This window comes from Amblyomma mixtum, chromosome 5 (genome assembly GCF_055824585.1).
Source record: "Amblyomma mixtum isolate Tamu chromosome 5, ASM5582458v1, whole genome shotgun sequence".
Lineage (NCBI taxonomy): Eukaryota > Metazoa > Arthropoda > Arachnida > Ixodida > Ixodidae > Amblyomma > Amblyomma mixtum.
The window spans coordinates 133,814,424-133,957,318 of NC_143016.1; the positions used below are offsets into that span (position 1 = coordinate 133,814,424).

The window sequence follows — 142,895 nt, forward strand, 5'->3', positions numbered from 1 at the left end:
TTAGTAAAGTATCGTCTATTAATTCTCATCTCCGACTGTTCCAGTCCAGACCTATGAATAGCTGCTGTAAAGAAGCGGTGAATAGCACTGGCGAGATCGTCTCTCTCTACATGACACCCTGCCTTATTGGAATTTTATTGCTGACTATAAGGAGGACTATGATATCTATGCAGTCCTTACAGATGTCTTTCAGTATTTTTAGATATCTCTTCTATAGACTCATATCGCAATGTCTGCATGGCTGCTGAGGTTTGCACTGAGTAAAATGCTTTCTTGTAATAAATGAATTCTATATGTGAGGGTTGATTAAATTATGCCATTTTGCTGTCACCTCATTGATTGCGTGAACAACGGTTGCTGTCGTGTATCGTTTACAAAAGGCCCCCTGATCATTTTGTTGATTTATGTCTAAGACTGCACTGACTCTATAAGCGATTACCTTAGTAAATGCCTCGTCGGTAGCGGACATTGTGCTGATAACTCTGCCATTTTTCACGTCCCTGACGTCTCCTCTCTTATGGAGAAGTAAGTCACCTTCGGTCAGGACTAAATGAGGAGAAAACTTTCTTCGAGGGCAGTATAAATAGAAGAAGGGAGAAAAGATAAGATGCACTGACCGTGCGGTCTAAGGCATCGGAAAACGAAGCTGATTTCTTAGCGTCTGCGCTGATTTGTCCCGCTCGATTCTCAAGTTTGTTTGTTTTTTCTACAAGCCAGCATTCAAAGTCAGCAAGCCAAAGAAGTCTTCAGGTACGTTCGCCAATATGTTTGGCCTCAGTTTTTGTGTGCGGTTTCTTAAATGATGTCTGCCTTAAATTTTTCAGCAATGACAGCCAGAAGATTGTACAACTTAAAATCCTTTTTAAAGAAAGTGGTGTCTCCAAAGGAAACAACGGTGGCCACATTCAGAAACATTCTTAGGCGCCCCTATGATGGTTCCTGAGACACTGTAGGCACGCCGGGATCCATGTTCCTCCTAAGCATACTCAGCCCGCGTTTGCTTCGCTGTTCGGTGAATGAGTTCGTTTGTTTTGTTTTACATTTTGGATAGTTAAAAATATCTGTGCTTTAGCCGGTAGTCTTCACGCTGAGTAAAAAAGGTGTTGCAGAAAAAAATAAGCCTTCGCGTGACGCCGGCTTCGTCAATACTGCCATGAGGTGTCTCCAATCGGCCAATTTAAACTAATTCCTTGCATATGGGAAAGAAGCGCATCGTGTTGGTCTCCGAACATTAATGTATGATGTCGAAGACCCTGAGCTCCCGGCAGCAGTGTGGAAAGTTAAATCTGCTGCGGCGACTCCCTGTGTACACCGGCAGAAACCCAGGGCGTGCAAGTGTCTCAGATGTTCCATACCCTGCCTTCTCTTCCGGCCAATGACAATGTGCGTGCCGATTGGACGGGAGTGGTTGTCTACGCCACTAAGGGTGTGTTTGCGTGCACCCTGGCATGGCGATGAGCTAAAAAGAGTCGACGCACTGCATCTTTAGGTGAATACTAGGCGCCGCTTGACAGTCAGGGCTCTAGAGCTACTGTTTGCGCTGATTGAAGGGTGACGTGGCTTTCGAAATTGATGAAATTTAAATTTTTCGTATGAAATTTTCATCCTCTAGATGTCGCAACGAACACTGCTTCGCATAATTGCGCTGGGTTATAGAAATATTCTCGCAGCACGCCAGTTGGAAATAGAAATACTAAGCCGGCTTTGTGCCACATTTTTTTTTTAATTATGCAGCCTTTTCTACTAATGCAGACAAAATATATACAGTAGGATACAATTTTTTGAACCTATAACTGTAAAGTTATGTGAACAGTCTTGGTCGACTAACGCCGGGCACCAAACTCCCCCTCTTCCTTTCTTAGCGTGTGTTTCGATGGCAAGTTGTCAGGTTAATTCGAGGACTCTCTCCGTACGTGGCAGGCGCATAACGCAGTCAAAGGCAACGAACAGTTATCTGAGAATCTCCCGTCCGAAGCCTCAAACCGCCTGTCACATATCATACACCTGGCATTACCACTCTGAACTTGCTTTCAAAGCAGTAGACTGCAGGCAAGATGTCAAAAACTGAGCGCGCAGTGAATGCTGTTTATTGGCTAGAAGTGCGTTTCTTTTACGCTCTAATAACAAGTTACAGGTTTTTTGTAATTTTTTACATGATATGAAGTACGAACACAATGAAGCGTTTCTTCAATCTAGATTTACAGGGATATATTCTCGGGGCTAAGGAGAAGCAGGCGCGGTATATTTGGGTTATTGCAGAAACAAGATATACTTTGCAGCGTATTGCCACGTATCATTGTAGAGTCCGTTTGTTCGCGCAAGGCCGCATAAAAGGTGTGTTATCATTTTAGTTTGTGACGCGAGAAGCGAGCGGACTAATCTCGATTAATCACAGCCATGAAGAGCTGCATCTACGTTTTTCTAGATTACTGTAGAAAATCTTCAACTGTTATCTCGTAGCTTCCTTGCCGGCTTTAAATTGATCGATGCCGTGAGCGGTGGGCATTCGTAGTTCGACGACCAACGAGCAATTTTTCAATTCAATTCAATTCATTTTATTTTCCAGAAAGATTCTGGCGGATTCACAGGCAAAAAGCTGTTCCTGACAGCTTGACAAAGGCCTACAAAACCACCAACGAGGCAGTAGGTGATGACCTGATGATGCAGAATATTGAAGAAGAATAAAATATGTTTTACACACAATACATGACTACAAACATGGATAATAGCTAAGTTGAAAAATATACATCAACAAGAACATACATTAACAAGAATTACGTTTTAGAGCTTGACACCAGTTCTACAGAAAACTGTATTGACGAAGTATCAATTATAACTTCGAAGAAAATTTACACATATTGTTTTAGAAATACAATTATGTGGCATACAAAAATAAAAAAAAACATTAAGGCTAAGCAAACAATAGCATGAACAAACTATCCATCAAATAGTTAACCGGTAATATATCTAGGAAAAGGCAGCACATAATACACACAATCTCGAAACCTACATTATACAATTATAGCTAAAATGAGTACACTTGTACACATCTGGTATAATTTGTAAAGAAAGGTACAGCTATGTGGACAACAATTGGTCAAGTAACTGTTTTAGTGTAGGCTTAGTTATGTGTTTGTATTTATTTAGAATGACTGGAAGATTATGCTGAAGTGTTTGCACTTTATAATTTGTGCGAAAACAAGGTATGAACCATAGATCAGTGTTCCGTGTATGAGTGTTTTTATTGAGTTCTAAAGAGGCTAATGACTTAAGGAAATGCCTGAAAGAATCCATTGCTAAATAAAATGATCGCAGGACTCTAAACTCGTAAGCACGTTTGATGCTAATTATGTTGTAGGACTGAAAATATTCTGCTGTTGACGACAGCAAGTTTATATTGACGATGTTATGAATGTCTTTTTTCTGGAGTACGTATATCCTCTGGACATTACTTTGTGATGTAGTCAACCAAATTAAATTGCAATAGTTAGTGTAGGAGGCAAACAAGGCATTGTAGACCTGTAGTTTTATTTTTGTTGGCAGAAACGAACGGCAACTTGATAATGCCCTTGTAACTGTTGAAAGCTTTTTGCAGAGGTTATCTATGTGAGAGTCTCACATAAGATGAAAACTAAATGTTATGCCAAGTATCTTGATTTCTTCAACAATCTCAATAATTTGGCCTTCGCAGCGGATATCTTGTTAAATTTTAACTACCTTATTTCTTTGCAAACTTTGCACGTTTGTTGCTTACGCCGCCGCCGAGTGAGTCAGTTCTTTTGCGGGCGAAAGTCAGCCCAAATAAAGAACTTCGTTTGCAAGTCTTGCTGTTGTCTTCCTGACTGCTGGACTGCCGTCACTACAACGTGACAATATAATGTAAACGAATAAATCAAAATTTTAGCAGCAATTAGAGTATCAAGCCTGCAAATGACAGAAAAGACCTGCGGCTCACGTGTTACCTATGTGCCAAACAGAAAATTGGTCTTTTGAGGCAAGAAAACAGGAATGAAAAAATAAAGTGCCTTGGCCAGTGCCACACGTCTTCACAGGCTTAAATCAATGAAAGGATAAATAATGATGGACTCCTGAAAAGCAAGATATGGCTCAGAATGTTCGGGAGAACATTTAAAATATAGTACTGCTAAAACAAATAGACAAAAAGGAAACTGAAAAAAAAAATATTTACCAATAACATGAAGCATTTTCGAGTAATAAGAGAAATATAGAAAAATGGCAACAAAAATTTGAAGATATAAAGGTTGCGGCAAAATGAAAAAGGCAAAGCAAAAATAGAGCGGAGAGTTCTGGGATTATGAAGATGAGGAGAGTGTCGTCGTAACCAGTGAATGTGGAACTGAAAAAGACGGCATTCATTCGCAGGATGCGGCCGCTTGGAGGAGTCCGAGAACAGTTTTGGAACCATCCTCACCGGTGATCACATGTCATGGCACACCCGTAAAAGTAACTCATATACCGGGGTAATACTTGCGTTAGAGTTCAAGCTTAGAGAGGTTTATCCTTTATTCCTTCTAAAAGTCGGTACGTTTAACAAGGCCAAGATTCAAACACGCGCTGGTTGTGATATCGTGCACGGTGATCACAATAATACCAGGAAATAAAACAAGTGGATGATTAGAACCGTTTTAAAGGCACCTGCAGTTTCGTCTCTCAGTTCAGATACACGTGTGCCATTGTTAATTTGAGAGTGAAACGCAATTATTGGAGGAGTTAACTTGAAGCACTATGACCTATAACCACTTTCTTATCTAATGATAAAACAAGCGCTACTTCGCCAAGAACAGAATGATTTGATCATGACCAGGTGAGTCACGTTGACTTTCCCCTTAAAAGCCACAGGAGGGTTCCCTCACGGAGGCACTGTAATCACTTCCCTCTGGGCTCATCTCTACATGCCGTAATTATATTGCCACGCGCCTAACGCGCCGCGCGGCCTCCGCGCTGAGTCGAAGACGACGACGAAGCGGCGGTGGGCTCTCGTGGCGCGCTGTTCTGTTCTGTGTCGTGGAAGCTGGCTCGAGAATTAAAAAGAAGGCTCCCGGTCTTGGGTTCTCCCCGACGTCTACCTTCACGGCTCCTCTGGTCGTGACACTGGTGGAGGTGCAGCCGATGCTCCCTACTCTTGAGGACGACTCGACGCGTCCGCCTCTTGTGACCACCCCTGTCCATCGTGCCAGCCGGAGGATCCGCGGCCTGTCCCCCGAGGCCCTTCCTATTGTCAGCGCGCCTTCAACTACCACTCCACTCATGGCGACGCCACTGCCCGCCCTGCCTACGACTGTCCCTGCAGCCAGCCCCACCTATCTCACCCTTCAGACTCCACGCACGCCTAAGCCCTTTCACGGCGACCTGTTTGAAGATGCCGAAGACTGGTTGGCTCACTACGAACGGGTTGCGACCTTTAACTGCTGGGACGACGCTACAAAGCTGCGTAACGTTTACTTCAGCCTTGAAGACTCTGCACGAACGTGGTTCGAAAACCATGAGACTACTTTCTCTACGTGGCCGGACTTTCGACGTCAGCTCCTGAGTACGTACGCCAACAGCGACCGCCGGGAGAGCGCAGAGCGTGCACTGTCCTCCCGAATTCAGCTCCACAATGAAGGTGTTGCCATGTACGTCGAGGATGTGAAGCGTCTTTGCCATCGCGCCGATCCGGCCATGCCTGAAGAAAAAAATCTGCGGCACCTGATGCGCGGCGTAAAAGACCAGCTCTTTTCCGGCCTCGCGCGGAACCCGCCCAACACCGTCGCGGAGTTCCTGGCCGACGCCGTGCACATGGAGAAATTGCTGCAGCAAAGATCCCATCAATACGACCGGCAACTGTTCAAGACGTCGACTCTATCAACGTTGGACCGGTTGGACCATGATCCCAGGACGAATCCGGACTCTCTTCGCGAACTCATCCGTTCCGTGGTCCGCGAGGAGCTGCAGCACCTTCAAGCCACCTTTGCCCCTCGCGTCGATTCCGTCACCAGCGTCATCCGCGAGGAAGTCCGACAGGCACTCAGGGCACAAGACGCTGCAGCTGTGCCGGCGCCGCAACCGACCCCATACGATCCCGCGTCGTACCCGACTCCTGTCCAGCCAGTCACGTACGCGGACGTCGTGCGCCGTGCGGCCCCATCTCCTGGGCCTTCGCCTTACACCGCACCATTGGTCGCGGTGCACTCTGCCCAGCCGACTCCTTACTGGGCGGGTCGGCGCCAGGCACCGCGGAAGACTGACCTCTGGCGCACTCCGGATCAACGCCCGCTCTGCTACCACTGTGGTGAGGCCGGCCATCTCTACCGGCGGTGCCCCTATCGCGAAATGGGACTACGCGGTTTTTCTGTCGACAGCCCCCGTCCACGCCCTGGAGAGCGCCCTCAAGACATCGCCGAGTATGTCACCCGCCAGCGTAGTTCACCATCTCCTCCGCGCCGCGAGTCGCGATCGCCCTCTCCACGCCGGTCTTCGCCCTCTGGGTCCCGTTTCGCCTCAGGAAAACGTGGTTCCTCGAGCCCTCGTCGGGAAAACTAGCTCCGGCGGCCTTTGGAGGCGAGGCCGCCGAACGCCGTTCCGACGCAAAGCTTCCACCGCACCACCGCGATGCCGCAACCCCAGTCGCCGACCCGCTTCCGCCGCCGCACCGACCCAATCGCCCCGACGCCGAACGCCGCATCACCGAAGAGTTTCCCCCAACGCGCCGCTTGAATCGCTCCGACAGCGCAACCCCAGTCGCCGACCAGGTTCCGCCGCCGCACCGACTGAATCCTCCACAACAGCCATCGACGGGCCGTACTGAAGGCAGGGTCTCCTTGGATATCCCTGTTCTCGTCGACACAAAGGAGGTCAGCGCGTTGGTTGATACGGGCGCAGATTACTCTATCCTTAGCGGACGGCTTGCGACGGCCCTGGAAAAAGTGACGACACCCTGGGACGGTCCCGACATACGCACGGCAGGCGGACATCTTGTCGCACCACTCGGCATGTGTGCGGCCCGGGTTACGGTTCGAGGCTGCACATTCGTTGCCACTTTTCTCGTTCTCCGCGAATGTTCTCGCGATGTCATCCTTGGCATCGACTTTCTTCGCGAGCACGGTGCGATCATAGACCTCCCGAACCGCTTGGTGACGTTTTCTACCGCAATGGCCACAGAAGAACCTGCGCACCAGGGTTCTCGGTCCGCCCTGCGAGTCGCTGACGATAACGTTACGGTGCCACCACGTGCCAGCATTCTCGCGAGAGTTACCTGCGACGAGCCACATAGGGGACTCCGGGTTGTCGAGCCTAATGTCTCCCTCGTACTCACTAAGGGGGTTGCGGTGGCACGGGGCCTTGGATCCTTTCATGACGGTTGTACAGAGGTCCTTGTCACCAACTTCTGCAATGAACATCGACATCTGTTCCGTGGCACAGCCATCGCTTACGTCGACCATGTTCAGGAAGTGGCCGAATGCTTTGCTTGTGCGGAGGACACACCTGGAGCTGACGCCGAAGCGGTCACCAGCGTAGACATAAATCCTGGCCTTCCACCCACTGAAAACAGGCAACTCCAGGACCTCTTGCGGGAGTTTGGTGCGTGTTTCACGTCGTCGTCCAAAGTGCGCCAAACGTCGATAGTTAAACACCGCATTATCACGCATGAAGGAGCCCGACCCATCCATCAGCAGCCCTATCGTGTGTCCCCTCGTGAGCGAGATGCTATTCAAACACAGGTCGAAGAGATGCTCACAGACGGCGTCATCCAACCGTCAAGCAGTCCGTGGTCGTCTCCTGTCGTCCTCGTGAAAAAGAAAGACGGGACACTACGGTTCTGCGTCGACTACAGGAAGCTGAACAGTGTGACCAAGAAAGACGTGTACCCGCTCCCGCGTATCGACGACTCCCTCGACCGACTTCGTCAAGCCAAGTACTTCTCTTTGGTCGACCTCAGAAGTGGTTATTGGCAGATAGAAGTTGATGAGAGGGACCGTGAGAAAACCGCCTTCATTACACCGGACGGGCTGTATGAATTTCGCGTCCTCCCATTCGGGCTCTGCTGTGCTCCTGCCACGTTCCAAAGAATGATGGACAGCGTTCTCACCGGTTTGAAGTGGCAGACCTGTCTTGTTTATCTTGACGATGTCATCATTTTTTCCGCAACGTTCACGGAACATCTGCACCGCCTCAGGACTGTCCTCAAAGCCGTTCGATCCGCCAACCTCTCCCTCAAACCAGAAAAATGCCACTTTGGGTTCACCGAATTGAAGTTCCTCGGGCACGTCATTAGTGCTGACGGAATCCGCGCTGACCCAGAGAAGCTTGCTGCCGTTGCTGCCTTTCCGGTCCCCTCCCACAAAAAAGCTGTCCGACGTTTTCTGGGCCTGTGCTCCTATTATCGCCGCTTCATTAGAAACTTCGCCCAGCTCGCCAGCCCTCTGACGCTCCTAACCCGTGATGACACGTCATTTTCCTGGAGCAACGAACAACAGACTGCCTTCGACGAGTTACGACGCCTACTCCAATCACCGCCCATCCTGGCACATTTCGACGAAGATGCCGACACGGAGGTGCACACGGATGCGAGCAACGTCGGTCTTGGCGCCGTTCTAGTTCAGCGGCAAAACGGTGTCGACAAAGTAATTGCCTACGCCAGCCGCGCACTGTCGCGTGCTGAGTTGAACTACTCTACCACGGAAAAAGAATGTTTAGCGGTAGTCTGGGCCGCCGCCAAGTTCCGCCCATGCCTCTATGGCAGACCGTTTCGTATCGTCACCGACCACCACTCGCTGTGCTGGCTGAAAAATTTAAAGGACCCTTGCGGCCGCCTAGCACGTTGGGCATTACGCCTGCAGGAATTCGATTTCACCGTCACCTACAAGTCAGACCGGAAACACACCGACGCTGATACCTTGTCACGTGCTCCCGTCGAACCTCCTCCGCAAGACAACACCGACGATGATAGCTTCCTTGGAGCGGTCAGCACATCTGAGCTCGTTTCCAGACAGCGTGCCGACGCCGAGCTCCGTCTGCTCATCGAACATCTCGAAGGTGGGTGCCCTGAAATACCACGAAACCTAGCTCGTGGACTATCGTCGTTCTGCCTGCGGAGAGGGGTGCTTTATAAAAAGAACTCTACTTCAAGTCCGACAACTTACCTGCTCGTCATACCGTCTGATCTGCGGGATGAAGTCCTCCTTGCCTGCCATGATGAACCGACTTCCGGCCACCTTGGAGTTACCCGCACCTTATCCCGAATCCGGCAGAACTATTACTGGCCCAACCTAACTTCAAGTGTCAAGCATTATGTCCGGACATGCCGGCAATGCCAGCGGCGAAAAAAACCCGCGCTCAAGCCTCCTGGGCTGCTTCAGTGCATCGAGCCGCCACAAATACCATTCGACAAAGTCGGCATGGACCTTCTGGGGCCATTTCCTCTCTCGTCTTCCGGCCACAAGTGGATCGTAGTCGCCACAGACTACTTGACCCGCTACGCTGAAACGAAGGCCCTTGCGCGAGGTACTGCCGCCGAAGTTGCCCACTTCTTTATGCACGACATCGTGCTTAGACACGGCGCCCCATCGGCCATCATTACTGACCGAGGCAAGGCGTTTACAGCCCGAGTCCTACGTGACATCTTAGCGCTTAGCCATACTGCTCATCGACCAACAACAGCGTATCATCCCCAAACAAATGGTCTAACGGAACGGCTCAACAAAACATTGGCGGACATGATCTCGATGTACGTCGACGTTGAACACAAAACCTGGGATGAGGTCTTGCCGTACGTCACCTTCGCATATAATACCGCGACGCAGGAAACCACCCAGTTCACCCCGTTCCGTCTCGTGTATGGCAGAGAGGTCCGCATGATGCTAGACGCCATGCTGCCGTACGGCGACGCAGAGCTTCCCCCTGAAGCTGGCCACTTCGTGGAGCAAGCAGAGCAGGCCCGTCAGCTGGCCCGCTTGCACATCAAGGACCAGCAATGCGCCGATGCCCGACACTATAACCTTCGGCACAGGGACGTGCACTACGAGCCGGGCGACCACGTGTGGGTGTGGACACCAGTGCGCCGCAAGGGATTGTGCGAAAAGCTTTTAAACAGGTATTTTGGCCCGTACAAAGTCCTGCGCCGCCTGAACAGCGTCAACTACGAAGTTGTCCCCCATGGAACTGTGGTCGTTGGCCCTCAGCGTCAACGGCCTGAAATCGTGCATGTAGTGCGCTTAAAGCCGTACTTTTCGCGTGACTGAGCGCTGTGTTCACGCTGTTTCGTACCTTTTCCCCTTACCCCACGTGTGAACTTGACTCCCCTGCATGTCATCTAGCGCGCACTGTATAGTTCACCTCACCCCCAGTCCTCCCCTCACTGTACATATCCCATTCCACATCGAGACGATGTTTGCTTTCGCGGGGGGGAATAATGCCACGCGCCTAACGCGCCGCGCGGCCTCCGCGCTGAGTCGCAGACGACGACGAAGCGGCGGTGGGCTCTCGTGGCGCGCTGTTCTGTTCTGTGTCGTGGAAGCTGGCTCGAGAATTAAAAAGAAGGCTCCCGGTCTTGGGTTCTCCCCGACGTCTACCTTCACGGCTCCTCTGGTCGTGACAATATAAGCTGACATGCTCACCGACCGTCGCACTAAATGAGCGAGCCCTTTATATCAACTTGTGGTGTCCGGCTATCGCCGCCGTTGCTAATGCGCATGCGCGCCAGAAACTAATAAAAGGCGTGCGCCGCAACCTATGGGCGGGTTATTCTCGGCCAGCCACGCACCGACGAACATGCGGGAATAAACGCCGCGCTCGGCCCTGGAAACTTGTCTGCTCGTTCCCTTGAACGCGCGCTCATGAACGCGCACGCAACTTGCCTGTTCCTTCGCAGGAACGCGCGCTCATGAACGCGCGCCTCTGATGAACCACGCACTACAACAACTGGCGATAAGGATGGGATAGGAAACGGCGTTCTTCAGTTTGGAAGGCAAGTGTTTCCGAATTTCACTCGGTGATGGTGGTAGTGGTGTGACATTTTTATTCGAGCATTCTATTCTTTCTATTAGGCGTTCAGTACATCCTGGGCCAAGGCGACGAGGGCACGTTGCAGTCTCAGATCCAGGGAGGCGAGCCAGATGAGCCACGGTGGGGGGGGGGGGGGGGGGGAAGGATAGGCGGGGGACTGGAAAGCTGCGTGACACTTTGTAAGGCAGTGTTCTATGTCTGCACATGTGTGTGGACAGTTTGGGCACTGAGGTGTGGAAGTGTACCGGTATAGGTAAAGTTTGGCTGGTGTATGTAGGAGATTAAACTGTATTCGGCGAAGAATGCGAGCTTCACGGATCGATAAGGATGGGTGCGGTGGTGGTAAATCAGCTAAATCCAATTTTTGCTGCGCGTAATATTCGTCGACTAAGCGTTTGTAAGCCCTGACCGCCTGCTCCGTCGGTGGGCTCGTCCATAGGATCCCCGGCGCTCGGTGTATAGTTTCGCAGGCAAGCTGGTGACCCAGCTTGTTGCCGGGGATGCCCATGTGACCAGGGATCCAACGAAGGGTCACCGGTCGTGGGCTCAATGCTAAGAGGGCGGCGTCTAAGGCCGATCAAGTAGGGAAAGGGAGGGCTCTTTCATGGAAGGCACGCAGAGCTGCCTGCCAGCCTGTATAGACAACGTATTGGGGGGGGGGGGGGGGCGGGAGGTAGTGTGGCAGTGTTTCACTCGGTGAAGAATACTATTGTTTTTGCAGTGTGCGGAGCCGGTGACTGTCGTCATGACTGGGGCCGAGGCAGCAGTGACGCACTCCGCTGGGCGACTGGGCCAACTGGAACCCTTCGACGAGTCCGCCAGCGATTGGGCTTCGTACGAAGAGCGGCTTACGTCGTTCCTGATTGTCACCCGAGTACCCGAGGGCGACAAGGTACGCACCTTTTTGAGCATTATCGGTCCGAAGACCTACGGGTTGTTGAAGTCATTAACTGCTCCAGACCTGCCTTCTACGAAAAGTTTCGATGTCCTCAAGAAATTTTTGATCGACGACCTGTCTCCGAAACCGTTCGTCATTGGAGAACGGGCCAAGTTTCACCGGAGGTGTCAACGAGAAGGAGAGTTCATATCTAGTTATGTTACCGAGCTTCGTAAACTGTCGCAGACGTGCGAGTTTGGAAGCGCCCTTGACGAGTTCCTTCGGGACCGCTTCGTGTGTGGCCTGCAACGAGAAGACATTCAGCGAGTGCTTTTCACGGAAGATAGCAAGCTTACGTTCCAGAAAGCGGTGGAGAGGGCTCTTACAATGGAAGCGGCTAAGAAGAGTGCTGCTGAAGCACGCGGCACCGACGCCGCAGTCAGCGATGTGCACAAGGTGCAGGCTGAAGCGCAGAAAACACGCGAAACCTGTTTTCGCTGTGGTTCGCCAGAACAGACGAGTGAAGCATGCCTTCACTTGGACGCCACCTGTTTCAGTTGCAACAAAAAAGGGTATATCCAGAGAGCCTGCAGAAGGAGTGGTAAGACTTTTTCCAAGAAAAAGCAAATGAAAAAGAATATGAAGATGCTGACAGTTGTGTCTCGGAAAGCTTGGACCCTCAGTCTTAACGGCGTGTCGGCAGCTCAGTGCGACCCTGTCACCGTACTGATGACCATCAATGGCGTCTTGGTGAACATGGAGTTGGACACGGCAGCGGCTCTTTCCGTTATGTCAAAGACGCAGTTCCGTCAGTTCTTTCCTTCGGCTGTACTGGTGCCTACTACAGTTAAACTTCGTACCTACACAGGAGCACTGGTATGACCCCAGGGGGTCTCCTCGGTCAACGTGCAGCACGGCGACCATTCTGCAATTCTTCCATCGTCGTAGACCACAAGGGACCACCTTTACTGGGCCGGGAGTGGCTCCGCGCCTACCGGCTGGAGTGGCCGAACATCTGGAACCTGAACAACATTACACGGTCAGACGCTCCTACTCATATCAGCGTTAAAAAGAGGCTTGACGCATTGCTGGCGAAGGACCAGCCCCTTTTCAAAGGCGAGTCAGGCACGATAACGGAAGAGCGAGCCGAAATTTTTCTTAAACCTGGTATGAAGTCGAAAGCACATTTATGTTCGCGCCTGCCGCTATTAGTTGTGAAAGACGAAACACAAGAAAGAGAGGAAAATTTTTATTCATTGCGGTTGCAATCAATGTCAGTTTTAAGCCAGGACATTGCTCGAACAACAGCTCGGGGCCCCTTGCTTTGTAGAGTGATAGATTTCATAAACGTGAGGTGGCCCGCGTCTGTGGCTGAAAAAGAATTGAAGCCTTTTTTTGACAGACCTAACGAGCTGACAGTTCACCAAGGCTGCATCATGTTCGGGATTCGAGTGATCGTTCCGGCAAAGCTGCGCAACTTGCTGCAGGACGAAATCCACGAAGGGCACCCAGGCATCGTGCGCAGCAAGCAACTGGCGCGCAGCTACGTGTGGTGGCCGTCCATCGAGGCGGACCTCGAGCATCGTGTCAAGGCCTGCGTAAGTTGTCAAGAACAGCGTTCCGAGCCGTGCAAAGCGCCCCTGCATCCTTGGTCTTGGCCAACAGCACCATGGCAGCGCGTACATATAGATTTTGCAGGCCCCTTTTTGAACGCAATGTTTCTTGTGGTCGTGGACGCGCATTCCATGTGGCCGGAAGTGTTTGTTATGCGCTCGACTACGTCGGACGCTACAGTTGACAAACTGAGAGCTGTTTGCGCGGTTTGGTTTCCCAGAAACCATGGTCACTGATAACAGCCCGCAGTTTACTTCCGAAGAGTTCAAGCTTTTTCTGAAAGAATTTGGCTGTCGTCACGTGCTTACTGCACCGTATCATCCCAGCTCAAACAGGCTTGCAGAGCGTTTTATTCAGACACTTAAAAACGCTCTTCGTAAGTCTAGCGGAGCGGACACATTACATCTGAGGCTTCACAAGTTTTTGCTTACCTATCGCAACTCGCCCCAAGCGACAACAACTGAGTCACCAGCAAATTTGCTACCAGGACGACGGCTGCGAAATCAACTCGATGTTGTCAAGCCAGCGGTGGGAGGAAGGGTTGCATATAATCAGTTCAAGCAATCCGTGGCTCGCCCACGTCGTCATCGCGACATAGCAGTCGGTGACCAAGTGATGGCTCGCAATTATCGAGGCAGACCAAACTGGGTCCCTGGTGCTGTTGTGGGGCAGTCCGGCCCTTTGTCTTTTATCGTTCGTGCTACCACACCCAGAGGCAGTTTCAGCTGGCGTCGTCACAAGAACCAGCTGCTCGCGCGGACCACGGATCCGGACCACGAGGTATCCAACCAGGAGGGAGACTAGTTCCTGGTGTTTCCACCAGGCGTCGACCCAGTGACATCCTCCGCCCCTGCCACCAGCGGTCATGCCGCTTCGCAAGCGTTCCAGACAACGGGTGCAAGGCGCTTCCCGACCAGAGACCGTCGACCACCGGACAAATATCAAGCTGGAGTTTACCTTGCTAAATTAGCCGATATAAAAGGGGAGGGATGTGGTGTCCGGCTGTCGCCGCCGTCGCTTATGCGCAGGCTCGCCAAAAACTAATAAAAGGCGTGCGCCGCAACCTACGGGCGGGTTATTCTCGGCCAGCCACGCACCGACGGACATGCGGGAATACACGCCGCGTTCAGCCCTGGAAACTTGCCTGCTCCTTCGCATGAACGCGCGCTCGTGAACGCGCGCGCAACTTGCCTGCTCCTTCGCAGGAACGCGCGCCTGATGAACCACTACCTACAACACAACTAATTTCAAATTCTACTTAAGCATTCCACAGTGGACATCCTCGTAACAGAACTGCAGCGATGACACACTAATAAAGAATACGGCTCGCTTGAAACAGGCGCGTGACTGGCTCCAATCTAATTCTCCTCTGGTAAAAATTTTCCGGTAAAAACCTTTCACCCTCAATTTTCAATCGGTAAAAAAAAAGCACCGGCCATGATACGGATTGATGCGGCGAGACTGGGATAGCGGGAGCTGATCTCTTTCGCTTTCCTTCGACGCGTTCACTTCTTCCCTATGCTGCTGATGATGATAGGCGATGGGCTTCTGGGCGGTGGAGTTGCGGGGCTGAAGCCCTTGCTCAGTTATCCTCCCAGTTTCAGCCCTATAGTGACGTACTGCCAGGGTACACTTATTACATGGTGTTAGCGTGAGTGGTAGCGGTATGCTACTATTTAACAAAAAAAAACCTAGATGTCGCGCAAACTAACTCAATGCTGCTCATGCAAGAACCATTGAAGACGTAAGCGATGCCTCTTTATTGTCTCCACACATCAGCATGCTACGAAGAAAGAAGCTGCCGGTGTGTACATTAGCTTCAAAGCACACAAAGAGAATTTCTTATCTCTGGCTTCATATCCATTTCTGAGAAATAAATGTGGCGCTTCATAATGAGCCATGCTGCTTTTTTTTTCATCAGGCAAAGAAGGCATCTTGCCTCGGCCATTGGTCAGCAGAGAGAATGTGAGGAAACTGCGTCACTACTGTGGGAACAAAAGTTAGCGAACTTTCCTCACTCGACGCCGCGATGGCTCAGTTGTTATCGTGTTCGGCTGCTGACCTGAAAGACGCGGGTTTCATCCCGGCTGCGGCGGTCGAATTTCGATGGCGACAAAATTCTAGAGGTCCGTCTACTGTTTGATGTCAGTGCATGTTAAAGAACCCCAGGTAGTCGAAATTTCTGGCGCCCTTCACAACGCCCTTCGCGAACAGCTTAAGTCGCTTTGGGATGTTATATTCCTCCCCTCCCCCACCCCTCTCACTTTCAACCAAGCTTTCCTCACTCTGCTCAGGCAAAGAGATCTTCGTCGCCGGGAATTTCATAAATTTATTGGCCGTATTCAGCAATGAATACTTAAAAATGGGCCAAAAATCCAGTAGTAACGGATAAGCACGTGAACTTAGTGAGCATGTTGTATAGCAACTAAATGGTGAATGAATGATTCAAAACGCCTCAGCCGCAAGCGTGACTTGTGCTACAAACAAGAGCAAGAAAGATTTTTTCTCTGTCACCTCTACTCGATGACACAACGCATATTTCAGCTTTATTCTAGAATTTTACGTCGTACAGCCCAAGGAGCTCTTCACCTTGCTCGATGAGTCGTTGTGCGACTGCATCGATACGCAAGCATACTTGTTTCACGAAGTCTTCCGCCTTCTGGGAGTCCTGGGAAGAGTAGCTCGCGACCGACTTTTCAAGAATCGTATTCAGAATCTTGGTGGCTTTATCCGTGACGTTGTCTTGCGCGGAAAAAGAAACGTGTTCCTTGATGGCCTCCACAGCAGCCTTGATGGGCGACACGGCCACCTTTGCGACTCCCTTCACGACATCGCCCGCTAATTCCGCAACTTTCTTCACGGCGCCCTTGATCTTTCCGAACAATTCACCAAAAAATACTCCTCAAGCTGCAAGATAAAGAAAAAATGAAACGCACTTACTTTTTACGACTGCATTTTATGAGAATGGAGAATTGCTATCATCGTTTTATTTTTTTGTGCACCAAAAAAAATTATTTCACGCATGTTTTGGACCGCACTAACCTAGCAGAAGAGCACTCCTAGCATGCCTTTTTTATTTAACTCCGCTATATGCGGAATGTTTCAGGGAAAGGTTCCCGGAAATCTAGAACATATTGAGGGGTTAAAAGCAGACGTTATTTTCACGAACAAACGGTCTGCCACAGAAGATGTGAGTATTGATGAAAACCGTGTTACCTGGTTAGGTAAAAAAATTAATTTACAGACTACCATCCAATTATCAAATTTTAATGGTTAAGTAGAGTTTAGACTTCGCAGGCGTGGTGAAGACGCCGTTAAATCGGCTTCTGAAAATTAGAAAATGTCCCTTTCTGAAACCTTATTTCGCGAGCAACTTTGTCGTTCTTTTTTTACAGAACTGAGCCCCCGCGGTGGCTTAGTAGTTATGGTGCTCGGCTGCTGACCCGAAAGCCGCGTGTTCGATCCCGGACGCGACGGTCGAATTTCAAGGGAGGCGAAATTCTAGTGGCCCGTGTACTCTGGGATTCCAGCGAACGTTAAAGAACCCTAGGTGGTAAAGAACCCGCAGGCCAATGTCCAGAGTGAGGGATCGGAGACCATACATTGCGATGGAGGTTGAGTTGGCCGCACGGAGAATAGGTCCATGTGACTTGGAAGCACTGTCTGCCTTGGAGGACGGCAGTAAGCTGACTTCGGCACCAGTGTCGACGAGTAAGCGCAGGCCAGAAATGCGCCCCAAGCAGCACAAATTGATTGGTCCAACAGTGGCGGAAATTGGCATGAATATTGGTCCTACATCGGCATTCGAGCAATCCGACTTTTTCCAACAATGGTCCTTCATTCATGCCAAGATTAGGCCTATACTCAGGCAGTCTAGCTACCAGCATTGACCCATCATTCACGCCTGGGTTGGGCCTACGTTCAGCCAGTTTATCCACAAAGGCCCAACGTTCGTGCCAAGACTATGCCCATGTTCAGCCAATCTATTAATTATGGCCCGACATTCGTGCCAATACTATGCCCATATTCAGCCAATCTATGAATTATGGCCCGAAATTCGCGCCAATAGTATGCCCACATTCAGCCGATCTGTCAATAATGGCCGTACGTTCGCACCAATAGTATGCCCACATTCAGCCAGTATCAATAATAGCTCCAGGCTCGCTCCGACTTGTGCCCGCTTTTCCACCCTTGATCTAACTTTTATAGGTGGCATACCAATTCTTTTTTTTTAGATAAGATAAGGTAAGAATTTATTGAGTACAAATCGGTTACATAAATTCAGTATACAGGCGAGGGTCCCAAAGTCAAGCGACAGTCACGGGACCCCCGGTAGATTAATACTAACTTCATTAAAAACAAGCAGCATCACAGACAGGTGCAATTAGCAGTAATATCAATGGTATTTTAAATAAGTAACATTTATATAATGAGAATGAAACAGATTAGCAGGGCAAAAACAAACAGACAAGCAAAACCAGAATAACAACCCACTATAAATTATATTGTACAAAATACAGCGTTGTGAAAAGACATATAAAGAAACATTTGAGAATACAAGGATACAGTTGTCAAGAAACAAACAAAAAAAAACAAAGTAGAAATTTCTAGCAAATAATTGCAAGGCCAGTGGGAAATTGTATGCGACCAGGGGGCCCACCTAGTTTTGTACCACACCTCTTGCTGGCCAACAACAATGCAGACATATTCCGCTTCTTTTCTACCAGCCGGAGCTTGTATATGTAACATTTTACATATAAGCAGTCAGCAGACATACAAAAAAGAAAGAACGAATTCAAGGAAAGAAATTTATTGCATCTACGGTGCCAGTACATCATGAAATGCACTGTGCTCGGAGCCGCTGAATCAATGAGTCATATCGGCACTAATCGTTGCACTCCTCTTCTAAGAGAACTTTTGCAGTGCCTTGAAACAAATTCGTCGCCAAGCTGTTGCACGATGACCTGGCGGTACATCGCAGCTGCAAAGAGATGCATGATGTGATCATGAGTGTAAGTAGAACCATCGCAGAAAAAAAGACAAGAAATAAAATAACACATTGATCTTAGCGGCGCGCAGTGTGCGAGAAGGTACTCGCAACACATGTTGAAAGTATAATTTCTAAATGTTGCTTAATATAAATCCCCACACTAATAGGAAAATGTTGAATTGAATTTACCGATTTTTTTCTACCGTATTGCTAATTTCTAATCCCAATTTGCCGTGTCACACCCTCAAATACATATTAAAAGTCACAAAAAGATATAAATGTAGTGTTTAATACAAATCAGTCTATTTTTATATTTCCTATCAAAATTACGTGTCTATTGCGAGCTGGTTGTTTGCCTTTTTGTTCCAGCAAAGTATGGCAAAGGTGGTAGCATCTCCTCCTCTTTGAACAGCTGTGAGCAATTTTTGGTCTCTATGAAATATAATATTGCATGCAAAGACGGCTTGTACAGTTTTGCGAACTGCGCTCAACGCAGGAGACCGAATACACTTTTTTTTGAAGTAAGCAGATTATCGATGTCGCTTCGCATTCATGTAACAGGGGAGACGGAAATCTTACTTGAAAACCACACGAAATCACTCTTCTGATAGTCCATGGGTGATTAATTCAGAGACAATATGGATAAAGTTCGCTGGGATCAGGAATTCCGTATTTTCTTGTACGCCTGCAACTGGCCAAGACAAAGGCACCCGGCACGGAAACATTACACGCGGCCAGAGAACTGCTGCAGTGGAAGAATAAGCGCTTCTGATACTCATCTTGCACAAACGTTAGACGACCAATGTCGTAATGAACGCAGTATGAGTCGGGCCATACAACACTCCGCCACGGTGATTGAAGAGATAGTCAACGTTCGGTAAATCCATTTCATCAAAGCTGAAAAATAGAGTTCTCACCATTCTGTGCATGTCTTAGCGCTAGACATTTCGCTGTGAAAGTTGGCATTCAGAAGTCGCGCCAGTGCTTTGTCGCTTTCTCTTTTCCTGCCGAAGAAAAAAAAGGTCGGCGCTTAGTCAAAGCAGCAATTACGCCAAGAACCATATTCATTTCTGAACACATTTCAAGATAAAAGTATGGTGGTACTCACAAATAGAATCTTGCAGGCCAGGCTACTGAATTACGTCATAATTGTCAAAACGTATCAGATGTGGATTCTCGACAACGAACGGCGTCAGCTTGAGCGCGCATGCTTCGCGCATGCTTCGTCGGCACGCTGGTTGTGTGGCTTTTCGCCGCCTTGCTAGCTACAGGCGATACTCGTTGGGCAAGTGTTGGGGCAAGGAGGAGACGACGATGGGACAGGTTTCTTATATTTTTCGGAGAATTTGCTGCAGCAAGAGAAACGGCAGCTGAAAAAGGGGTAGAAGAAAATCTAGGGAGGGTGGATGAGCGACATTGTGCTTAGTTGGGCGCGAGGAGAAAACAGGCTAGAGAAGGTCAGTGTACCTAAAATCACAAAGAAAAAAATAACTGAGAGTATGTTGAGGGCCAGCGCTCTTCCAAGAAAGAGGCTCGGCCCGGCAAAAGGCGGCTGTATGGGACTTGAAAGGGGCAGGGGGGGGGGGGGGGGGGGGGTGAAATGAGGGAAAGAATTCCGGAATGTCCGGAGGATCCGCCATAGGCAGTTGAGCACGTAAAAAGCGGCAAGGAAACGACAATGCGGAGATGTTGGAAGTGGAGACGTGGAGCTTCGGCATAGATTTTGTCAAAACGGCTCCTAAGATTAGCGTAATCTCTGCGGTCGTGTGCCTCTTTGGTTGAAGCTGAGATAAATGTGTTACTATGAAAATACCGGAAATATAAAACAATAACTAAAATTAGCGGGACCAATGCGTGTTCTTTGAGTGTTTCATATATGATGCTTGTGGCGGACAAAGTTGGATGACATACGTCCAAGCAACACCATTCATCAATATAATCCAATGATTCGCTTCTAGAGCGACGAATACCCTACATTTTATACACACCAGTGTAGGCAGATCGGTCTGAGCCATAGTCATGCGGCCCAACCGTGCGTGTCTGCGCTAGCTCGAAATGACGCGACGCGCTACTCAGCAATGCACCGGTTCTGGCTCATTGGTATTAAGGATTCGCGCAAAGAAAAGGCAAACAAAAACGAGTGGAAATGCGATCGGGAAAAAAGTTCCGATCTTTAATTTGATAAACGTGATAATTTAAAGCAAAAACGTATGCAAGAGCCGTCGATATAGAATACCCAAAAAGCACAGCAGAATAACAAAGCAATTTGCGACATTAAAAAACCTAGCCACCTTACCTTCGCGGCTTCAGGAAGCAGAGCCGTTTGTTCGCTTATTTATTTTTAAATCTAACATACATCTACATCTTCTTTCCCGTCTGCTGCTTCCTCACGCAGTAAATGGGCAGCAAGTTGTTCACGTCAACAGTTTATTTGCGATAACACCAAAATCCCGTTTTACTCAGATCGTTTCTTCTCTCCAAATGCGCCACACAATAATTTCTGACCTAGTTAAATTGTAGTAGAGGAAAAAGCGATTTATTTGTTCTTTTCTAGGGTGAGCATCCTGTGGGTGAGGCATTGTGTTCCGGATTGTGTCATACCGGTCAGAGTTTCGTGCAGCATAAATATATTATTTAAGTTGAGCCTATATCTTGAGACACGAATTTGAACCGGCAACCTATAATCGGGGGCTGTGGGTGTCCGCAGAGATATGCGAGGCAGTAAGTTAATTAGTGCGTTATTATACGATTGCTCGAATCGAAATTTCATTTTCTTGATAGTAGCACCTCTTTCTCTCTTTCTTTTTTTCTTTGCGTACCATAATTACAAAAGACGCCGGTTTTCAAAATTCGTATACCTTCGTGAATGAATCTGACCTCTGCTCAATTTCGCGCGATCAATTACATCGCGCTTTTTATTGTAATTTCGCGTCAGTGTTCGACGCTAGCGCTATTGTTGGTCATAAAGAAGAAATAAATGAACAAGTCGGAATATTGAAAAAGAAACAGATTGAGTGAAATAACCACCGATAATCACAGGGACATCCTTAGGTGTGTCGTGGAGTGACACTGCCAATACAGGGAAAACAGCGGACAAATAGGGCCATCGTTGCGGGTGTAATGAGGCGGCACTGCCAATATGGGGACGACAGCGGACATATAGGGCCATCGCTGGAGGTGTAACTAAGCGGCATTGACAATATTGGGAAAACATCGGACAAGTAGGGCCATCCTTACAGGTGTAACTAAGCGGCATTGCCAATATGGGGAAAACATCGCACAAGTAGGGCCAATGTTGGAAATGGCGCATTGTGGCAATGCCAATATGGGGACAATGAAGGCAACATTGGCCCTGTATAGTGCCACACATAGCCAACAGACTCCCAATATTGGGCCAACGGCTTGTGCTGCCTGGAGCGATCCATGACGACGAAAAGGCGGCCAGGTTGAAGAGCGAGGTCAAACGCCGCCGTCAGTGATCTCGCGGCGCGTTTCCCGACCAGTTGCATGGTGGAGTGCAGCGGCGAGCGTTGTGCTGGAAAGTTCGGTGATACCAGCAGAGACGCGGACTGCGAGGACTGGACGAGTGCGGACCACTCGGCGAAGACGAACGGCAGCGAGGTGTTGAGGATAAACCGTGCGGGGCATGAGATGACGTCCGAAGGGCATCGATAGAAGCGGCCAGCTGATAGATCCGGGCCTCTAACCGTGAAATGACGGAGGTCTCCGGTGGAGAACAGAGGGCGGCGACGGAAGGAGCAGTGGCGTCGTGGACTCGATCAGCGAGCTGGGCGAGGCGGTCAAGGGTCAACTCGCTCGCAGCAGCCAAGACGAGGCGGGTGGAGTGCGGCAAGCGTTGCAGGAAGCGCTGCCTCAACACTGCGCCGTTCGAGTCTGCGTTGCTTTCGCCCAGGAGCTGCCGCATGCTATTGAGTAGCTGGGAGGGGCGGCGGTCTCCACGCTTTTCGTAGGTGAGCAGCTGCTGGAGGCGCGCACTCTCGGACGCCGTGGTGCGGTCCAGAAGGCCCTGCTTTAGGCGCTGGTACGAGGCATCGCCCAAGGGTCCAGCGATGACGTCCGCTATCTCTTGAGCCACCTCAGGAGGCAGGTTGGAAAGTAAATGACGAAACCGAGATGCCTCCGAGGTGACGTGGTGCAGATAGAAGATGGCTTCCACTTGGGCGAACCAGATCTGCGGACACTTGGGCCAGAAGGTTGGTAGGCGGAGCTGGATAGCTGCGACGTCCCGTGGGCGCAAAGTAGCGTCAAGCGGAAGGTCGCCTGAGGGCGGTAGGTCGCTGGGGTCGGTCATGTCTTAGGCCGGAGACACCACTGTTGAAGATTTGCGGGGTCGCAGCGGAGCACCAGAGCAAGATGACCAGCGTGGCAGGCTTCTAGTTCCGAAGAGCCAGTGCCGGGCGTGCCCTCCGAGCACGCGCTGTCCATCTTTATTTTCCTTTATCGCGTGCTGGTACCGCCGATCTCAGCGCCTGCGCTTTATAGCGTCGCCGGGCGCTATAACTGTATTAGCGATTACCTTAGTAAATGCCTTGTTCGCAGCGGACATTGTGCTGATAAATCTGTCATTTTTCAAATCCCTGACGTCTCCTCTCTTATGGAGAAGTAAGTCAGCTTCGGGGACCACTAAACGAGGAGAAACCTTTCTTCGAGAGGAGTATAAATAGAAGAAGGGAGAAAAGATAAGATGCACTGACCGTGCGGTCTAAGGCATCGGAAAACGGAGCTGATTTCTTAGCGTCGGCGCTGATCTGTCCCTCTCGATTCTGAAGTTTGTTTGTTTTTTCTACAAGCCAGCATTCGAAGTCAGCAAGCCAGCAAGAAGTCTTCAGGTACGTTCGCCATAATGTTTGACCTCAGCTTTTGTGCGATTTCTTAAATGATGTCTACCTTAAATTTTTCAGCAATGAGAGCCAGAAGATTGTACAGCTTAAAATCCTCTTTAAAGAAATTGGTGTCCCCAAAGGAAACAACACGTGCCACATTCTGAAACATTCTTAGGCGCTCCTATGATGGTTCCTGAGACACTGTAGGCACGCCTGGATCCAAGTTCTTCCTAAGCATCCTCAGCCCGCGTTTGCTACGCTGTCCGGCGAATGAGTTCATTTGTTTTGTTTTACTTTTTGGATAGTTAAAAATATCTGTCCTTAAGCCGGTAGTCCTCACGCTGAGTAAAAAAGGTGTTTGGAGGGAAACAAATAAGCCTCCGCTGCATGTCAGCTTCGTCAATACCCCCATGAGGTGTCTCCAATCGGCCAATTTAAACTAATTCCTTGCATATGGGAAAGAAGCACGTCGTGTTGGCCTCCGAACATTAATGTATGATGTCGAAGACCCTGAGCTCCCGGCAGCAGTGCGGAAGGTTAAATCTGCTGCGGTGACTCCCTTTGTACACCGGCGGAAAGCTGCGGCGTGAAAGAGTCTCAGATGTTCCATACCCTGCCTTCTCTCCCGGCCAAAGACAATGTGCGTGCCGATTAGACGGGAGTGGTTGTCTACGCTATTAAGAGTGTGTTTGTGTGCACCCTCGCTTGGCAATGAGCTAAAAAGAGTCGACGCACTGTATCTTTAGATGAAGAATTCTAGGCGCCGCTTGACAGTCAGGGCTCTAGAGCCAATGTTTGCGCTGATTGGAGGGTGACGATTCTTTTGAAATTGATGAAATTTAAATTTTTTGTGTGAAATTATTATCCTCTAGATGTGGCAACGAACACTGCTTCGCGTAATTGCGCTGAGTTATAGAAATATTCTCGTAGCACGCCACTACGAATTAGAAATACTAAGCCTGCCTTGTGCCACATTTTTTAAAACTATGCAGCCTTTTCCACGGATGCAGACAAAATATATACATTAGGATATAATTTTTTGAACTTATAACAGTGAAGTTATGCGAACAGTCTCGGGCGACTAACGCCGGGCACCAAACTCCTCTTCCTTTCCTAGCATCATTCGGGGGTGTGGGTTTCGACGACGAGTTGTCGCGTTAATTCGAGAAATCCCTCCGTACTTGACAGTCGCATAACGGAGTCAAAGGCAACGAACAGTTGTCTGAGAATCTCCCGTCCGAAGCCTCACAGCGCCTATCACACATCATAGACGTGGCATTACCACTCTGAACTCGCTTTCAAAGCAGTAGACTACAGGCAGGATGTCATAAACTCAGCGCGAAGTGAATTCAGATTATTGGCTAGAAGTGCTTTTCCTTTACGCTCTACTAACAAGTTACTGTTTCTTTTTTTTGTAATTTTTCACATGATATGAAGTACGAACACAATGAGGCGTTTCTTCAATCCAGCATTACAGGGATATATTCTCAGGGCTAAGGAGAAGCAGGCGCTGTATATTTGGGTTATTGCAGAAACAGGATATGCTGTGTAGCATATAATGTAAAGGAATAAATAAAAATTCTAGCAGCAATTTCAGAGTATCAAGCCTGCAAATCATTGAAAAGGCCTGCGGCTGACATGTTACCTATATCCCAAACAGAATATTGGTCTGTTGAGGAAAGCAAACAGGAACGTAAAAATAAAGTGCCTTGGCCAGTACCACACAGCTTCACAGGCTTAAATCAATGAAAGGTGTTAAGGATGAGGTAGCATGGTCGGGCGCCGGAGAGGGAACAAAGGAGGTCGGAAACGAGGATGCGGGAAAAAACAAGGAGAGAAAACTTTATACAGCAAAATTTACATTATTTACAAGTGAGCTCGGTAACGCGACGCTCACTGCTGAAACGCTGCATGAGGACCGCACATGATGAGACCATCAGATGAAAGAGCCCCTCGGCCGTACCGCTGCCGAGGTTTTAAAGAGTTCCCTTTCCCTAGGTTCCCTAGATGGGGACCGGGCCTTCTGAGGAAGGAAGTTCTCAGTGCCACCAATCACAAACACACACACACTCCCCAGGGATCACCGCCGTCACGCGCTGGGAGAGGGGGACGATGCCATCCACGTAGCTAGACGCCGGAATGTCCACGAACGGCGTTCCCGCGCAGTTCATGCGTTCGAACGTGCGTTCGCACGCGGTGTAGGGGAGACGCTCGCTTAACCGGGCAGACGGACGCGGCTTCCGTGGTAATCCAGGCGCTCACCCAACACGCGTCTCGGGGTTAGTCGGCGTTCCGCTGCCGCCATGCCGTTTTCTTCCCCACGACAAAGGCGAAACGTAACAAAGGATAAATAATGATCGACTCCTGAAAATCATGATATGCCTCAGAATGCCCGGGAGAGAGCTTTTGAAATATAGTACTGCTAAATAAAATAGACAAAAAAGGAAGAAAAATAATATTTACCAATAACATGAAGTATTTACGAGTAATAAGATAAATGTATAAAAAATGGCAACAAAAATTTAAAGATATAAAGGTTGCGGGAAAATGAAAAACGCAAAGAAAATATAGAGCGGAGAGTTCTGGGATTATGAAGATGAGAATGAGTGTGTCGTCGTAAGCAGTGAATGTGGAACTGGAGAAGACGGCTGTCATGCGCAGGATGCGGCAGCTTGGAGGAGTCCGAGAACAGTTATGGAACCATCCACTTAGGTGATCACATGTCATGGCAGACCCGTAAAAGTAACTCATATACCGGGGTATTACTTGCGTTAGAGCTCAAGCTTAGAGAGGTTTATCCATTATTCCTTCTAAAAGTCGGTACGTTTAACAAGGCCAAGATTCAAACATTCGCTGGTTGTGATATCGTGCAGGGTGATCACAATAATACCAGAAAATAAAACAAGTGGATGATTAGAACCGTTTTAAAGGCACCTGTAGTTTCATCTTTCAGTTCAAATACACGTGTGCCATTGTTAATTTGAGAGTGAAACGCAATTATTGAAGGAGTTAACCTGGAGCACTATGACTTACAGCCACTTTCTTATCTAATGATAAAACAAGCGCTACTCCGCCGAGAACAGAATGATTTGATCATAACAAGGTGAGTCACGTTGACTTTCCCCTCAAAATCCACTGGAGGGTTCCCTCACGGAGGACCTCTAATCACTTCCATGCTGGCTTTTCTCTACATGCCGTAATTCTGTAAGCACACATGTGTGCATGGCAGTTGCAGGCCTACCGTCGCACTAAATGAGTAAGCCCTTCATATCAACTCATTTCAAATTCTACTTAAGCATTCCACAGTGGACATCCTCGTCGCAAAACTGCAGCGATGACACACTAATAAAGAATACGGCTCGTTTGAAACAGGCGCGTGGCTGGCTCTAATTAAATTCTCCTCTGGTAAAAATTCTCCGGTAAAAACGTTTCGCCCGCAATTTTCAATCGGTAAGAAAAAAGGACCGGACATGATACGCACTGATGCGGCGAGGCTGGGATAGCGGGAGCTGATCTCTTTCGTTTTCCTTCGACGCGTTCACTTCTTCCCTGTGCTGCTGATGATGATAGGCGATGGGCTTCTGGGTAGTGGAGGTGCGGGGCTGAAGCCTTTGATCAGTTATCCTCCCAGTTTCAGCCCTGTAGTGACGTACGTACTGCCAGAGTACATTTATTACATGTTGTTAGCGTGAGTGGTAGCGGTATGCCCTTATTTAACAAAAAAAAAACCATATGTCGCCGAAACTAAGTCAACGCTGCTCATGCAAGAACCGTTGAAGACGAGAGCGATGCCTTTTTATTGTGTCCACACATCAGCATGCTACGAAGAAAGACGCTACCGGTGTATACGTTAGCTTCAATGCACACAAAGGGAATTTCTTATCTCTGGCTTCGTATCCATATCTGAAAAATAAATGTGGCGCTTCATAATAAACCATGCTGCTATTTTTTTTTCATCAGACAAAGAAGGCATCTTGCCTCGGCTATTGGTCAGCAGAGAGAATGTGAGGAAACTGCGTCACTACTGTGGGAACAAATGTTAGCGAACTTTCCTCACTCGCCGTCGCGGTGGCTCTGTGGTTATGTTGTTCGGCTGCTGACCCGAAAGACGCGGGTTTCTTCTCGGCGGCGGCGGTCGAATTTCGATGGCTGCAAAATTCTAGATGACCGTGTACTGTGTGATGTGAGTGCACGTTAAAGAACTCCAGGTGGTCGAAATTTCTGGAGCCATTCTCAACGCCGTGCTTCAGAGCCTAAGTCGCTTTGGAACGTTATACGCCCCCCCCCCCCACCTCTTTCAACCAAATTTTTCTCACTGCTCAGGAAAAAAAAAATCTTCGTCACCGGCAATTTCATAAATTTATTGGCCGTATTCTGCAATGAAGACTTAAAGATGGGCCAAAAATCCAGCTCCAAGAAAAACTTGGCCTCCGAGACGACGTGCGATGCCAAAAATATGGTATTGTTATTGATGGCAGCGTTTCTGAGAAAGATATTTTGTTCCCGGGTTCAATGTTATTGCCGAAGAAGACAATACACTACGGCAAGAAACTTGCAAATGTAGTCACGGATAAGCACGTGAACTTAGTGAGCATGTTGTATAGCAACTAAAGGGTGAATGGATGATTCAAAAAGCCTGAGCCGCAAACGTGACTTGTGCTACAAACAAGAGCAACAAAGATTTTTTTTCTCTGTCACCTGTACTCGATGACACAAAGCATATTTCAGCTTTATTCTAGAATTTTACGTCGTACAGCCCAAGGAGCTCTTCACCTTGCTCGATGAGTCGTTGTCCGACTGCATCGATACGCAAGCATAGTTGTTTCACGAAGCCTTTCGCCTTCTGCGAGTCCTGGGAAGAGTAGCTCGCCACCGACTTTTCAAGAATTGTATTCAGAATCTTGGTGGCTTTATCCGTGACGTTGTCTTGCGCGGAAAAAGAAACGTGTTCCTTGATGGCCTCCACTGCAGCCTTGATGGGCGACACGGCCACCTTTGCGACTCCCTTCACGACATCGCCCGCTACTTCCGCAACTTTCTTCACGGCGCCCTTGATCGCTCCGAACAATTCACCGAGAAAGTACTCTTCAAGCTGCAAGATATAGAAAAAATGAAATGCACTTACTTTTTACGACTGCAATTTATGAGACTGGAGAATTGCTATCATCGTTTTATTTTTTTGCGCTCCGAAAAAAATTATTTCACGCATGTTTTGGACCGCACTAACCTAGCAGAAGAGCACTCCTAGCATGCCTTTTTTATTTAACTCCGCTATATGCGGAGTGTTTCAGGGAAAGGTTCCCGGAAATCTAAAACATATTGAGGGGTTAAAAGCAGACGTTATTTTCACGAACAAACGGTCTGCCACAGGAGATGCGAGTATTGATGAAAACCGTGTTAACTGTTTAGGTAAAAAAAATTATTTTACAGAGAACCATCCAATTATCAAAATTTAACAGTTAAGTAGAGTTTCGACTTCGTAGGCGTGCAGAAGACGATGTGTAATCGGCTTCTGAAAATTAGAAAATGTCCCTTTCTGAAACCTTATTTCGCGAGCAACTTTGTCGGTCTTTTTTGTGCAGAACTGAGTCCCCGCGGTGGCTAAGCAGTTATTGCACTCGACTGCTGACCCGAAAGACGCGGGTTCGATCCCGGACGCGGTGGTCGAATTTCGATAGAGGCGAAATTCTAGTGGCCCGTGTACTCTGGGATACTAGCAAACGTTAAAGAACCCCAGGTGGTCGAAATGGCCGGAGTGGATAACTACGACGTCCTTTATAGCTTTAGTTGCTTTAGACTTTAAACACCCGGAACCAAAACCAAACCAAGCCATAACAATGCAGTGAATCATGTATGCCTGAAGCTCCGTGCAAATGCAGTGCTCTCTGTTGACGTACCGGAGTGCCTGATATGATCATTTGGAACCTTCTGCGCTCTTTTACCCCGGCAGAAACTTTCTTTTGCGACGTCGTTTTGAACACAATAAAAGGTTAATTCTTGCCAGTTACTCCGCCGTCGGTTTTGAACGCTGGCTGACGGTTTTTTTTCGAAGAGACGTTTATTCTTGATACACTACCACATCTGCATTAACTTTTGCCAGTGTTCGCTGAAATAACCGCTGCAAGATGTAGTATATTAGTGGCTAGAGAGAGTTTTTGTCGTTAGTCAGTGTTAAAGCGATTTCTGTCAGTTTAGAATATGTGAACGCCGTATCTGCAATCTATTTTCATATCTTCAAGCTATGCCAGCCATTTGGAAGACATTATCTATGTTGCTAAGGACTTTCAGTGTACGCATCACCCATGAAATGGACGATACTTTGAAGAAACAAACTTTTCGATATCACTTTTCACGTTACTGTATCTAACCAAATTATAAAAGAACGTCTTTCCTTACACGCGTGCACAGCTATAAATTTGAATTCCACCTCGTAAAGACCTGGATGATAAGTTTCTGCTAAATTCATTCTTTTGTATTTGCCCTAACGGGTCTCAAACTCTATTAAACAGGAAAAGAAACAATTCTTCCCTTTCATGTTTAAGATATGCCATTTGCGGCAAATCACAGTGTTAGCATCAAAGTTCCAGTTTCTACTCTGAGAGCCACTTATGCTAGCCAGGGCTGTGCCTCCTTGAAATTTTGAGAACACTGATAATTGTAGTTCTTTCATATCAAACTGCGAGTTCACACTACATATTTGAGGTCGTGCTCATCTACTGATTCTATAGGCCGGTTTTCATTTACGCTCACAAACGAATGCAAAACGTAGTAACGCCACAAACATTTCCTTAAATTTAAAGTACTTAAGCGCTCCATACCTTCCAGCCGCGTTAAGTCATAATGCTTACCTCGTTATTCAGTGTCTCATCATTCGCGAGTTCACGGGCCACGTAGCGTAGAGCTTGGCCGACGAGTATTGCTTCCGCACCGACGGCTTTGTGCTTTGCGTCAATTGGCGCCCCAAGAGAAGGATTCTCCCGCCGAATCACATGCGCCGACGCTGGAATCACAAAATATGAGATGCGGATTACCCTAAGGAGTACTTGGCCGGGGATATTGAGGGACAAAAGTCCACTCCGTACACTTTTTGCTCCTCTTTTTGCAGCGGCACTCGTGAGGAAAACAAGCTCTTAATTTTGTGCACTTTTACATTCAACGTGCACTCTGCATTATACAGCGGAACTGCCAATCATTTTAACTGCGAGTCTATAAAGAAGTGAAATTTTTTCGTAATATCACGTCAGCACCGTGCAGCACTTCATTGAGCGTCCCACTACGGAACGGCAAAGACAAAACAGCAATAGTGCGCGCATGCGCCCTGAGCGCAACGCTTTTAGTAATGTAGACCGCTCAGCTTTCAAGCTTTTGCCGCAAAGCCATCGCTCTTTGCGACATCGCGAATAAAAAAACGTGCTAGCCATGAGAACGACGCTACGAGGTAGGTAGGCTACGACGCTACGATATAGGTACTTCTAACATTATTGGCAGCACATTATTCTTGACTTCTAACTTCGTAATTCGGAGTGATAATCATACTTCTTTCTCTGTTATAAATAGTTTTCCTCTGAACGAGTAGTGACCATGAGATATCTTCAGTTTTTGTGACACTTCCCTTCCGTATATGGGCCACCCGCATTAGTTGAGCTCCGAGCATTTTTGCCTCCCCACTTTGGATAAGATATATAGTGCTGAAACACACGATGAAAAGCCTTTTATTTTTCTTGACACCCCCAGCACCTCTCTTTGGTAGACGCAGTTGATGAAAATCGCTTTGCGAACGCCGTACTTTGGTGTTAATCAAGTTGTGCTGGCACGCGGCCCCAGCGGGCGTTTTTGACCGCCGCGATCTAAGCAAGAACTTCAGCACGAGCACACAACGTGTTCGCCAGTCGTGCGTTTCCAACTTACTCACGGATGAAGTTTTCTTCCTAGAGCAACTTTCATTTTACAAAATTCACATATGCGCAGGAACGCACGTACCACCAGTCAGCGGCGTAGCGCCACTCTCCTCCACTAGGCTCAACATTGAAAACTGATTCTTCCATCCTCAGTTTGAACCACTATCAAGGCGCTAAAGAAGGCATTCGGTGCTGACTCTCTAGTCCGCTCCAACAAATGTCACCATGTCTTTAATTTTTCATCGAACTTTAATGCTGATTACAAGCTTTTCTACTCACATGCAGCGAAGCATAGAGCGCAGAACGCAGCCAATGTAGTCTTCATCGTGCCTGTGGTAAATAATTGCAATTAGACGGCTTCACAAAGTTAAAACACGTGTTATAATTATTTTGACATTAGAATCTTTATGACAACTCACTATAAGAGAAGACGAATCAAGTATTTTGAAATTCCATTTAAATATAGCACCTGCGCTTGCATGCTCCCAAGACATAGACATCTAGGTAAAGCTGAAAACATGGTAGTGTTCCAGCCTTCTCAAGAGTCGTACTAAATCGTCTGAAGTAAAGCATTAAAGCATTATTGAGTTATTATACTGTCTATATTTAACATTTTCTAATTCGTCAGCCAGCTGGGAGCTGCTTTTGAACATCAAACAATTCTTTCCTGAAGAAAGTAACAGCGAAGCACATTCACCTGTTGAAAGGTCGGGCCTCAGTAACACCAAACGTGTGCTTTCAAGTATAGGCAACACTCCTTTTATATAGTTATGATCCTACGTGTACCACGTGCTCTCGCCGACAGCGCTGATAAATGCCTGTGCTCAGTAAAAGAATCTGCTCAGCCGTCTTTTCCATATACTGTTTGAAGTGTTTTCAATAGTGATTAAAGCAGGCAGGCCAATGTCCCATGAGACACAATTGAATTAAGCACTGCTGCTTCCTAATCAAGCAGGAAGTATTCCTGATATTCGCTCTTCAAGTGTTCCATTCGCAGTGTGTGCCTCGCGCTCCCGGTATTCACGACATAGAAGCCAGACACCCGCTATCTTGAGTGCGATGGCATCGCTATTATTCAGAGGTGTTCTGCTGCTGCCTTTTTTGTGGATTTTGTCCAGACAAAGACAACTGCAATTCGCCCCTGTATGTTGCTTGCAGAACGCAATGCAATAATACTATCTATGCAATAAGGGTTTTGTGCCTGCGACATGTTCGACGCGGATCTAAGGCCTTGTGCTACAGTTATTTCCGAGATATGCGCGCATTTTCGAGGAGAAGAAAATCTAGGCAAATACATTTGTACTATATTTGAGTTTTTCAATAAAATAGCCGCGCAAATTCTGCGTCAGCGGTCTAAAAACTGTTTTTTTTTCGTGGAACCGACTTCATCCGCTAAAAACAAATGCGAGAATTTGGCAAAAGTATTCCCAACAGCAAAAACGGTTGCGAGTTGGTGATCGCGATCCCAGCAACAATAATGATGGCATCTGCAATGCGCCCTTTTACATTATTACCACACAATGCTACTTGAACTACCACGGACGGAAAAAAAAATTAAGACTTTCGCAGGCATAGTATGTGTGTTGCAAGAAGTGGAATATGTCAGTGGCTGGATTAGTCTCGGCTGCGCGGCGCGCGTGGCTAATGTAGCATCTGCACGCTCTCCACCTGTGAGCTTCGCAACGTGTTTGGCAAGCGCCCCGAATGCTAGTGCTGCAGGGTAAAGGCCGGGATACATGCGACGTGTTTTTCGACGATATTCGCGCGGCAGAAAACGTCGCCACACCCGGCTGGAGATACAAGGAGCGTTGAAGCGGCGGTGCGCCGCCGCGTATCCCTCGACGCGAAAGCAAATGTGATCAACAAGTGGCAAACACCACTGTGCAAGTACGTGTGTGAGAACCGCGACGCTGACCATTCTGTTAAAATCAGGAAAGTTTCACTTCGACACCATTTTACAAATTTTAGCACGCGCGCTTAAGTATCCTATAAAGATTTGCGTGCTCGAATGCATGCCGTCGCGTACCTTTGGACGCCCGCTCAGCCGCGGACACCAGCGGCTGCGGTTTTCTTCGACACAATCGCTTCACGGAGGGAGCGCAGGCATTCCGATCCAATATTCAGCCGTGTTCTTCAAAAAAAGCGACATTTCAAGTCTGATGAAGCGTTTATTTTCACGACAATATCATCTCCGTGCCAAAAACACTGCGTAGCTCGACGGCCATGGCGGCCATGTTGCCGGCGGCAGGCAGATGACCGGAAGAGCGGGCTTTCTGCGCTGCTATTGGCTCGCTTCAGCCGCCGCTTCCGGTCTCGCCGGACGCCGCGCGTCAAAATCTAGCCGGTACTGATCTGCGGCGGCGGGCGTTTTTCTCGACGGCGGGCGTCAAATCTGCGCTGTCGGGAGAAAATCGACGACTAGCCGCGGTAAAAACGCTCCATGTCTTCCGGCCTTAAAGCCTGTGATTTGGTTTTACCAAGCGGTATTTTTACGTGCTGTCAGATCTACGTAACGTTATATATTTTGCGAAGTTTACTGGAAACTCTTGAATAATGCACCCATATCAACCTTTTCCCGCAAAGCTGCTTTTGGAGCAGTGCACGTGCGAGGCGATCGTACAAGACATAAAGGTCGACCGGTGCCGATTGTAATCACAAATGATTTACGCACAACCTCTTCTCCTAAGTTGCGGGTGGCGCCTGTGATTTCACGTAGCATGTACTGTCGTCCTTAACGCCACATCAGATCATGTTAGTGCACTTAATTCCACTCCAGCGAGTTGCGGAGTCCAAGCACGAGGATAAAAGAGCCAGGCTATGTAGCCTTGTATGGCTGCTCTTGGATGGATGCAATGAATAATTTGCTCCCTCCTTACAAATTTACTCGACCTTGGGGGATTCCCCAAAACGATCTGAAGAACGCTACTCCCACTTCGAGTTATTGATAAATTCTTTATCACCCTACCATATGCTGCCGTCCCGGTAAGCTAAGTTGGTTGAGAGACAGCTCCGATGAAACGGTTTCTCCCGGTTTCCAAAGCCGGACCAGGAAGAATTTTTCTTTAATTACGAGGTACTTGCGAAACCCGTATAGCTCTCCTCTCTAGCCGTATTGCTGCGCGTTTGTGGATGCGAATGAGTAATTTGCTCTCCTATTATGTTAAATGTTGACTTTCCCAAATCTACCTCACGGATAAATTTTTGACTGTGCACATTGTGTACTATGTTTATTTTGTGCCTTTATCTTTATCTGTATCTCATGTAAAGTAAAAACTTCGAATCCTTTGTGCTGCATTGACTCGCTTGCTAGCTTTTAACTCTTGTTTGCAATTTTTACCTTTGAACTATGGTATATAATGTACGAAATGAAATATTACGCAGAAGGGCTATATTTTCTAGCTATACGCCTCCGGCTGACATTGGAACAAAAAGACATACTCGTATGATCGCTCGTGAAGCATTTTCCCATTCGTCAGTGTATTTGTTACGGAAATCTCAGCGACTAATTTGGTGCCTACTCCTGCGTCTGCATAACCGCTTATTTGCCTCGATACTCTAACGACTTTGTCGAGAATGGGTAACCAAGAGCATTTTAATGCTAGTGTGTTCCCAAATGTACGCCGGACTACGGAACAATTATAGGCCACCACAGGTGAAGTCGCCTCTGTTCGAGTACAGAGGAATATTCAGCGTGGCGAACAAAGCCTTTCCTTTTGTGTGATTTTTTTTTATCGGCCTGTTACGCCACCTCAGCCTCTACAATCGTGTCAGTGGCGTGAGCCGGAGATACCAGGAAAGCAGCATTAGCACGAGTGGACAGTGACGACGGTGACGTGGTACTCAATTTTATGCCGCACACTATACATAAAAAGAAAACATGGTACCTATTTCCTTACGAAGATATTTTCAGTAACTTCTGAAACGCATCGAGTGAAGTAAAACATCTTTTAGGGGTTTCATCCCAAATAATTGGCTCTTAAGCACCGTTCTTGTAATTAAGAAAGGTCTATATGGAAATTCTTGGTGTCGACTACACTCTTTTAGTTATAGAACAATACCCACCCGCGGTTTTTCTTATCTTATTTAGGGTTTTCTGCGCTTTGTGGGTATTGATGCTTAAGCCGCAATATAAAGATCATATTCGAGTGCAGTCTACAATTGTCTACTTTTCAAGCGACGACCGTGCTCGAAAGCACATAAAATGATCTCGCTGCAATGACAGATCTAAGAGGAAAACAGCCGAAATTTGCGCCTTTGAAACTTGCCAATTTACCCGTTTTGTACAATAATGTACTAGGTGACCGCTTTTCTTGATAATGAAAGCAAAAACACAGGGTCGAAGCCTCTCAAACTGTGTTGTGTCACTGTGCCAATTATTCCACCGTAGTGCGGCCGCCGTGCAGGCTTCAATTTTCTTGGAACCGGACGCGCCTAACCAACTTGTTGCAGTCAAAAAAGTTTTTGTGACCCCGAAAGGTTTAAAATGCACGTTTTCTTTATGAATGCGTACACCTCAATTACAGATGTTATCAATATGCTATATTTTACCAAAGAAGCACGTTTAGGCTGTGTAGCCAAAACTGCACTGCGAATTAAAGTTAACGCGGAGCGTACTCACCTCACACCAGCATATTAAAAATGTTTTGCGATATAACAACTAGTTACTTTAAGCCTTCAACGATATCGTAGAAATTGTGACGGATGCATCACTGCGGTCTGGGCTTCTGGTTTGCAGAACAAGGCGGACATAATGCTAACACCTAGAGTCACATATTGAAGTTTGTTATAATAATTTAAAAATTCTGAAATCCACGAAAGGTATTTTAGCAGGGTAAAAATACAACAGATCAGTACATAAAAGCCGCCAACATAACAAAGTGAGAACAAATAACATTGCTGATATGACAACACAGACAACGTCGTTATTCTCTAAACGTCGCTTAAAAGCAAAAGGCTTCTTTGAGCTTACAATAAAATCATGAGAGGTTAGCAGCAAATGAAGGCAAAGAAGCTTGTCTAACTTCGATATTAGTCAAGTCATTCCATGCAATTATGGACAGGGGGGAAACTAATATTTAAAACAGTTGTTTTTTACGCAGAATGGTGTCATTGTTAGTTTATGTCTCTGCCTTTGGCATATAGAAAAGATAATATACTTGCATCAGAGAGGCTTATATTGTAATGCACATTTACAAACTGATACATTGCCGTTTGTCCAGAAACTGCGTTACACTCAGGCAAGTTGGCTCGTTCAAAAGTTTCGTAACCGAGTTACGAGAGAAGTTATTGTAAATGAAATGAGCCACGCTTTTACCAAATAAAAGGGATCCCAAATAACGGCTGCGCAATTTTGTACGGGGCGTACTATACAGTTATATGCTAATAGTGGACGGGGCTTATGGACAGTTTGAAGGCCATTCTCACAAAAAAAAAAAATGTTTATGGCAAGCATTAGTGATAACTTTGTGTTCATTCCATCTGAGGTTTTTAATTATCCAGAGGCCGAGGTTTCGTTTCGTTTACTCTGTTCCGTTACCTGTGACAGAAAAATATTGTTAGCCGAGTAACTGAACGTCAGGTTACTCTTTTTGGCAGTAGTGCACATAAAAACGGTTTTCGCAAAGTTTGCCGACTTCTGCCAGTCGTCACACCAGGCAACAACATTCTCAAAAGAATCGTTTAACAATATTTTATCCGAAGAACTTTCTATTTCTGAGCACAAAACAAAATCATCAGCACATGAAGCGATTTATACAGGGAGGTCATTTATAACGTCATTGATATAGAGGCGAAAAGAAGCCCACGAACCAAGCCCTGGAGAACGCCAGAACCAACAGAAAGATCGTGAGATTGATGATTTCTAAAAGTACTGAATTGTATGCGTGCATTAAGGTAATCTTAGCTTAGAGTGCATAGAGCGGCAGCTCCAATGGAGCGGAGGTCCCAGGTTCGAAACCGCTACCAGGACAAATTTTTCTTCAGCTCCGAAGTTCCTGTGGAAGCTGTATAGAGGCTTGAAAGCGCCGTATCATTCGGGTTGCCATCTTTGATGACGTGATCACGCCGCCATTAAACGCATCCTGAACACTCGGCGCGCGTCCCATCACGCCGGCAGCTGCATCTGATGGTTCGGTTCCGAAAGGCAGTGTTTTCGATGATACGGTCGTATTGGAGTGGCGAGACGACATTGTGGTTTGTCGAAAGCTTCGAAGGACATGTGAGAATCCTAATTTGATCCCTTTAGGCGTGTGAACGTGATCGGGCTTCATGTCGCGAGAGCCACTTAGCTCGCCGCCAGTTGGAGCCAACGAGTGGATCGCCTGAATGCTTGTCTTTGCTTCCGCTGAAGGCTTTGCTTAACGTTTTTTTATTGGTATTATCTAAAACGGCCAGGTTTAATGTTCCTGCGGCAGCGAAGGTTGTTCTCGTATTGTGTGCATGCATAACGACACCGCTGTAAAACGCTGACATGCACGCCGTACGCATTTGTTTACAACCTGTTAATGGTGCTTAGGAAACCTAAAATATTTTTCATTGGTTTGTTAAACACAGAAAGGCGACAAAAGTAAATAGACACACAAATGTTAACTAATCATATAAGCAGTACCATGCATCTATCAGCCTTCACAAGTTGGCCTGCGATCGTTGCAAAGGGTTCCGCGATGTAATTGTTATAACGCACCAATGGCAACGCGTTCATACTACACGAAGTTCACAATTATGTCCGCCTAACATATAAAAGTGTGGTACGCTCCATGCTCGATATGTGGATATGAATGCGCTCGAGGTCGCATTGGTTGTAAGTAATTAGCGCGAGGTCGCATGGTTGTAAGTAATTAGCTTCACTCTGAGCAGGAGTCACTAGTGACTATCTCGCATGGACCGCCAGGAAGCGACAACCACCAAGCACAGCCGCCGTAACGCAAATGCTTTATCCCTATCATGGTCCACGAAAACCGCTTTGCTTGGAGCGAAGTTGAACAGTTGCACCAAGACGGCGTGTAATGCACGTACTGACGGTAAGCATTGTCCGCTCGCATGCTGTGCGCTGTACAATATACACTAGCGGTATGTAGGAGCCTAATTCGTCTTTTTATTTCTTTCCTAATTCGGCCTCAGGCGTACCTTTTACGACTTACCACATGCCTTAACTTACGAGCAATGGAGTCTCAGCACACTGCACAGCAAATCAAAGCACGAAGTGGCGGTTTCGGTGCTGGAACTGCTTGTTTATGCGGCTATGTTGTGTACTTACCCTTGCCAGGTTTTCCAAAATCAAAACATTTCTTTCTATATTGGCTATCTAGCGCGGGTGAATTTGTTTGTTGCGTTCGCCCGTTCCGGAAAGGATTCATGACGAACGGGCGCGAACAGACGCTGTATGTTCTTGTGCAATTCAGTTCCGTCACGCTCGCAAGCAATCGCATCCCGCACATTTAACTCTCGGTCTTAATTATTGAAATCCACAATATCACGTATTGTCTCTGCCTTTTCACACCTGCGTAGAAACAACACTTTCGGCAGCCACCTTCGATATTGCCACTGCTGCGTCGAGGCGTACACGCAGGCGACCAACCAGTCCCGTAATAGCGTTGTGTTCTGAGCACGCCTGTGGCGCCGTCAGGTCTCAAACGGAAGAACTGCGTGCTGTAAACAGTTGTAGCTTTCCTTTGTAGTGGTATGGCTGTGCTTGTGTGGATGCAAGTGAGTGTTTTTGTCCCTATTACAAATTTACTCCATTCGGGGATTCACCTAAAAACATTTCACCAACTCGTGGAGGTCCCATTGCCGCACGGTATATTTAACAAATTTTGTCGCTTCGCTAGAATCTTCACGGCCATCAAGTTATATGCTTCTGCGTCAGACAATACGCCAACGGCGTCAGTACCTCCTGCAATAAATGCTAGGGACATCATTTTAAAATATGCAATGCGAAACACCAACTCAAGGAGAATTCAAATGCATATTTTTGGCGCTCGATGTTCCGAAGAACACTGCCCATGGATAATATCTGAAAACTGGCCCCTGCCCTACACGAGCTGGAGGTGCGCCTAGTTCCCCCATTTCCTCTTTTCTAGCATGTTCCTTGAGCTGCGCTCCAGTAGCTGCTTGGTGTGCTCAATCCGTCATATCCCAAGAGGAGAGTCCTGACGGCCAGGGTTCCTCCCGGTCGCCCTGTGCTGTCCCCGCCACTTGGACCGTTAGCAGCCCTCAACAAGACCCTCAGAAGTTTGCTGGCCCCCGCGGCGACGACTTGGACGACTGACTTGACCACTACAACCGCGTGAATTCTTTAAAACGATGGGACGACTGCCTAAAACTTCTGAACGCGTCCTGCTACCGGAGTGATGTCGCACGCACATGGTTTCTCAACTACAAGACGGTTATTCCGGACTGGTGCCGATTCAAGGAAAGTTGCGACAGATTTTTGGAGCTCCGGCCGTTCAGTCTGAACTCGCCGACAAGCAGCTTGATGTCCCCATACAGCGCCTAACTGAGTCGTACACTTCCTACATTGAGCATCCACTCGGTTTTTCTTTGTCGACATGTCAATACCACAACGACGAAGGCCGACCGTATTCGCCACGTTCGCAAGCGAATCGACTATCTTGTATTCAACACCCATGCTTTTCAAAACCTACCTCCGTCGATGTTATGATCACAACCTGGCAACGCCTCGACCAACTGCAATTCATCCGTTTGCAACATGCCCCGGCCACCTCCCTTTAGGCCGCTGACTCCGACCGGCGTTCGTTAATTCTCACGCTTATTCGTGAGGAGCTTTTCGCTCACGTTTCTTGCCTGGATGACTCCTGTACCGTCATCTGCTGGTTCCAGTCTTTGATGCATTATCAAAGAATAGATGGCCTCGATAGCTTTCTCTCTAACGCCACACCCTCCTGCACCTCGCACCACATCTAATTATGCGCAGGTCACTATCTTGCCACCTGCCTTTGGTTCGCGTCAAATACCGGCGCCTACACGCACCATGTAACAGCTTTGGCGCCCTGAGCCCCTGTGCCACCGTATAATTTCCGGGCACTCAGGCCACTCTATTCGTTATTACTGCGGCTACCGGTGCCATATTTCCCGCCCCTCAGGTCAGCGCCCAAAAGACGAACGTCGCGGCTATGAAACCTTCGAAAGCGACTGCGCTCCTAGTTCCCCCAACTACCTAACACCACTCCTTCCATGCCTCTTCGCGACATTCTTTTCCGCCACCTACCGACTGTTCAGCGGCCCGTGGAAAGAACTTGTCATGCTTATTTCTGATGCCATTGTTATGGGAATGTGCTCATCACGCCTTCTAATTGGCACCTAACCAGGAAAATGGTCGTGCATTCTAGATTTATTCGGTTTGGAAACGGGTCAGGCGTCGTCGTTGGTTTGACAACCTCCCGTGAACATCGTCTCCTGCCCAAAGGGATTTTCCTCATGCGTGTTGGACATTCACCCGGTGTTCCTCGTCGTGCTTGCAGCACCCTTCTCCCAGCTGTCAACTTCGTCGGACTTCCCTCTCTCTTTGTTCTCTCCACCGCCGTAAAGCAGGACCTACCTGCTTCGCAACACCAAGAGTTACTAAACTTGCTTCGCAAGCACCAAGGCCCTTTTGACGTGACTTCTGGTACCCTGGATAAAACTTCTGTTACCGCACACAGCATTGTTAGCGAAGGTAACTCTGGGTTCAGTCGCCACCAGTAGCGCGTTTCCTTATCTGAGCGGAAAATTATCTAGGTCATTGTGAGCGACACGCTCCATAAAAGATTATTTCGCCCTTCAGCCCATACGTGGTCTTCCCCGGAAGTATTAATAAAGAAGTAGAACGGATGAGTGCAGTTTTGTGTTGATTACCACGTCCTCAAAAGATTACTCACAGAGACGCTTACCATTTGGCCCTGATTGAAGACTATTAAGTCCCACCAAGGAGTCTGAATACTTATTCAACATAGATTTTCGTTCCGCCTACGGGCACATTTCCAAATCCTGAAGAAGTCAAGAAAAAAAAAAGCTTTTGGAAATCTCGACGGGCTTTACGAATTCAGTGTTGGGCCATTGGGCTCTGCAGTGCCTCCGCTACTTTTGGACACATGATTGATATATTCCTAAACGGCCTGAAATGAAAAACCTCCTTATACTACCTACACACCATTCCTGCTTTCTCTTTGCTTTTTGTGGCCATTTACGCCGGATCGATGAACCAGTCGTTGCTTCCGCTGGCTTTCAACTCAATACAAAAAGCGTCATTTCTACAGGACGAAAATCAAGATCTTGGAACACCTTCTCAGCCCAGACGGCATTCGACATGACATTGATAAGCTTGCGGATGTCCAGAGAGTTTCTCGTCTCCAGTGGGCTAAAGAACTGCATAGTTGCCTTCGGCTGTCCTCTTATCTTCGTGGCTTTATCGAAATTTCGCTACCAGTGCCCCACCACTGTATCAGCTTCTCACCGCTCGCAGCAATTTCGTTTGGTCTGCAATGCGCAAGTGCCATTCGAACTCTCAAGAGAGCTCTCACCTCAGACCCTGTCCTTGGCCACTTCGAAAATGCTGCTTCGAAATACACACTGACGCCAGCCGCCGCGGCCTTGGCGCTGTCTTTCTGAACCGTGGTATTACTTCTCGCGAGAGAGCTTTTGTGATCGCCAGCCGCACTCTACCACATGCGGAACGTAACCATACCACAGTTGAACAAGAAAGGCTTGCCGTCTCTTGGGCAGTTCATAAATTCCGCCCCTGCTTTTACAGCTGTCAGTTCACGGCCGTGAAAGATCACCACGTTTTATGCTGGTTGTCAAGTCTCAAAAACTGGACTGGATGCCTTGTCCGCTCGGTTCTTCTTCTCCATGAACATACTTTCAACATCGCTTACAAGTCGGGCTAACAGACAGCTTCACGAAATCAAACACATGAATAGTGGTCTCTAAGCTATGCTCACTGCCCTTCTGAACACAAAATACACGCGGCTAAGCCGTGCGCTGCCAGCGCGTGAGCGTAGTCGAAAGCAATCGACCGTAGTCAACCGGCCACCCGAGAAGGGGCCGGCATACAAAAGAATAAAACCAGTTGGCACCGACATTACAAGCCCTTCGCATCGTCTCCGCTTTCCCCGCACGTGCCAACAGTCGGTGACCCGGACGTGATCGCCAAGGGCCAGCAAAACAACGCCTAAAGGCCCCACCGTAAGCACACTAGACCTAAAACTGCCTCCCTTTTGGACAGGCGACCCGCAGCTTTGGCGCACACAAGCCGAGTCCCAGTCAGGTGCGCGCCGCATCACCGCAGAAAGCACACATACCACCACGTGGTGGGCAGTCTCCCGACTGCGACGGCAAGCGAGGTGCGAGAGCTACTTCTTGCGCCACCCTCAGACAAGAACAGAAAGCTGGGCGAGTTGGTGGTTATCCATTTTTTAACGCCTAGGCAATGTTCAAGGGGACGCTGATCCATCGCGGCACACCTTCGGACAGAGAGCGTTTCCAGCAACTACTACGGGAGGCAGAACTGGGTGACTGCGAACCTAGTCAACTGTTGCGCCACATCAGCAACTGGCCGACAGCACGGCCAGCGTCAAGAACCGCTTAATGCGGGAACTGTTCATGCAAAGACTCCCCGCAAGCGTGCGGATAAGCTTCACTGCATTGGTGGAGTCAGACCTGACCAAGCTGGCCGAGCTCGCCGACAAATTGATGTTTGTCGTCACGCTGACAGTCACATCGGTTCAGGCAGATGCCATGCCCGTCACCGTCTACTCCCAGCAAGAGATGCAAGATGAAATTTCTCGCCTCGCCGACACCATCGCGGGGCTGCAGTCGAGAGCCAACCAGCAACCAGCAATAGCAGCACAACGGAGAGTGAGCTGGTACCGCCGCAAGTTCGGCAATGCTGCACGGAACCGCATATCGCCCTGCGAAAATCTGGGAAATGGCCCGGGCAAGCACTGAGGGCGACTAGTGCCTCAGCCTCGCCAGACAATCGTCGATCGGTTTTCTGCCTGACCGATCGAGATCGGGGCACCCGTTTCCTGGTCGACACAGGGGTGGAGGACAGTGTAGTGCCGGCGTCGCCAGCCGATCGCAAACCATATTCATTGCCGTTACAAGCCGTGGAGAACACGACAGTACCGACGTACGGGCATCGCTCCATCTCTTTGGGCTTGGGGCCCAAGAGGATATTTCGGTGGAATTTTGGTGTGGCAGCCGTAAAAATTGCTATGTTAGGAGCAGGCTTTTTGCACAGCTTTTGATTGCTTATAAACTATTTTATTTATTCCATTCAATACTGCCAACCGCCATTTGTTAGCCAAGGCAGTAGTGGAACAAGCGTACATCGTTGTACAATGCGATGCAACAAATCAAACACGCACAAAATAAAAAATAAAAAGCGAGCACAGAAGCAAGAACTAATACGCTGTGTTTCTCAAGAGTACAAAAATGCAAAAAAAATCATGAACAAACACTGCGTCTATAACAGAGGCGAGATAGGAGATAAGAAAAAATCTTGGTTTGTAGGGCTGACCACGTCAGGCGGAAGCCTGTTAAATTCATATATTGTTCTTGGAAAAAAAGAAAACCGGTAAGCTTTAGGTCGGCATCGTGGCACTACTATTGTCGAGTTGTGTTTGCCGCGTGTTGGAAGGGAAGATTTATATTGCATATAAGAGTGAAAATTATATTTTGTTAACATATTAATGCCATGCAGCAGTTTTAAATGGTGTAACTTGCGGCGGGGTGGAAGCGTCTGGAGTTCACGCTCCGTTAGTAGATCAGTGACAGTCAGGTCTCTAACATACGTATGCGTTGTAGATGAATCTTAGTGCTTTCTTTTGCACACCTTCGATGCGATTTATATCTACATGGGTGCGCTGGTCCCAAAGAACGTCTGCATATTTCAGCAATGGGCGTACTAATGAAGTGTAGGCTGTTAATTTTCTTTTAGTTGTGCAGTGCTTCAGGTGATTTCTTAACAGCCAAAGCCTGTGGGATGCCTTTCAAACCAAATTCCCGATATGCGAGCTCCAGCTTAAGTTTCTGTTAAATACAATCCCCGGATATTTGTATTCGTTTACACGAGAAATGGCTGTGCCGTTAATTTTGGATGTGTAATTATTAACATCCTTTGTGCGCGTAATTGTCAATTTTATACACTTTGAGGTGTTTAAATAGATTTCTCAGGACAGACACCACTTCGAAACCTCTGACAGGTAGTCGTTTTGTGTACAATGATCCTCGGCATTTTGAATGCGTAGGTATACAAAGCAGTCGTCTGCAAAAAAGCAGCATCGCACTGGGGAATCGAAACTGAAGACATTTAAATAAGGATAGAAGTGGACCAAACACGGAGCCCTGGGGGACTCCCGAGAGAACTGAAGCAGGTGGAGAATTGAAACCGGAGATCTAGTCGTATTGGTGCCGTTCAGAACGGTAGGAGTCAAGCCACTGAACAAGAGGCTGATTTTTCTGTAGATGTCGGATTTTTACCATCAGCTTACGGCGTCAAACACGATCCTTTGTGAAATCTAGAAATATTTCGTCTACTTGCCCACCCTTATCAAGGCACGCCAAGAATTCATTGGTTGTGTGGATCAGATGTATTGCAGTAGAGAGGACACGATCAAACCCATGTTGGCCACTAGAAACGAAGTTGCTGCTTCCTAAAAAAGAGCTGAAGTGCTTAAAAATGAACTTCTCCATAATGTTACCGGAAGTAAATAATAACGGAACGGGCCTGTAGTGAATTACACAGTTTGTCGCCGGATTTACGAATGATAATGACCTTTAGAACCTTCCAGATCTCCGCAATCAACGTTTTGCAGGGTACTCGATCATAAGCAGAGCTCCGCGGGTAGCCATCCGAACATCCTCCCCTCAACCCCACGCTCGTTGCACCTCCAGGCGCTGCCCGATTCACCGGCATCCTCCACGATTTTCCTGAGCTGACGCGGCCACCACAGTCCGGCACGGCCGCCAAACCAAAGGGATGCCACCACATTGCCACAACAGCCCCACCAGTTTACGCACGCCCACGCCGCCTGTTCCCACAAAAGCTGCAAGCAGCACGGCAGTAATGTGACCACATCCTCTAGCTCGGCATAATCCGCCCTTCCGCTAGTCCTTGGGCGTCACCACTGTACATAGTGCAGAAATCTACACCAGTAGAGTGGCGACCCTGCGGGGGCAGTCGAGCCAATTATCGAGCAACAGTGCCCGACCGCTATCCGGTATCCCACATACATGACACCACAACCAGCCAACTGGGGGCTACAGTTTCCTACAGAATCTACCTTGTGAGGGCCCACCATGAGATCCGAATTGCTCCAGAGGACGTCTCGAAGACGGCTACTTCACATACCATTCGGCCTGCGAAACTCCAGACAGGCATTTCATCAAAGGCGTTTTGCACGGCCTCAACTTCTGTAATGCGTACCTCGACGTCCTACTCATCGCAAGCAAGTCACCGGACGAGCATAAGGCGCGTCTAAGAGCCATATTGTAACGCCCGGCTGAGAATGGCATCTTGGAGAATACGGACAAGCGTGAGCTGGGTGGACAGAAGCTGACTTTTCTTGGCCATGTTGTTTCAAGCTCCGGCATTCAATCTCACCCAGACAAGGTTACAGCTGTCAAGAAGTTTCCACGACCAACGAATAAGCGTAAGGTCGGAGAGTTCCTTGGTTTCATGAATTACTACTGACGTTCCGTATTTCAGTGCGCGTACATTCTGCACCCACTCCATATCCTGCTGTGGACACAAGAAGGTGCTGCTATGGAGCTACTCTGGACGGACGACGCCGAAGCATCTTTTCAAAGGATCAAGAAACGCCTTGCCGATGCCGCACTTCTTGCCTACCCACAACCTAGAGAACCGCAGTGCGTCATGGTCGACAGGTTGGACGCAGCTGTGGGTGCCGTCCTACAACAACTCATCAAAGGGGTATGGCGGCCGATCACTTCCTTGTTCCGGAAACTGACACCTACCGAGCAGCGTTAAACACTTTCGGGGGTGAACTGATGGCCCTATACGCATCAGTCCGGCATTTTAGTCATAACTTTGAAGGCACTGAATTCTTTGTCGTTTCAGATCACAAGCTGCTTACGTCCGCCTTACACTCCCTCAGTTATGATGGTGACTCTCATACTGCCCACGAACTGTAGCAGATGTCATACAAATCGGGATTCACCCCGGACATTCGGCACACAAATGAAGTCGACAATGCAGTCTCCGATGCTCTGTCACGCAGCCCTGTAAACGATATTGCTTGTGCGTCGGGAATAGATCTCGGAAAAGTGGCACGGCTCAACTTCATGACGAATTAAGTCGTTAGCAGGAATCTTCGACGTCGCTCATCCTCCAGTGGTTCTCTTTGCCTGGAGTGAGAAACATTTGTTGTGACACGTCTACAGGTATCCCTCGACCGTTTGTGCCTGCTTGCCTTCGCTGTCAAGTATACGGATGGCTACATTAGCTGTCACACCCAGGAATACCAGTAACCCGAAAGATTCTCAACGTACGATTCGCACGGCCCGGCATCAACCGCGATTCCCTACAGTGGACTCGCGAATGTCTTGCATGTCAAAGTTCCAAGATTCAGAGCCACACTGTGACACCGTTGGCATTTGACACCGTTGGCAATAGTTTTTTTTTTTTTGTCAGAGGAGCCTCGATACAGTTCACATGCCCCGTTCGCTTACTAGCATACAACACTATAATTCGCCCCGTACAACATTACACAGCCGTTATGTGGGATGCTTTAGGCAAAGTAATGATAAAAGGCGCGACCAGGTGCACAGAATGGCGGTACGTTTCATTTACAATAGCTCCCTCGCACCTCGGTTACAGAACTTTTGAAACAAGCAACTTACCTGAGCGTAACCCAGTATCCCGATTAAAGTTAATGTATCAGCTTGTAAATGTACTATCAGCAAGAAATGAAACGCGAACAAGACATCTGAGCCATGAACAGAAAAGTAAGAAATTATTAGGCAGGAGCAGCTGTGTAATAGCAGAGAGTACTGCCACTTCGAAAGCGCGAAGGCTCTTCTACAGAAGTGTTAATATCAACCTCGCTTGTATTTCCTCTATAGTAGTTAATATGCTGGTGTATTTGTGTTGCTTCTTCGGTTTACTTGTTCGCGTTTCATTTGTTGCTGATAGTATATTATGTTAACCTCTCTGATACAGTTATATTTTCTTGTGTATATGCCACAAGGCAGAGACATCAAAGAACAATGACACCATTCCGCGTAAACAAACAATTGTTTTAAATCTTATTTTCCTCTTACCGTGATTCAATGGAGTAACTTAAATAATAACGAAGTCAGGCTTCGTTGTCTTCCTTTGCTGCTAAGCTTTAATGCATTTGTTGCAAGCTGAATGATGCCTTTTCCTATTATGCGAAGTTTTATAAAATAACGACGTTGTTTTTGTTGTCATTTAAGCAATGTAATTTGTTCTCGCTTTGTTAAGTTAGCTGCTTTGATGTACTGATATGCTGTACTTTCACCGTGCTAAAATCTCTTCTGTGGATTGCAGTATCTGTAAATTACTGGAAGAAACTTCAGTATGTAAATCTAGGTGCTAGCATGATGTCCGCCTCGTTCTGCAAACCAGAAGCCCAGACCGGAGTGAGGCATCCGTCACGATTTTTACGATATCTCTGAAGGTTTAAAGTAACTACGTGGTGTATTGCAAAATATTTTTAAAACGCTGCTGTGAGTTCACTGCGCTCCGCATGGACTTTCGTTCCCAATACAGTGGTGGCTATACAACCGAAACGTGCTTTTTGGTAAAATGTAGGGCATTGCTAACACCTGTAATTGAAGGTGTACGTATTCTAGAGAAAACATGAATTTTAAACCTTCGAGGATCACAAAACACACTTTTTTGACAACAGCAAGTTGGTTAGGCGCGTCATGTTTCAAGAAAATTGAAGCGTGCACGGCGGCTGCACTGCGGTCGAATAATTGGCAGAGTGAGACAGTTAAAGAGACTCCGGCCCTGTGCCTTTCGTTTAATTACTAAGGAAAGCGGTCACCTAGCATATCATTGTACAAAACGTGTAAATTAGGAAGCTTCAACAGCACAATTTTCGGCTTTTTTCTTCTTAGACCTGTCATTGTAGCGAGATCAAGCGCTAAAATGTGGGGAGCTTGCCAAACACGTTGCTAAGTTCACAGGTGGAGAGCGTGCAGATGCCGCATTAGCCGCGCATGCCGCGTAACCAAGACTAATCCATTCACTGACATATTCCACTTCTCGGAACACATGAACTATGGCTGTGAAAGTCTTGATTTTTTCCCGCCCCTAGTAGGGCAAGCAGCATTTTGTGGGAATATTATAAAAGGATTCATAGCAGGCGCCACCATGTTGTGATGAAGTCAATTCCATGAAAAAAAAATTTAGACCGGTGACGTATAATTTGCGTGCTTATTTTATTCCAAAACTGAAATATTGCACACACGTACTCGCTATCTCTTCTTCTCCTAGAAAATGCGTGCATATCTCAGAAATGCATGTAGCACTAGGCCTTCGATCGGTGTCGATAGTACCTGCCGCAGGCTCAAAACCCTCATTGCATAAATAGTAATATTGCATTGCGTTTTGCAAACATGATACAGCGGTGAATTGCAGACTGTTGTCTTTTATCTAGACCCGATCCGCAAAAAAAGCAGCAGCAGAACTTCTCGGAATAATAGCGCAGCCATCGCACTCAGGATAGCAGGCGCCTCGTTCATACGCTGTGAATACCGGGAGCGCGACGCGCCCGCAGCGAATGGAACACCTGAAGAGCGAATATAAGAAATACTTCCCGCTTGATTAGGATGCAGCAGTGCTTAATTCAATTGTCTCTCGTGGGACATTGGCCTGCCTGCTTTAATCACTATGGAAGAGATTTCAAACAGCATATGGAAAAGACGACTGACCACAGGCTTTTACTAAGCACAGGTATTTATCAGCCCTGTCGGCAAAAACAAGTGATACACGTCTATTGCAACTATAAAAGAGTGTTGCCTATAGTTGAAAACACACATATGGTGTTACTGAGGCCCTACCCTTGAAGAGGTGAGTCTGCTTAGCTGTTACCTTCTTCAGCAAAGAAATGTTTGATGTTTAAAGAAGCTCCCAGATGGCTGACGAATTAAAAAATGTGAAATATACACAGTATCCCAACTGAATAATGCTTTAATGCTTTTCTGAAGACTATTCAGTACGCCTCTTGAAAAGCCTGGAACACTACCATGTTTTCACCTTTACCTAGATGTCTAAGTTCTTGGAGCCTGCAAACTCAGACGGTCTATTTGAAAGGAATTTCAAGATACTTGATTCTTCTTCTCTTATAGTGAGGTACTATAAAGATTCTAAAGTCAAAATTATATCAGTGCGTGTTTTCACTTTCTAATTCCGTCTATTTTCAATGATTTACCACAGGCACGATGAAGACAACCTTGGCTGCATTCTGCGCTCTTTGCTTCGTTGCAGGTGAGTACAAAAGCTGTCAGTCAGCATTAAGGTTGGATGAAAAAAAATGAGGACTTGGTGACCAGTGGTCGGTGTGGACAAGAGGGTCTTCACCGAACGCCCTCTTTAACGCCGCTTTGATAGTGGTTAGAACTGAGAATGGAAGAATCAGATTTCAAAGTTGAGCCTAACGCAGGAGAGTGGTACTCCGCCGCTGATGCTGGCGGTACGTGCGCTCCTGTGCGTATTTGGATTTTGTAAAAGGAAGGTTGCTTTAGAAAGAACACTGCATTCTCCAGTAAGGTAGAAACGTAGCACTGGCGAAAACGCTGTGTGCCCATTGCGCAAATTATCGCTTATATCGCGGCGCTCTGCAGCCCGCTGATGCCGCATGTCAGCGCAATGTAGTTTACCCCACAGTACGGCCTTCTCAAAGCAATCTTCATCAACTGCTTCAACCAGTAAGAGGTGCTGGGGTTTTTAAGACAAGTAAAGGCTTATCATCATGTTTTTTAGCACTATATAGCTTATCCAAAGTGAGGAGGTAAAAAACGCCGCCGCCATCTGAAAGACGTGGAAGTAACGAGCGTTAGTTACAAGAACGTTGGTTTACTAGAATTTCCCTGGCGTTATACTCACGTAGATCGACCTCAATCCACCATACTGGACCGGGACGTCATCATTGGCACGCGGCAGGTGGTTGTCTCTACATTGCTTTGTAGGTTGCGCTACAAGTCTCCATGCGAGATGTGCTGTTTTCTAGTTGCAGCCGCAGATGGTGCTGTGATCTCAGGGTGGCAGCAGACATCACGAAATCTCGAAACGTGATAAGAGCTAACGCTCTTAAACAGCACAAAGCTCATCAAGTGCGGGTGCCTCATATACGGAAAGGAAAGAGTCGTCTTGCAAAAAAAAAAAAAGCTGAAGATATCTCATGGTCGGTGCTCGCTCAGGACAAAACTATTTATAACAGAGAAAGAAGTATGATTGCCACTCCTAATTATGCAGTTATAAATGAAGAATAATGTTTCGCCAATACTGTTCGAACTACCTATTTTGGGTCAAGAGGAAAAAGCGTTATAAAATATGAAGGTATACTTTCGTAGCGTCGTTCTCATTGCTCGCACGTTTCTTCATTAGGGATGTAGCAAAAAGCGATGGCTTTGCGGCAAAAGCTTGAAGGCTGAGTGGACTACGTTACTAAAAGCATAGGGTTCAGTACGCATGCGCGCACTATCGCTGTTTTGTATCTCCCGTTCCGTACTGGGACGCTTAATGAATGCCGCGCGGTGCTCACTTAATATTACGGAAAAATTTAACTTCTTTATAGACTGACAGAATGATTAGCAGTACCCCTGTTTAATGCACAGTGTACGACTAAAGTAAAATGCCACAAAAAGAAACGCTCGCTTCCCACACCAGTAACGCTGCAATAAAGGACTACAACTTGTACTCAATGGACTTTCGTCCCTCAATATTAACGGTCAAGTATCCCTTACACTACTCCGAATCTCATATTTTGTGATTCCAGCGTCGGCGCATACGATTCGGCGGGAGAATCCTCCTCTTGAGGCGACAATTGACGCAGAGTCCAAAGCCGTCGGCGCGGAAGCAATACTAGTCGGCCAAGCTCTGCGCCACGTGGCCCGTGAGCTCGCGCAGGATGAGACACTCAATAACGAGGTAAGCATTAGGATTTAACGTGACCGGAAAGTATGGAGCGCTTAAGTATTTTAACTTTAAGTAAATGTTTGTAAACAGTAAACCTTGGACTTTAGTCAACCAAATGATCAGGCAGGCTTTCGTAAAGGATACTCGACAATTGATCACATTCACACTATCAATCAGGTGATAGAGAAATGCGCAGAAAATAATCAACCCCTATATATAGCCTTCATTGATTACGAGAAAGCATTTTACTCAGTGGAAACCTCAGCTGTCATGTAGGCATTGCGGAATCAGGGTGTAGAAGAGTGCTATGTGAAAATATTGGAAGATATTTATAACGACTGCACAGCTACTATAGTTCTTCATAAAGTAAGCAATAAAATTCCAATACGGAAAGGTGTCAGGCAGGGAGACACGATCTCGCCAATGCTCTTCACTGCCTGCTTACAGGAGGTATTCCGGGGACTGGAATGGGAACAGTTCGGGATAAGAGATAATGAAGAATACCTGAGTAATTTGCGATTCGCTGATGACATTGCCTTGCTAAGCCACTCAGGACAAGAACTGCAAAGCATGATCAAACAGTTAGACAGGCAGAGCAGAACGGTGGGGCTAAGAATTAACATGCAGAAAACCAAAGTAATGTTCAACAGCCTAGCAAGAGAACAGCAGTTCGCCATTGGTAGCGAGGTGCTGGAAGTAGTAAGAGAATATGTCTACTTAGGGCAGGTACTGACCGCAGATCCGGATCATGAGAGGGAAATAACTAGAAGAATAAGAATGGGGTGGAGCGCATATGGCAGGTTCTCTCAGATCATGAATGGTAGCTTACCAATATCCCTGAAGAGAAAAGTATACAACAGCTGTATCCTACCGGTACTCACCTATGGGGCAGAAACGTGGAGGCTAACTAAGAGGGTTCAGCTTAAGTTAAGAACAACGCAGCGAGCTATGGAAAGGAAAATGACAGGTGTAACGTTAAGAGATCGAAAGCGGGCGGAGTGGGTGAGGGAACAAACGCGGGTTAATGACATCTTAGTTGAAATCAAGAGGAAGAAATGGGCTTGGGCAGGGCATGTAATTGCGAAGGCAAGATAACCGCTGGTCCTTAAGGGTAACGGAGTGGATTCCAAGAGAAAGCAAACGTAGCAGGGGACGGCAGAAAGTTAGGTGGGCGGATGAGATTAAGAAGTTTGCGGGGATACAGTGGCGGCAACTGACAAAGGACAGGGTTAATTGGAGAGACATAGGAGAGGCCTTTGCCCTGCAGTCGGTGTAGTCAGGCTGATGATGATGAAATGTTTGTGGCGTTACTGCGTTTTGCATTCGTTTGTAACTGTGAATGAAAACCGGCCCATAGAATTAGCACATGAACCCGACCTCAAATATGCAGTGTGAACAGGCAGTTTGATATGAAAGAACTGCAATTATCAATGTTCCCAAAATTTGAAACAGGCGCAGTGCTGGCTAGCAAAGGTGGCTCTCAGAGTAGAAACCGGAAGTTTGATTCTAACACTGGGATTTGCCACAAATGGTATTTCTTAAACATGAAAGCGAAGTATGATTTCCTACTTTCCTGTTAGAGTTCGTAGCCCGCTAGAGGAAATGTAAGAGAAAATTTAACAGAAACCCATCATCCAGATCCTTACGAAAGTGAATTTGATGATAGCTGTGCAGATGTCAGGCTAGACGTTGTTTTTATAATTTTCTTAAATACAATAACATGGAAAGTGATCGCAAAAATTTTTGTTTTTTCAAAGAATCGCATATTTCATGAGTGATGCGTACACTGAAGACCTTAGGAACATCGATAATGTCTTCAAAATGGCTTGCATAGTTGTAAGACATAAACAGTATTGCAGATACGGCGTTCACATATTCAAAACTGTCACAAATCGATTTTACACTCGCCGATGACAAAAACTCCCTCTAGCCACTAATATACTACACCTTGCAGCAGTACGGCGTTCACATATTCAAAACTGTCACAAATCGATTTTACACTCGCCGATGACAAAAACTCCCTCTAGCCACTAATATACTACACCTTGCAGCAGTTCTTTGAGCGAACACTGACAAAAGGTAATGCAGATGTGGTGGTGTATCAAGAAAAAACTTCTCTTCGAGAACAAACTGTCAGCCAGCGTTCAAAAGTGACGGCCTAGTAACTGGCGATGATTAGCCTTTTCTTGTGCTCAAAACGATGAAGCAAAAGAAACTTAGTGGCGGGGTAAAATGGCGCAGAAGGTTCCAAATGATCATTTTAAGCACTCCGGTACGTCGATAGAGGGCACTGCATTTGCGCGGAACTTCATGCATGCCTGATCCACTGTTTCAGTTCTGTACAGACAAGAATCACAAAGTTGCTCGCAAAATAAAGTTTTAGATAGGGAGATTGTCTACTTTTCAGAAGCATAATACACATTCTCTTCTCGACGGCTACGAAGTCGAAACTCTACCTAACCATTAAATTGCTATAATTAGATGGTAGTCTTCAAATTATTCTTTTACCTAACTAGTTATCACGGTTTTCATGGCTACATCTCCTGGGGCACACTGTTTGTTCGTGAAAATCACGTTTGCTTTGAACCCCTCAATATTTTTTAGATCTACGGGAACCTTTCCCTCAAAACACTCGGCATAGAGCGGCGTTACTTAGAAAGGCTTACTAGGGGCGCTCTTCTGCTAGGGCAGTTCGGAGGAAAACAAAAAAAAATGATGTTTTTTGTGCGCAAAAAAAACATAGCAGCAATTCTCTAGTCTCTTAAATTGCAGCGGCAAAAAGTAAGTGCGTTTCGTTTTTTGTTTATCTTGCAGCTTGAGGAGTACTTTCTCGGTGAATTGTTTGGAAAGATCAAGGACGGCGTTCAGAAAGTGGCGGAAGTAGCGGGCAATGTCGTGAAGGGAGTCGCAAAGGTGGCCGTGTCGCCCATCAAGGCTGTTGTGGAGGTCATCAAGGATCACGTTTCTTTTTCCGCGGCAGACAACGTCACGGATAAAGCCACCAAGATTCTGAATACAATTCTTGAAAAGTCGGTCGCGAGCTACTCTGCCCAGGACTCGCAGAAGGCGGAAGACTTCGTGAAACAAGTATGCCTGCGTATCGATACGGTCGGACAACGACTCATCGAGCAAGGTGAAGAGCTCCTTGGGCTGTACGACGTCAAATTCTAGAATAAAGCGGAAATATGCTTTGTGTGATCGAGTAGAGGTGACAGAGAAAAAAATCTTTCTTGCTCTTGTTTGTAGGAGAAGTCATGTTTGCGGCTGAGGCGTTTTTGTACCATCTCTTTGTCCTCTAGTTACTACACTACACACTCACTAAGTGCGCGTGCCTATCCGTGACTACATTTGCAAGTTTCTGGCCGTGGTGTTAAGGTGTGTATTTTCTTCTGCGGCAATAATATTGCACCCACGAAAAAAATGCCTAGCTGAAAAACGCTGCCATCAATGTAATGCTGCGGTCTCCGCGTAGCTTGGCAGATGGTCGATGGCAGTGGACATCCAACGATTACCGTGGGTAGCGAGTGCAAACTGGCTAGACAAGTCGAGACCAACAGCGCCCAATGGTGTGGCGGGGCATTGTAGGGGCTGCAGATGTGAAGTCGGCCTTTTTCGAAGCTGGCAGAGCCGACAAAATGAATCGTACTTAGCCACGCTTGAAGAAAGGCAAGTCCATAAGAAACAGGGTTTCACGGGATCACGTTTCGCGAAATTATAACTGACAAACCGTGCAGTCATTGTAGAGGGTCTCCAAAACAAGGTATCAAAGCGGACGTGGCACCACTGGATTCCAACAGGTGCAGTCAGGGTGTTGGAACAGGCGAGGAAAGCAGAGACGATGCGAGGGGCTTGGCGTCTCGGTGCCAACTGGCGTAACTTTTGTATGCCGGCCCCTTCGCGGGTGGCCGGTTGACTACGGTCGACTGCAGTCGACTATGCTCACGTGCTGTCAGCGCCGCTGCTTACCCACGGAGTATTTTGTGTTCACCACAGGGCTCCTACCCCTGTGCGAACAAGAACGCAACGAACCAAACCAACACTCGCCCGGCTAGAGGCTGAGGCGATTTCGCGCATTCAAACGGCTGTCACTGCGCGTGTGGTATCTTCAAGTCTCAAGAGTGCGTGCGGAGTCTGCCGGAGTGATATCCGCTTTCGTGCTACTAGGCACTTCTGCACGAGTTCTAGGCGATGGGATGAAGGTGGGTGTCGTGGAATGGAATTCCATGTGTGCAGGTTACAGCCTATTCCCATGAAAAAACTTCCCGCCGGCATCGCATCTCGATAGGGAATGTCTTCCGCCCGCAACGGAGAACCTTGAGTGGTCCGTCATGCGGTGCATGCAGTGGTCGACGTGCTCCGTCATTTCACAGAAATGCGTGGGCTACATCACTGAAGCTACTTGTTCACGTGTGTTCTCCTCTGTGTGGGCTCTCGCGGAGGTGTAGCGCGGATATTGTTCATGATGTCACGCAGGCGACGGCGCGTAGTCGCCAGCGGAAAAGAGGACTTGTTAAAAAAAAAAAACTAGCCTGGCCGACGCAGCGTCTTGTCGTAGACAACCTCCGCAGGTCCCAGGTTCAAAACCAGGACAGATTTTTCTTTAGCTACGAAGTTCCAGTGGAAGCTGTATAGCGGCTTTACAGCGCCGTATCATTTTAAGGCGGAAGCCTTTAATGCCTCGTCGTTGTAAGCAGAAGTTGTCGACAGAAAATGTCACGCTTCTCAGTTGTTCGAAACGCTCGTGACGTCAAAATGCGCGAATTTCAAAGGGGGCCAATTGCACTTGGGCTACTAACCATGCAACCAATTAAAGGGATCGTATAGTGATGCTCCAAGTTAGTGGGACTTACTTAACCAATTAGCCTTTCTAGTCAGACCAGATAAACAAATAAAACAGAATAGGAAATTTTTCGAGCTTGAGAATCGAACCCCGGTCTCCGGACTGCGAGACGAGCACGCTACCACTTCGCCATGCCAGTTTTTTTTTTTTTTTATTGCCTGACTTCGGCAAGAACCACAGTACACAAATACACTTACAGAGCGCAATGAGCAATAATTAACAACACATCATATTAAAACTCCTTAAGCGTCACCAAAGGCTCGACTCTTTCGAGCCACTCGGGAGCTTCAGGAGCAAGTTTCTGAACTTCAATATACTTCGCCATGCCAGCTTGACGATTTGGAATGAACAAGGTGCGTCTAGTGACTACGGTGTCTTCGTTCACTCCCATCTTCCTCCCTTCCCGTTACGGCGAGGTTTAGGTGTACACCGAGATATGAGAGACAGATACATTTCCTTTCCTCAAAAAACCATTTTCAAAGGCGCGTGTACTGAATACGGTGTCTACGTTCACTCTAATGTCCCTCCCTTCTTCCGGTGAGGTTCAGGTGTCCACCGAGATATGCGAGACAGATTCATTTCCTTTCCTCAAAAAACCATTTTCAAAGGCGCGTGTACTGAATACGGTGTCTTCATTCACTCTCATGTCCCTCCCTTCTTCCGGTGAGGTTCAGGTGTCCACCGATATATGCGAGACAGATACATTTCCTTTCCTCAAAAAACCATTTTCAAACCCGCGTGTACTGAATACGGTGTCTTCGTTCACTTTCATGTCCCTCCCTTCTTCCGGTGAGGTTCAGGTGTGACCGAGATATGCGAGACAGATTCATTTCTTTTCCTCAAAAACAAATTTGCCGACGAGCACGGCCAAGTTCCGCCACGGCTTGACTAGCAACCCAAACCGCAGCCTCATGGACGAGTTCAGGCGTCTAAACGAGCATCGCTTGACTACAAACACCCAGCGGTGCAATGCTATCATGGAAGCATCACAGCTTCCACTAGCTTGTGTGAATGTTCGTTCACTGTCGCTACACGGTCAAGACGTCGCACATGACCATGTCTTGGCTCGGTGCAAGGTTCTCTGTCTAACTGAAACATGGATGAATCCCTTGGTGGCACCAGTTGAGATCAAAGGCTTTCACTACGTTACAGGTGCAAGTCGTGCTTCCAACCAAGCAGCGGGAGTTGCCATTTACGCACACACAGACGTCAACCTAACACCGCTACAGTTTGACGACTTGCACTTTGATGTTTAGGAAGTGTGCGGTGTCAAGCTCGAAAGTGGACTTAACGTGGTGTGCGTCTACTTGTCACCTCACATATCCCAACGGGCTGGCCATGAATTCATGGGACGAGTGCTACCAAGCTGGTTCAAGTTTGGCCCAATGATAGTGGTAGGAGACTTCAACCAGGCTGCCAGAACGCATCAAGACTTCCTAGATGGAATGCAGAAATCTCTGGGTCTGCACTTGTCTACTCCACGGGACAAAGCTACCACCAAGTACGGAAGCTGCTTGGATTTGGTCTTCAGAACCCACCCCAGCGTCAAATATCTAGACTACATATCACTCCACTTCAGTGACCACAAGGCGGTAGTAGTCGACGTAGACCCGATCAAACATAAAGAATTCACCGGGCATGAGCCATCTGCGGAAATCTCCCCCGACCTAAACTTTGAGGAAGTCGTGGATACAGCCGAAGTCGAAGAAGCAGATAAAGAGACGCACTAGGGGAGAAGTGAAACGCGCCTCTGAAAGTGCGTAGTTTTAATGCGCAGTTAAAGTATACAGCCAAATAAAACACTAGTCAATAACAAACAGTCTCTCAGTCAATGCCTAACAGTGCTCCAGGAAAGGCTTCCGCCTTGAAGCAGTTTAGTGTGAAAAGTGCCCCCTCAACTTTTGGTTGCCATCTTTGATCACGTGATCACGCCGCCATTAAACGCCTCTTGACCACAAGGCGCGCGCCTAGTCACGCCGGCAGCTGCATCTGATGGTTCGGTGCCGACAAAAAGTATTTTGGATGATGCGGTTGTAAAGGAGTGGGAAAACGGCACTGCGGTTTTTCGTAAGCTTAGTAGGACATGTGAGAATCCTAATTTGATCACTTTCTGCCTGTGAACGTGATCGGGCTTCGTGTCGCGAGAGCCACATAGCTCGCCGTCAGTTGGAACCAATGAGTGCATCGCCTGTATGCTTGTCTTTGCTTCCTCTGAAGACTTTGCTTAATGCTTATTTTATTGTTATTATCTAAAATGGCAAGGTTTAATGTTCAAGCGGCAGCGTAGGTCGTTGTCGTGTTTTGTGCATGCATAACAACACCGCTATAAACGCCCACATGAACGCCGTACGCATTTGTTTACAACCTGTTAATGGTGCTTAGGAAACCTAAAATATTTTTCACTGGTTTGTTAAACACAGAAAGGCGACAAAAATAAATAGACACACAAATATTAACTAACCATGTAAGCAGTGCCATACATCTATCAGCCTCCATAAGCTGGCGTGCAATCGCTTCAAAGCACTCCACGATATAATTGTTATAACGCGCGTATGGCTATGAGTTGATACTACACGAAGTTAACAATTATATCAGCCTCACGTATAAAATTGTGCTACGCTCCATGCTCGATATGCGGACATGAAAGTGCTCGAGGTCGCATTTGTTGTAAGTAATCAGCTTCACTCTGAGCCTGAGTCACTAGTGACTATCTCGCATGGACAGCGAGGAAGTGACAACCACTCAGCACAGCAGCCCTGACGCAAATGCTTTATCATTGTTATGGTCCACGAAAACCGAGTTACTTGGAGCGAAGTTCAACAGTGGCACCAAGACGGTGCGTAATGCACGTACTGACGGTAAGCGTTGTCTGCTCGCACGGCTGTGCACTGCACAATATACTGTCGCGGTATGTAGAAGCCTAATTCATCTTTTTATTTCTTTCCTGATTCGGGCTCAGGCGCTCCTTTTACGAATGACCGCATGCGTTAACTTACGAGCATTGTGGTCTCAGAACACTGCACAGCAAATCAAAGCACGAAGTGGCGGTTTCGGTGGCGGAACAGCTTGTCCATGCGGCTATGTTGTGTACTTACCAATGCAGATTTTCCAAAGATCAAAACATTTCTATATATATTGGCTATCTAGCGGTAGTGAACGTGTCTGTTGCGTTCTGCTGTTCCGGAAAGGATTCATGAAGAACCGGCGTGAACAGGGGCTGTACGTCCTTTTGCAATTCAGTTCCGTGAAGATCACTAGCGATCGCATCCCGCACCTTTCACTCTCTGTCGCAATTCTTGCAAACCACAATAACACGTATTTTCTCTGCATTTTCACATCTTCGTAGGAACAACACATTCGGCAGCCACCCTCGATATTTCCACTGCTGCGTCGAGGCGTACACGCACGCGACTAACGAATCCCGTAATGGCGCTGTGTTCTGAGCACACCTGTGGCGCCATCTGGTCTCAAACGGAAGAAATGCTTGCTGTAAACAGTCTATAGCTTTCCTGTTTAGTGATATGGCTGCGCTTGTGTGGATGCGAGTGAGTATTGTGTTCCCTACTACAAATTTACTCCATTTGGGTATTGACCTAAAAACATTTGACCGACTCATTGCCGCACGGCAAATTTATCAAATTTTGCCGCTTCGCTAGAATTTTCACTGCAATCAAGTTAACTGCTTTTGCGTCAGAAAATACGCCAACGACGTCAATACTTCCTGCATTAATATGCTAGCGACACCATTTTCCAAATATGCGATGCAAACAGCCAACTCAAGGAGCATTCAAATGCATATTTTTAACGCTCGATGTTTCGAAGAACATTGCCATGGAGAATACTTGAAAACTGGTCTATGCCTTACACGTGCTGGAGGGGCGCTTTGGTCCCCCCATCCCCCTATTTCCTTTTTCCTAGCATATGCCTCCAGCAGCTTGTGTGGTCAATCCGTCATATCACAAGAGGAGAATTCTGACGGCCAGGGTTCCTCCCGTCCGCCCTGTGCTGTCCCGGCCGCGTATTGCCAAACAATATCCCGTAGGCGCACTCAAGCAGACGACGCTGAGGAGTGCGATCACGTGAGAGAGACGTCACCTCCGGCAACAGCCAAAATGGCCCTTTTAAAGGTCGCCGTGGCAGTCGGGGTGTTTTCTGACAGTTGAAACCAAGTGGTTCCAAGACCAGTGCAAGCCGGCTAGTTGGATCCAGGATACTTGCCTCTGAAGGGCTAATGTGCGTCGATTCCAAGGTGCAATGTAAACCGCGCGTTTGGATGCTAAATATGCGTATTGCACCGGTCTTCCATACCACTTAGGACCTACGCGGTGGCGATGTCACGAAGAGTTTCTTTGGTGCCCTTTGTGGCCGTTGCAAGCGTTTCTAATTCCTGTGAGGATCACCAAGGACAGCCACGAGTAACAGGTGCTCACCTCGGAGAAAGGAGGCTACCCATGGCCAATTTTCTGTGCGTGCATAACCTACACAGCACAGTGACAGTGTCCGAGAAGTGAAAGTGATTGCGGTCGGTGCAAGTGCTTCCCCGTCGAGGCCGAGAAATGCGCACGTGTGAAGGCTCACTACGCACGCAGAGTTTTTCGAGTGCTGAAATGAACTTGGCGTTGTGCAGCTAGTCGCACTGGTTGCACTGATCGCGACCGAAGCGAGCGTTGTTATACGTTATACGTATCCACCACCGATTTTGATCGCTCTTCGTGTGGGTACTGTGCTTCGAAACTGCTGTGCGTGCGACGTGACGCGATCTTGGCTCCACGGCCGTTGAACAATTTTCTCCCGCGACAACAGGAGCGTCGCCATCCTTCTGCGTCTTGCTGGTTCTGTTTTTGAGATCATGGATGCTCGGGTTACGACGTGCGAAAACATCGGTGTGTAGTGCAGTGGTCTCGTATTGAGCGTCGTTTTATTTATTTTCTGCCGGCTATGCCCACCTATGTCGGCAAAAATATTTGCGCGAAGAATTGACTACAACGCAAACTTCTTTGCATGACGGTGGGCTGAGCCAGAGGAGTAGTTCTCGGTTTAGGTTGCGACAACATGGTGCAGTTCGTTTAAAAAGTGCTATAGCATTGTTAGCTGCGGAAAGGCATCTGTGAGGTCATAATGTAACTTTGCGGCTCTGTTCGTTATTGTTAAGCAGCTTAATTCATTTTGTGCAATCAACAATTTGCGTCGGGATGTGAGTCGCTGACAATGCTTTTGACACCAGAAAGAGAAGTGCTTTGGCATCCAGAAAGTGTGTGAGCAGGAGGCGTCGCTGGACCTGGCAGTTCATGGGTTAACACAAAACTCTCTGCACACAGTGCGACAGGCAGTATGATGGCAATTAGTGTGTGACAAGGGTAAATGATTCCGGCTGTGCTTGACTTATCTACTCAAATATAAGAAGCCTCAACAGACTTTGCACTCTGCACTATTATGCGACAACGAGCTGTATTCATTTTCACTCTGTCCACTGTGTCATGAGCGACTTTCCATGCTATTGAGGTGTGAGTGCATTGAAAAAGCTTTGCCCCCAGAAATACTGTCCATAATTTGAATCCATAATAATGGGGTCTGTAATAACGAGCCATGAGCGTATAAATGAAATTATGGTTATATTTAGTCCTGATGATGACACAAGTTATTGAGCTGTGTTATTTGCCTAGAATATGTCATTGCAAATTATGAAAGCTGATTAAAAGAATGTTGTATGGCACAGCAGTTTGGTGGTTGTAGAATAACAATTGGCTTTACCTGACAGCACTTTGAAACAGCGGATAGTTAAACAAGGCCTGTGGAGCTTGTAAAACTACAAGGAACAAAGACGACAGGAAAAAACAACACCACCACCGCACCCAGCAGCCATTCTTGTTCTGTCATTCTCATCCTTAGTACAGCGTCAACATGCCGTCTTTCCAGCAGTTCACCCGACAGCACACTCAAGAATGCAACAGCACGACGGTACACAGCGTGTACATGAATCTTGTGCATGCCTTGCAGATAGCCACCTGTCTCATCATAGCTTGGCCCCTGTATGTGTCTTGTCAGTCATCACCCAGCACCTATGACTCTATTTGTGCCGTTAGCATGTGCACAAAATTTTAAAATATATTTTGTACTCTCGTGGTGCTATAACGTTTTGGCCTATTAAGTTGTTTCATCCAAATTGGCAAGGCTTTAGAAAGCATTGCTGCGATCGACAACTTGCTCTCATTCTCCCTGAACGGGAACATCCCCCTGAACGCTTTTTTTCTGGGCTATGAAATAGCGTGTGATACAATCCCTCATCTATATAAGGCGTATTTTCTCATGCTATAACTTGGATCCAATTGCTCTAACCTGGATACTAGGTCTAACAGCCAGCCGTCGACAGAATTCCCTTACTAATTCTTACGCTTCCTGCTTTTTTCCTACAACCTCGGGCGTCGCGAAGGCATTGTCGTTGGGCCCGAGGTTTTATTAAATATATTATGACTTTCCATTAAGTGTTTCCTAACAAGCCTTCATTGACGGCTACGGAGGCTGCCCTCTGCAATCAATAACAGTATTTAAATTCTCAGAACAATATTTCGAATGCGCGCGACTAGCCTCTTTGCTAATGTTATTAAGAATGCACTAGTATTTTTTAGTTTCAAGATAACTACATCTTGCCTACCTATAAGGCCTTACTGAGGAAGGCATATTCACTGCATACTGAGAAAAAAATTGATTTTTGAGGAAAAGAAATGACCTAGTAACTGTCACATATCTCGGTGGATACCTGAACTGCGCTCTAAGGGAATGGATAAAGGAGGAAGTGAAAGAAGAAAGGAAGAAAGAAATGCTGTAGTGGAGGTCTCCGGAATAATTTCAGCCACCTTGGGATCTTTGATGTATTGCCAAACCATATCCCGTAGGCGCACTTGAGCAGACGATGCCCAATACTGCGATCACGTGACATGACGCACTTCGTCCGTGGCGGTCGCGGTACTTTCACGCCGTTGTAAACAAGTGGTTCCAAGGGCCTATGCCAGCCGCCTCGCCAGATCCTGAATAATTGCATCTGAATGCTTAAACTGCTTCGATTCCAAGGACCTATGCATGCTGCACCATGGGATGCTCGATATGCGTGGACCAATGGTCTTCAAACCCACGCAAAATTTACGCGGTGGCGATATCACAAACCTTTATTTGGAGTTGTTTGTGGTCGTTGTGAGCGTTTCTGCGAGGATCACCGTGGACAGCGGCGAGCAATACCTACTAGCCATTGAGAAAGGAGGTTGTTCACGGTGAATTTTCTGTGCGTGCATAAGCTGCACAGCACAGTGACAAGTGTTCCGCGTAGTGAAAGTGGTTGTGATCGGGGCGAGTGCTTTTACGTCATGGCAGATATGTGTGCCTGCGAAGGCTCACTTCGCACGCCGTGTTTTCCAGATGTCGAAATGAACTTCGTTTTGTGCAGCTAGTCGCAATTGTTTCAATGGTTGCAGTGGTGGTGGTGGTGCTGGAAACATTTATTTACAGATAAACTTCGGGAGGTGAGGTATGAGCTGACCCAGAGGGGGCCAGCCCTCACAAGTACTAGGTGGAGGTCCCTAGTTCGGGACCCCAGTGGCGTCGGCCGCAGCACGGGCTCGCGCGACCAGGGCCCGTTGGGCCTGCAAGTCAGAGCAGCCGAGCAGGGTCGCCTCTCAGTCCTCCCGGGTTGGGTTGGGGTGAGGGGGATAGCAGGGTTGGAGGGGCAGGCCCACACTATGTGGTAGATGACCGAAGACTTCTCCGCACAGTGCGGACAGATGCCAGAGAAAGAAGGGTCGAAGTGTTTGAGAGCTGCCGGGCACAGAAAAGTATTTGTATATAGGCGAAGCAGAAGCCACTCCTCCGCCTTTGAGAGACCTTTACACGGGCGGGGATAAAGACTATGGCCAGATTGGTAAAGTAAAGAAATGTCTTTAAACGAGTAAGCTGGAGTGAATTCGAGTTCCTGATCGTCGGGGTCGGAGGGGAATGTCCGGTGAGAGAGCGCGCGGGCGGCGGCGTCAGCTGCCTCATTTCCCTCAAGGCCCATGTGAGCAGGAGCCCAAACGATACGCCGGTGAGCGGGGTCCCCGGTATAGACGCTGTTTTGGAGAATGCGGTAGGCTAGATACGGTACGCAGCCCTGCTCGACGTTCCGGCGTGCCCCTCGCGAATCGGAAAATAATTGTTTTTGAATTGGAATGAGATGCAGCCAACGCAATGGTGACCTCCTCCGCGTGTGTTATGTCACGGGCTCAGAAAGTAAGGCCGTTCACTGTTTTGGATTCGTGGACGACTGCGGCCTTGAACCATCCCCCATGGTGGAGGCCGGAGGCATCCACGTAGAATACGACGGGTTTCGATCCATAGTGGCGGGCCAGGGCTTCCGCCCGCGCCAGGCACCACCCATTATGGTCCTCACGGTTCACGTTCGCGGGAAGAGGGTGCACGTGGAGGGCGCATCTCCACTGGGATGGAATACTTACGCGCTCTTCCATGAGAGTGGTGTGCTGGATGTAAGCGCGCCGACAGGACGTTGTTTCTACTACGTATCCGTCGCCCATTTTGATACTGTGCTTGAAAACTCACTGGAAGTTACGCTGCCTCCACTGAAAGCTACGCTGCCCCTAAGCGTGATATAGAGATTTCAGAATGACTAGGCGATTATTATCTCGAATCCTCTGTCGGGCCGAACACACTGACTGGAACAAGCCAGGCTGCAGTACGAGCTGCTAAGAACCGTCATAATTACAAAATCACATTTTTAAGTAGCCAAGGTTATATACTTTAAATTATTAGTGAGTTATTCAAACTAGCACATAGCCGTGGTTTTATATTTTTGGCAGAAAAAAAAAGTGACGAAGGGAAGGTAAGTGCACAAAAAGGACGATCACGAGAGAAGAGACCGAACGAGCGGGACGAGCGTTTCCCTAGCACTGCACAGTAGTTGACACTGTAATATATAAACAGGCTTTCCTCCCTGCTGGCAGTTATTGCAAAAGACATGCGTATATATTCAATGTATAAGGTGTGTGTGCATCTGAAGTGTACATGCAATAAAAATTCACATTTTTGCACACTCCTGTCGATGACAATTGCAAATGCAAGAGAAAATTATGACGCTTCCAACCATTTGGAACATGTACACTCAGTGATAACTAAAGCAGATTTGCATGTCACAGAACTGTGACAATGCAGCAATACTGATTTATTTTTGTTGTGTTTTTCAGGTAATTGTAAAAGCCAAGATAGAAATGGAACTCTGTGGCTGGAAAGGGGCCGAGGTCATCGTTCGGCTAAAGTGAACGGCTTTGTTCTCCACAGAGACAGCGGGACTTCAGTTCTCTTCTAGCAGTCTTTCCTGAGCTCGCATTGCAGTTGCACAAGGCAGAGTGCAGCACTGAAAACAAATGTCGGACATTCTCCTCAAAGCCGTTCATTGTTGATATCTGTACAACAAGCTGGCTATAATCTGTGCAACTCCAAAGCCTTCTCAAACATCTCTGTGCATGCAAAACAAAGTGGGTGCCTGGTATTGCACGAAAAGCTACATATGCAGTGAAGTTAGCGGTGCTGTACATTGTTTGCCGCATCCGGGTTCACAAGAGAGGAATGCTCATTGCGCTATCTTCTTCCCTGCGCACAACTACAGAGAAGGGGGTGAGTCACACTCGCTACCCAGCAGAATAAGGGGGCGACGGATAGCGGATGATTCCGGGAAAGCTCAAACTACCTCCAGGAACGGATACGTCAGGTCGATTCCCAGGATACTCCTGGGCATACTCCTGGTCATCGTCTGCTCAAGTGCGCCTACGGTATACGATTTGGCCATACATGAAAGATCCCAAGGTGGTTGAAATTATTCCGGAGACCTCCACTACAGCACCTCTTTCTTCCTTTCTTCTTTCACATCCTCCTTTATCCCTTCCCTTAGAGCGCAGTTCAGGTATCCACCGAGATATGTGACAGTTGCTACGTCATTTCCTTTCCTCAAAAACCAATTTTTTTTCACTGTGGAGTGAATATGCCTTTCTCAGTAAGGCATTATAAGTAGGCAAGATGTAGTTATCCTGAAAGTAAAAAATATTAGTATTTCTTAATAACATTAGCAAAGAGGCTGGACGAGAGCATCCGAAATATTGTTCTGAGAATTCAAATACTGTTATTGATTGCAGAGGGCAGACTCCATAGCCGTCAATGAAGGCTTGTTAGGAAACACTGAATGGAAAGTCATAATGTATTTAATAAAACCTCGGGCACAAGGGCAATGCCTTGGGGACGCCCGAGATTGCAGGAAAAAGCAGGACGCGTAAGAATTAGTATGGGAATTCTGTCGACGGCTGGCTGTTAGAGCTTGGATCCAGTTTATAACAATTGGATCCAAGTTATAGCATGTGATTATACGCCTTATATAAATGAGGAATTTTATCACACGCTCTTTCAAAGCCCGGAAAAAAAGCGCTGACGGGGATGTTGCCGATGACGGAGAATGAGAGAAAAATTGTCTATCGCAGGAACGCTTTCTAAAGGCTTGCCAGTTTAGATGAAACAACTTTAGCGCCCAAAACATAGCACCACAAGAGTATAAAATATTGATACGTGGTGGCAAGCCAAGGAACAGAGCGACATGATGACCGATGAAATACGATTTTATTAGCTTCGGGCCTAGCGCGAGCGCTCCGTCCCGCGCCACAGCCCGGTTCTTCGTCATCTGCTTCGTAACATTACCCGGGGCCACCGAGCGACCGTCCAGATCATTTACGTGAATTCTGAAGCATCAGCTGAAGGTGAGGATGGTCAGAAAGAATAGCAGAAGATGAAAGGCTTGCCACCTCGATGGATGAGATGGTCTGATCAAGAGTTGTCCCCGGAGCTTCCGGGTCAGAGCTCGGTCGCCCAGAGCCGAAGGTCAAGGTTTATGGACTCCCCGGGCAGCTTGGGCGGGGGTGCCGTCTTGGTTCTTGTCGTCTTCGGGTCGTAACGGGTCTGGTCATGGTCGCTGTGTCTTACGTTTGGGGCTAGGGACGGGGCAGGGGGGATAGCGGCTGGTCATTTCTGGTCAAGTAGAGCTGGGGCGAGCCGGGCGGCTGAGTCCATGTCCACTAGGCCGACGACCAAGGCGAGCAGAAGGCGGCGCTCCAGGGACTAGGATGACGATATACCCGGCACCTCACACCAAATGATATCTGGTGGCAAGCTAAGGAACAGAGCGACGTGATTACCGATGAAATACGATTTTATTGTCTGCGGGTCTAGCTCGAGAGCTCCGTCCCGCAAGAGAGCCCGCTTCTTCGTCATCTGCTTCGTAACAATATGTTTTACAATTGGGCGCACATGCTAACTGCACAAATAGGGTCATAGGTGCTGGGTGATGACTGGCAAGACACATACGGGGGCCAAGCTATGATGAGACAGGTGGCTATCTTCAAGGCATGCACAAGATTTATGTACACGCTGTGCCCTGTCCTGCTGTTGCATTCTTGAGTGTGCTGTCGGGTGAACTGCTGGAAAGAGGGCATGTTGACGCTGTACTAAGGACGAGAATGACAAAACAAGAATGGCTACTGGGTGCGGTAGTGGTGTTGTTCTTTCCTGTGTTCTTTCCGCTGTTTCAAAGTGGTGTCAGGTAAAGCCAATTGTTATTCTACAACCACCAAACTGCTGTTCCATACAACATTCTCTTAATCAGCTTTCATACTTTCCAATGGCATATTCTAGACAAATAACACAGCTCAATAACTTGTGTCATCATCAGGACTAAAAATAACCATAATTTCATTTATACAATCATGCCTCGTTAATACAGACCCCATTATTATGGATTCAAATTATGGACAATATTTCGGGGGGCAAAACTTTTTCAATGCACTCAAACCTCAATAACACAGAAACTTGCTCATGACACAGTAGACAGAGTGAAAATAAGTATGGCTGGTTGTCGCATAATAGTGCAGAGTGCAAAGTCTGTTGAGACTTCTTAGATTTGAGTAGATAAGTCGAGCACAGCCTGAATCTTGTACCCTTGTCACACACTGTAATTGCCGTCATACTGCCTGTCGCACTGTGTGCAGAGAGTTTTGTGTTAACCCATGAACTGCCAGGCCCAGCGACTCGTCCTACTCACACACTTTCTGGATCCCAAAGCACTTCTCTTTCTGGTGTCAAAAGCATTGTCGGTACTTGGCGACTCACATCCCGGCGCAGATTGTTGATTGCTCAAAATGAATTAAGCTGCTTAACAATGAAGAACAGAGCCGCAAAATTATATTATGACCTCACAGATGCCTTTCCGCAGCCCACAATGCTATAGCACTTTTTAAACGGAGTGCATTAGGTTGTCGCAACCGAAACCGAGAACTACTCCTCTGGCTCAGTCCACCATCATGCAGAGAAGTTTTTTTTTGTCATCAATTCTTCACAAAAATATTTTTACAGACATAGGTCCGCATAGCAGGCAGGAAATAAAAAAAAACGCTCCATACGAAACCACAGCACTACACACCGACGTTTTCGCACGTCGTAACCCGAGCGTCTATAATCACAAAATGTACTGTATGAAGCAGCAAGACGGGGAAGGATGGTGACGCTTCTGTTGTCGCGGAAGAAAACAGCTCAACGGCCGTGCAGCGAAGATCGCGTCACGTCGCACATGCAGCAGTTTCGAAGCACACTACCTACACGAAGAACGATCAAAATCGGTGATGGGTACGCAACAGAAACAGCGTCGTATAACAACGCTCGCTTCGGTCGTGATCACTGCAACCAGTGCGACTAGCTGCACAGCCCCAAGTTCATTTCGGCATTCGAAAAACACTGCGTGCATAGTGAGGCTTCGCTCGTGCGCATTTCTCTGCCTCGATGGAGAAGCACTTGCTCCGACCGCAATCACTTTCAGTTCTCGGACATTGTCACTGGGCTGTGTAGCTTATGCACTACCAAGAAATCACCATGAGCAGCCTCCTTTCTCCAAGGTGAGCAGCTGTTACTCGTCGCTGTTCGTGGTGATCCTCACAGGAATTGCAAACGCTTGCAACGGCCACAAAGGACTCCAAACAAACGCTTGGTGACATCGCCACCGCGTAGGTCCTACGTCGGTTTGAAGACCAATGCAATACGCACATCTAGCATCCAACCGCCCGGCTTACATAGCACCTTGGAATCGACGCCCTTTAACCATTCAGAGGCAAGTATCCTGGGTCCAAATTGGCAGCTTGCACTAGTCTTGGAACCACTTGCTTACAACTGCCCAAAAACACCCTGACTGCCGCCACGACCTTTAAAACGGCCATTTTGGCTGTTGACGGGAAGTGACGTCATGTCACGTGATCGCCCTCTTCGGCGGTGTCTGCTCGAGTGCGCCTATGGAGATATGGTTTGGCCATACGTGTCCCGGCTACTTGGACCGTTAGCAGCCGTCAACACAACCTTGAGACGTTTGCTAGCCCCCGCGGCGACGACGTCGACGACTGCCTTGACCACTACATCCGCGTGAGGTCTTTCGAACGATGGAACGCCTGCCTAAAACTTTTGAATCTGTCCTGCTACCTCAGTGACGTCACACGCACATGGTTCCTTAATTACGAGACGGATATTCGGACTGCTCCAGTCTGAATGAAAGTTTCGATAGATTTTTTGAGCTCCGGCCGTTCAGTCTGAGCTCGCCGAAAAGAAGCTTGATGTCCGCATTCAGCGCGTAACTGAGTCATACACTTCCTACATTGAGGATGTACTCGCTTTTTCTTTGTCGACGTTTCAATACCACCACTGCCAAGGCCGACCGTATTCGCCACGTCCTCAAACGAATCGGATCTCTTGTATTCAACGCCTTTGCTGTTCAAAACCCTACCTCCGTCGATGTCATCATCCCAACCTTACAACGCCTCGACCAACTGCAATTCATCCATGTGCACTATGCCCCGGCTACCTCCCTTTAGGCGGCCGGCTCCGATCTGCGTAGTGCGCCTCAAACACCGGCGCCTACACGCGACCATGTAATAGCTTTGACACCCTTAGCCCCTATGCCACCGTACAATCCCGGACACTCAAGCCACCCTATTCGTTATTACTGCGGATACCGGTGCCATATTTCCCGCGCCTCACGAGGGCGCCTCAAAGACGAACGTCGCGGCTATGAAACCTTCGAAAGCGATTGCACTCCTGGCTCCCCAACTACTAACACCAGTCGTTCCATGCCTCTTCGCGACGTTCTTTTCCGCCACCTGCCGACTGTTCAGCGGCTCGTGGAATAAACTTGTCAGGCTTATTTCTGATGCCATTGTTAATGTGAATGTGCTCATCGCGCCTTCTAATTGGCACCTAACATGAGAAATTGTCGTACACTCTAGATTTATTCGGTTTCGAAACGGGTCAGGCGTCCTCTTTGGTTTGACCACCTCCCGTGAACCTCTCCTCCTGCCCAAAGGGACCTTTTCTTCATGCGTGTTGGACATTCACCCGCTGTGGCTCGTCGTGTTTGCAGCACCCTTCTCCCACCCGTCAAATTCATCGGACATGCCTCTCCCTTTGTCCTTTCCACCTCCATAAATCAGCACCTACCTGCTGAACAACACCAAGAGTTACTAGACTTGCTTCGCAAGCACCAAGGCCCTTTTGAAGTGACTTTTGGTACCCTCGAAAAAAATTTTGTTACCCCTCGCAGCATTGTTACCAAAGATAACTCTGGATTTAGTCGCCGGAAAATTATCTGGAAAATTATCTGGGGCAATGTGAGTGATACGCTCCATCGAAAAATTATTCGCCCCTCGGCCCATACATGGTCTTCTGCGGAAGTATTAATAAAGAAGAAAAACGGGTAAGTGCAATTTTTAGATGATTACCACGTCCACAAATGATCACTCACAAAGGTATTTCCCATTTCCCCCTGATTGATGATTATTAAGTTTCCCCAAAGGGTGCGCATACTTTTCCAACAGAGATTTTCGTACCGGCTACGGGCACATTCCCAGATCATGAAGTCAAGAAAAAAAAAGCTTTTGGCATTCTTGACGAGCTTTACGAATTCAGTGTTGTGTCATTGGACTCTGTAATGCCTCCGCTGCTTTTAACCCACGATAGATATATTCCTAAGCGGCATGAAATGCAAAACCTGCTTATGCTACCTAGATAGCATTGCTGCTTTCTCTTTGCTTTTCGTCGCCATTTACACCGGATCTATGAAGCGATTTTTGCTTCCGCTGGCCTTCTACTCAATACAAAAAGCGTCATTTCTCCTGTACAAAAATTATGATCTTGGACCACCTTTTCAGTCCAGACGGCATTAGACGTGACCTTTATAAGCTTGCCGATGTACAGGGTGTTTCTATTCTCCAGTGGGCAAAAGAACTGCGTGGTTTCCTTCAGCTGTCCTCTTATTTACGTGGGTCTATCAGTATTTCACTGTCAGTGCCTCGCTAATGTATCAGCTTCTCACCGCTCAGAGCAATTTCATTTGGTCTGCAATGCGCAAGTGCCTTTCAAACTCTCAAGACAGCTCTCACCTCTGACCCTGTCTCTGGCCACTTCGACAATGCTGCTCCCACCATTGTACATACTGACGCTAACAGCCGCGGCCTTGGCACTGTCCTTCTGGACCGTGGTAGTTCTCTCGAGAGAGCTTTTGCGATCGCCAGCCGCGCTCTGCCACATGCGGACGGTAACTACACCACAATTGAGGGGGCACGTTTTGCCATCGTTTTCCCAGTTCATAAATTCCGCCCCTGCTTTTACGGCCGCCACTTCACGGCCATCACAGATCCCCACGTTTTATGCTGGTTGTCAAGTCTCAGAAAACTGGACTGAACGCCTTGTCCGCTCGGTTCTTCTTCTCCATGAATACACTTTCAACATCACTTAAAAGTTGGGCATACAGGCCGCTTCACGAGTTGAAACGCGAGAATGGTGGGTTGTACGCTATGCTCACTGCCCTTGTGAGCGAAAAATACGCCGCCGCTAAGAAGGGGCGCTGCCAGCGCGTGAGCGCGTAAGCGTAGTCGATCGTTCTGGGCTGTAGTCAACCGGCCACCCGAGAAGGGGCCGGCATACAAAATAATAAAACCAGTTGGCACCGAGACTCCAAGCCCCTGGCATCGTCTCTGCTTTCCTCGCACTTTCCAGCATCCTGACTGCACTCGCTTGGATCCAGTGGTGCCACGTAGGCTTCGCTCCCGTATTGTGGAGACCCTCCACAATGACGATATGGTTTGTGACTTATAATCTCCCAAATATGACCTCGTGAAAATCTGTTTCTTCTAGCCTTGTCTTTCCTGAAGCATGGCTAAGTACGACTCATGTTGCCGGCTCTGTCAGCGTCGAAAATGGCTGACTTTACCTCCGGCTGGACATCTGCAACATTTACCATGCCTCGCCAAACCATTGGGCGTTGTCGGCCTCGACTTGTATGGCTCGCTTGCACTCTCCACCTGCGGGAATCGTTGGATATCCACTGCCATCGACCATCTGCCTCGCTACACGAAGACCGCAGCGTTGCATGATGGCTCGGCTCCCGAAGCTACCACCTTCTGTTTGGAACCAATCACACTGCGCCATGGCGCCGCGCAAGTGCTTCTCAATGACCGCAGCTGGACGTTTCTGTTGACAGTTGTTGCAGATGTTCTGCATGCTCAATGTTCACTCCTCAAGACGCCCTTGCCTTCCACCCGCAAATAAATCATCTTACTGAGCGGTTTAATCTTAAAGTTTCAGTTATGATTGCCATATACTTCAAACATGACCACCAAAATTGCCATGTACTTCAAACATGACCACCCCTCTCGACGCGTGTTTCTTCAAGACCCCTGCTAGCTGCTCGCCTTCTGTTCCCGGACAGTTGCTCTACAGAATGGCCGATGCGTCCACCTTCCTCCCTTCAACAATAAAGCTTACCTGAAGATCGCAAGTGTCTCCACCGCGGGACGCACCGCGTTGTCTCGTTCCGCGCTGGCGACTTTGGATAATTTTGCGGATGCCTCTTCATTGTGCAAGTTTCAGCGCGGTTTCATTCGCGTCTGCTCAATGCTCAATTTAATTGTCCAGTGAACTACAGCGTCATTCCTGTTGATCCTCCTCCTTCAATGGAATGGAGTGTTGAGCTAGTTTTTGCCAGCAGTTGAACCTCCTGCAAACCACCGTTACCGTTGCACAGACACTGTCCACGTTTCCCGCCTAAAACATTAATTTTCTGTACACTGCAACGGTCTAGCGGTGGTCAGGCTGGTCGCGACTGACCGCGCCGACAGCTGCTGTTGTTGTCCTGTAAATAATGGTGCGTTCCGACGGCGGGGGATTGGCTAAGACATAGGCGGCAACTGATAGGTACTCAGAATGTTAAACATGTAAATAAATAAGGAAAAAATGTAATGGTAATAATGATAATAATAATAATTAGGAAATAAATGAAAGAAATTCAGATGCGTAAATTGAAATAAGCACACTAAGAGTTCGTTCTTTTCACCTACCTCTATGTGAATTCATCCTTTTCCCCTGTGCATACTCATAATGATCGCTTGAGCGGTTCGCTAGGGACGCGCCTTTGGCTGCGGGCCAGAATAAACTTGGTCGGTGAAGTCCTGCCTTACCACAAATACGTTTAATATTTAAGTAGTAGCGCTACGATTGAGCTTTGTCATGTGCATAATGTCCGCCCTGGTGTACAATACAAACAGCACTGATGTTAATCTCGCATGTTTTGAAATAAAAATATTTAAATGTTGAAAGAAAAGCACCTTATATAATGCGGAAAGCATAGTAAATGTATCAATGTTCGTTGACTTTCATAAAGCCGCAGTATATATAAACTCTCTGCTGTACCTCACATACGTCGCACCCATTCTTAAATATGCCAGTACGGTGTGGGATCTACGCAGTCACGGGCAACTCACTTTATCGTAAGCGACTAGCCACAGTGTTTCAGAAGTTACGAAGTATTTTAGTTTATAAATTTTCAGTAGTAGACACCTGCGCTGTGAAGTTAGAAATGTTCATTCACATCGGTTTCAACAAAACAGCGATTGGTAATGCTCTGTATGTTTCGGTTACACACACTGTGTCTCTGCATATTGTGATCATGCCTTTAAGGTACGAGAAGTGAAGTATCGAACAAACGATAATCAGTACTGTTCCTTTACTCATGTCATATTTGTGTAGAACAGAGTGCCAAAACCATTGTCGCCGGCCCAACTCTGAAAGATTTTCGGGAATTTATTCTAAAATCATTTTATCGTGCCACTTTAATATTCAACGTGCGCGAGCGTGCGCCTGTTTTTTTTCTCTATTATGCCTATTTTGTTTCTTGTATGAAAGTCTCATCACCTCACTACGACACTTGTGATATTTGACTTCCTCGTAGATTCCCCATTCAATAGTCCTTTTCTGGTGCTGCAGGTGTCTTTAAAAATTTCGTAAATGATAACAAAGTTCACACAGCTGTCTGCACCTGTAGACCAGAAAGAGTATCGGCAATGTTTCAGTTACCCTTTCTATCCATGCGCAAACCTTCTGTTCCCTGCTGTGCATAGGCATTGCTTATAACAGCCTATACCAGCCATCTATTTAGATTGATGTCCCAGTAATGTAAGTTCGTTAATTGTGATGTAAATGCAGCTCTTGCAGTGGGAGTCTACCAACTGTACGAAGCCTGCGTGAGGCCGCTTAAATTTAGGTTCGTAAGCTGCCTCCTTTTTGGTTTGAAGACATGCAAAATAAACTACAATTACTTGACAAAAAACATGGTGGTTTTATTGTTCGTCAACGAAAGTAGCACCCATATAAACTTCTTGAAGAAAAATTGTTGAATGGCTGCCAATGTTACGTCACAAGGTTTATCAGAGCGACTTTTCATGACTGGGGTTGGAATAAATACACGAAATTATACGGCTGCATTCCATCAACGTACAAAACAGTCCACGAGGGTCTAATCAAGTTATCACCTGTTGCAGGCGCTGGCTTCTAGGCACCCACTAATCAGTGGAGAAAACAAATCTATGGGCGCTCAGTTTCTCGCCGTGTTCAATAAGCCGTTTGCCTTCTTCATCCATAAGAGTGCACAGATTGCGTACAAAGTCGGTACGACTGACGGAATCATGCAGAGCGTAGACGCCCAAGTTCTTGGCAAAGAACTTTGTCACGACTTCAGTGGCTTTCTTCTCAGACTTCTCTTTTATGATCGGGAGGACTGCGTTATAGATGGACTCGCCGACTTCCTTGACAGCGTTCTTGATGTAGGGTGTAACTTTATTAGCAGCCTTCTTGATTTTTCGACCAGCCTTCTTCATTGCTTCCTTGGTCTTATTCCAGAATTTACGCAAAAAATACTCATCCACCTGAAATAGAACAATAAAACATAATGCTTAAGCATAATCTAAGGCTTCAAACCTACTATAGGCAGTGCGATCCCGATAAAATGAAATGCGATCAGCCGAGCGCGTAGTTGGCGTGCTGTTCGCATTTGTTTATAATGCGATAGCAATATGGCTCATTCACACAAGCGCATTCAAGCGCCGAGACCAAGCTGAATCCACCACCACTACGGAGATACAGCGAAATACCCAGCGCAAAGCTTAATCGGTGTAGGACCGATTTCTGCTGATGGAAGACTTCCACAGAGTTCTACTCTCTAATAATGCATCAAGCAGGATGTTGCGTTCATGGGGCGACATTCACGGCGGCAGCCTTTGAAGTGTGGCCACTTCCTTCAGACTGAAATCGCAGTTGTTGCTGCCTGTTTCAATTTCTTCACTGCCCTTAAATTTGGCACAGGTTGTACGCTTTGTTCAACCTAGCCTCCAACGAAATGCGTCAGAAATAAATTTGCGTTAAAGGAGCGTTGCTCGATTAAATTGAATAAATTCGTTCAATTTCCACAGCGATCCTATCGGCCTTTCGCTCGCAACTGGGAAAGGGCAAGAAAGCAGGCTGGATGCAATTGGAGGAAAGTGTCGATTATTGCTCGAGAATGCGATGGCGTCACAACGTCACATGACCACAGCGCCGGTTTTGCCCATTCCCGCTCAACTGTAAAAGGTCGATGCAAGCAGGGTTGAGCCGTTCGGGTGGAAGGGGTCGATGGCTTCTCAACCCACCGACATCAACGACTATACTGAAAGGGTGTATGGCGAGGAAATAAAAGAAGATTTACTGAGTGCGTGATTAGGTTTGTGCCAATAAATTCTCAGACATTCAGAAAAATGTAGCAGCAATGTTGCCGCTAACCCTGTCGTATTCCACTGTTAAGGTGACCTAAGTGACCCCAGAAATTTTATCACGTGACCCTGTACAATTATTTGCGCCTCCAGTCGCGTGCTTGCAGTTTGTGAGATAAAAAAAAATTTAACAAGTACTGCGTGCAAATGTTAAGATGATAATTACCAGTGCTTTTATATACACAGAATTGCGCGGTATTTAGATGATATAAATATATACTCGATGATGCCTAATTAAATAAAGTCCGGTATTGCTTCCATTCGTTCGTACGGGTTCTGTGACTAAACAAATTCCATTCCTTGGAAACCAGGTTTTTTTCCCTATTTCTCTCCTCAGCATGAACACATGCAGTTTCTTGTTCAAACCGACAACCAGGAGTGAAGAATGCCTCATAGCTTGATTCTTCCATTTTATTTATTCATTAAAGTGCCCCTTGTATACCAGTACATCACAATTAAACACAATGTTTGATCAGAGGCTCTATGCCTTCCTAGATTTTCAGAATAATTAGGCAGCCGAACTCACAGTAGGTGAATATGAAATCCCATGCGCATTTAATTATATTCAGGCGATTTCTCTTGTATTGAACGGACGTCGCAATCTTTTCCTTTCTAACCTCTTATGAAGGCTAAGGTGATCAATATTTCTAACAAACAATGATTTTTCTAACTGCTAACAAAGAATATTTATTTCGCAAACAATAACTCTGTTGCGTTGATCAGTGTTGAAATTTTCAGTGAGGTCTAGAGATCGCACCGGATATGCTGCCTCAGATTTTGGGTGGTACTCAATGGACCAGCTGAAGACATCTTATGTTATGGTGTAGGCGCTAGGGTGTTTTTATTTCAGGTGCAAACGATGCTTTTGTTTTTTTTTTCCTTTTCAACGAGTTCTCTGCGCGTGTCCAAATAGTTGTTTGATGGTTCACCTCGCTTTCCAGTTCTGCGTCTTGTTGAAGCTCGTGGGCGACGTCGCGCAGAATGTGTCCCACCAGCACGGCTTCATCGGCGGCCATTTTGGATCGCAGATCCAACACCACCTCCAACGACTGCTCTTGCTCTACGGAAGTTTCCGCTGAAGCTGCAACGAAGTGAGTATTTCACCGCTATATGTATATGACCTTAGGGAGAAATGGTCTTATATTAGGCTTCGAAAACGCCGCCCCAATACTAAGAGCACCCTTCCCTTAAAGAACTACGCCACGCCAAATTTATTTTTTACTCTACAAGTCCTCTACAGCTGAATTTTAGCGGATAGCGTTGATGGTACCATTCAACTAGAAAGGGCGGCGCCATTGAGGTACGTGTTGAACAACCCACCATTGGTCTTAAATGGGCTCCCACTCTGTCTAGGTCAGTCACTCCAAAAGTGCGAAAATATAGCTGCCTAAAGTAGCTTGAACAGTTTAGTAGTCCATTAAAAGCACAAAGACATCTCTTGGAAGAAGTCAGGGAGCTGTCGGGCTGTGCCCGCTCGTCTCTGCTAATCTTTGTGGATGTTTTGTGATCGGTGTTGAACACTTCTGTTCAAGTAACCTGCACTGCAACATCGAGGTATGATTCCGACGGTGGGTGCGGCTCCGCCGGTGCCGCACCCGGTCTCAACACCTGAATGTTCTCCTGACATTCCGTCAGGCCCAGCTCAGCTGGTCATACCTGCTGTGCAAGCCCTACCTGCTACCTCACACCTGGTGCCCTGCAGCTACCCTTCTGCTCCAGCTGCGTCAGGACCAGCATATCCAGACCTCCATGGACATCGCATCCCTGAAGCTTCCAACTTAAGCCGTGATCTGCCGCTACCTTCAGGTCAGGATGATTTTTCTGATTCGTCAGATTCGTCTACCATCATCTACATGGACACCACTGCGAAGTCCGGAGAAGGGTCTAAGAAATTTTTTCAAGTGCCTTCCAAGCGTCGTCGCAGCTCAAAGCGGTCACTTTTGAGTGCCGACACTCCCAATGTAACTCAAACGCCTAGGCACAACCTTACAGTTGTCATCAAGCCAGTGGATTCTGGACACCGCATTACCCGCTTTAATCCACTGACATTGCGACAAGGATTTGAATCTGTGGCTCCAGACGGTGTTCTTCAAGTTCGCCCTAACGAGCGTCTAAACCTTCTGGCAGTTGACACCCGTACAGCGCACGCTACAGAACGCCTTCTGCAATTAACAAGCATAGCTGGAGTTGCCGTTCAAGCCTATGAGCCTCGTCCCAGCAACTGCGGTGTTGGTGTCATCAAGGGTGTCCCCCTGGATCTTTCTCAATCAGAGATTTACTCTGCGCTACTACAGAGAGCTCCAATCAAATCTGTCCGCCGGCTTGGCAATTCAGAAAACATCCGGATTGTATTTGCGACAGAATCTGCGCCGCAATACGTCATTCTCGGCTACACTAGATATCGTGCGTACGAGTATATTCAAAAACCGCGCCAATGCACCAAATGTCAGCGCTTCGGCCATGTGGCTAGCGCTTGTCGACTTGCCTTGCGCTGCTCCCGTTGCGGTGGGAGCCATGGCCGAAATGAATGTGCAAGTGATGACCCCCTTTGTCCAAACTGCGGGAAGCAGCATGAAGCGACCTTTATTCAATGCACTGCCTATCAAAAGGAGAAGATCATCTACAAATACAAGAACTCCAAAAATACAGATTATAAGACAGCAAAATCTGCTTTAATTGAGCAAAATAAAATTCGGGGCAGTCGCAGCAGAAAAAAATCATCGCCGGGAAAGAAAGCTCCTCAACAATCGGATAAAGATAAAGATAAAGCGAGTCACCTACGCATTGAGGACGTAGTTGAGTTCCCTCCTCTTCCAGAGCGCCAAAACGTTCAGCCACCTCCGATAGCGAGTACAAGTCTGAATACTCCACGGCAGCCGCAGTATACAGCCTGGAACCATTCGCGCGAAAGATCTATACGTCAAACCTCCGACGGTACCAGTACCAGTTCCCTACTGTGTTCGCTTGTTGAGGCCATCCGCGCTTTTCTTACACCACTCTCCTCGCCGGTGGCACATGCCATCCTTACAATCCTTGATTTCATCTCACCTCTACTTGCACAATGGCAGTAGCAGTCAACAGACCAGCTACTCTCCCTAGCGTGCAAAGCATCCGTAACACGGCCACAATCTTTCAATGGAATGCCTGTAGCCTTCGTCCACGATTGTCTGATTTCCGACAATTTGTCTCAAAACACCGTTTCCCGATTGTTGCCATAGCAGAATCTCGTCTGCGTACTACCATTCGTCTTTCAGGCTATACCGTTCAGAACTCGATGACCGGCACTGACATCAGCAGAGTTCTTTTAGCTGTTCGGAAAGACGTCACCTCCATCTCACATCCGATACCTGCCGACTCACGGAATGAATATGTTGCAGCCACCGTCAAGATCATGAATATGTCATTCACAGTGATCGTTGGTTACATACCCCCGCGTGTCACATTTGACGTTGACCGCCTTCAGGATATAGTGCGCAGTACTCCTGCACCACACATCATAACGGGCGACTTCAATGCACACCATCCTGCTTGGGGAGGCACCAGATCAACAGCCAGAGGACAACAGTTATTTGATTTTGCACAGTCCAACAATTTAACTTTCCTCAACAACGGCCTGGCAACGTTTTATCAAGGTGCAAGGTCTAGTGCCCTTGACATTTCTATGATTTCTGCGCCTCTGTCGTCTTCAGCAACTTGGAATGTGGACATAGAAACTCATGGCAGCGATCATCTACCTACGTATATTAAGGTTAGTGGTGCTTCTTTAAGTTCCGAGCGGCTTAAGGTACGCTACACGAATTGGAATGTTTTCTCTGACACATTAGAGAAATTGCAGCTCTCCCACCTTGATTATGAAAACTTTATTGATGCTGTAGCACGTGCTAAAACGTCCAGCACTAAAGTTGTAACCTTACCAACAGTGTACTCAAGTGTAGATGCTCAATATGAGCGACTTCGAGCAATTCGCCGCAGAGCAGAGAGACGAGCACGCAGGACCAATAACAGAGAAGACATCAGCGTTGCTAGGCGTGCACAGAAACACGTTCAGCGCCATTTGGACAAACTCGCAAGACGGGAATGGCGATCTTTCTGCGCAAAGCTCGATCCCAGAAAGCCCCTTTCGAAGATTTGGAGCATTGTGCGCAGCCTCAGTAGTCAGCCGGCACCATTAACTCCTTTTGAGTGCGTAGCTCTGAATGCGAATATTTCTCGTCTTGACGCAGCGGAGGCTTTCTGTTCTAAGATAATTGCTCGCTCATCAGCCGTATCGGTGCCACGATCTCCCCAAAGATTTATCTCTTCTCCTAACACCGCCCTCCTTGACGAACCGTTCACTATGCATGAACTTCATGTGGCTCTGGCAACTACCAATAAAAGATCCTGCCCTGGACCAGATGGCATAAGCTACACTGCCCTCTCTCACCTGACAACTAGCGCCAAGGTTCAACTCCTCGCAGTTTATAACACCTCCTGGGAGTTCGGCCGCCTTGAAACGTGTTGGAAGCGTGCGCGTGTCATACCCATCCTCAAGCCTGGAAAACCATCAACTGACTTAAACGCTTATCGTCCTATAGCCCTTCTAAGTTGCGTCGGGAAGTTGATGGAAAAAATGGTTCACTCCCGTTTAACCTGGGACCTGACAAACAGGGGAATTTATCCTCCGACTATGTCTGGTTTTCGAAAAGGTCGCAGCAGCATTGACAATGTTATTGCCCTTGCCAATTGTGTCAAACGCAGCAAAGCAGTGCGGGCTATGACCATTGCAGTGTTTCTTGACGTGAAGGGAGCTTTTGACAACGTCACACATGAGGCAATTCACTCATCTTTACAATCAATTGGCATTACCGGACGAATGTATAATTGGCTGCGTGACTATCTTCATGAGAGATCGATTTTTATGTCAACATGTGAAGGTGACACAGCTCCGCATCAAATATCTCGCGGAGTACCTCAGGGGGGTATACTAAGTCCCACCCTTTTCAATCTCTCACTTGTTGGCTTGAAAAAATGCTTGCCACCGACAGTTGAAATCTCCCTTTATGCAGATGACATCTGTATATGGTGTTCCGGACGCAATAGGCGCATTGTGCATGCCCGTCTACAGAGGGCAATAGGCTCCATTGAATCATTCTTAAGCAAGCGCGGTCTCGCCATCTCGTCCGATAAAAGCTCAGCAATTGCATTTTCAAGGCGTGATCTTTCGCGCTACGGGCTGAAAGTTGCTGGTACTCCAATACCGTACGTCACAACCCATAAATTTCTGGGGGTAACGTTTGACAGGTCACTGTCATGGTCCCCACATGTGCAACAGATGAAAGTCAAGCTCTGCTCTTACGCCTCTATTTTTCGTATGTTCTCCACCAGCAGAACAGGCTGTTCTACACCATCATTACTTCGATTCTATGGAGCCCTCTGTGAAGGCCTTCTGCTCTACAGTCTCCCAGCTTTGGACGGTATTTCGCAAACTAATATTAAAATCCTTGAAGCCATGCAAGCTAAAGCCTTGCGAATCTGTCTTGGCCTTCCCAAAAACACCTCCACAATGGGTACTCTAGCTGAGAGCAGACGTCTATCGGCATCAGTGCTTTTAACCCAGGAGCTCCTTCGTGCCCAGGTGCGGTTTGTGGCTCGTGTACCAAACCACCCACTCGCTGAGTACTGCATGGAGGAAATTTCTAACATTCTCCCATCACAGTACCAGCGTCCTGTCACAACCTCCACCGCACCTTGGAGGTATGCAGCATGGCAAATTAAGATCACAATCCCTGGCATTAAAAGAAAAACAAACACCCCCAATCCTGCACTTAAATACTTTGCGCTTGAGCACATTCATAGTTGCTACAATGCGTACCGTCACATCTACACTGATGGCTCTGTCACGTCCTTGTCATCTGCGATTGGCGTCTGGATTCCGTCAACATGCACCACAATTTCAGCGATACTCAGTCACCGCACCTCGACTACTGCTACTGAGCTGGCTGCTCTGCGTGTTGCATTTACTTACATCCTACAACAACCGCCAACAGCGTGGGTGGTCTTCAGTGACTCTCGCGCTGCACTACAGGCGATAAATTCACCAGGAAGCCTTCAAGAACAGATCGTCGACGACTTGAATAGGTTACACACCGAGGCCTGTGAGTTACGTCATCGTGTTGTGCTTCAGTGGTTACCCGCTCACTGTGGCCTCGCAGGCAATGATCGTGCTGACGGTGCAGCAAGATCGGCGCATGGCGACACCTCCTTGGTTCTACCGATACCCTTTTCTCGTAGTGATGGCGCGAGACTTCTCGCTACTAAAGCCTGGCAGACGCAACGCTCTTTGTGGTGTGATCCGCGGCGTCAATACAGACCCCTCTTTCGCATTGACCCCGTTTGTGAATTCCGCATGCCCCGGAATTTAAATAGACGTGACCGTAATTGCCTGCACCGAATTCGTCTGGACGTTGCCTTTTCTAAATTTTATCTTCATAAAATTGGTGTATCAAGTAGCCCTCTGTGCCCGACATGTGGTGTGCGCGAAGATATTGAACACTTGATTTGCCACTGCCAAATCTTTATTACTCATCGCAAGGCACTGTTAGGTGCTTTAGGACTTCGTCAGGACGACCTCGTGCGCCTGGAGCATGTCCTTGGACCCTGGACTGATGTAACTTCGGCTGAGCGAGGGACAAAAGCTTTCTTAGTTTTTCTAAGGGACACGGGTTTAGTGGACATACTTTGATAGTCATCTAAGGGACATGGTTTTAGTGGACATACTTTGATAATCATTGTGTGTGTGAGAGTGCGTGAGTGTTGAGTATGTTTGATGTAACTTTTTTTTTTTTTTCACCCTCTTCTCTTCTTTCATCCTCACCTGGAGTAGCATGCCAGGCCTATAACCAGGCAGACCTCTCCATTATCCATTAAAGTCTCTTTCCTTCCTTCCTTCCTCTTTCCTTACTTTCTGAAAGAGAAATTTGTTAAACTGTCTGGCCGAATAAATGAATATCAGAGTATAGCGCCACCTCACGTTAGGCAGGAGTAATGTTAAACTCACCTGCGACGAAAAAAACGCCAAGCACACAAATAGCGGCAGTAATGGCATTCATGGTGCCTGTAAAAGAAAGTGGAAGAATATAACGGTGATTTTTCGTAATCAGTTCAGATTAAATGTGCAAATATGTAGATTTGTGGCCACTCTACGCGGCAATAGACACGCAGCATTATGGTGCGCAACTCAAGTTCTAGTTCTCCATCTGAATAGCTTCACCTAAGTATTACAATACAGTTAAGCATGAAGATTCTGGTAAGCGCGAATAGTGAAAAATTTAGGCATATTCATGTTTTCCATGGAGGTACTTTACTTTAAAAGACCGTTGTTTTTACGCAGGCGGTGATGTGATGCTTCACTGGAAAGCAGTTCTGGTGTAGGTAATGCCTGTTTAACGCTCGGCCTGGATACAGCACTGCCAAGGATGCACTCACACTTGAAAAACCAGTCTGTTTGCGTAGAAGTTTCTTTTTTTTATAATAGCAGCATGGTGTAATCACCGCTTGCCCAAACCATACATTCTAGTTAACCCTGTGGAATTTCTGCAGTTTATTATCGGGCCGGGAGAATGTCTTTTAGGAATAAAATTGTTACCAAGTAAACACATAAAAAGCATCTTTAAGCTAGCTTCAAGGCACCTAACTAATAATTTTGTTTGGTTTATGGGGTTTAACGTCCGAAAGCGTCTCAGGCTATGAGAGACGCCGTAGTGAACGGCTGCGGAAATTTCGACCACCTGGTGTTTTTTAACGTGTACTGACATCGCACAGTACACGGGCCTGTAGAATTTCTCCTCCAAAGAAATTCTACGGCCGCGGCCGGGATTGAACCCGTGTCTGTCGGGTCAGCAGCCGAGCACCATAAAGACCGAGCCACCGCGGCGGTCCTAACTAAAAATTTATAATGTCAGATTTTTGGCGCATGAGGAACGGGCTCTCCAGGAAAGCAGAGTTTACATGAAGCAGGCCCATAAAGCAGATAAGCCTGTCGCTTGGTTTTAAAGGGGAAATGGTCCGAAGATAGAAAAGCACTAGCTAGGATAAAAGCGAGCTTGGAGACTACTCTCTGGACAAGTAGAATTTTTTATCATTTTCGTGGCAGAGAAACTTTAACTGAGTACAAATGACATTTCGTAAACCACTGTGAACGTTCCACGTGTCTTTTTACGCCAAATAAAACCTGCATGACCCAATGTTGTGCTCTGCCACCGAGAAATTTATGCATCTATCCTAGGAGCGTGCTATCATGAAATACGAGCCCAGCTTTTAGAAGTAAAAATCGCCGGCAATATAATTGATTGTGAAACAGAGTACAACTCTAATTGAGGCAACTATGAAAGAAAAAACTCTGTCGAAATTCAATTAACCGCACTTGTCGCTTAAATATGCGTATCTCCGACTGGCTGCACTTTTGTTTGATAGCAAAATTACTTCTCACGACCGAACGTCATTTCTACTTTTGATCCGTGCAAAGTGAAAGTTTGTGCGAGAGAAAAATTCCTTAAACACGTGCTGCATTTATTTTGCAGCTACAATGCTTGTCAATTTCCGAATCCACCCTCGAGAAAGGTATCTTTTAAAATTCACACTTGCACTGTGCAATGAACATTCAAACGGTGTTCTCCTCGTAAGAAGGCTGTGCCAACTTACCAGTTGGTTGCGGCGGACACGTCAAGGTAGGGGCTTCCACGAAACACTAATGCTTAAGGATCCCCAGCGTGCTGCCTTTTATGCTCCACATGCAGTCATGAATACCAAAAATACCTTGATAAAAACGCGTAACGGACTAGAACAAATAATAACTAATCAGCAGAAGATATAAGCCACTTGCCGTCAGCTGGAAGGTCATTGAACGGTAACGGCGTAGTCCTAGTTTGAGGATTTTGTGAATTGCATCGATTGTGCATGTAATAGAGGCTGAGGGGTTACTCATCGCAGCCCCTCTATCACAGTCCTTAGTGTCTCATTATCGGTAGAGCACCGCGAAAGAGATAGCGAACATATACTCTTTCAGCAGAGATTGTACAATAAAGTGCCTTTACTTGTTCCAGATATATGTCATGAGAGGCAGTCATGTCTGACACAGATCGCAGAATCCACGAGACAAGCAAGAAAAGAGTCACCGGCGATCCCAAGGCCTCATATACAAAATCAATATCGAGGCCAGGAGCTGTGAATAGTTTCACGAGATACGTAATGAATATATTTACTAAGCGAAAGAAATAGTAAACATATTTTCATGCCAGAAATTATCATTAGTGAATCAGGCATTCTTGCCCTTTTGAAGAACCTCAGAGTTACTACTAGCTCTGATCACCTTGGATTTAATAACAAAATAATAAAGAATGCCTCTCTATACCTCTATCAAGCATTGACATCACTTTTTTTCACAATCATTATCATCTGGTACAATTCCTGACGACTGGCCTACAGCGAAAGTAATACCCATTTTCAAATCCGGAGACCGCACCATTCCACTTAACTATCGCCCTATCTTATTAACCAGCAACATCTGTAAACTCCTGGAACACATAATTCATACTCAAGTAATTAATTATCTAGAGGAGCACGATATCATTTTCAAATACCTGCACGGTTTTCGCAGGGGTTATTCATGCGACACACAACTCGCTTGATTTACTAATGACATATTTTCCGGAGTAGACGCTGGCTTACAGGTTGACTCAGTATTTTTAGACTATTCTAAAGCTTTTGATCACGTTCCCCATCACAGGCGCCTAACCAAATTGACAAACTTAAATCTCCATCCCAACGTTATTTCATGGTTAGAACAATTTCTCGATAACAGAAAACAATTCACCTCCCCCAGGGAACTGTACTTGGCCCTCTGCTTTTTAAATTTTTATTAACGATCTCCCCAAGTGTGTGTCGTCTCAAATTAGATTATTCGCGGATGATTGTGTAATATATCGTATTATTACTAATGAAACCGACGCCATTCACTTCAAACTGATCTTGACGCTGTAACGGCTTGGTGTTCTTCCTGGCTAAGGTCTCTAAATGCGTCTAAAACAAAGTTAATGTCGTTTACTAACCGTTCCACTCGAATTGCTACAGCCTACTTCCTCAATAACCATAGAGTTGAATTTAAAACAACTTACAAGTACCTAGGAGTTCACTTTCAGTCTGACCTAACTTGGCATTACCATATTAACACGATCTTAGCATCAGCAAATCGCACACTCGGCCTTCTTAGGCGTAATCTTAAACACGCGCCTTCACCCTTAAAAAAACTTGCTTACATCACGCTAATACGCCCAAAAGTTGAGTATGCTTCTGCTATATGTGACCCTCAACAAGCTTAGATCATACAAAACCTTGAATCCCTGGAAAACAGTGCTGTTCGCTTCATCTTTTCAGATTATTCACGCTTCACCAGTGTCACAGGATTAAAACAACGTGCCGAGTTGGAACCGCTACCATGTCGACGGCATTTCGCTCGCCTAAGCTTACTTCACAAACTGTATCACCATCCCACCTTCCATGACGACTTCTTTTTGCCACACCCTGCAGTCTTTCCTCGACGCGACCACGATAACAAAATAAAACGCATTACATGCCGTTCATTGCTCTACGCGAAATCATTCATTCCTCGCACTACAATAGATTGGAATAACTTGCCATCACACATAGCTACAGAGGTTAACCTACAATTGTTTCAGCATTCGTTAAAGCAAACCATGGACTAACAGATTTGGTATTTTTGTTGTATTATGTGCATTTACTGAGTATTTTATTCTGCGTTGTTTGTTATGTTATTTGTGTACATTACTAGTTTTAATTCATTATTACGTGTATTTTGTTTCAAATGCCCGTGCTATATCTTTATGCTTGTATCGCCCCCCCCCCCCATGTAATACCCTCGCACGAGGGCCCATAGGGGTATTGTAAATAAATAAATAAATATTTTGGAATATCAGTAAGGCTCTTATCAATTTCGGTTGCTAATCCCCCGGTATCTTGGTTTGCCAAATTTTTGAAATAGCACGTATGGTAGAATGAACATTATTCGACCAATCATCACCAGCAGCAGCATATGTCCCCGCACACTTCTTGCCCACCTCCACCCACCTAATTTTCTCCCACCCACCACTTCGTTTGCCTTCTCGTGGAATCAAATCCCTTACCCTTATGTACCACCGCTTATGTTGCCTTGGCGTTACCTGTCCTACCCAACCTAATTATTGGTTATGAAAATTGAGACATCCGACGATCCCTCACCCACCTACCTCGAAGGCGTGGCTTCCCAGTTGCAGTTGAAAAAGAACAGAGCCGATGCAACATTGCAGGCAGTTCCTGCTACCATGATAACAAAGCCGATTTTTGTTAGGTCTACCTGTACAAAGAGTAAATAAGTTTCAAATTCCGGACAACGCCGAATCTGCATCATAACAGGTTAACAGACTGGCCCAATGATACTGGACCCATATGAATACAGACGCCACTTTCCAGAAAGCGCGAATAGTCACCCTACACATTACTTATAGCTTATTTGAATGAAACTCTTTTGTACTCACTTCCTCTACTTGTACATTGGCGCAATCTTACTCGTCGAAATATTCTTATATGGTACTATTTTCAGTGAAGACGATGGCACCAGAGAGACAAGACATCTTGATGTTCAAAATATACTGACAAAAACTATTGTCGCTGTCATTGCAGAGTATACGCAATTAATTCCACACTGAACCGTGCATTTCCTGTGTTAAAGAAATGTTATTTCAAAGGCTAAGAGCTAGAGATGTATTAAAATATAAAAAAAATGTATAGCTTTTTGAGATGCTGCATATCTGTATGTTACATAAATTTGGAGCATTTTTCAACTGCTCGAATACCACTGTTTGTTGCTTTTAGTGTTCAGGACTTTTTTGTCCAATAATTTCCTCCTGTGAAAAGACGTTTTAAGATAAGCCTGACTTCCTGTCGCGAACTTGTTACGTGATAAATTGATTTTCTCACTGTCTTTCAGTACCAACAAACTCGCACACATGAATATACGCATTTAAACTGTCAAGCTGTTCCCGTCATATACAGACACGCAATGAAGTCATGTCACATTGACACAGCACCCCAATATAAACACTTGACACTCATGGTTTTGACGGCGTGTAAAGAGTACAGATAAATAACAATCATGACTGCGCGCCGCATCACATAAACTTAGAACAGCATGATTTAGTATCACTGAGCTGCTTCCTTCTTCGTTGGTTCCGCTTGCATGAATATTGTCGCCGCGTTGAATACATTGCACTTTCCTCTAAATGGAATGCCCCTCTGAAAAGGATTCTGTCTTTTAAATAGTACTACCATTGTTGTCACGGAATCAGGCAATCAAAACGTTCATCGCTAATTGCATCCAACCTTTCTTAGAAAACTTATGCCAATTTGGGCCTCTTTTACGGAAACCATCGACAACTGCGATGCTGGTGATATAGGCCGCTGATGTAGGGCACGTTGTGTATCATAAGCGCTCTTTTTCCACCGAAGTTTATTATGTGCCCCGAGGCATCGTTGAATAGCGGTGTTAAGTGAACCCATTTTTCGGAAAATGAACCTACACGGTGACAAGGAAAAAAATGGCCGAAGATTTCACTTCACTTTCTGTTCGTTAGAGGCTCTGTTTAATAGGCCGTTCTGATAGCAGTGTATTTTTGATCTATTGCACACGGATGAAGGATGGTGAAGACGAGAGACCCAGCGGTGTTGTGTGTCTGCCTCCTTGTTCTTCTCCTGCGTCTGTTTCGCTGGTTCCACCATTGCGCGTTATGAACAAATGACCTCAGCAATTTCTTCTATTCAATACCATTTTTTGCATATAATTTTCATACGGTAGCTGATCATGTTTGAACAATAGTGACCTGTACGCTATGCACATCTGTCTGGTGGCACAGCAAGAAATCCTCTATCAAACACATCTGGACAAAGTAGCAAAGTATGCGACGTAATGCTTGTATGATCTATCCGAGATAACTATAAAGCCGTCTGGCCTCTAAACGGCACCAGATTCGTGTTACGCACCGTCATAGAAAATCGAGACACAGTCCGCTTGTTGTTAGCACGCGTACAAATATTGAATAGTTCCGGGGCTTTTGCTGCGCGTCTCACTACCCACCAAAGCTTGCATACTTGACAATGGAACGTTACAGCAAGATGGCGTGTTGGGCGCGTGGTATATTCGGGGACAAAAGTCTCCGGACCACGTGTTCCTCTAACGAAGCCGATAGCTCTGCTATGATTCGGCAGCTGGAGACCACAATTGTGGAGGTAAAAGTCATATTTTTGCTCTTTCATCTCCACAAGTTCGGTCTCCAGCCGCTATTTGATAGTAGAGCTATAAGCTTCGTTTGAGGAACACGTGGTCCGGAGACTTTGTCCCCGACTGTACATTGTTCATCTTGACAAGGAAGCGCGATCGAGGACGACCTCAAAACCAGCGCTTGTTTTTCCGTAGTCTTCAATACGCGGTCGTTCTGGTTCGCGCGTCCTTGTCGATGCTGGTTGCCTCATGGTCGATGGTGGTTGGACGCAGTAGTGGGTGCCGTCCTACAACAACTTAGCAAAGAAGTATGACGGCCGATCGCTTTCTTTTCTCGGAAACAGACACCTGCCGTGCATCGTTACAGCACTTTCGGGCGTGAGCTGTTGGCCCTATACACACCAGTCTCTCATTTTGGTCTTAGCTTGGAAGGCACTGAATTCATTGTCATGATAGATCAGAAGCCGCTTACGCTCACTCAGTTACGATGGCTGCGCTCACACTGTCTACGAACTGCGGCAGTTCTCGTACATATCGGAATTCGCCAAGGTTATTCATCACATCAGGGGAGTCGACAACGCGGTCGCCGATGCTCCTTCACGCAGCCCAGTGAACGCAATTACTTGTCTGTCGGGAATAGACCTCGGAAAAGTGGATGCGGCTCAACTTGATGATTAAAAATGTCGCCGTTAGCCGGAATCACCGACGTCACTCACCCTGCAGTGGTTCCCTTTGCCTGAAATGGGAGACATTTGTTGTGACACGTCTACAGGTAACCCACGACTTTTTGAGCCTTCCTGCCTTCGCCGTCAAGTATACGCTCGCTACACGGGCTGTCGCACACAGGTATTCGAGCACCCTGAAAGCTTCTCAAGGCACGTTTCGCATGGCCCGGCATTAACCGCGATTCCCGGCAATGGACTCGCGGATGTCTTGATTGTCAACGTTCCAAGCTTCAGGGGTCACACTGGGACACCGTTGGAGACATTTCCAGGACCAGATGCTCGAATCGAGAGCATTCATGTGGACATTGTCTGGCTGTGGGCACCTTGCCCAGCGCAAACGTATTTGCTAGCTTGTGTCGACCGGTTTACGCAATGAGCAGAAGCTATTCCGATGGCAAACACTACAGCCGAATCTGTTTCTCACACTTTTATCAGCCACTGGCTATTTCGTTTTGATGGGCCTTCCTCCATTACAACGGATAGAGGAAGCCAATTTGAGTCAGCGTTGTTCGCCAATCTGACAAACCTCATGGGCACCTCGCGCATCAGGACTACGGCATACCACCCGATGAACAGTCTAATGGTTGAAATACTTCACCGGCAGCTCAAAGAAGCACTCTCGGGTGGAAGCATTGGCTATTCTGCTCTTGGCCATACGCGCGGCGTTCAAGGCGAGGCTGGACTGCAGTGCTGTCGAGCTTGACTACGGCAATACGCTCCGTCAGCCCGGCGAGTTTGTTTTTTTTTTTTTTCGTCTGGTCTACCCGAAGTCCTCATTTTCATCGACCACTACGCGGCTAGCCTGCGTGAAATCATAAAAAGCTCCGCGCCACACCTCCGCGACAGCCCAAAGAGAGAACGCACGTGAGGAAGGAGCTTCTGGCATTTAGCCACGTGTTTCTGTGAAATGACGCTCTAGGACGACCACGGCATGCACCGTACGACGGACCATCAAGGTTCTCCGTCGTGGGCGGAAGATGTTCTCTATCGAGATGTGAGGCCGGCGGGAAGTTTCGTGGGCAGACTTAAACCTGCAAACATTGGACATGCACTCTACGACACCCACCTTCGCCCCATCGCCTCGAACTCAAGCAAAAGCGCGCAGTACCGCGACAGCCGATTTCACCGCGGCAAAGCCCGCGCCCACTTATGAGACTGAAAGCTACCACACGCGCAGTGGCAGACGTTTAAATGCGCGAAATCGCCTCAGCTTCTAGCCGCGCGAGTGTTGGTTTCCTTCGTTGCGTTCGTATTCTCACAAGGGCAGGAGCCCAGTCATGGAGGAAGGAAAACTAAGAAGAGGCCCTTCGTATTCGCAATGCATTGGCGAGAATGTGGCGGAAGTGACGTCAAAATTTCGGCTTAAAAAGTCGGGCCACTAGCAACGTTGTCGCTTTTGCCATGGCTGTTGCTAAGAAAACTCGGGCCACTAGCAACGGCGTACGGCGTCGTTAGCGTCGTTGTTGCTAGGGGCCCGAGTGTTTCTCGGTGGCGGTGGACGGACTTTCGGCACGGTGTGTTCGGCCTTGCGTGTTAAAGTCTACATGCCTGGCGTCGTGATGTTACGCACGCATCTAAGATTTCTTTTAAATGCAGCAAATAGCCGCTCATTTGATATTTTGTTCGTGAAACTTGGTGTCGTTACGCGGAGCGATCGATGCATTGAATTGAATCTCGCGAAAAGGTGGCACTCCGGAACCGCGCTTCGACACGCGAAGAAGCGTTGATTGTTTTGATCAGCGAACTTTCGCACCTCACCAAACAGCACAGAAACATGAAGCCGCTCTCGGCGATGCTGAGCTGCGTTTCGAAGGCCACAAGGCGGGTGTACGGTAGCCCGAGCAGAATGGTGAGCTGAGATATAAGCTGCGCGCAATGTCTTCTTTCTTCGCCTGGCTTCGGAAAAGGTTCACCGCACCTGTGCGCCGGTCTGTGTCTAGGTGCGTGTTTGCGAGGAGAGAGGTGTAGGAGTGTAGCGGCGAGCGGCGCGGGTTTTTGATACGTTTCTTTTACGAAGCGCTTGCGAGCCGCGCGCGATCCCCGCCCCGTAGCTCGGTGGAGAAGGAAGATAGTGAGGAAAGCCGAGCCAACTTCCGGTTGCGGGGCGGCTTCACACAAAAGTGACGTCAGGGCCTCTCCTTAGTTTTTTCCTTCCTCCATGAGCCCAGTGGTGAACACAAAATACTCCGCGGCTAAGCAGTAGCGCAGACAGCGCGTGAGCGTAGTCGACTGAAGTCGACCGTAGTCAACCGGCCACCTGATAAGGCGCCAGCATTCAAAAGAATAAAGCCAGTTTGCACCGAGACTCCAAGCCCCTCGCATCGTCTCTGCTTTCCTCGCACTTTCCAACACCCTGACTGCACCAGCTGGGATCCAGTGGTGCCACGTACGCTTCGCTCCCGTGTTTTGGAGAACCTTCACAGTGATGCCACAGTTGTCACTTATAATTTCGCAAAACATTACTCGCTGAAAATCTGTTTCTTCTAGCCTTGCCTTTCCTCAAGCGTAGATAAGTACGACTCATCTTGCCGGCTCTGCCAGCGTCGAAAAAGGCCGGCTTCACCTCCCGCCGGACATCTACAGCCTCTACGATGCCTCGCCTCACCGTTGGGTGTTGTCGGCCTCGACTTCTACGGATTGCTTGCACTCTCTACCCGCGGTAATCGTTGCATACCTACTGCTGCCATCGACCATCAGCCTCGCTACACGGAGACCGCAGCATTGCATGATGGCTCGCTGCCCGAAGCTACCACCTTCTGTTTGGAACCAATCACGCTGCGCCATGGCGCCGCTCAAGTGCTTCTCAATGACCGCAGCTAGACGTCCCTGTCGACAGTTGTTGCAGAAATTCTGCAAGCTTCATGTTCACTCCGCAAGATGACCTTGCCTTCTATCCACAAACAAATCTTTTTACTGAGCGGCTTCATCGCACACTTTCAGATATGATTGCCATGTACTTCGAACATGACCACCTAAATTGCGATGCAGTCCTTCCTTTTGTAACTTTTGTCCACAATTCCGCGTTGGAGCTGATCACTGGTTACTTCCTGTTTGACCTCGTTTACGGTCGTACTAACACGACCCCTCTCGACGCGTGTTTCTTCAAGAGCCCTGCTAGCTCCTCCCCTTCTGTTTCCGAACAGTTCCCCTACAGAATGGCCTGATGCGTCCACCTTTCTCCCTTCAAAATTAAAGCCTACCTGAAGATCGCAGCTCTCCACCGCAGGACGCACCGCGTTGTCTCGTTCCGAGCTGGCGACGAGATCTTACTCTGGATCCTTTTGCGGATGCCTCGTCTTTGCACAAGTTTCATCGTGGTTTCATTCGTGTCTGCTTAATTCTGAATTTAACTTGTCCAGTGAACTACCGCTTCCTTCCTATTGATCCTCCTTCAATAAAAAGGAGAGTTGAGATAGTTTTTCCCAGCAGTTGATCCACCTGCGGACCACCGTTGCCGTGGCACAGACATTGCCGACGTTTCCCGCCTGAAGCCTTTAATTCAGTGCACTGCAACGGTCTAACGCCGGTCAGGCTGGTCGCTAACTGACCGCGCGGACAGTTAGTGTGAGCATACTAAGAGTTCGTCCTTTTCACCTACCTGTATTTCACTTCATCCTTTTCCCCTGTGCATACACATAATGATCGCTTGAGCTGTTCGCTCGGGACGCGCATTTGGCTGCGGGCCGGAATAAATTTGGTCGGTGAAGGCCTACCTCAGCATAAATACGTATAACATTTAAGTAATAGCGAAGCTATTGAGCTTTGTCACGTGCATAATGTCCTCCTTGGTGTACAATGCAGACAGCACTGATGCAAATCTCGCATGTTTTGAAATAAACATATTGAAATGTTGAATGAAAAACACCTTATATTGATACAGCTTACAATTGGATGAAGAAGAAGTGCTCCGCCATCTCGCTTGTGACGAGGAAGAAGTGCTTCGCCTGCTTGCTGGTGACCGCTCGGCAGACTGGAACAGTTCTTGTGTTGTAACGGTGTGCCGTGTAATATTCGTGACAAATCTGGTGGAGGTGCGGGGTACGCTTCCAGACCCGCGTAGGCTACCGACCAATACGAATCTCAGCCCAGTTCACCAGCGCCGCGACCGCCGCCTCCGTGGAGCGTCCCCTGAATTTGGACTCCTTCTGGCTGCAACCAGTGCGACGCAACCCCGGTCTTCGGAGGCACCAGCTGCCATGGCAACTGAGAACACGCTCCCGGCGCACATCCTCTGTCATCAGCCACGAACACCCCCGTCGTTTCATGGCGACGTGTTCGAGGACGCCGAGGATTGGCTCGAGATCTTCGAACGTGTTGCCCGTTACAACGGCTGGAGTGACAACCGTAAGCTCCACAATGCCTATTTTACACTTGAAGAGTCGGCACGGACATGGTTCGAAGACCATGAAGCTTCGTTTACTTCCTGGGAAGCTTTCTGCCGCAATCTTAAAGCCACTTTACCGACTGCAGACCGTCGAGAGCGAGCAGAAGCTGCGTTACACTCGCGCAACCAGCGCCACAACGAGAGTGTACGCATGTACTACGAGGACATGACCCGCCTTTTTAAGCGCGCGGATCCCAACATGACAGAAGACAAGAAGCTTCGCCACCTCATGCGGGGTGTCAAGGAAGAGCTCTTCGCGGGACTCGTGCGCAGCCCACCAAGCGCTGTGGCAGAGTTCCTCACCGAGGCGGCAACTATGGAGAAGACGCTGGAACAGCGAGCCCGCCAGTACAATCGCGACGTCAACACCTTCGGGTCTGATCCCATCTCCATGCCTCCCGGTATCGACGCGGCCTTTCTACGCGAGCTGGTCCGATCTGTCGTCAGAGAGGAACTGCAGGCGTTCCGTACGCCGTCCGAGACGCCATCTTTCACGCCACTGAGCGAAGTCGTCCGGGACGAGGTGCGCCTGGCAGCACAACAACACCAGATTTCCGAGGTTCCTCGCCAGCCTGATGCAAGGCCCACGTATGCGTCCGTCCTGCGCCAGGCTCCTGGGTACGACGTCACTGCCGCGACTCCAGCAGTGCTCTCGTCGAGCTCCCCTCGTGGTGACGCTCCGCCAGCCTATCAGCGACCGCGAAAGAGTGAAGTATGGCGTGGACCGGATCGTCGGCCCCTCTGCTATCACTGTGGCGAGGTGGGTCACCTCTACAGGGCGTGCCCATACCGCCGCGTGGGCCTGCGTGGTTTCGTGCCGGACGACCCGTGCCCTCAGAACGGGGAACGGCCGCAGGAGATAGCATTCCATCTGTCGTCGCGCCAGAACCACATCACGTCAGGCCACCAGGAGGATCGATCACCGCCGCCGAGACGCTACCGTTCTCCAAGCCCCCGTCAAGCCGCAGGCTACTCCGGACGCCGTTCTCCCAGTCCACGCCAGGAAAACTGATTCCAGCGGCCTCTGGAGGCAAGGCCGCTGATGCGGGGACTTGTGAAGATCCTCCTGCGCCACTACCACGCGACGATGTTTCTCCGGGAGCGAGTAGCGACAGCATCCGACGCGCTACCTCCGATTTGTGCGTCAAAATTGACGGAATCGACGTGACCGCTTTGCTGGATACTGGTGCCGACTATTCTGTCATGTGCCTGGACCTTGCCTTACAACTGAAGAAAGTATTGACGGGGTGGTCGGGGCCTAGCATTCGCACTGCTGGGGGTCACCTGATTATCCCCGCCGGCAGGTGCACAGCTAGTGTCGATATCCGTGTTTTGTGTACGTCGGCGAATTTGTAGTCCTCCGTGAGTGTTCGAGGGACTTGATCCACGGTCTCTACTTTCTCCACACGAAGGGTGCTGTCATTGACCTGCACGAAGCACGGGTCACGTTCTCGACTAAACGGGCCGTGGCGCGTACTGACACAGACAACTCATGCTTCACTGCTCTGCGACTTGTTGACGACGACGTAATGGTGCCACCCCGGTCCAGTGTGCTAGTTCTCGTAAGGAACGATTTATTCCACGACTACGAAGGTGTCGCTGATAGCCACGTACCCCTGCTGCTCTAGAAGGGAGTAGCCGTCGCTCGCGGGCTCGTCCAACTACAAGACGGTTGTGCTAGTGTGCTCCTTACAAATTTTGCCAACGAGTTGCAGCACCTCGCCAAGGGAACGGCTGTCGCCTTCCTGCATGACTTCGCCGTGGTGCCTCAAGTGTGCGCCCTGGAGACAAGCCCTCAAGACCAGGCTCCTCCATGTCCTGTCCTTCCGTCCGTCAGAATCAATCCGGATTTGGCGCCTGAGCAGAAGGCCCTTCTCTCGGCGCTTATAACCGACTTCGCGGGTTGTTTCGCCACAAGCTCCAGGGTCGGCCGTACGCCTGTCGCAAAGCATCGCATCATCACCGACGAGACCACACCACCCGTATGCCAGCGCCCATACCGCATTTCTTCGACGGAACGCTAAGCCATTAAAAGGCAAGTGGACGAAATGCTCGCCGACGACGTCATTCAACCGTCGACAAGCCCATGGGCATCAGCGGTGGTCCTCGTGAAAAATAAACACAACACCTTCAGATTTTGTGTCGATTACCGCAAACTGAACAGCGTGACCAAAAAGGACGTTTACCCGCTCCCTAGGATTGATGATGCACTCGACAGACTACGTGATGCCAGGTTCTTTTCCTCCTTAGATCTGAAACGCGGCTACTGGCAGATAGAGGTGGACGAGCGAGACCGCGAGAAAACTGCTTTTGTGACGCCTGATGGTCTATACGAATTTAAGTTGCTCCCGTTTGGACTGTGCTCAGCGCCGGCCACTTTCCAGCGCATGATGGACACTGTCTTATCTGGGCTCAAATGGCAGACGTGCCTCGTATACCTGGACGATGTCGTCATTTTCTCGCCCACCTTCGAGCAACACTTGGAGCGGCTGCGCACAGTGCTCCTGGCGCTCCAATGTGCGCAACTTACGATCAAGCCTGAGAAATGCTATTTCGGTTTTGAGGAGCTTCGTTTCCTCGGCCATGTTGTCAGCGCGCGGGGTGTTCTCCCAGATCCCGACAAGACCGCTGTTGTCTCCAGTTTCCCGCGTCCCACTGACAAAAAGACTCTTCGACGTTTTTTGGGACTGTGCTCTTACTATCGACGATTCGTCCAAGATTTTTCCAGAATAGCTGAACCCTTAACAGCACTGACCAGAGACGACACACCCTTCTTGTGGGGAAGCGACCAAGAGGATGCTTTCGTGGAGCTCCGCCACCGCCTGCAACGTCCACCGATACTCGCCCATTTCGATGACGCCGCAGCAACCGACATACACACTGATGCTAGCAACGTGGGCCTTGAGGCGGTCCTGGTACAGTGGCAAGATGGCGCCGAACGAGTCATCGCTTACGCAAGCCGTACACTTTCGCGCTCGGAATGGAACTATTCAACGACTGAGAAAGAATATCTTGCGGTAATCTGGGCCATCAGTAAGTTCCGCCCATACCTATACGGAAGACCATTTCGCGTTGTCAGCGATCCCCACTCGTTATGCTGGCTGGCCAGCCTAAAAGATCCATCTGGGCGGTTGGCGAGGTGGAGCCTCCGTTTGCAGGAGTACGACGTAACGGTCGTGTACAAGTCGGGGCTGAAGCACCAAGATGCGGATTGTTTATCACGCGCGCCAGTGGACCTGGCTTCCCCTGAAATCACTGAAGACTTCTCTTTCCTTGGTGCTGTTAGCGCAACCGATATGGCGCAGCTTCAAAGGGAGGACCCAGAGTTAGCGCCGCTCATCGCGTACCTGGAAGGCTGCGATGGTCCCCGCGTTCCTCGTGTTTTTCTTCGTGGGCTCAAATCTTTCACTCTGCAGAACGGCGTCCTCTACAAGCGCAACTTTGAGAGTAACACCGCAGCATTTCTGCTCGTAGTCCCGTCCCAGTTGCGACCTGATACCTTGAGCGCTTGCCACGACGAACCATCTGCCGGCCACCTAGGAGTCAGTCGTACTTTAGCGAGGATTCGGCCCAGATTACTTCCATCAGTGCGGACATACTTAAAAATCTGTCAAGACTGCCAGCGCCGTAAGTCTCCTCCCTTCAAACCCGCAGGATTTCTTCATCCCATAGCGCCTCCGAAGACGCCTTTCCAACAAGTGGGAATGGACCTACTCGGCCCTTTCCCGAAGTCATCCACTGGAAAACGTTGGATTGCTGTCGCGACGGATTATTTGACGCGGTACGCTTAGACAACGGCGCTTGCAAACGGAACTGCTGTCGAAGTAGCTACGTTTTTTGTACATAACATCGTGCTGCGTCACAGGGCTCCGGCGGTTATCATTACCGAACGTGGAGCTGCATTCACGGCCCGCTTGACTCAATCAGTCCTAGATCTGACCCACACCAGCCATAGGCGTACAACAGCGTACGACCCACAGACAAATGGTTTGGTGGAGCACCTTAACAGAACCCTGGCCGACATGCTCTCCATGTATGTGGATGTGGAGCATAAAACGTGGGACCAAATTCTCCCATACGTAACGTTCGCTTACAATACGGCCCTGCAGGAGACAACGCGGCTCGCGCCCTTCCAGCTTGTCATCGGTCGTCCAGTTATTTCTTCTTTGGATGCCATGTTGCCCGTCGACCCTCAGTGTGACCTAGAGCCAGATCTTGACGTCGCCATTTTCGTTCAGCGGGCTGAAGAAGCACGTAAACTGGCCAGGCAGCGAATACACCGTCAACAGCAAGTCGACGCTGACCGCTACAATCTCGGACGGCGATTTGTTACGTACGAACCAGGCGACCATGTGTGGGTTTGGACACCAGTTCGTCGCCGTGGGTTGTCCGAAAAATTACTGCACCGATACTTCGGACCTTACCGAGTTCTCCGCCGCATTAGCGACGTGACGTACGAAGTTTCACCGACAACCCCAGGACACCCATCGCGCAGACCACCGCATCCGGATGTTGTGCACGTCGTTCGTATGAAGCCGTACCACGACCGTCCTGCTGATTGTACTTGAAGCTGAGTGCCACCGGTTCTGTGTCGTGATAGCTGTGTTTAACTTTCCGTGTCCAACCCATTTTCCCCTCTATGTAAGTGGCCCGCATCGAGGCGATGCTGCATAGGAGAGAGCAATGATACAGCTTAGAAGTGGACGAAGAAGAAGTGCTCCGCCATCTCGCTTGTGACGAGGAAGAAGAAGTGCTTCGCCTGCTTGCTGGTGACCGCTCGGCAGACTGGAACAGTTCTTGTGTTGTAACGGTGTGCCGTCTAATATTCGTGACAATATAATGCGGAAAGCATAGTAGATGTTGAATCCATTTTGGTTGATTTCATAGAGCCGTAGTATATATAAACTCTCTGCTGTACCCCACATACATCACACCTATTCTTGAATATGCCAGTGCAATGTAGGATCTACGCAGTCACGGGCAACTCACTTTGTCGTCAGTGACTAGCCACAGTGTTTCAGATCTTACGAAGTATTTTAGTTAAATTTTCAGTAGTACGCACCTGCGCTGTAAAGTTAGAAATGTTCATTCACATCAGTTTCAACAAAATCGCGATTGGTAATGCTGTGTATGTTCCGCTGACACACTGTGTATCTGCATATTGTGATCATGCCTTTAAGGTACAAGAAGTGAAGTGTCGAACAAACAATAATCAGTACTGTTTCTTTACTCATGTCATATTTGTGTAGAACAGAGTGGCGAAACCACTGCCGCCGGCACAACTCTGAAAGATTTTTGCGAACTTCTTCTGAAATCCGTTTATCTTACCAATGCGCGTGCTTTTTTTCTGTGTTATGCCTATTTTGTTTCTTGCATGAAAGTCTCATCGCCTCATTATGACACTTGTGATATTTGGTTTGATTTTAGGTCCCCCATTTAATAGTGCCTTTTCTGGTGGTGCAGTTTTTTTTTTTTAAATTCATAAATGAGAACGAAGTTCAGACAGCTGTCAGTACCTGTAGGCCAGAAAGAGTATCGGCAATGTTGCAGTTACTCTTTTTATCCATGCGCAAACGCCCTGTTCCCTGCTGTGCATAGGCATTGCTTATAACAGCCTATACCAGCCATCTATTTAGATTGATGTCCCAGTAATGTAAGTTCTTCAATTGTGATGTAAATGCAGCTCTTGTAGTGGGAGTCTACCAAGTGTACCAAGCCTGTGTGAGGCCGCTTAAATTTAGGTGCATAAGCTGACTCCTTTTAGTTTTGAATACATGCAAAATAAACTACAATTCCTTGACAAAAAACATTGGTTGTTTTATTACTGGTGGACGAAAGTAGTACCCATTCAAAGTTCTTGAAGAAAAATTGTTCAATGGCTCCCAATGCCATGCCACAAGGTTTATCAGAACCACTTCTCAAGACTGGGGTTGCAATAAATACACGAAATTATACGGCTGCATTGCAACAGCATACACAACAGTCCACGAGGGTCTAATCAAGTAGCATCTGTTGCAGGCGCTAGCTTCTAGACACTGACTAGTCCGTGGAGAAGACAAATCTATGGGTGCTCACTTTCTCGCCGTGTTCAATAAGCCGTTTTCCTTCTTCGTCCATGAGAGTGCACAGATTGCGTACAAAGTCGGTACGACTGACCGAATCTTGCAGAGCGTAGACGCCCAACTTCTTGGCGAAGAACTTCGTCACGACTTCAGTTGCTTTCTTCTCAGACTTCTCTTTTATGATCGGGAGGACTGCGTTATAGATGGACTCGCCGACTTCCTTGACAGCGTTCTTGATGTACGGTGTAACTTTCTTAGCAGCCTTCTTGATTTTTCGACCAGCCTTCTTCATTGCTTCCTTGGTCTTATTCCAGAATTTACGGAAAAAATACTCATCCATCTGAAATGGAACAATAAAAACATAATGCCTAAGCATAATCTAGGGCTTCAAACTTGCTATAGGCAGTGCAATCCCGGTAAAATTAAATGCGATGAGCCGAGCGCGTAGTTGGCGTGCTGCTCGCGTTTGTTTTTAATCCGATAGCAATATGGCTCATTCACACAAGCGCATTCAAGCGCCGAGACCAAGCTGAATCCACTACCACAGCGGAGATACAGCGAAATACCCAGCGCAAAGCATAATCGCTAGAGGATCGATTTCTGCCGATGGAAAAATTCCAACGATTTCCACTTTCTAATAGTGCACGAAGGAGGACGTTGCGTTCATGTGGCGACATTCATGGCCGCATCCTTTGAACTACGGCCACTTCCTTCAGACTGAATTTGCAGTGTTTGCTGCCTATTTCAATTTCTTCACTGACCTTAAATTTGGCACAGGTCGTACGCTTTGTTCAACCTCGCCTCCAACGAAATGCGTCAGAAATAAATTTGTGTTATAGGAGCATTGGTCGATGAAATTGGACAAATTCGTTCAATTCCCACAGCCATCCTCTCGTCCTTCCGCTCGCAACTGGGAAATGGCAAGAAAGCAGGCTGGATGCAATTGGAGCAAAGTGTCTATTATTGCTCGAGAATGCGATGGCGTCACAAGGTCACATGACCACAGCGCCGGTCTTGCCCATTCCCACTCAACTGTAAAAGGTCGATATAAGCAGGGTTGAACCGTTTGAATTCAAGGGGTCGATGGCTTCTCAACCCACCGACATCAACGACCATACAGAAAGGGTGTATGGCGAGGAAATGAAAGAAGATGTACTGAGTGCGTGATTGTGTTTGTGCCAATAAATTCTCTGATATGCAGAAAAAATATAGCAGCAACGTTGCCCCTAACGCTGTCGTATTCCACTGTTAAGGTAACCTAACGGTCCCCAGAAGTTTTATCACGTGACCGCGTACAATTATTTGCGCCTCGAGTCGCGTGCTTGCAGTTTGCGAGACAAAAAAAAAACAATTTGTAACAGGTACTGCGTGAAAATGTTAAGATGATTACTAGTGCTTTTATATACACTGAATTTATCGGTATTTAGATGTTAGAAATAAATACTCGTTGATGCCTAAGTATATAAAGTCAGGTATTGCTTCCATTCGTTCGTACACTCAAAATGACCTTAGAGGCTGTACGAGGGTTCTGTGACCAAAACAATTCCATTCCTCCGAAACCAAATTTTTTCCCATTTCTCTCCCCAGCATGAACACATGCAGTTACTTGTTCAAACCCACAACCTGGAGTGAACAATGGCTCATAGCGTGATTCTTCCATTTTATTTATTCATTAAAGTGCCCCTTGGATACCAGTACATCACAATTAAACGCAATGTTTGATTAGAATAGTTGTTTAGAATAGAATTCTTAGAATAGAATTTGATTAGAATAGAATCCAACTAGTTGTTTGAAGCTTCACCTCGCTTTCCAGTTCGGCGTCTTGTTGAAGCTCGTGGGCGACGTCGCGCAGAATGTGTCCCACCAGCACGGCTTCATCGGCGGCCATTTTGGATCGGAGATCCAGCACCACCTCCAACGACTTCTCTTGCTCTACGAAAGTTTCCGCTGAAGCTGCAACGAAGTGAGTATTTAACCGCTATATGTATATGACCTTAGGGAGAAATGGTCTTATATTAGGATGCGAAAACGCCGCCCCAATACTAAGAGCTCCCTTCCCTTAAAGAACTACGCCACGCCTAATACATTTTTTCCTCTACAGGTCCTCCATAAATGAATTTGAGCGGATAGCGTTAATTGTGCCACTCAACTAGAAAGGGCGGCGTCATTGAGGTGCTTGTTGAAGAACACAGCATTTCTTTTAAATGGGCTGCCACTCTGTCCAGGTCAGCCACTCGAAAAGTGCAAAAATATAGCTGCCGAAAGTACCTTCCAGAGATTACTAGTCCATTAAAAGCACGAAGACATCTGTTTCCTTATTTCTGAAATGTAAATTTGTTAAACTTTCTGACCGAATAAATGGACATGAAGTATAGCGCCGCCTCACGTGACGCAACAGTAATGTTCAACTCACCTGCGACGAAAAAAACGCCAAGCACACAAAAGGTGGCAGTAATGGCATTCATGGTGCCTATAAAAAAAAAGTGGAAGCATTTAACGGTAATTTTTTATCAGTTAAGATTAAATGCGCGCATATGTAGATTTCTGGCCACTCTACGCGGCAGTATACACGCAGCATTATGGTGCACAACTCAAGTTCTTGTTCTCCATCTTAATAGCTTCACTAAGTCATACCATACAGTTAAGCATGAAGATTCTGGTAAGCGCGAATACTAAAAAATTTAGCGATATTCATGTTTTTAATGGAGGTACACTACTTTAAAAAGAACGTTGTTTTGACGCAGGCAGTGATTTGATGTTTCACTGGAAAGCAGTTCTGTTCTATGTCATGCCTGTTTAACTCTCGGCCCGGATACAGCACTGCCAAGTATGCACTCACACTTGAAAAACCAGTCAGTTTGCGTACGTTTGTTTTTTTTTTATGATAGGAGCACGGTGTAATCATCGCTTGCCCAAATTGCACATTCTAGTTAACTCTCTGGAATTCCTGCAGTTTATTATCGGGCCGGGAGAATGTCTTTCAGTAATAAAATTTTTACTCAGTAAATTCATAAAAAGCATCCTTAAGCTAGCTTCAAGGCACCTAACTAATAATTTAGTTTGGTTTATGGGGTTTAACGTCCCAAAGCTACTCAGGCCATGAGAGACGCCGTAGTGAAGGGCTGCGGAAATTTCGACCACCAGGGGTTCTTTAACGTTCACTGACGTCCCACAGTACACGGGCCTCTGGAATTTTTCCTCCAACGAAATTCAACAGCCGCGGCCGGGATCGCACCCGCGTCTTTCAGGTCAGCAGCCGACCACCATAACCACTGAGCCACCGCGGCGGCCCTAACTAATAATTTATAATGTCAGATTTTTCTTCCCATGAGAAACGGGCTCTCCAGGAAAGCAGAGTTTACATAAAGCAGGCCCATAAAGCAGACAAGGCTGTCGCTTGGTTTTGAAGGGGAAATGGTCCGAAGATAGAAAAGCACGAGCTAGGAGAAAAGCGAGCTTGGAGACTACTCTCTGAGCAAGTAGAATTTCTTATCATTTTCGTGGCAGAGGAACTTTAAGTGAGTACAAATGACATTTCGTAAACCACTGTGACGTTCCACGTGTTTTTTTACGCGAAATAAAACCTCCATGACGGAATGTTGTGCTCTGCCGGCGAGAAATTTATGCATCTATCCTAGGAGCGCGCTATCATTAAATACGATCCCTGCTTTTAGAAGTCAAAATCGCCGGCAATATTGTTGATTGTGAAACAGGGTACAACTCTAATTGAGGTAATTATGAAAGAAAAAATGGCTGAGGCTTAACTTAGTTAAACCTGGAGAATGCGAAGCATCATCGTGTCGCGTAATTTGGAGGCGCACAACCATAGCGACGGCGCGAGGTGGGCCCCCGTTTCTCCACTGTCGTGACGCCATCGTGTCACGTGGTGTGACGTCATGTATCAGGTGATTTGGAGGCGCATAACCACGGTGAAGGGCTGAACTGGTAGCTAAAGAAGTATGCTTCGCATAAAAAATATGTCGAAATTCCGTTAACCGCACTTGTCGCTTAAATATGCGTACATCCTACTGGCTACTCTTTTGCTTGATAGCAAAAACTACTTCTCACGACCGAACATCATTTCTACTTTTGATCCGTGCAAAGGAAAAGTTTGTTCAAGAGAAAAATTCCTTAAACACCTGCTGCTTTTATTTTGCAGCTATAATGCTTGTCAATTTCCGAATCCACCCTCGACAAAGGTTTCTTTTATAATGCACACTTACTGTGTCCAATGAACATTCAAGAGGTGTTCTCCTCGTAAGAAGGGTGTACCAACTTACCAGTGGGTTGCGGCGGACACGTCAAGGTAGGGGCTTCCACGCAACACTAATGCTTAAGGATCCCCAGCGTGCTGCCTTTTATGCTCCACATGCAGTGATGAATACCAAAAATAACTTGATAAATAAGCGTAAAGGACTAGAACAAATAGGAGGTAATCAGCAGAAGATATAAGCCACTTGCCGTCAGCTGGAAGGTCTTTGAACTGTAACGGCGTAGTCCTAGTTTAAGGATTTTGTGAATTACATTGATTGTGCATGTAATAAATGCTGAGGGGTCACTCATCGCAGCTCCTCTATCACAGTCCTTAGTGTCTCAGTATCGGTAGAGCACCGCGAAAGAGATAGCGTACATATGCTCTTTCAGCAGAGATTGTACAACAAAGTGCCTTTACTTGTTCCGGATATATGTCATGAGAGGCAGCTATGTCTGGCAAAGATCGCAGAATCCACGAGACAAGCAAGAAAAAAAGTGACCGGCGATTCCAAGGCCTCATATACGAAATCAGTGTCGAGGGCAGGAACTGTGACTAGTTTCACGAGATACGTAATGAATATCTATACTTAACAAAAGAAATAGTAAACATATTTTTGAATATCAGTAAGACGCTTATCAATCCTGGTTGCTAATGTGCCGGTGTCTTGATTTGCTAGATTTTTGAAATAGCACGTATGGTAGAATAAATATTATTCTACTAATCATCACCATCATCAGCATACATCCCCGCACACTTCTTACCCACCTCCACCCACCTAATTTTCTCCCACTCACTACTTCGTTTGCCTTCTCCTGGAATCAAATCCATCACCCTTATGTACTATTGGTTATGTTGCCTTGACATTACCTGCCCTGCCCAAGCTATTAATTGGTTATGAAAATTACACATAAGACGAAATACCAGCATCCCTCACCCACCACCTCGACCGCGTGGCTTCCTAGACACAGCTGAATAAGAACAGGGCGGATGCAACATTGCAACACGTGCCTGCTACCATGCTAACAAAGCCGATTTTTGTTAGGTCTATCTCGACAAAGAGTAAATAGATTTCAATTTCTGGACCACGCCGAATCTGCATCCTAACAGGATAACAGACTGGGCCAGTGGTCCTGGACCCGCATGAATACAGACGCCACATTGCAGAAAGCGCGAATTGTCACCCCACATATTACTGATAGCTTATTTGAACGAAACTCTCTTTAACTCACTTCCTCTTCTTGTACATTAGCGCAATCTTCCACGTCGAAACATTCTTATATGGTACTATTTTCACCGAAGAGGATGACACCAGAGAGACAAGACTTCTTGATGTTCAAGATATACTGCCAATAACTATTATCGGTGTCATCACGCAGCATAATCCACTGACTCCATACTGAACCGTGTCTTTCATGTGTTCAAGAAATATCACTACAAAGGCTAAGAGCTAGAGTTGTATTAAAGATCAGAAAATGTGTAGTATTTTGGGATGCCGCATATCCGCATGTTACATAATTTTGCAGCATTTTTAACTGCTCGAATACCACTGTTTGTAGGTTTTAGTGTTTAGGACTTTTTTGTCCAAGAATTTCCTCCTGCGAAAATACGTTTTAAAATAAACTTGACTTCCCGTCGCGAACTAAAGTTATAGGCACAATTGATTTTCTCACTGTCTTTCAGTACCAACGAACTCGCACCCATGAATATACGCAAATAAACTCTCGAGCTTTGCCCGTCATATACAAATGCGTAATGAAAACCATGTCACATTGACACAGCACCCCAGTGTACAACAGTTGACACCTAAGATTTTGATGACTTGTAAAGAGTACAGATAAATAACAATCGTAACTGCGCGCCGCTTCACATAAACTTGGAACAGCGTGACTTAGTATCACTTAGCTGCTTCCTTCTACGTGGATTCTGATTGCACGAATATTGTCGCCGCATTGAGTACATTGCACCTTAATGTAAATGGAATGCCCCTCTGAAATAAGTTTCTGACTTGTAAATGATGTCACCCTGGTTGTCACTGTATCACGCAACCAAAAAGTTCATCACTGATTGCACCAAAATCTTCCTTCAAAAACTTATGCCACTTTGGGCCTGTTTCACGGAAGACATCGACAACATCGATGCTGGTTGTATATGGCGCTGATGTAGGGCGCGTTGTGCATCATAAGCGCTCTTTTTCCTCCGAAGTTTATTATGTGCCCCGAAGCATCGTTGAATAGCAGTGTTAAGTGAACACATTTTTCGAAAAATGAACCTACACGGCGACAAGGAATAAATGGCGGAAGATTTCAATTCACTTTCTGTTCGTTAGAGGCTCTGTTTAACAGAGCATTCCGATAGCAGTGTATTTTTGATCTATTGCACACGGTCGAAGGTTGGTGAAGACGAGAGACCCAGTGGTGTTGTGTGTCTGCCTTCTTGTTCTCCTGCGTCTGCTTCGCTGGTTCCACCATTGCGAGTTATGAACAAACGAGCCCAGCAATTTATTCTATTCAATACCGTTTTTTTTGCATATAATTTTCAGTTTCAATGCTACGGTAGCTGATCATGTTTGAAGAATAGTGACCTGTACGCTATGCACATCTGTCTGGTGGCACAGCAAAAAATGCTCTGTCAAACACGTCTGGACAAAGTAGCAAAGTATGCGGCGTAATGCTTGTATCATCTATCCGAGATAACTGCAAAGCCGTATGGCCTCTGAACGGCACCAGATTCGTGTTACGCACCGTAATGGAAAACTGAGACACAGTCCACTTGTTGTTAGGACGCGTACAAATATTGAATAGTTCCGGGCTTTTGCTGAGCGTCTCACTACCCACCAAAGCTTGCATAGTTGACAATGGAGCGTTACAGCAAGATGGCGAGTTGGGCGCGTGGTACATTCGGGGACAAAAGCCTCTGGCCAAGTGTTCCTCTAACGAAGACGATAGCTCTGCTATTATTCGGCAGCTGGAGACCACAATTGTGGAGGTAAAAGATAAATTTCAGTTCTTTCATCTCCACAAGTGCGGTCTCCAGCCGCTGTCTGATAGTAGAGCTATAAGCTTCGTTTGAGGAACACGTGGTCCGGAGACTTTGTCCCCGACTGTACATTGCTCATCTTGACAAGGAAGTGCGATCGAGGACGACCTCAAAACCAGCGCTTGTTTTCCCGTAGTCTTCATTACGCGGTCGTTCTGGTTCGCGCGTCCTTGTCGATGGTGGTTGCCTCATGGTCGATGGTGGTTGGACGCAGTTGTGGGTGCCGTCCTACAACAACTTAGCCAAGGAGTATGACGGCCGATCGCTTTCTTTTCTCGGAAACTGACACCTGCCGTGCACCGTTACAGCATTTTCGGGCGTGAGCTGTTGGCCCTATACACAGCAGTCTAACATTTTGGTCCTAACTTGGAAGGCACTGAATTCTTTGTCATGATAGATTAGAAGCCGCTTACGCTCACTTACGCTCACTCAGTTACGATGGCGGCGCTCACACTGTCTACGAACTGCGGGAGTTCTCGTACATATCGGAATTCGCCACGGATATTCCTCACATCAGGGGAGTCGACAACTCGGTCGCCGATGCTCTTTCACTCATCCCAGTAAACGCTATTACTTGTCTGTCGGGAATAGACCTCGGAAAAGTGAATGCGGCTCAAATTAATGATTACGAATTGCGCAGTTGGCCGAAATCACCGACATCACTCACCCTGCAGTGGTTCCCTTTGCCTGGAATGGGATACATTTGTTGTGACACGTGTACAGGTAACCCACGACAATTTGTGCCTGCCTGCCTTCGCCGTCAAGTATACGCATCGCTACATGGCCTGTCACACCCAGGAATACGAGCACCCTGAAAGCTTCTCAAGACACGTTTCGCATGGCCCGGCATTAACCCCCATTCCAGACAATGGACTCGCGGATGTCTTGATTGTCAACGTTCCAAGCTTCAGCGTCACGCTGGGACACCGTTGGAGACGTTTCCAGGACCAGATGCTTGAATCGACAGCATTCATGCGGACATTGTCGGGCCGTGGGCACCATTCCCAGCGCAAACGTATTTGCTAGCTTGTGTCGACCGGTTTAAGCAATGGGCAGAAGCTATTCCGATGGCAAACATTACAGCCGAAACTGTTTCTCACACTTTTATTAGCCACTGGCTATTTCGTTTTAATGGGCCTTCCTCGATTACAACGGATAGAGGAAGCCAATTTGAGTCAGCGTTGTTCGCCAATCTGACAAAACTCATGGGCACCTCGCGCATCAGAACTACGGCATACCACCCGATGAGCAGTCTAATGGTTGAAATATTTCACCGGCAGCTCAAAGAAGCACTCTCGGGTTGAAGCATTGCCTATACTGCTCTTGGCCATACGCGCGGCGTTCAAGGAAAGGCTGGACTGCAGTGCTGTGGAGCTTGACTACGGCAATACGCTCCGTCAGCCCGGCAAGTTTTAAGCATGAAATGCTTTTAGCCCCCGTTGTCGGCAGTGTGGTGACGTCACGCCGAGACCGAGAGCCATCATCCGGGCACTGAAACCCAGTCATCCGGGCACTGAAATCCAGATATCCGGGCACTGAAATCCAGTCATCCGGGCACTGAAATCCAGTCATCCGGGCACTGAATTTCAGTCATCCGGGCACTGAAATCCAGTCATCCGGGCACTGAAATCCAGTCATCCGGGCACTGAAATCCACTCATCCGGGCACTGAATTCCAGTCATCCGGGCTCTGAAACGAGAACATCCGGGCACCGTACGAGACTTAGCGAGATTTAACGAGACTCCGTAAGCCCTCCTACGCGACCGGCATGCAAGCGCTGGTTGGTCTCCAAAGGAGTCATAAAAAATAACTGCTGCCAGTGCCTTCTCAATGTTTATCAAGATATCAGTCGCTGTGCGTTTGATAATGCACGGAATTATAATTTCCGATTTCTAATAACGCGTGCAAAAAGCACATAAATGCAACGATACACTTCGTTGTCATACGTGATCTCTTAGGGGCTTCGCGCATCGAAGCAAAGCCGCGCAGGCGCACAGGGGCCCGGGGGAGAAGAGCTGCGTTCAAAGGGCAAGACATCGCGCCGAACGGGTGGCGGCGTTCCTCCCATCCATTACGGTGTGGTTCGGGTGTCCACCGAGATGGCAGAGAATAACTGCGCCATTTCCTTTCCTCAAAAAACCTTGCGTTCAAATGACAAGGCATCGCGCTGAACGGGTGGTGGCGTTCCTCCCTTCCTGTACGGTGCGGTTCGGGTGTCCACCGAGATGACATTAGGCCCGTAAACATTTCATGCTTACTCTACTCTCGGTTACGGGAGAGGCAGAGATTTTTTTTTTTCGTCTGGTCTACCTGAAGTCCGCATTTTCGTCGACTACTACGCGGCTAGCCTGCGTGAAATAATAACAAGCTCCGCGCCACACCTCCGCGACAGACCACAGAGAGAACACACGTGAGCAAGGAGCTTCTGGCATGTAGCCACGTGTTTCTGCGAAATGACGCTGTAGGAGGACCACGCCATGCACCGTAGGACGGACCACTCAAGGTTCTCCGTCGTGGGCGGAAGACGTTCTCTATCGAGATGTGAGGCCGGCGGGAAGTTTCGTGGGCAGGCTTAAGCCTGCAAACATTGGATATCCAGTCTACGACACCCACCATCACCCCATCGCCTCGAACTCATGCAAAAGCGCGCAGTACAGCGACAGCCGATTTGAACGCGCCAGAGCCCGCACCCACTTATGAGACTGGAAGCTACAACTCGCACAGTGTCATGCGTTTAAATGCGCTAAATCGCCTCAGCCTCTAGCCGCGCGAGGGTTTCGTTCGTTGCATTCGACTTCTCACAAGGGTAGGAGCCCTGTCGTGAACACAAAACACTCCGCGGCTAAGCAGTGGCGCTGACAGCGCGTGAGCGTAGTCGACTGAAGTCGACCGTAGTCAACCAGCCACCCGTGAAGGCGCCAGCATCCAAAAGAATAAAGCCAGTTGGCACCGAGACTCCAAGCCCCTCAAATCGTCTCTGTTTTCCTCGCACTTTCCAACACCCTGACTGCGCCAACTGGGATTCAGTGGCGCCACGTACGCTTCGCTCCCGTGTTTTCAAGACCCTCGACAGTGATGCCTCAGTTTTCACTTATATTTTCGCAAAATATGACCCGCTCAAAATGTGCTTCTTCTAGCCTTGCCTTTCCTCAGGCGTGGCTAAGTACGACTCATCTTTTCGGCTCTGCCAGCGTCGAAAAAGGCCGGCTTCACCTCTCGCCGGACATCTGCAGCCTCTACCATGCCTCGCCACGCCGTTGGGCGTTGTCGGCATCCACTTCTATGGATTGCTTCCACTCTCTACCCGCGGTAATCGTTGGATATCCACTGCCATCGACCATCTGCCTGGCTACGCGGAGACCGCAGCATTGCATGATGGCTCGGCTCCCGAAGCTACCACCTTCTGTTTGCAACCAATAACACTACGCCATGGCGCCGCTCAAGTGCTTCTCAATGACCGCAGCTAGACGTTCCTGTCGACAGTTGTTGCAGAAATTCTGCAAGCTTCATGTTCACTCCACAAGATGGCCTTGCCTTCTATCCACAAACAAATCTTTTTACTGAGCAGCTTCATCGCACACTTTCAGATATGATTGCCCTGTACCTCGAACATGACCAGCTAAATCACAATGCAGTCCTTCCTTTCGTAACTTTTGTCCAGAGTTCCGCGTTGGCACTGATCACTGGTTACTTCCCGTTTAACCTCGTTTACGGTCGTACTACCACTACCCCTCTCGACGCGTGCTTCTTCAAGACCCCTGCTAGCTGCTCCCCTCTCTTCCCGAACAGTTCCCCTACTGAATGGCCTGATGCGTCCACTTTCCTCACTTCAAGATTAAAGCCTACCTGAAGATCGCAAGTCTCCACCGCAGGACGCACCGCATTGTCTCGTTCCGAGCTGGCGACGAGGTCTTACATCGGATCCTTTTGCGGATGCCCCGTCTTTGCAGAAATTTCATTCCTGTCTGCTTAATGCTCAATTTATCTTGTCCAGTGAACTACCGCGTCCTTCCTGTTGATCCTCCTCTTAATCAAAAGGAGAGTTGAACTAGTTTTCCCCAGCAGTTGATCCTCCTGAGGACCACCAGTACCGTGGCACAGACATGGACCACGTTTCCCGCCGGAAGCCTTTGATTCAGTGCAATGAAACGGACTAGCGCCGGTCAGGCTGGTCGCTACTGACCGCGCGGACAGTTAGTGTGAGCAAACTAAGAGTTCCACTTTTCATCTACCTGTATGTGACTTCATCCTTTTCCCCTGTGCATGCTCATCATGATGGTTTGATCTGTTCGCTCAGGACGCGCCTTTGGCTGCGGGCCGGAATAAATGTGGTCGGTGAAGTCCTGCCTTACCACAAATACGTTTAAGATTGAAGTAACAGCGTAACTATTGAGCTTTTTCACGTTCAATATGTCCGCCTTGCTGTAGAATACAGACAGCAGTGATGAAAATCTCACATGTTTAAAAAAAATATGGACAATTTGAAAGAAAAGCAGCTCATATAATGCGGAAAGCATACTGAATGTTGAATCCATTCCGTTTGACGTTTATAAAACCGAAGTATATATACACTCTCTGCTGTACCTCACATACATCACACCTATTCTTGAATATGCCAGTACGGTTTGGGATATACGCAGTCACGGGCAACTCACTTTGTCGTCAGTGAATAGCCACAGGGTTTCAGAACTTACGAAATATTTTAATATATTTTCAGTAGTTGGCACCTGCGCTGTAAACTTGGATCCACATCAGTTTCAACAAAACCGCAATTGGTAATGCTCTCCATGTTCCGCTGGAACACTGTGTATCGGCATATTGTGGTCATGCCGTTAAGGTACGCGAAATTAAGTGTCGAAAAAACGATAATCAGAACTGTTCCTCTACTCATATCCATTTGTGTAGAACAGAGTGCCGAAACCATTGTCACCGGAACAACTCTCAAAGATTTTCGTGAATTTCTTCCAAAATCCTTTTATCTTACCACTGTATTATTCAACGTACCGGAGCGTGCGCGTGATTTTTCGGTGTTATGCCTATTTTGTTTCTGGTACGAAAGTCTCGTCACCTGACTATGACACTGGTGATATTTGATTTCCTTGTAGGTCTCCCATTTAATAGTGCCTTTTCTGATGGTGCAGCTTTGTTTAAAAAAAATCGTAAGTGAGAACGAAGTTCAGACAGCTCTCTGTAACTGTAGGCCAGAAAGAGTATCGACAATGTTTCAGTTATCCTTTCTATCCATCCGCAAACCCCCTGTTCCCTGCTGTGCATAGGCATTGCTTATAACAGCCTATACCAGCCGTCTATTTAGATTGACGTCCCTGTAATGTAAGTTCTTCAATTGTGTTGTAAATGCAGCTCTTGTAGTGGGAGTCTACCAACTGTACGAAGCCTGTCTAAGGCCGCTTAAATTTAGGTGCATAAGCTGCCTCATTTTTGGTTTGAAGACATGCAAAAGAAACTACAATTCGTTGACAAAAAACATTGGTTGTTTTATTACTCGTCGACGAACGTAGTACCCATTCAAAGTTCCTGAAGAAAAATTGTTGAATGGCTGCCAATATCATGCTACACTTCTCAAGAATGGGGTTGCAATAAATAGACGAAATTATACGGCTGCATTCCAATAGAATACAAAACAGTCCACGAGGGTCTAATCAAGTAGCATCTGTTGCAGGCGCTGGCTTCTAGACACCGACTAGTCAGTGGAGAAAACAAATCTATGGGCGCTCAGTTTCTCGCCGTGTTCAATAAGCCGTTTGCCTTCTTCGTCCATGAGAGTGCACAGACTGCGTACAACGTCGGCATGACTGATCGAATCTTGCAGAGCGTAGACGCCCAAGTTCTTGGCGAAGAACTTCGTCACGACATCAGTTGCTTTCTTCTCAGACTTCTCTTTTATGATCGGGAGGACTGCGTTATAGATGGACTCGCCGACTTCCTTGACAACGTTCTTGATGTACGGTGTAACTTTCTTAGCAGCCTTCTTGATTTTTCGACCAGCCTTCTTCAGTGCTTCCTTGGTCTTACTCCAGAATTTGCGGAAAAAATACTTTTCCATCTTAAATGGAACAATTAAAACATAATGCCTCAGCGCAATCTAAGGGTTCAAACCTACTATAGGCAGTGCAATCCCGATAAAATGAAATGTGATGAGCCGAGCGCGTAGTTCGCGTGCTGTTCACATTTGTTTTTAATCCAATAGCAATATGGCTCATTCACACAAGCGCATTCAAGCGCCGAGACGAAGCCAAGTCCACCAACACAGCGGAGATACAGCGAAGTAGCCAGCGCAAAGCATAAATGGTATAGCATCGATTTCTGCCGATGGGGACTTCCACCGACTTCCACTCTCTAATAATGCATCAAGGAGGATGTTGCGGTCATGGTGCGACATTCATGCCGGCATCCTTTGAAGTATGGCCACTTCCTTCTGCCTGAATTCGCAGTTGTTGCTGCCTGTTTCAATTTCTTCACTGGCCTTAAATTTGGCACTGGTCGTACGCTTTGTTCAACATCGCCTCCAACAAAATTGCGTCAGAAATAAATTTGCGTTATAGGAGCATTGATCGATTAAATTGAATACATTCGTTCAATTTCCACAGCGATCCTCTCGGCCTTTCGCTCGCAACAGGGAAAGGGCAAGAAAGCAGGCTGGGTGCAATTGGAGGAAAGTGTCGATTATCGGTCGAGAATGCGATGGCGTCACAAGGTCACATGACCACAGCGCCGGTCTTCCCCATTCCCGCTCAACTGTAAAAGGTCGATACAAGCAGGGTTGAGCCGTTTTGGTGGGGGCCGATGGCTTCTCAACCCACCTACATCAACGACTACACTGAAAGGGTGCATGGCGAGCAAATGAAAGAAGATTTACTGAGTGCGTAATTAGGTTTGTGCCAATAAATTCTCTGACATGCAGAAAAAAGTACCAGCAACGTTGCCCATAACGCTGTCGTATCCACTGTTAAGGTGAAGTGTCCCCAAAATTTTTATCATGTGAGCCTGTACAATTATTGGCGCCTCCAGTCGCGTGCTTGAAGTTTGCGAGATTGAAAAAATAATTTATAACACGCACTGCGTGCAAATGTTAAGATGATAATTACTAGTGCTATTATATACACTAGCCTGTGTCGCTTTGGGACGTTAAACCCCAATAAACTAAAATAAACTATATACACTGAAATGTTAGGTATTTCTATGTTATAAATAAATACTCGTTGATGCCTAATTATATAAGGTCCGGTATTGCTTCCTTTCGTTCGTACGCACAAAATGATCTTACAGGTTGTTCGAGGGTTTTCTGACTGAACAAATTCCATTCGTCGGAAACAAGATTTTTTTCCCTATTTCTCTCCTCAGCATTAACACATGCAGTTTCTTTTTCAAACCCACAACCTGGAGTGAACAATGCCTCATAGCTTGATTCTTTCATTTTATTTATTCATTAAGGTGCCTCTTGTATAGCAGTACATCACAATTAAACACAATATTTCATCAGAGGCTCTTTGCCTTCCTAGATTTTCAGAATAATTAGGCAGCTGAACTCACAGTAGGTAAACATGAAATTTAATTATATTCAGGCGATTTGTCTTGTATTGAACGGACGTCGCAATCTTCTCAATTTCTAACCTCTTTTGAAGGCTAAAGTGATCAATACTTCTAGCAAATCATGCTTTTTCTAACTGCAAACAAAGAATATTCATTTCGCCGCCGCTAACGCTGTTGCGTTTATCAGTTCTAAAATTTTCAGTGAGGTCTAGAGATCGCATCAGACATGCAGCCACAGATTTTGGGTACACAAGTGACTAGCTGAAGACACCTTACGTTATGGCATAGGCGCTAGGGTGTTTTTAATTCAAGTGCAAACGGAGATTTTGTTTTTCCTTTTTTTTAAGAGTTTTTAGCGCGCGTCGAAATAGTTGTTTGAAACTTCACCTCGTTTTCCAGTTCTGCGTCTTGTTGAAGCTCGTGGGCGACGTCGCGCAGAATGTGTCCCACAGTACGGCTTCATCAGCGGCGAGTTTAGATCGGAGATCCAAAACCACTTCCAATGACTTCTCTTGCTCTACAGAAGTTTCCGCTGAAGCTGCAACGAAGTTAGTATTTCACCGCTATTTGTATATGGCCTTAGGGAGAAACGGTGTTATATTAGGATGCGAAAACGCCGCTGCAATTCTAAGAGCACCCTTCCCTTAAAGAACTACGTCACGCCTAATATATATTTTCCTCTAAAAGCCCTTCGCAGGTGAATTTTAGCGTATAGCGTTAACGGTACCATTCAACTAGAAAGGACGGCGCCATTGAGGTACTTGTTGAAGAATTCAGCATTGGTCTTAAATGGGCTCCCACTCTACCCCACTCGAAAGGTGCAAAAATATAGCTGCCGAAAGTAGCTTGCTCAGATTGTTAGTCCATTAAAAGCACAGAGGCATCTCTTTCCTCACTTTCCGCAATTGAAATTTGCTAAAATTTCTGGCCGAATAAATAAACATGAGAGTATAGCGCTGCCTCACGTGACGCAGAAGGAATGTTCAACTCACCTGCGACAAAAAAAATGCCAAGCACACAAATGGCGGCAGTAACGGCATTCATGGTGCCTGTAAAAAAAAGTGGAAGCATTTAATGGTGATTTTTCTAAATCAGTTCAGATTAAATGTGCAAATATGTAGATTTTTGGCCACTCAACGCGGCAACATACACGCAGCATTAATGTGTGCAACTCAAGTTCTTGTTCTCCATCTAAATAGCTTCACCTAAGTATTACAATACAGTTAGCATGAAGATTCTAGTAAACGCGAATACTGAAAAATTTAGCGATATTCATGTTTTCCATGGAGATACTCTACTTTAAAAGACCGTTGTTTTGACGCAGGCAGTGATGTGATGTTTCACTGGAAAGCAGTTCTGTGGTACGTAATGCCTGTTTAACTCTCGGCCCGGATAGAGCACCGCCAAGGATGCACTCACACTTGAAAAACCAGTCTGCATCTGTACAAGTTTTTTTTTTTTTTATATAATAGGAGCACGGTGTAATCATCGCTTGGCCAAACCATTCATGCTAGTTAACTCTCTGGAATTCCTGCAGTTTATTATCGGGCCGGGAGAATGCCTTATATGAATAAAATTGTTACCAAGTAAACACATAAAAAGAATCCTTAAGCTAGCTTCAAGGCAGCTAACTAATAATTTTGTTTGGTTTATGGGGTTTAACGTCCCAAAGCAACTAAGGCTATGAGAGACGCCGTAGTGAAGGGCTCCGGAAATTTCGACCACCTGGGGTTCTTTAACGTGCACTGACATAGCACAGTACACGGGCATCTACAATTTCTCCTGCAAAGAAATTCTACGGCCGCGGCCGGGATTCAACCCGTGTCTCTCGGGTGAGCAGCCGAGCACCATAACGACTGAGCCACCGCGGCGGCCCTAACTAATATTTTATGATGTCAGATTTTTTTGCCTATGAGGAACGGGCCCTCCAGGAAAGCAGAGCTTAAATAAAGCAGGCCCATAGAGCAGTCAAGATTTTCGCTTGGTTTTGAAGGGGAAATGGTCCGAAGATAGAAAAGCACGAGCTAGGACAAAAGCGAGCTTGGAAGCTACTCGCTGGACAAGTAGAATTTCTTATCATTTTCTTGGCAGAGGAATTTTAGGTGAGTACAAATTACATTTTGTAAACCCCTGTGAACGTTCCACGTGTGTTTTTACGCCAAATAAAACCTCCACGATCCACTGTTACGCTCTTCCGCGGAGAAATTTATGCATTTATTCTAGCAGCGTGCTATCCTGAAATACGCGCCCAGCTCTTAGAAGTAAAAATCGCCGAGAATATATTTGATTGCGAAACAGGGTACAACTCTAATTGAGGTAACTATGTAAGAAAAAAAATATGTCGAAATTCCGCTAACCACGCTTGTGGCTTAAATCTCCCCACCTACGACTGCCTACTCTTTTGCTTGATAGCAAGATTACTTCTCAAGACCGAACGTCATTTCTACTCTTGATCTGTGCAAAGGAAAAGTTTGTTCGACAGACATAATCCTTAATCACGTGGTGATATTATTTTGCAGCTAAAATGCTTGTCAATTTCCGAATCCACCCTCGACAATGGTTTCTTTTATAATGCACACTTGCAGTGTGCAATGAGCATTCCAGAGGTGCTCTCCGCGTAAGAAGGGTGCACCAACTTACCAGTTGGTTGCGGCGGACACGTCAAGGCTTCCACGAAACACTAATGCTTGAGGATCCCGAGCGTGCTGCCTTTTATGCTCCACAGGCAGTCATGAATACCAAAGATACCTTGATAAAAACGCGTAAAGGACTAGAACAAAGAACAGCTAATCAGCAGAAGATATAAGCCAATTGCCGTTAGCTGGAAGGTCTTTAAACTGTAACGGCGTAGTCCTAGTTCGAGAACTTTGTGAATTGCATCGATTGTGCATGTAATAAATGCTGAGGGGTTACTCACCGCAGCTCCTCTATCACAGTCCTTAGTGTCGCATTATCGGTAGAGCACCGCGAAAGAGATAGGGAACATATGCTCTTTCAGCAGAGATTGCACAACAAAGTGACTATACTTCCAATACACTGAAGCGCAGCAAAAGACGAGGACACAAGAGTCGAAAGACGAACACCACGTCGTCTCTCGTGTCCTCGTCTTTTGCTGCGCTACAGTGTATTGGAACTATGTACCAACAAGCCCAAAAAGCCACGATACTGCCTATACTTGTTCCGGATATATGTGATGAGAGGCAGCCACGTCTGACACCGATCCCAGAATCCACGAGACTAGCAAAGATAAAAAGTCACCGGCGATTCCAAGGCCTCTTATACTAAATCAATGTCGAGGCCAGGAACTGTGACTAGTTTCACGAGATACGTAATGAATATCTATACTTAACGAAAGAAATAGTATACATATTTTTGAATATCAGTAAGGCGCTTATCAATTCTGGTTGCTAATGTGCCGGTGTCTTGATTTGCTAGATTTTTGAAATAGCACGTATGGTAGAATGAACATTATTCAACTAATCATCACCATCATCAGCATACATCCCCGCACACTTCTTGCCCACCTCCACCCACCTGATTTTCTCCCACTCACTACTTCGTTTGCCTTCTCCTGGAATCAAATCCATTACCTTTATGTACTATTGGTTATGTTGTCTTGGCATTACCTGCCCTGCCCAAGCTATTTATTGGTTATGAAAATTACACATCAGACGAAATACCAGCATCCCTCACCCACCTACCTCGACCACGTGGCTTCCTAGTCACAGCTGAATAAGAACAGGGCGGATGCAACATTGCAACACGTGCCTGCTACCATGCTAACAAAGCCGATTTTTGTTAGGTGTATCTGGTCAAAGAGTAAACAGATTTCAATTTCTGGACCACGCCGAATCTGCATCGTAACAGGATAACAGACTGGGCCAGTGGTCCTGGACCCGCATGAATGCAGACACCACATTGCAGAAAGCGCGAATTGTCACCCCACACATTACTGATAGCTTATTTGAACGAAACTCTCTTTAACTCACTTCCTCTTCTTGTACATTGGCGTAATCCTCCACGTCGAAGCATTCTTATATGGTACTATTTTCACCGAAGAGGATGACACCAGAGAGACAAGACTTCTTGATGTTCAAGATATACTGCCAATAACTATTATCGGTGTCATCACACAGCATAATCCACTGATTCCATACTAAACCGCGTCTTTCATGTGTTCAAGAAATATCATTACAAAGGCTAAGAGCTAGAGATGTATTAAAGATCAGAAAATGTGTAGTATTTTGGGATGCCGCATATCCGCATGTTACAAAAATTTGCAGCATTTTTTAACTGCTCGAATACCACTGTTCGTAGGTTTTAGTGTTTAGGACTTTTTTGTCCAAGAATTTCCTCCTGTGAAAATACGTTTTAAAATAAGCTTGACTTCCCGTCGCGAACATAAGTTATAGGCACAATTGATTTTCTCACTGTCTTTCAGTACCAACGAACTCGCACCCATGAATATACGCAAATAAACTCTCGAGCTGTGCCCGTCATATACAAATGAGTAATGAAAATCATGTCAAATTGACACAGCACCCCAGTGTACAAAAGTTGACACCTAAGATTTTGATGACTTGTAAAGAGTACAGATAAATCGTGACTGCGCGCCGCTTCACATAAACTTGGAACAGCGTGACTTAGTATCACTTAGCTGCTTCCTTCTAGATGGATTCTGATTGCACGAATATTGTCGCCGCATTGAGTACATTGCACCTTACTGTTAATGGAATGCCCCTCTGAAAGAAGTTTCTGACTTGTAAATGATGTCACCCTGGTTGTCACTGTATCACGCAACCAAAAAGTTCATCGCTGATTGCACCAAAATCTTCCTTCGAAAACTTATGCCACTTTGGGCCTGTTTCACGGAAGACATCGACAACATCGATGCTGGCTATATATGCCGCTGATGTAGGGCGCGTTGTGCATCAGAAGCGCTCTTTTTCCACCGAAGTTTATTATGTGCCCCGAGGCATCGTTGAATAGCGGTGTTAAGTGAACCCATTTGCTGAAAAATGAACCTACACGGGGACAAGGAAAAAAATGGCGGAAGATTTCACTTCACTTTCTGTTTGTTACAGGCTCTGTTTAACAGGCCGTTCTGATAGCAGTGTATTTTTGATCTATTGCACACGTACGAAGGTTGATGAAGACGAGAGACCCAGCGGTGTTGTGTGTCTGCCTCCTTGTTCTTCTCCTGCGTCTGTTCCGCTGGTTCCACCATTGCGCGTTATGAACAAATGACCCCAGGAATTTATTCTATTCAATACCGTTTTTTGCATATAATTTTCAGTTTCAATGCTACGGTAGCTGATCATGTTTGAACAATAGTGACCTGTACGCTATGCACATCTGTCTGGTGGCACAGCAAGAAATCCTCTGTCAAACACGTCTGGACAAAGTAGCAAAGTATGCGGCGTAATGCTTGTATCATCTATCCGAGATAAATGTAAAGCCGTGTGGCCTCTGAATGGCACCAGATTTGTGTTACGCACCGTCACGGAAAACTGAGACACAGTCCGCTTGTTGTTAGGACGCGTACAAATATTGAATAGTTCAAGGGCTTTTGCTGTGCGTCTCACTACCCAACAAAGCTTGCATAGTTGACAAAGGAGCGTTACAGAAAGATGGCGAGTTGGGCGCGTGGCACATTCGGGGACAAAAGTCTCCGGACCACGCGTTCCTCTAACGAAGCCGATAGCTCTGCTATTATTCGGCAGCTGGAGACCACAATTGTGGAGGTAAAAGTTAAATTTTTGTTCTTTCATCTCCACAAGTGCGGTCTCCAGCCGCTATCTGATAGTAGAGCTAGAAGCTTCGTTTGAGGAACACGTGGTCCGGAGACTTTGTCCCTGACTGCACATTGTTCATCTTGACAAGGAAGCGCGATCGAGGAAAACCTCAAAACCAGCGCTTGTTTTTCCGTAGTCTTCGATGCGCGGTCGTTCTGGTTCGCGCGTCCTTATCGATGGTAGTTGCCTCATGGTCGATGGTGGTTCGACGCAGTTGTGGGTGCCGTCCTACAACAACTTAGCAAAGGAGTATGACGGCCGACCGCTTTCTTTTCTCGGAAACTGACACCTGCCGTGCACCGGTCGTTACAGCACTTTCGGGCGTGGGCTGTTGGCCCTAAACGCAGCAGTCTGGCATTTTGGTCTTAACTTGGAAGGCACTGAATTGTTTGTCATGATAGATCAGAAGCCGCTTACGCTCACTTACGCTCACTCAGTTACGATGGCGGCGCTCACACTGTCTACGAACTGCGGCAGTTCTCATACATATCGGAATTCGCCACGGATATTCATCACATCAGGGGAGTCGACAACGCGGTTGCCGATGCTCCTTCACGCCGCCCAGTAAACGCTATTACTTGTCTGTCGGGAATAGACCTCGTAAAAGTAGATGCGGCTCAAGTTGATGATTACGAATTGCGCCGTTAGCCTGAATCACCCACGTCACTCACCCTGCAGTGGTTCCCTTTGCCTGAAATGGGAGACATTTGTTGTGACACGTCTACAGGTAACCCACGACTTTTTGTGCCTGCCTGCCTTCGCCGTCAAGTATACGCGTCGCTACACGGGCTGTCACACCCAGGAATACGAGCACCCTGAAAATTTTCTCAAGATACGTTTCGCATGGCACTGCCTTAACCGCGATTCCCGACAATGGACTCGCGGATGTCTTGATTGTCAACGTTCTAAGCTTCAGCGTCACACTGGGACACCGTTGGAGACGTTTCCAGGACCAGATGCTCGAATCGACAGCATTCATGTGGACATTGTCGGGCCGTGGGCACCTTGCCCAGCGCAAACGTATTTGCTAGCTTGTGTCGACCTGTTTACGCAATGGGCAGAAGCTATTCCGATAGGAAACATTACAGCCGAAACTGTTTCTCCCACTTTTATCAGCCACTGGCTATTTCGTTTTGATGGGCCTTCCTCCATTACAACGGATAGAGGAAGCCAATTTGAGTCAGCGTTGTCCGCCAATCTGATAAAACTCATGGGCACCTCGCGCATCAGCACTATGGCGTACCACCCGATGAACAGTCTAATGGTTGAAATATTTCACTGGCAGCTCAAAGAAGCACTCTCGGGTGGATGAATTGCCTATTCTGCTCTTGGCCATACGCGCGGCGTACAAGGAAAGGCTGGACTACAGTGCCGTGGAGCTTGACTACGGCAATACGCTCCGTCAGCCCGGCGAGTTATTTTTTTCGTCTGGTCTACAAGAAGTCCGCATTTTCGTCGACGACTACGCGGCTCACCTGCGTGACATCATAACAAGCACCGCGCCACACCTCCGCGACAGCCCACAGAGAGAACGCCCGTGAGCAAGGAGTTTCTGTCATGTAGCCACGTATTTCTGTGAAATGACGCTGTACGACGACCACTGCATGCACCGTATGACGGACCACTCAAGGTTCCTCGTCATGGGCGGAAGACGTTCTTTATTGAGATGCGTGGCCGGCGGGAAGTTTCGTGGGCAGGCTTAAGCCTGCAAACATTGGATATCCAGTCTACGACACCCACCTTCAACCCATCACCTCGAACTCATGCAAAAGCGCGCAGTACCGCGACAGGAGATTTCACCGCGGCAGAGCCCGCACCCACTCATGAGACTGGAAGCTACCACACGCGCAGCGGCAGATGTTTAATTGCGCTAAATTGCCTCAGTCTCTAGCCGCGCCAGGGTTTCGTTCGTTGCGTTCGTGTTCTCACAAGGCTTGGAGCCCTCTGGTGAACACAAAACGCTCCGCGGCTAAGCAGTGGCGCTGACAGCGCGTGAGCGTAGTCGACTGCTGTCGACCGTAGTCAACCGGCCACCCGAGAAGGCACCAGCATGCAAAAGATTAAAGCCAGTTGGCACCAAAACTCCAAGCCCCTCGAATCGTCTCTGCTTTCCTCGCACTTTCCAGCACCCTGACTGCACCCGCTGGGATCCAGTTTTGCCACGTACGCTTCGCTCCCGTATTTTGAAGACCCTCCACAGTGATGATACAGTTTCATTTCGCTTTATTTTTCGAGAATGTAAGTTACATCCTAGAGAGATGCAAGGGCTAAAAGCTGCTAAAAAGCAGCTTGACGTGGCCTAAGCACCTCAAATGGCAGTACACGACAGAACGCAAAAAAAAAAAAGGTTTCCAAAGATATATAGGTTAGAACAAACAACAGTTGTCACTTATATTTTCGCAAAATATGACCCGCTAAAAATATGTTTCTTCTAGCCTTGCCTTTCCTCAGGCGTGGCTAAGTACGACTCATCTTGCCGGCTCTGCCAGCGTCGAAAAAGGCCGGCTTCACCTTCCGGCGGACATCTGCAGCCTGTACCATGCCTCGCTTCACCGTTGGGCGTTGTCGGCCTCGACTTCTATGGATTGCTTCCACTCTCTACCCGCAGGAATCGTTGCATATCCACTGCCATCGACCATCTGCTTCGCTACGCGGAGACCGCATCATTGCATGACGGCTCGGTGCCCGAACCAACCACCTTCTGTTTGGAACCAATCACACTGCTCCATGGCGCCGCTCAAGTGCTTCTCAATGACCGCAGCTAGACGTTCCTGTCGACCGTTGTTGCAGAAATTCTGCAAGCTTCATGTTCACTCCAAAAACAAATCTTTTTATTGAGCAGCTTCATCGCACACTTTCAGATATGATTGCCATGTACTTCGAACATGACCAGCTAAATCACAATGCAGTCCTTCCTTTGGTAACTTTTGTCCACAATTCCGCGTTGGCACTGATCACTGGTTACTTCCCGTTTAACCTCGTTTACGGTCGTACTATCACTACCCCTCTCGACGCGTGTTTCTTCAAGACCCCTGCTAGCTGCTCCCGTCTGTTCCCGAACAGTTCCCCTGCTGAATGGCCTGATGCGTCCACCTTCCTCACTTCAAAATTAAAGCCTACCTGAAGATCGCAAGTCTCCACCGCAGGACGCACCGCGTTGTCTCGTTCCGAGCTGGCGACGAGGTCTTACTTTGAATCCTCTTGCGGATGCCCCGTCTTTGCACAAATTTCATTCTTGTCTGCTTAATGCTTAATTTAACTTGTCCAGTGAACTACCGCGTCCTTCCTATTGATCCTCCTCTTAATCAAAAGGAGAGTTGAACTAGTTTGCCCCAGCAGTTAACCTCCTGTGGACCACCGTTACCGTGGCACAGATATTGACCACGTTTCCCGCCTGAAGCTTTTGATTCAGTGCAATGCAACGGACTAGAGCCGGTCAGGCTGGTCGCTACTGACCGCGCGGACAGTTAGTGTGAGCACACTAAGAGTTCGACCTTTTCACCTACCTGTATGTGACTTCATCCTTTTCCCCTGTGCATGCTCATCATGATCGCTTCACAATGTTTGCTCAGGACGCGCCTTTGGCTGCGGGCCGGAATAAATGTGGTCGGTGAAGTCCTGCCTTACCAAAAATACGTTTAATATTGAAGTAATAGCGTAACTGTTGAGCATTGTCACGTTCAATATGTCCGCCTTGCTGTAGAATACAGACAGCACTGAAGAAAATCTCACATGTTTAAAAAGAAATATGGACAAGTTGAAAGAAAAGCAGCTCATATAATGCGGAAAGCGTAGCGAATGCTGAATCCATTCCGGTTGACTTTTATAAAGCCGCAGTATATATACACTCTCTGCTGTACCTCACAAACATCACACCTATTCTTGAATATGGCAGTACGGTGTGGGATATACGCAGTCACGGGCAACTCACACTGTCGTCAGTGACTAGCCACAGTGTTTCAGAACTTACGAAATATTTTAGTTAATATATTTTCTGTAGTAGGCACCTGCGCTGTAAACTTGGATCCAGCTCAGTTTCAACAAAACCGCGATTGGTAATGGTCTGCATGTTCCGCTGGCGCACTGTGTATCGGCATATTGTGGTCATGCCGTTAAGGTACCAGAAATTAGGTGTCGAAAAAACGATAATCAGAACTGTTCCTCTACTCATGTCTATTTGTGTAGAACAGAGTGCCGAAACCATTGTCACCGGCACAACTCTGAAAGATTTTCGTGAATTTCTTCCAAAATATTTTTATCTTACCACTGTATTATTCGACGTATGGGAGCGTGCGCGTGCTTTTTTCGGTGTTATGCCTATTTTGTTTCCGGTACGAAAGTCTCGTTACCTGACTACGACACTTGTGATATTTGATTTCCTTGTAGGTCTCCCATTTAATAGTGCCTTTTCTGGTGGTGCTGCTTTGTTTAAAAAAAATCGTAAGTGAGAACGAAGTTCAGACAGCCCTCTGTAACTGTAGGCCAGAAAGAGTATCGATAATGTTTCAGTTACTCTTTATATACATGCGCAAACACCCGGTTCCCTGCTGTGCATAGGCATTGCTTTTAACAGCCTATACCAGCTATCGATTTAGATTGATGTCCCAGTAATGTAAGTTCTTTAATTGTGATGTAAATGCAGCTCTTGTAATGGGAGTCTACCAACTGTACGAAGCCTGTGTGAGACCGCTTAAATTTAGGTGCATAAGCTGCCTCCTTTTCGGTTTGAAGGCATGCAAAAGAAATTACAATTCGTTCACAAAACACATTGGTTGTTTTATTACTCGTCGACGAAAGTAGTACCCATTCAAACTTCTTGAAGAAAAATTGTTGAATGGCTGCCAATGTCATGCCACAAGGTTTATCAGAACCACTTCTCAGGACTGGGGTTGCAATAAATACACGAAATTATACGGCTGCATTCCAATAGCATACAAAACCGTCAACGAGGGTCTAATCAAGTAGCATTTGTTGCAGGCGCTGGCTTCTAGACACCGACTAGTCAGTGGAGAAGACAAATCTATGGGCGCTCAGTTTCTCGCCGTGCTCAATAAGCCGTTTGCCTTCTTCGTCCATGAGAGTGCACAGATTGCGTACAACGTCGGCATGACTGACCGAATCTTGCAGAGCGTAGACGCCCAAGTTTTTGGCGAAGAACTTCGTCACGACTTCAGTTGCTTTCTTCTCAGACTTCTCTTTTATGATCGGGAGGACTGCGTTATAGATGGACTCGCCGACTTCCTTGACAGCGTTCTTGATGTAGGGTGTAACTTTCTTAGCAGACTTCTTGATTTTTCGTCCAGCCTTCTTCAGTGCTTCCTTGGTCTTATTCCAGAATTTACGGAAGAAATACTCATCCATCTGAAAGGGAACAATAAAAACATAATGAGGATTCAAACCTACTATAGGCAGTGCAATCCCGATAAAATGAAATGCGATGAGCCGAGCGCATAGTTCGCATGCTGTTCGCATTTGTTTTTAATGCGATAGCAATATGGCTCATTCACACAAGCGCATTCAAGCGACGAGACCTAGCTGAATCCACCAACAAAGCGGAGATACAGCGAAATACCCAGCGCAAAGCATAATCGGTATAGCATCAATTTCTGCCGATGGAAAACTTCCACCGACTTCCACTCCCTAATAGTGCAGCAAGGAGGACGTTGCCTTCATGGGGCGACATTCATGGTGGCATCCTTTGAAGTATGGCCACTTTCTTCAGACTGAATTCGCAATTGTTGCTGCCTGTTTCAATTTCTTCACTGGCCTTAAATTTGGCACTGGTCGTACGCTTTGTTCAACATCGCCTCCAACAAAATGCGTCAGAAATAAATTTGCGTTATAGGAGCGTTGGTCGATTAAATTGAATAAATTCGTTCAATTTCCACAGCCATCCTCTCGTCCTTTCGCTCGCAACAGGGAAAGGACAAGAAAGCAGGCTGGATGCAATTGGAGGAAAGTGTCGATTATCGGTCGGGAATGCGATGGCGTCACAAGGTCACATGACCACAGCGCCGGTCTTCCCCATTCCCGCTCAACTGTAAAAGGTCGATACAAGCAGGGTTGAGCCGTTTTGGTGGGGGCCGATGGCTTCTCAACCCACCGACATCAACGACTACACTGAAAGGGTGCATGGCGAGCAAATGAAAGAAGATTTACTGAGTGCGTGAATAGGTTTGTGCCAATAAATTCTCTGACATGCAGAAAAATGTACCAGCAACGTTGCCCATAACGCTGTCGTATCCACTGTTAAGGTGAAGTGTCCCCAGAATTTTTATCATGTGAGCCTGTACATTTATTGGCGCCTCCAGTCGCGTGCTTGAAGTTTGCGAGATTGAAAAAATAATTTATAACACGCACTGCGTGCAAATGTTAAGATGATAATTACTAGTGCTATTATATACACTAGCCTGTGTCGCTTTGCGACGTTAAACCCCAATAAACTAAAATAAAGGCGTCTCTCATAGCCTCAGTCGCTTTGGGACGTTAAACCCCATAAACCAACCAAACTAAAATAAACTATATACACTGAAATCTTAGGTATTTATATGTTATAAAAAAATACTCGTTGATTCCTAATTATATAAGGTCCGGTATTGCTTCCTTTTGTTCGTACGCACAAAATGATCTTACAGGCTGTTCGAGGGTTCTGTGACTGAACAAATTCCGTTCCTCGGAAACAAGATTTTTTTCCCTCTTTCTCTCCTCAGCATTAACACATGCAGTTTCTTTTTCAAACCCACAACCTAGAGTGAACAATGCCTCATAGCTTGATTCTTTCATTTTATTTATTCATTAAGGTGCCTCTTGTATAGCAGTACATCACAATTAAACACAATATTTCATCAGAGGCTCTTTGCCTTCCTAGAATTTCAGAATAATTAGGCAGCTGAACTCACAGTAGGTAAATATGAAATTGAATTATATTCAGGCGATTTTTCTTGTATTGAACGGACGTCGCAATCTTCTCAATTTCTAACCTCTTTTGAAGGCTAAAGTGATCAATACTTCTAGCAAATCATGCTTTTTCTAACTGCAAACAAAGAATATTCATTTCGCAGCCACTAACGCTGTTGTGTTTATCAGTTATAAAATTTTCAGTGAGGTCTAGAGATCGCATCAGACATGCAGCCACAGATTTTGGGTACACAAGTGACCAGCTGAAGACACCTTACGTTATGGCATAGGCGCTGGGGTGTTTTTAATTCAAGTTCAAACGGAGCTTTTGTTTTTCCTTTTTTTAAGAGTTTTTAGCGCGCGTCGAAATAGTTGTTTGAAACTTCACCTCGTTTTCCAGTTCTGCGTCTTGCTGAAGCTCGTGGGCGACGTCGCGCAGAATGTGTCCCACCAGTACGGCTTCATCAGCGGCGAGTTTAGATCGGAGATCCAACACCACCTCCAATGACTTCTCTTGCTCTACAGAAGTTTCCGCTGAAGCTGCAACGAAGTTAGTATTTCACCGCTATTTGTATATGACCTTAGGGAGAAACGGTGTTATATTAGGATGCGAAAACGCCGCTGCAATTCTAAGAGCACCCTTCCCTTAAAGAACTACGTCACGCCTAATATATATTTTCCTCTAAAAGCCCTTCGCAGATGAATTTTAGCGTATAGCGTTAACGGTACCATTCAACTAGAAAGGACGGCGCCATTGAGGTACTTGTTGAAGAATTCAGCATTGGTCTTAAATGGGCTCCCACTCTACCCCACTCGAAAGGTGCAAAAATATAGCTGCGGAAAGTAGCTTGGTCAGATTGTTAGTCCATTAAAAGCACAGAGGCATCTCTTTCCTCACTTTCCGCAATTGAAATTTGCTAAAATTTCTGGCCGAATAAATAAACATGAGAGTATAGCGCTGCCTCACGTGACGCAGAAGGAATGTTCAACTCACCTGCGACAAAAAAAATGCCAAGCACACAAATGGCAGCAGTAACGGCATTCATGGTGCCTGTAAAAAAAAGTGGAAGCATTTAACGGTGATTTTTCTAAATCTGTTCAGATTAAATGTGCAAATATGTAGATTTTTGGCCACTCAACGCGGCAACATACACGCAGCATTAAGGTGTGCAACTCAAGTTCTTGTTCTCCATCTAAATAGCTTCACCTAAGTATTACAATACAGTTAGCATGAAGATTCTAGTAAACGCGAATACTGAAAAATGTAGCGATATTCATGTTTTCCGTGGAGATACTCTACTTTAAAAGACCGTTGTTTTGACGCAGGCAGTGATGTGATGTTTCACTGGAAAGCAGTTCTGTTGTACGTAATGCCTGTTTAACTCTCGGCCCGGATAGAGCATCTCCAAGGATGCACTCACACTTGAAAAACCAGTCTGCATCCGTACAAGTTTTTTTTTTTATATAATAGGAGCACGGTGTAATCATCGCTTAGCCAAACCATACATGCTAGTTAACTCTCTTGAATTCCTGCAGTTTATTATCGGGCCGGGAGAATGCCTTATAGGAATAAAATTGTTACCAAGTAAACACATAAAAAGAATCCTTAAGCTAGCTTCAAGGCAGCTAACTAATAATTTTGTTTGGTTTATGGGGTTTAACGTTCCAAAGCAACTAAGGCTATGAGAGACGCCGTAGTGAAGGGCTCCGGAAATTTCGACCACCTGGGGTTCTTTAACGTGCACTGACATAGCACAGTACACGGGCATCTACAATTTCTCCTGCAAAGAAATTCTACGGCCGCGGCCGGGATTCAACCCGTGTCTCTCGGGTGAGCAGCCGAGCACCATAACGACAGAGCCACCGCGGCGGCCCTAACTAATAATTTATAATGTCAGATTTTTTTGCCTATGACGAACGGGCCCTCCAGGAAAGCAGAGTTTAAATAAAGCAGGCCCATAAAGCAGTCAAGATTTTCGCTTGGTTTTGAAGGGGAAATGGTCCGAAGATAGAAAAGCACGAGCTAGGACAGAAGCGAGCTTGGAAGCTACTCGCTGGACAAGTAGAATTTCTTATCATTTTCTTGGCAGAGGAATTTTAGGTGAGTACAAATTACATTTTGTAAACCCCTGTGAACGTTCCACGTGTGTTTTTACGCCAAATAAAACCTCCACGATCCACTGTTACGCTCTTCCGCGGAGAAATTTATGCATTTATTCTAGCAGCGTGCTATCCTGAAATACGCGCCCAGCTCTTACAAGTAAAAATCGCCGACAATATAGTTGATTGCGAAACAGGGTACAACTCTAATTGAGGTAACTATGTAAGAAAAAAAATATGTCGAAATTCCGCTAACCACGCTTGTGGCTTAAATCTCCCCACCTACGACTGCCTACTCTTTTGCTTGATAGCAAGATTACTTCTCAAGACCGAACGTCATTTCTACTCTTGATCTGTGCAAAGGAAAAGTTTGTTCGACAGACATAATCCTTAATCACGTGGTGATTTTATTTTGCAGCTACAACGCTTGTCAATTGCCGAATCCACCCTCGACAAAGGTTTCTTTTATAATGCACACTTGCAGTGTGCAATGAGCATTCCAGAGGTGCTCTCCGCGTAAGAAGGGTGTACCAACTTACCAGTTGGTTGCGGCGGACACGTCAAGGCTTCCACGAAACACTAATGCTTGAGGATCCCGAGCGTGCTGCCTTTTATGCTCCACAGGCAGTCATGAATACCAAAGATACCTTGATAAAAACGCTTAAAGGACTAGAACAAAGAACAGCTAATCAGCAGAAGATATAAGCCAATTGCCGTTAGCTGGAAGGTCTTTAAACTGTAACGGCGTAGTCCTAGTTCGAGAACTTTGTGAATTGCATCGATTGTGCATGTAATAAATGCTGAGGGGTTACTCACCGCAGCTCCTCTATCACAGTCCTTAGTGTCGCATTATCGGTAGAGCACCGCGAAAGAGATAGGGAACATATGCTCTTTCAGCAGAGATTGCACAACAAAGTGACTATACTTCCAATACACTGAAGCGCAGCAAAAGACGAGGACACAAGAGTCGAAAGACGAACACCACGTCGTCTCTCGTGTCCTCGTCTTTTGCTGCGCTACAGTGTATTGGAACTATTTACCAACAAGCCCAAAAATCCACGATACTGCCTATACTTGTTCCGGATATATGTGATGAGAGGCAGCCACGTCTGACACCGATCCCAGAATCCACGAGACTAGCAAAGATAAAAAGTCACCGGCGATTCCAAGGCCTCTTATACTAAATCAATGTCGAGGCCAGGAACTGTGACTACTTTCACGTGATAAATAATGAATATAATGAATATATTTATTTAACGAACGAAACAGTAAACATATTTTTGAATATCAGTAAGGCGCTTACCAATTTCGGTTGCTAATCCCCTGGTATCTTGCTTTGCCAAATTTTTGAAATAGCACGTATGGTAGAATGAACATTATTCAGCTAATCATCATCGTCATCAGCATATATCCTCACACACTTCTTACCGACCTCCACCCACCTAATTTTCTCCCACCGACTGCTTCGTTTGCCTTCTCCTGGAATCAATTCCATTGCCCTTATGTACCACCGCTTATCTTGCAGTGGCTTTACCTGCCCTGCCGAAGCGAATTAGTGGTCTTGAAAATTAGACATTCCAAGAAATCCCAAAATCCCACACACCCACCTACATCGAAGGCGTGGGTTCCCATTCGGAATTGAATAAGAAAATAGCGGATGAAACATTGCAGGCAGTGCTTGCTACCATGCAAACAAAGCCGATTTTTGCTAACCCTACCTGGGCAAAGAGTAAATGGATTTCAAATTCTGGACCACACCAAATCTGCATCAAAACAGGATAACACACTGGGCCAGTGATCCTCGACCCACATGAATACTGACGTGACATTCCAGAAAGCGCCAATAGTCACCCTACATATTAGTTATAGCTTATCTGAACGAAACTCTCTAGGTGTCTCTTCACTACATGTACATTGGCTCAGTCTAGCCCGCCGAAACATTCTTATACGGTACTATTTTGAGCGACGAAGATGGCACCAAAAAGAGAAGACGTCTTTATGTTCAAGATACACTGCCATTAAATGTTATCGGTGTCAGCATAGAGCATGAGCAACTGATTCCACAATGAACCGTGCATTTTCTGTGCTAAGAAAAATACTATTTCAACGGCGATGAGCTAAAGATGATTTACAAGATCAGAAAATGTATACTTTTTGGGTTTGGCCCATATCCGTATGTGGCGAAAATATGGAACATTTTTCAACAGCTCGAATACCACTGTTCGTTGCTTTTAGTGTTTAGGACTTTTTTGTCTAAGAATTTCCTCCTGTGAAAATACGTTTCAAGATAAGCTTGATAAGCTTGCGTTTTAAGGTAAGCGTGCCCAATTCGCTTTCTCACTGTCTTTCAGTACCAACTAAATCGCCCACAGATATACGCATATAAACAGTCGAGCCGCGCCCGTCATATACAGATACGTAATGAAAGTCATGTCGCAACGACACAGCACACCAATATACAACACTTGACACCCAAGGCTTTCAAGCCGTATAATGACTACAGATAAATAACAATCATGACTGCGCGCCGCATCACATTAACTTGAACAGCGTGATTTAGTATCACTGAGCTCTTTCCTTCGACGTGGGTTTCGCTGGCACGGATATTGTCGCCGCATTGAATACATTGCACTGTCCTCTAAAAGGAATGCCCCTCTGAAAAAGTTCCTGACTTGTAGATGGTGTTGCCGTGGTTGTCACTGAATCACGCAACCGAAAAGTTCATCGCTAATTGCACCAAAATCTTCCTTAGAAAACTTATGCCACTTTGGGCTTGTTTCAAGGAAGACATCATCAACATCGATGCTGGTTATATATGCCGCTGATGTAGGGCGCGTTTTGGATCATAAGCGCTCTTCTTCCACCGAAGTTTATTATGTGCCCCGACACATCGTTGAATAGCGGTGTTAAGTGAGCCCATTTTCCGCAAAATGACCCTACACGGCGACAAGGAAAAAAATGGCGGAATATTTCACTTCACTTTCTGTTCGTTAGAGGCTCTGTTTAACAGGCCGTTCTGATAGCAGTGTATTTTTGATCTATTGCACACGGACGAAGGTTGGTGAAGACGAAATACCCAGCGGTGTTGTGTGTCTGCCTCCTTGTTCTTCTCCTGCGTCTGTTTCGCTGGTTCCACCTTTGCGCTTTATGAACAAACGACCCCAGCAATTTATTCTATTCAATACCCTTTTTTGCATATAATTTTCAGTTTCAATGCTACGGTAGCTGGTCATGTTTTAACAATAGTGACCTGTACGCTATGCACATCTGTCTGGGGGCACAGCAAGAAATCCTCTGTCAAACACGTCTGGAGAAAGTAGCAAATTATGCGGCGTAATGCTTGTATGATCTATCCGAGATAACTGTAAAGCCGTGTGGCCTCTGAACGGCACGAGATTCGAGTTACGCACCGTCATGGAAAGCTGAGACACAGTCCGCTTGTTGTTAGGACGCGTACAAATATTGAATAGTTCCGGGGCTTTTGCTGCGCGTCTCACTACCCACCAAAGCTTGCATAGTTGACAATGGAGCGTTACAGCAAGATGGCGAGTTGGGCGCGTGGTACATTCGGGGACAAAAGTCTCCGGACCACGTGTTCCTCTAACGAAGCCGATAGCTCTGCTATTATTCGGCAGCTGGAGACCACAATTGTGGAGGTAAAAGTTAAATTTTTTCTTTCATCTCCACAAGTGCGGTCTCCAGCCGCTATATGATAGTAGAGCTATAAGCTTCGTTTGAGGAACACGTGGTCCGGAGACTTTGTCCCCGACTGTACATTGTTCATCTTGACAAGAAAGCGCAATCGAGGACGACCTCAAAACCAGCGGTTGTTTTTCCGTAGTCTTCATTACGCGGTAGTTCTAGTTCGCGCGTCCTTGTCGATGGTGGTTTCCTCATGGTCGATGGTGGTTGGACGCAGTTGTGGGTGCCGTCCTACAACCACTTAGCAAACGAATATGACGGAAGATCGCTTTCTTTTCTCGGAAACTGACGCCTGCCGTGCAACGTTGCAGCACTTTCGGGCGTGAGCTGTTGGCCCTATACACAGCACTCTGGCATTTTGGTCTCAACTTGGAAGGCACTGAATTCTGTTGCTATGATAGATCAGAAGCCGCTTACGCTCACTTACGCTCACTCATTTACGATAGCGGCGCTCACACTGTCTACGAACAGCGGCTGTTCTCATACATATCGGAATTCGCCACAGATATTCATCACATCAGGGGAGTCGACAACGCGGTCGCCGATGCTCTTTCACGCAGCCCAGTAAACGCTATTACTTGTCTGTCGAGAATAGACCTCTGAAAAGTGGGTGCGGCTCAACTAGATGATTACGAATTGCGCCGTTAGCCGGAATCACCGACGTCACTCACCCTGCAGTGGTTCCCTTTGCCTGAAATGGAAGACATTTATTGTGACACGTCTACAGGTACCCACGACTATTTGTGCCTGCCAGCCTTCGCCGTCAAGTATACGCATCGCTACACGGGCTGTCACACCCAGGAATACGAGCACCCTGAAAGCTTCTCAAGGCACGTTCCGCATGGCCCGGCATTAACCGCGATTCCCGACAATGGACTCGCGGATGTCTTGTTTGTGAACGTTCCAAGCTTCAGCGTCACACTGGGACACCGTTGGAGACGTTTCCAGGACCAGATGGTGGAATCGACAGCATTCATGCGGGGCCGTGGGCACCTTGTCTAGCGCAAACGTATTTGCTAGCTTGTGTCGACCGGTTTAGGCAATGGGCAGAAGCTATTCCGATGGCAAACATTACAGCCGAAACTTTTCTCACACTTTTATCAGTCACTGGCTATTTCGTTTTGGTGGGCCCTCCTCCATTACAACGGATAGAGGAAGCCAATTTGAGTCAGCGTTGTTCGCCAATCTGACAAACCTCATGGGCACCTCGCGCATCAAGACTACGGCATACCACCCGATGAACAGTCTAATGGTTGAAATATTTCACCGGCAGCTCAAAGAAGCACTCTCGGGTGGAAGCATTGCCTATTCTGCTCTTGGCCATACGCGCGGCGTTCAAGGCAAGGCTGGACTGCAGTGCTGTGGAGCTTGACTATGGCAATACGCTCCGTCAGCCCGGCGAGTTTCTTTTTTTGCGTCTGGTCTACCTGAAGTCCGCATTTTCGTCGACGAGTACGCGGCTAGCCTGCGTGAAATCATAACAAGCTCTGCACTACACCTGCGCGACAGACCACAGAGAGAGCACACGTGTGCAAGGACCTTCTGGCATGTAGCCACGTGTTTCTGCGAAATGACGCTGTAGGACGACCGCGGCATGCACCGTAGGACGGACCACTCAAGGTTCTCCGTCGTGGGCGGAAGACGTTCTCTATCGAGATGTGAGGCCGCCGGGAAGTTTCGTGGGCACGCTTAAGCCTGCAAACATTGGATATCCAGTCTACGACACCCACCTTCACCCCATCGCCTCGAACTCATGCAAAAGCGCGCAGTACCGCGACAGCCGATTTCAACGCGGCAGAGCCCGCACCCACTCATGAGACTGGAAGCTACCACACGCGTAGTGGCAGATGTTTAAATGCGCTAAATTGCCTCAGCCTCTAGCCGCGCGAGGGTTTCGTTCGTTGCGTTCGTGTTCTCACAAGGGTAGGAGCCCTGTGGTGAACACAAAACACTCCGCGGCTAAGCAGTGGCGCTGACAGCGCGTGAGCGTAGTCGACTGAAGTCGACCGTAGTCAACCAGCCACCCGAGAAGGCGCCAGCATGCAAAAGAATAAAGCCAGTTTGCACCGAGACTCCAAGCCCCTCGCATCTTCTCTGCTTTCCTCGCACTTTCCAACACCCTGACTGCACCAGCTGGGATCCAGTGGTGCCGCATACGCTTCGCTGCCGTATTTTGAAGACCCTCCACAGTGATGCCACAGTTGTCACTTATAATTTCGCAAAACGTGACCCCGTGAAAATCAGTTTCTTCTAGCCTTGCCTTTCCTCAGGCGTGGCTAAGTACGACTCATCTTGCCGGCTCTGCCAGCGTCAAAAAAGGCCGGCTTCACCTCTCGCCGGACATCTGCAGCCTCTACCATGCCTCGCCACGCCGTTGGGCGTTGTCGGCCTCCACTTCTATGGATTGCTTGCACTCTCTACCCGCGGGAATCGTTGGATATCCACTGCCATCGAACATCTGCCTCGCTACATGGAGACCGCAGCGTTGCATGATGGGTCGGCTCCCTAAGCTACCACCTTCTGTTTGGAACCAATAACACTACGCCATGGCGCCGCTCAAGTGCTTCTCAATGACCGCAGCTAGACGTTCCTGTCGACAGTTGTTGGAGAAATTCTGCAAGCTCCACGAGATGACCTTGCCTTCTACCCAGATAGAAATCTTCTTACTGAGCGGCTTCCTCGCACACTTTAAGATTTGATTGCCATGTACTTTACCTAAATTGCGATGCAGTCCTTCCTCTCGTAACTTTTGCCCACAATTCCGCGCTGGAACTGATCACTGGTTACTTCCCGTTTAACCTCGTTTACAGTCGTACTACCACTACCCCTCTCGACGCGTGTTTCTTCAAGGCCCCTGCTTGCTGCTCCACTTTTGTTCCCGAACAATACCCCTACTGAACGGCCCGCTGCGTACACCTTCCTCACTTCAACATCAAAGCCTACCTGAAGATCGCAAGACACCACCGCAAGACGCACAGCGTGTCCCGTTCCGCCCTGGCGACGAGGTCTTACTTCGGATCCTTTTGCGGGTGCCTCGTCTTTGCGCAAGTTTCAGCGTGGTTTCATTCGTGTCTGCTTAATGTTATTTAAATTGCCCAGTGAACTACCGTGTCATTCCTATTGATCCTCCTTCAATAAAACGGAGAGTTGCGCTAGTTTTTCCCAGCAGTTAATCCTCCTGCGGACCACTGTTACCGTGGCACAGACATCGTCCACGTTTCCCTCCTGAAACCTTTAATTCAGTGCACTGCAACGGTCTAGCGGTGGTCAGGCTGGTCGCGACTCACCGCGCGGACAGTTGTCGTTGTTGACGTTGTCCTCTAAATAATGGCGCGTACCCACGGCGAGGGATTGGCCAAGACATAGGCGGGAACTGATAAGTACTCAGAATGTTAAACAAGTAAATAAATGCGGAAAGAAAATGTAATGGTAAAAATGGTAATACTGATAATTAAGAAATAAATGATTGAAATTCAGATGTGTAAATTGAAATAAGCACACTAAGAGTTCATTCTTTTCACCTACCAGTATGTGAATTCATCTTTTCCCCTTTGCATACTCATAATGATCACTTGAGCTGTTAGCTCGGGGCGCCATTGGTGCGGACCGGAATAAACTTGGTCTATGAAGTCCTGCCTTACCAGAAATACGTTTAAGATTTAAGTAATAGCGAAACTATTGACCTTTGTCACGTATATAATGTCTGCCTTGCTGTACAATACAGACAGCACTGATGTAAATCTCAAATGTTTTGAAATAAAAATATTGAAATGATGAAAGAAAAGCACCTTATGTAATGCGGAAAACATAGTAAATGTTGAATTCAGTTCGATTGACTTTCATAAAGCTGCAGTGTGTAAAACTCTCTGCTGTACCTCACATACATCACGCCCATTCTTGAATATGCCAGTACTGTGTGGGATCTACGCAGTCACTGGAAACTCACTTTGCTGTCAATGACTAGCCATAGTGTTTCAGAACTTGCGAAGTATTCTAGTTACATTTTCAGTAGTAGGTATTTGCGCGGTTAGGTTGGAAATATTCATCGACATCAGTTTCAACAAAATTGCGATTAATAATGCTTTGTATCTTCCGCTGGCACACCGTGTATCTGCATACTATGATCATGCCTTTAAGGTACGAGAAATGAAGTGTCGAAAAACGATAATCAGAAGGCAGTATTGGGCGACTAATCAGGAGGCACTAGTTCCCTTAACTCATGTCATATTTGTGTAGAACAGAGTCCCGAAACCATTGTCGCCGATTTTTGTGAATTTCTTCTAATCTCTTTTTGACTTACCACTGCATTATTCTACGTACGCGAGCGTGCGCGTGCTTTTCGTCTGAGCTATGCCTATTTTGTTTTGTATATGAATGTCTCATTGCCTGACTGTGAAACTTGTTGTATTTGATTTCCTTGTAGGTCCCCCATTCAAGAGTGCCTTTTCTGGTGCTGCAGAGTTGTTTTTAAAAAACTCATAAATGAGGACAAAGTTTACAGCGCTGTTTGCACCTGTAGACTAGAAAGAGTATCGGCAATGTATCAGTTATCCTTTCTATCCATGCGCAAACCGCCTGTTCCCTGCTGTGCATACGTACTCTTTATAACAGTCTATACCAGCCATCGATTTATATTGATGTCCCAGCAATCAAAGTTCTTTAATTGTGATGTAAATGAACCTCTTGCAATGGGAGACTACTAACTGTACGAACCTTGTGTGAGGCGGCTTAACATTAGGTGCATAAGCTGCCTCCTTTTTGGTTTGAAGACATGCAAAATAAACTACAGTTCCTTGACACAAACACGGTGCTTTTATTGCTCGTCGACGAAAGTGGGGCCCATTCAAAGTTTTTGTAGAAATAATGCTGAACGGCTGCCAATGTCATGTCACAAGGTTTATCACAACGACTTCTCATGACTGGGGTTGCAATAAATACACGAAAGTATACGGCTGCATTCCATCAGCGTAAAAAAGTCCACGAGGGTCTAATCAAGCAGCATCTGTTGCAGGCGCTGTCTTCTAGGCACCGACTAATCAGTGGAGAAAACAAATCTATGGGCGCTCAGTTTCTCGCCGTGTTCAATAAGCCGTTTGCCTTCTTCGTCCATGAGAGTGCACAGATTTCGTACAACGTCGGCATGACTGATCGAATCTTGCAGAGCGTAGACGCCCAAATTCTTGGCGAAGAACTTGGTCACGACTTCAGTGGCTTTCTTCTCAGACTTCTCTTTTATGATCGGGAGGACTGCGTTGTAGATGGACTCGCCGACTTCCTTGACAGCGTTCTTGATGTACGGTGTAACTTTCTTAGCAGCCTTCTTGATTTTCCGACCAGCCTTCTTCAGTGCTTCCTTGGTCTTATTCCAGAATTTACGGAAGAAATACTCATCCATCTGAAATGGAACAATAAAAACATAATGACTAAGCATAATCTAAGGCTTCAAACCCACTATAGACATTGCAATCCCGGTAAAAAGAAATGTGATGAGCCGAGCACGTAGTTGGCGTGCTGTTCGCATTTGTTTTTAATGAGACAGCAATATGGCTCATTCACACAAGCGCATTCAAGCGCCGAGACCAAGCTGAATCCACCACCACAGCGGAGATACAGCGAAATACCCAGCGCAAAGCATAAACGGTATAGCATCAATTTCTGCCGATGGAAGACTTCCACCGACTTCCACTCTCTATAGTGCATCAAGGAGGATGTTGCGCTCATGGGGCGACATTCATGGCGGCATCCTTTGAAGTATGGCGACTTCCTTCAGACTGAATTCGCAGTTGTTGCTACCTGTTTCAATTTCTTCACTTGCCTTAAATTCGGCACAGGTCGTACGCTTTGTTCAACATCGCCTCCAACGAAATGCGTCAGAAATAAATTTGCGTTATAGGAGCATTGCTCGATTAAATTGAATAAATTCGTTCAATTTCCACAGCCAACCTCTCGTCCTTTCGCTCGCAACTGGGAAAGGGCAAGAAAGCAGGATGGATGCAATTGGAGGAAAGTGTCGATTATTGCACGAGAATGTGATAGCGTCAAACGGTCAGATGACCACAGCGCCGGTCTTGCCCATTCCCGCTCAACTGTAAAAGCTCCATACAGGCAGGGTTTAGCCGTTTGGGTGGAAAGAGTCGATGGCTTCTCAACCCACCTACATCAACGACTATACTGAAAGGGTGTATGGCGAGGAAATGAAAGAAGATGTACTGAGTGCGGGATTATGTTTGTGCCAATAAATTCTTGGACATGCAGAAAAATGTAGCAGCAACGTTGCCCCTAACCCTGTCGTATTCGACTGCTAAGGTGACCTAAGTGACCCCAGAATTTTTATCACGTGACCCTGTACAATTATTCGCGCCTCCAGTCGCATGCTTGCAGTTTGTGAGATAAAAAAAAAAAACAATTTGTAACAAGTACTGCGTGCAAATGTTAAGATGATAATTACTAGTGGTTTTATATACACTGAATACCTACCGCCTACCGAGCGACTGGAAGATAGCCAGGGTTGTGCCTATACACAAGAAAGGTGACCATGCATTATTACAAAATTACCGTCCAATATCACTTACATCATCATGTTGTAAACTAATCGAACATATTATTGCCAACCAGATTAATGAATTTTTAGATGCGCACGCAGTCCTCTCTAATTTCCAGCACGGGTTCCGAAAAGGATACTCAACAATTACACAACTAGTGACAGTTATACATTCACTCGCTTCATGTCTTGATAACAACGGCCAGATTGATGCAATATTTCTTGACTTCAGCAAAGCTTTCGATAGGGTTCCCCATGACAAACTGATATTAAAACTCAGACGCATTGGCCTCCCGGAAATTTTGATTACATGGATATCAAATTATTTAACCAATCGCTACCAATTTGTCGCAGTTAATGAGCAACAATCAGGTTGCCTTCCAGTCGGCTCTGGCGTGCCTCAAGGAAGTGTGCTGGGGCCATTATTATTTTTATTGTATATTAATGACATTACCACTGAACTTGATCCGAATGTGCAAATCAGGTTGTTTGCGGATGATTGTGTGCTCTTTCATGAAATAACTTCAATTGACGACCAAATCCATCTTAACTCCTCTCTTGCTAAGATTTTTGAATGGTGTGAAACGTGGGACATGCAACTTAACACTGATAAGACCGTCTTTCTTCGCTTCTCTCGCAAAAAAGCTCCTCTTTCTTTTAACTACAGGCTAGGTTCATCGCCTTTGCTGGAAGAGACTAAATATAAGTATTTGGGTGTCACACTTACTAACACTTTATCATGGAATTTACATATAGATAACATCTGCTCTTCTGCACTCCGCAAACTATACTTCTTAAGACATAAGCTTAAAACTTCTCCCCCTAGCGTAAAATTACTTGCTTACAATTCACTGATTAGACCGAAACTCGAATACGCATGTGTTGTCTGGGACCCGTTTACTAAACACAATATCACCCGCCTAGAAAAGGTACAGAGAAAAGCTGTAAGGTTTATTTACTCTAAATTTTCCCCGTATGACTCACCCTCTGAAATAATGCAGGTTAATGGTATTCAATGTCTTGCACAACGAAGAAAAAATTTACGTTTGGAATTTCTTTACTTGCTTTGGAAACAAGAATTAGCTATTAACCCTGCCCCATCTCTGTCGCTTTCAACGTCGAGGTATACACGCCACCATCATCCTAATTCTCTGACGCCGTATTTTGCACGAACAGATTTATTCAAGTTTTCATTTTTTCCTCGCACAGTAACGGACTGGAATGATTCTTTATTGCCTTTCGCCACACTTTGATGTTTACTAACTTTGTTATTATTGCTTTGTTTGTCATTTTACCCACCCTGCTTGGACCTGTATAAGGTTTGCAGTATTCAATAAAGAAGAAGAAGAAGAAGAATTGCTCTGTATTTAGATGTTATAAATAAGTGCTCGTTGATGCCCAATTATATAAAGTCCGCTATTGCTTCCATTCGTTGGTACACTCAAAATGATCTTACAGGCTGTTCGAGGGTTCTGTGACTAAACAAATTCCATTCCTCGGAAACTAGATTTTTTCCCCATTTCTCTCCTCAGCATGAATACATGCAGTTCCTTGCTCAAACCCACAACCTGGAGTGAACAATGCCTCATAGCCTGATTCTTCCATTTTATTTATTCCGTAAAGTGCCCGTTGTATACCAGTACATCACAATTAAAACACAATGTTTGATCGGAGGCTCTTTGCCTTTCTAGATTTTCAGAATAATTAGGCAGCTGAACTCAAATTAGGCAAATATGAAATTTAATTATATTCAGGCGATTTGTCTTGTATTGAACGGACGTCGCAAACTTCTCAATTTCGTACCTCTTTCGAAGTCTAAGGTGATCAATATTTCTAGCAAATCATGATTTTTGTAACTGCTAACAACAAATATTTATTTGGCAACCAATAACTGTTGCGTTGATCAGTTTTGAAATTTTCAGTGAGGTCTAGAGTTCGCATCAAGTATGCAGCCTCAGGTTTTGGGTACTCAAGGGATCAGCTGAAGACACCCTATGTTATGGCGTAGGCGCTAGGGTGTTTTTATTTCAGGTGCAAACGTAGCTTTTGTTTTTCCTTTTTTAAGAGCTTTTTGCGCGTGTCAAAATAGTTGCTTGAAACTTCACCTCGCTTTCCAGTTCTGCGTCTTGCTGAAGCTCGTGGGCAACGTCTCGCAGA

The 142,895-nt window shown here is 47.0% G+C and overlaps 8 protein-coding genes and 2 pseudogenes across 8 annotated transcripts in view; 4 read left to right on the plus strand and 6 right to left on the minus strand.

Moving 5' to 3' along the window:
* The first annotated feature begins 11,749 nt into the window (after nucleotides 1-11,749).
* LOC149343786 (uncharacterized) lies at nucleotides 11,750-15,464 on the plus strand. Its single transcript, XM_089547069.1, has 3 exons — nucleotides 11,750-12,337; nucleotides 13,351-13,479; nucleotides 15,417-15,464. Exons 1-3 carry the CDS (start codon nucleotides 11,750-11,752, stop codon nucleotides 15,462-15,464), a joined length of 765 nt encoding a protein of 254 aa, XP_089403195.1.
* Nucleotides 15,465-28,064: 12,600 nt separating this feature from the next.
* On the minus strand, nucleotides 28,065-31,552 carry LOC149343787 (uncharacterized). Its single transcript, XM_089542482.1, has 3 exons — nucleotides 31,507-31,552; nucleotides 30,178-30,329; nucleotides 28,065-28,421 (listed from the first exon to the last, which is right to left on the minus strand). Exons 1-3 carry the CDS (start codon nucleotides 31,550-31,552, stop codon nucleotides 28,065-28,067), a joined length of 555 nt encoding a protein of 184 aa, XP_089398608.1.
* Nucleotides 31,553-34,195: 2,643 nt separating this feature from the next.
* Nucleotides 34,196-43,170, plus strand: LOC149343788 (uncharacterized; annotated as a pseudogene).
* Nucleotides 43,171-49,658: 6,488 nt separating this feature from the next.
* Nucleotides 49,659-54,526, plus strand: LOC149343789 (uncharacterized). The gene is made up of 3 exons (XM_089542484.1): nucleotides 49,659-49,705; nucleotides 51,216-51,367; nucleotides 54,170-54,526. Exons 1-3 carry the CDS (start codon nucleotides 49,660-49,662, stop codon nucleotides 54,524-54,526), a joined length of 555 nt encoding a protein of 184 aa, XP_089398610.1. The 5' UTR covers nucleotide 49,659.
* A 20,616-nt stretch (nucleotides 54,527-75,142) lies between these two features.
* On the minus strand, nucleotides 75,143-83,472 carry LOC149343790 (uncharacterized). Its single transcript, XM_089542485.1, has 3 exons — nucleotides 83,421-83,472; nucleotides 77,314-77,465; nucleotides 75,143-75,505 (listed from the first exon to the last, which is right to left on the minus strand). Exons 1-3 carry the CDS (start codon nucleotides 83,470-83,472, stop codon nucleotides 75,143-75,145), a joined length of 567 nt encoding a protein of 188 aa, XP_089398611.1.
* Nucleotides 83,473-90,431: 6,959 nt separating this feature from the next.
* LOC149343791 (uncharacterized) lies at nucleotides 90,432-95,811 on the plus strand. The gene is made up of 3 exons (XM_089547070.1): nucleotides 90,432-90,730; nucleotides 91,020-91,144; nucleotides 94,466-95,811. The coding sequence occupies exons 1-3, from the start codon at nucleotides 90,432-90,434 to the stop codon at nucleotides 95,809-95,811; spliced, it is 1,770 nt and encodes a 589-aa protein (XP_089403196.1).
* A 5,027-nt stretch (nucleotides 95,812-100,838) lies between these two features.
* LOC149343792 (uncharacterized) lies at nucleotides 100,839-103,326 on the minus strand. The gene is made up of 3 exons (XM_089542486.1): nucleotides 103,275-103,326; nucleotides 102,663-102,814; nucleotides 100,839-101,201 (listed from the first exon to the last, which is right to left on the minus strand). Exons 1-3 carry the CDS (start codon nucleotides 103,324-103,326, stop codon nucleotides 100,839-100,841), a joined length of 567 nt encoding a protein of 188 aa, XP_089398612.1.
* A 10,527-nt stretch (nucleotides 103,327-113,853) lies between these two features.
* On the minus strand, nucleotides 113,854-116,747 carry LOC149343793 (uncharacterized; annotated as a pseudogene).
* Nucleotides 116,748-126,496: 9,749 nt separating this feature from the next.
* LOC149343794 (uncharacterized) lies at nucleotides 126,497-129,441 on the minus strand. Its single transcript, XM_089542487.1, has 3 exons — nucleotides 129,390-129,441; nucleotides 128,784-128,935; nucleotides 126,497-126,859 (listed from the first exon to the last, which is right to left on the minus strand). Exons 1-3 carry the CDS (start codon nucleotides 129,439-129,441, stop codon nucleotides 126,497-126,499), a joined length of 567 nt encoding a protein of 188 aa, XP_089398613.1.
* A 9,788-nt stretch (nucleotides 129,442-139,229) lies between these two features.
* LOC149343795 (uncharacterized) overlaps nucleotides 139,230-142,895 on the minus strand; it is a 4,277-nt gene continuing 611 nt past the window's right edge. The window contains exons 2-3 of the mRNA XM_089542488.1: nucleotides 142,844-142,895; nucleotides 139,230-139,592 (exon numbers count right to left, since the gene is read on the minus strand). The exon at nucleotides 142,844-142,895 is cut by the window's right edge and continues 100 nt beyond it. Of these exons, the coding sequence (XP_089398614.1) occupies nucleotides 139,230-139,592; nucleotides 142,844-142,895 (415 nt within the window). The remainder of the gene's footprint in view (nucleotides 139,593-142,843) is intronic.

Excerpts from the sequence above, each read along its gene's own strand:
- LOC149343790 (XM_089542485.1), bottom strand. The coding sequence starts at position 83,472 with ATGAATGCCATTACTGCCGCTATTTGTGTGCTTGGCGTTTTTTTCGTC. Across the intron at positions 77,466-83,420 it reads TGGCGTTTTTTTCGTCGCAG|CTTCAGCGGAAACTTCCGTA; the intron begins GTGAGTTTAACA and ends ACTTCGTTGCAG. Across the intron at positions 75,506-77,313 it reads ACGCAGAACTGGAAAGCGAG|GTGGATGAGTATTTTTTGCG; the intron begins GTGAACCATCAA and ends GTTCTATTTCAG.
- LOC149343794 (XM_089542487.1), bottom strand. The coding sequence starts at position 129,441 with ATGAATGCCGTTACTGCTGCCATTTGTGTGCTTGGCATTTTTTTTGTC. Across the intron at positions 128,936-129,389 it reads TGGCATTTTTTTTGTCGCAG|CTTCAGCGGAAACTTCTGTA; the intron begins GTGAGTTGAACA and ends ACTTCGTTGCAG. Across the intron at positions 126,860-128,783 it reads ACGCAGAACTGGAAAACGAG|ATGGATGAGTATTTCTTCCG; the intron begins GTGAAGTTTCAA and ends GTTCCCTTTCAG.
- LOC149343786 (XM_089547069.1), top strand. The coding sequence starts at position 11,750 with ATGACTGGGGCCGAGGCAGCAGTGACGCACTCCGCTGGGCGACTGGGC. Across the intron at positions 12,338-13,350 it reads CAGTCAGCGATGTGCACAAG|CTGCGCAACTTGCTGCAGGA; the intron begins GTGCAGGCTGAA and ends GTTCCGGCAAAG. Across the intron at positions 13,480-15,416 it reads AGCATCGTGTCAAGGCCTGC|GCAAAGAAGGCATCTTGCCT; the intron begins GTAAGTTGTCAA and ends TTTTTTCATCAG.
- LOC149343791 (XM_089547070.1), top strand. The coding sequence starts at position 90,432 with ATGGGAGACATTTGTTGTGACACGTCTACAGGTAACCCACGACTTTTT. Across the intron at positions 90,731-91,019 it reads CATGTGGACATTGTCTGGCT|CTCAAAGAAGCACTCTCGGG; the intron begins GTGGGCACCTTG and ends CTTCACCGGCAG. Across the intron at positions 91,145-94,465 it reads CAATACGCTCCGTCAGCCCG|ACCCGCGTAGGCTACCGACC; the intron begins GCGAGTTTGTTT and ends GTACGCTTCCAG.
- LOC149343787 (XM_089542482.1), bottom strand. The coding sequence starts at position 31,552 with ATGAAGACTACATTGGCTGCGTTCTGCGCTCTATGCTTCGCTGCAT. Across the intron at positions 30,330-31,506 it reads CGCTCTATGCTTCGCTGCAT|CGTCGGCGCATGTGATTCGG; the intron begins GTGAGTAGAAAA and ends TTGTGATTCCAG. Across the intron at positions 28,422-30,177 it reads ATGAGACACTGAATAACGAG|CTTGAAGAGTACTTTCTCGG; the intron begins GTAAGCATTATG and ends TATATCTTGCAG.
- LOC149343792 (XM_089542486.1), bottom strand. The coding sequence starts at position 103,326 with ATGAATGCCATTACTGCCACCTTTTGTGTGCTTGGCGTTTTTTTCGTC. Across the intron at positions 102,815-103,274 it reads TGGCGTTTTTTTCGTCGCAG|CTTCAGCGGAAACTTTCGTA; the intron begins GTGAGTTGAACA and ends ACTTCGTTGCAG. Across the intron at positions 101,202-102,662 it reads ACGCCGAACTGGAAAGCGAG|ATGGATGAGTATTTTTTCCG; the intron begins GTGAAGCTTCAA and ends GTTCCATTTCAG.
- LOC149343789 (XM_089542484.1), top strand. The coding sequence starts at position 49,660 with ATGAAGACAACCTTGGCTGCATTCTGCGCTCTTTGCTTCGTTGCAG. Across the intron at positions 49,706-51,215 it reads CGCTCTTTGCTTCGTTGCAG|CGTCGGCGCATACGATTCGG; the intron begins GTGAGTACAAAA and ends TTGTGATTCCAG. Across the intron at positions 51,368-54,169 it reads ATGAGACACTCAATAACGAG|CTTGAGGAGTACTTTCTCGG; the intron begins GTAAGCATTAGG and ends TTTATCTTGCAG.